Source organism: Pleurodeles waltl, chromosome 1_2 (genome assembly GCF_031143425.1).
Source record: "Pleurodeles waltl isolate 20211129_DDA chromosome 1_2, aPleWal1.hap1.20221129, whole genome shotgun sequence".
Lineage (NCBI taxonomy): Eukaryota > Metazoa > Chordata > Amphibia > Caudata > Salamandridae > Pleurodeles > Pleurodeles waltl.
In genome coordinates this window covers 583,184,225-583,328,403 of record NC_090437.1, presented here as the reverse complement: position 1 = coordinate 583,328,403, position 144,179 = coordinate 583,184,225, and positions in this window count along the sequence as shown.

The window sequence follows — 144,179 nt, the reverse complement described above, 5'->3', positions numbered from 1 at the left end:
GAGATGAAAGCACCTGATGACTTCCTACAAGTAGAAACTGCGGACATGCGTGTCTCTATGCCTGATAGAGTGTACAAAGTAACATTAAAGTTAGAAGGAGACATAGAGCACACAATCAAGGCAATCTTTTGGGATCATGTCATAAACATATATGACATTCTACTGGCTGAAAGGGATTGGTCACCTGAATTTGTCCGTACCTGCCCATATGGGAAATATGTTATCAACCCTTCTTTCTCGCCCCTTGTTCCCAAGGAGCTCACAGAGTCCTACGCCATCGATTGGGTATTGGTGCAGGTGTCCGCGTTATATCACAACCACGTAGGATGGGATAAAGACTCCCCTTATCATGTAATCCCTTATTAAAAATCAACCCCAACTACAACCCCAATATCCAATTAAACACGATGCAAAAGCACCCTTGATGGAAATCTTCACACAACTGGAGTACCAGGGTGTAATCGAACCCTGTGTCTCACCAGTGAATAATCCTTTATTCCATTCCCAGTAGATAAACCGGACCATTCGTACAGAATAGTCTTAGACTACAGGCATTTAAACAGTCACACATGCAGATACACTGTACAAAACTCACATAGCACAGCAATAATGAACAACATAGTGTGCAAAAAATACAAAACAACACTAGACATTTCAAGTGGTTTCTTCTGCCAAAATATAGCACCTGAGAGTAGAGACTTAGCAAGTTTCAGTGCACTAGGCTCCCAGAAAAAATTATGTTGTTTACCCCATGGGTACAAGAACAGTCCAGGACTGTTCGTAGCTTGTGTGACTTCAATATTGCACAACATTGACCCTGAAGCATTGTCCTCTGTAGATGATATTTATCTCGCGGATGATGAATTGCTGCAACATTTAAGATGGGTAGCCTGCATTGTTGTGGGATTTGCCGGTTACAAATTCAATAAAAAAAAAAAAATAGCCTTCATAGCATCCTGTTTTTGGGATATGAGCTATCAAGTAAAGGAAAGTGCCTAGTGCCATGATTCTTGGAAAAACACGCACAGTTACAACCTCCAAATACAATTAAAAAACTCCAATCCCTATTGGGTTTTCTAAAATTTGGCCGAACTTTCCAGATTATGCATCACACATAAAACTTTTATATGACTTAATACATCCTGATTTTTCAACTACCTTTTAGACAGTCAAACACACACGCATTCTCAGTGCTTTGCAAACAGACATGCTTGCAGCACAACACCTACACACAAGGGACAACAAAAAACATCTGGTCATCAGAGAAATTGCTGGTGTCATTGGTTTCACCTATGTAACCTTTAATGAGGGTGAGACAGTCCCGATTGCATACAAATCACATTTGTATTCAGCAGCAGAACAATGCTTTGCTCCCACCGAGAGAATTCTCACAGCTGTTCAGATGGCCGTCATTAAAGAAACACCACTAGCCCAAGGCAAACGCATTATTGTCGTCTCTCCAATCCCAGCCCTTGAGGCTGTTACCGAAGCCAGCGTTCCTAACGCTAAAGCATTACATCCACATTGGATTCAATGGTCAACGTCTTTGACAGCCTCTGATGTTGACTACATTTTCTAGCCAAAAATAAAAACTCAAGATTTTTTGCAATATAAACTAGAATACCCAGTTCCAGCAAATACACTGCCTATTGATCAATATCAAAGGGTCATGTACACCGGTGGCTCAGCACAACCTGCAATTGGCACAAAACATCAATACTCTGCTGCTTGCGCAGTCGTAAGTGGCTACATGGAGGATAATACATTTTGCCTCCAACATACATTCACGCAAACCCTAGGGGATTGCACAGCAGAATTAGCAGAGCTAAAGGCTCTGGTGATAGTACTGAAACATACGGATCCTGCACTGTTAACACTGATTGTTTGTGATTCATACTACTGTGTCCAGTCCTTCAATAAATACCTGCATAACTGGCACCAGAATGGGTTCAGAGATTCTAAAGGCAACACCACCAAACATAGACATATGTTGGGGAAAGTAGAAGATCTGAAGGAAACGCTACCAAACATCCATGTTGTACATACACTTGGACACCAGTGCGTTGGAATACACGTTGCTGGAAATACACTGGCTGATGAAGCTGCCAAATCAGCAGTAGCTAGGGCTGCTGTTGCTGCAGCAACCCGTTCTGGAACAAAACCGGACGATGACATATGGGCTGCTGTGAAAGCCACAGCTGAAGGCACGCCCTATTCAAAAACATTTGCTGCCAAATATTCCTACCAAATGGGAGGCTTCCTTGACGCCAAAGTAAAGATACCAGGCGTGGGGGTTCAAGTAATTCCCAACAAAGATATAAGATTAGAGTTGATTAAAGCAGCGCATGAGGGGGTAACATCTGCCCATGTCCTTTGTTGTGATATTTGCCAACAAATTAAGTGTTCCACCATCAAACACCCACCACAGACACCCCTCCTAATTTCCAACAAACCTTTACAATGTGAGTACTTGGACCATTGTGATCCCCTGGTGTGATAACACCACACAGTGCCTACAAATACATCTTAGTCGCTGTTGATTCTTGCTCCGGATATCTATGGGTTTTGGCCACAATGCTCGGCTGGCGCTCAGACTGTTATTAAAGATTTGCGAGTCTTTATCAGTACATATGCAGTTGCGGCTTTCCACTTGGACCAGGACCCTGCTTTCGCCTCAATGGCATTCAGGGACTCCATGGCTTCGTTAGGGGTCCAACTCCATTACTCCTCTCCATTTCATCCCAAGGGAAATAGTGTTGTAGAGCAACTAAACTGTGATTTAAAGCAGTCCTTAACAGCCAGAGTCTTAGGTACGGGTCGTAGTTGGCTTATCCACCTGTATGGAGTCCCGAGAGCACTAACAAATCTGCCCAGAAGGTCCCTGGAGGGTCGTACTTCATATGAGTGCCTGTTTGGAACTCAAATGCATTTTCCAGATCTTGGTGGCAGAAACACCTTTTAACATAAGTGACCGTGTCACCTTCTTGCAGGAATTACAACAGTTCCGTGATGAAAACGCTTCTGCCAGTGCTGCCCCCACAGTAATTAAGGATGTACCAATAACACCTACTGGATGGATTTCAAAAGTTGGGGATCTAGTATGTGAAAAGGTCACTGTTGAAAAGGAGATCCTTCTTATCGTGCACCTGTCCCAGTCTTGGGAATACATGGTACCAGAACTGTCATTCTACCACCGTTGACTGCTGCTACAGAAAATCGCTTTGTATCTACCGACAATGTCAAGTTACACCATGTGACCGATCCTGCACAACAAACCTAGAGGAGCAGCCACTAGTTCCCAAATCCCTCTTACTACTGGTCAAGAAGTCCCTCTACAAGTTTCGAGCAACAACGCTGACACCTCTCAGAGCTTAGGGAGGGTGGGAAATGATCTTGCATTAGTTCCGCTAACATCTGTTACAACAAACAATACAGAAATCACTGATCGATTTGACACAACTTCAACACAGACAGATGGAGTCATTTACTATGAACCACTGCAGGAGACCACTACCAGTTCTCCTCTTACAAATACGGCTCCAGCTTTTCCACAAACTGCTTTTGGATACTTTGCTGATGTCAACAACAACTTCTCTGACTTATTTGCCTCTTCTACATTTGAGCTGCCAAAAACACCTAAACTGATAATCTGGCTTAAAACGAATTATTTTATTTTTCCATGGAATTATCTGTGGCTTACCTTGACTTTATTAGTTTTCCTCCTTGTGATTTGGCTTTATTGTAACGTTCTTTTTCATTAATACATGGTCACTTTCTTCGTGGAAGATCAACAGTTGAACTGGTGGATGAGGTCCTAAAACCTCATTTATCTTCTCACAAAGTCCGCAGACACTTGTCTTTCTTGAATATTTCTACTATGCCAATTTCTGATGGGATTGTTTGAGATAAAGTCACATTAGATATATACGGCCTCACGGAGGTGATTCAAACACCATATCTGTTTAAACGTTCATTGAACGATGAAATAATACCCAGAGTTATTTCTGATGACTTGGATGCGAAAACTGTTGATTTTATTATGACTGAATTGCAATATTTCACTGTATTTGAAAGTGAGGATGTTTATCAATCTAAGGAGAATTATGGTGATATGATTTGCTATAATTATTATGGGCACCATTTCACTCACAGAGCAAGTACCCCAAAGGCTATGTTTAATTACACTCAATGGGAACATTGTCCAAGTCCACTACAAGAGAGTTCTAAAACATATTCTGAAAAGTTTGCATATTTTTCTGGGCACAATGTTAAGGATGCTAGGTTTAAGTTGCAAAATTATGTATCATGTTAATAAATAAATACAAATGTCCTATTTTCCAACATATTGAACAATTAGCAATAATTAATGTATATATAATCCCCATAACTAGTACACAAACATAAAATTATCTTCCCAAAAATCAAATAAAGTTTTAGAATGAAAATGAAAAAAGAATTGAACTTCTATAAACTCATTTCTATTTAAACAATCCATGTGTATTACATTATTCAATTATTATCAAAGTATTTAAATTTTATTTAAAACATTGCCATCTCCTCACCAATAAAAGACCACAGTGGAAAAAATAATCATTAAATGTGTAAACAATGTAAAAAATCAAATTATTGACATAATAAATATTTAACAATTCACTACTCATCCATTCCCCCCAAAAAGCCAACAGCCCAAAAACATTTACATTACTATCATATAAAACAAATAATAAACAATTAATCTTCACACTAATAATATACAATGATATATAAACTTAATAAAACAGCATATAAAAAAGTGATGTGACAAGAAATGTATTTTAAACATCAATATCACTGAAAAAGCAGAACACATGATATGCTTAGCTTTAATATTTTTGCTCATGATATGTTATTAATTCCCAATATTTTAATCACTTAACACTGAAATTCAGACAGTATTTTGAAGTCAATATTTAGTAGAAATAACTTACGTGTGATATTTTTGTAAGCAATATTTTTAAAATCAAACCATGACTTGCTTGATTTGGCAAGTAAAATCTAAGGACATAATTGTATATATGTGGTATTTTGTATGTATGTATATATATATATGTATGTATGTATATGGTATTTAATTGAGTGCATTTTGACCACAGGTATCAAAGCGCTTGTAGGGTAATCATGAACAGCTACTACACTTAACAATTCAGATGAGAATAGCCAAGTTTTGACTTTCAGGAGTACAGTAGAAGGGGAATATTCCTAATTTAAAAAAGGAGAGTATTCCATAATCTACAGGCGGCTATGGAGAAAGCTATATCCCCCCACTTAGCTTTTTTAGTCCTATAAGGGCACACCAGCCTAGGTCAGCTGATCTTAAACGGCGACTAGGAGTATACCACCTGATTGACGATTGTAGGTATCGAAAACCTTGTAATGGAAGGGCCTTATGAGCCATACAAAGCTCCTTGAAAATGATACGCTTCCTAATCGGCAGCCAGTGTAGCTCCTTCAGACCCTCTTTGTTCGATGAAAACTTGGATAACCTAAGTACCAGACGAGCACTCTGATTTTGAATGAGTTGTAACTTATTTAGAGATGCTTGGTTAATGTTGAGGTACAGGGCGTTGCAGTAGTCCAGCCTAGACCCGATCAGGGCCAGAACTACCGTTACCTTGAGATCTTGTGGGATGAAGGGGAGGATTTTCTTTACCATCTTAATAATCCAAATGCATGTATTGGTAACCTTATTCACCTGGGTGTCAAATGTTAGGTTGGAATCACAGGCAATCCTGAGGTTTTTTACCACTGAAGAAGGCACCGGTGGGGTCCCACGTGACTACGGCCACCAGTCTGAATTCCATATGGTAGGGGTTTGCACCAAAGATAATAACCTCGGTTTTGTCCCCATTCATCTTTAGCGAATTTTGGTCCATCGAGATTTTAACTTCTCTCATACAAGACTGGAATTTATTAGCTTTAATAGTAATCTTTTCCTGGAAGGAAACTATAATTTGGATGTCATCAGCACAGGAAGACACCTGGAACCCGAAGGAGTGAACCAGGTCTGCCAGAGGTGCGACATACAGATTGAAGAGGGGCAGGCTTAGCAAAGACCACTGTTGGACTCCACAAGGGAGGTGAAATGGAGGCTAGCTAAAGTCCCCGCATTTGACTAAGAAAGATCTATCTTAGAAGAATGTAGTCAAAATATTCAAAGCTGGTCCAATCAATCCTACCTGGTGAAGACAATGGGTTAACATAAGGGGCGAAATGGTATCAAATGCGCCAACATGTCAAGCAAGATGTTTCCTGATGGCGTCAGTAGTCGCAATCAGGGCCGTTTCCATGCTATGATATTTACGTTGACCAGGCAGTTGTAAGTCGTCAGGTAGGAGGTGAGCTTTTGATGTAAATGCTTTTCTAAAATTTTCACTAGTGTGGGTAGGAGAGCAATTGGACATAAATTCTTGAGATCTCCTGGGTCTCCCACTGTTTTTTTTTTCATGGGTATTATTACAGTTTCTTTCCATTCAGAGGGAAACACACCCCGTTCCAAAGCTTCTGTATATATCCTCTCCAGTGGTGCTGCAACCGAGTCACAGACAAGTTGCAGCACGGAACCCTAAATAAATCGTGCATAACAGGAACTTGATTTGGTCAGGATTCAAGGCAGCAAAATTGTCCAGCGTGGGACCATCCACCATCCCAGCATAAGAATTGCTGTTTTGCTCTCCCATGGAAAGATGGGGGTCAGGAAATTCAGAATAGATCTTTACGATCTTGTCTTTAAAACAATTAGCTACCCTATCGCAGAAAATCTGAGAGTTATCTAGAACTTGAGGAGAAAAGGGGAAGTTAAGGCCTTGACAGTCTTAAACAATTCTTTAGGGGTGTTGCCTCCTTTTAACTTTTCCATGAGTATTAACATGTCTTAGCCTGTTTATTAGCACATTTGTATAATCCTCTCAGTTCTCTAAGTTTTATGCTTTCTGGTAAGCTGGGATAAAGTTTCCATTTCCTTTCCTGCCTTCTACAATCTCTCCGAAGAGCCTTAAGCTCACTGGAATACCAACGGGCTGATGTCTTTTTCCCAGCTTTGCGGTAGACTACCTTCAAAGGGGCCACTAACTCAATAGCATCCCTTATCCATGCATTGAACTCAGCAATTCGTGACCCTGTTCTTTCAACGGACCTCCCAAGATTACATCCTACGATGAGGAAGAGTTTCTCTCTCTTTATCTGATCCCATATCCTATAAGTAGAGGTGTGAGACTGAAAAATTAATTTAATCCCTTATAGTCTGATTCAAATGGAATAAAACTATGGTCCGTCCAATCTAAGTGTATGCATTCACCTATCAACAAATTTTTATTTGTAGAGAAAATTAGGAGTCTGGCCGTCTGAGGATCGTCAGACCATCAGGCTCGCGGTGATGGTCGGACCGCGAGAATTGTGGCCGCAACACCACCACATTACAACTCTGATGGGTGGACCCATTAGAGGACCATAATCCCCGCCGGGAACGTGGTTCCCAATGTGGTGACGGCGGCCTGAGTTGTACTGAGCCGGGGCGGCACTGAACTCAGCATCACCTGGCTGATTAAAACTCCACTTTCCACCAGCCCTTACATGGTGGGGAACCCGCAATGAAAAGACTGATGGAAAGCTAGTGCCGTGGGCCACAGGGGGACCCCTGCACTTCCCATGTCATGGCATGGACAGTGCAGGGGTCACTGTGAGAATGCACACTGCACATTACAAACGTGCTGGAGTGTTACGATATTGGTCTCGACCCCCTTAAGGGAGCCATGACCAATATCATAGTGCTGTTCCCACCAGTCAGCCTGGTGGAAACGTATAATACAATGTTACCATTTGTCCGCTCGGTCTCGTGGTGCAACAGCCAAATTCGTAATCAGACCCTAAGTATCAAGTTTCATGAACAATAAAACTTACTGCATACTTAGCAAAACAATATATTTGTATTAAAAACATTTCTAAGAGCATTATCAGGCATGTCTGCTGATTAGCTAGTCCCTTTAAATGAAAACTGTACCGTAATCAAAATGTTTTAAATTGCAAGGTTCTTAGGAAGGATTATCAAATGACATCTTGAATACACATTCACCTTCACTTCTTATTTTGTACAGCCTTGGTTTGACCCAAGTGTATCAGCAGGCTCATTTATCGATTAGCATTTTCCCTTAAAAAGATGACCTTCTCCATGATTAAAATGAAAACCCTCTGTCATTTCACTTTGAAAAAAGTGAGCTATGGATCTTGTTTAAATTTGAATCTCATTATGAAAGAGGATATGTAAGTATTTGTATGGGGTGCATAATCTAACACAAACACTTGTGTTTATTTCTGTTCTCTGGACCAAATATCTCCAATGGACAAAGATTCAAAGTGGTTTGGTGTGGTATGAAAGGTTGCTAAGAGTTGCTAAGAGATTTGTACTACATTTTGAGGAAAAAGTATTTTAGGAGACAGAGGGTCTTCAGGGAAAACATTTAGAATGTCCAGGGAAGTATTAATTAGATTTTTCTCCTGATACATGATCCCTTATAGGATTCCAGACTGGGAGCCAGAGTTTGACTCACATACAGCCGGCTCCAATGCACGCCAATGTCAAAATACTAGGTGCACTCCATTTTATGGCCAGTGTTTTTTTTCAAAAAGTTACTTTGCACAATACAGGCATTTCACAGGCAATCTATTCTTGATGGTTGCACACCACTGGCACTCCATCAATGTGCAAGCTGTCTCCAATACAGAGGATTCTTCACTCATGTGTATAGTGCTTTTACTGGAAGCACACCCAGCAGTCATATATTATGTCAGATACCATGTATGCACTGGTTGTTTGCTGAGAATCTGTGGCTCCCAGATAAGTTGCAACATCACACACAGGTGCTGCATATGCAAAAAGGAATGACATCTGAAACATACACACATATTACCCCTTCCAGCACAAAAGATGCGCATTACCTGACAGGGATTCCATGCATGTGTACATTATGTATTACAAGAGAACTTTATCTTAAGAAATATTGCATGTCTTTATTTCAGATGATGTTACTGGGCTAATGTATAGACATCTCCCTGAAACTACAGCACCATCCAGGTACCTATGTGGGGAACAGAACAGCAGTTAAGATGCAGGCGGGTGACTTACTAGTTGACTTATTTTTCACATATGCTCTTAGTATGAGTTAGAAATGGGGTCTTTGGTTGGCAGTCAGTTTGCACTCTGTCTAATCAGGGACTCTCACTCTAGTCAGGGTAAGGGAGTTACACTCCCAAGACAACCCCTGTTCACTGCTTGATAGCTTGGCAAAAGCAGTCAGGCTAATCTCGAAGGCAATGTTTAAAGTATTTGTACCAACACACACAGTAATACAGTGAAAACACTACAAAAAGGACACAACACTAGTTTAGAGGAATAGCCAATATTTATCCAAATCAAACAAGACCAAAATGAAAAAAATCCAATATACACAAGCAAAGTTATGAATGTTTAAAGTTAAAAAGAGTCTTAATCCATAGAAATCTATTGATGCCTTGTTTTAACACAAGGTATCTGGTTTGCATAAAAAACAAAGTCTCACAGGCAAGCGTGCATTGGAAAAGTCAGAGATGGGTAAATTCCTGACTTGCAAGTGAGGCTGTGCGTTGTTTCTTCTCCAGTCGGGTAGGCAATGCATAGTTTTTCTGTCCCACAGAAGAGTGATGTGTCGACTTCCGGATGGGTAACTTCAGGTCCGCACAGGTTCACTGTGGTTTTGGCACACTCCATGGGTGATGTTTCGATTTTCGCAGCCGCAAGCGGGTAATACATTGATTTCCCAGCTGCAAAGCAGGTAGTGCCCCAATTCTACAGCTGGGATGCAGGTGCTGCATTGTTTTTGTCTCCTGCTCGGCTTCTGTGCATGGATTTCAGTCTTGGTTCCACTAGTTTCTCCTTTCAAGGGCCCAGGGACTGGGCACAGCTTGGCAGGGAGGGGGTCTCAGCAAGAGAGTTCAGGTGCTGGTAGAGGAAGCCTTTGTTGGCCCTGAGACTTCAGAACAGAGGGCAAGCTCAGTTCAAGCCCTTGGAGACACTTCAACAGCAGGAAAAAAACACAAAGTCCAGTTTTTGTCCTCTCTCAGGCAGAAGCAGCAACTGCAGGCCAACTTAGCAAAGCACAATCACAGGCAAAGAGCAGTACTTCTCTTCTTGCTCTTCAGCTCTTATCCTTGGCAGAGGTTCCTGATGATCCAGAAGTAATCTAAAAGTCTGGGGACTTGGGTCCACTACTTATACCCATTTCTGCCTTTGAAGTAGGAAAACTTCAAAGGAAAGTCTCTGTTGTTCACAAGTTCCTGCCTTGCCCAAGCCTGGCCGCGGACATAAATCAGGGTGTTGGAGACTGCATTGCTTGAGGACAGGCACAGCCCTTTCAGGTGTAAGTAGCAGCTCCTTCCTCTCCACTCTAGCCCAGGAGGCTCGTCAGGATATGAACGACACTCCTCAGCTCTTTTTGTATCACTGTCTAGAGCGAATTCACAAACAGCCCAACTGTCATTCTGATCCGGACGTGGATTCCACGAACAGGCAGAGACACAGAATGATTAAGCCAAAAAATGCCCACTAAAAGTGGCATTTTCAAACTGACAATCAAAAAAAACAACTTTACCAAAATATGTATTTTTTCATTGTGAGTTTAGAGACCCCAGACTCCATATCTCTATCTGCTCCCAATGGGACATTGCCCTTAAAAGATATTTAAAGGCAGTCCCCATGTTAACCTATGAGAGAGATAGACCTTGCAACAGTGAAAAATGAACTTGACAGTATTTCACTGTTAGGGCATGCAAAACACATCAGTACATGTCCTACCTTCAACATGCACTACACCCTGCCCATGGGGCTACATAGGGCCTATCTTTGTGGTGCCTTACATGTACAAAAAGGGAATGTTTGGGCCTGGCAAGTGGGTACATGTACCAGGTTGAATTGGTAGTTTTAAACTGCACACACAGACACTGCAGTGGCAGATGTGAGCCATGTTTACAGGGCTACTCATGTGGGTGGCACAATCAGTGCTGCAGACCCACTAGTAGCCTTTGGTTTACAGATGGAGGGCAAATCTAGTGCATATTACAAGGGACTTTCTAGTACATCAAATATGCCAATCATGGAAAAGCCAAATGTGCCACAGTGTACACAGGGGGCACTTGCACTTTAGCACTGGTCGGCAGTGGTAAAGTGCTCAGAGTACCAAAATCAGCAAAAACGAAGTCCATCACACAGTCAAAAATACAGGAAGCAAAGGCAAAAAGACAGGAGAAACTACCCCAAGGATGCCAGGTCTAAGAGTATGGCTGCTGGATTATTGTGGTTGTATATTGTTCTGTGTATGATGAATGGTGGGCAATTACACCGTCCAAGCATATCCTGTTGAGACAATACTGTTTCACTACCATAATGTAGAACTCAAATTTATTTTTCTCAATTTCATCAGAGACCTATGTTTCACATTCACTCTCATTTTATTACCTAGTTTCACATAAGTAAAATCATGCACCTATTTCGCACAAGTACACACCTTTTACACCTTTTTAAACTAGTTCACAAATTAGAAATCAACCCTGCAGAACCAGTAACCTCCTCCTGTACATTTGTGGAGGCCTTTTCATGTGTGATATGTGGGAACTCTTTGTGTGCAGGGCTGAGACATGCATTCCTGAGGCAGAGATATATGCATAACTCTACAAACAGGACATGACATACAGATACAGGAAGTTGGCTATTTTCTGGTTGCTCTGAGACATCCTCTCCTACCTTCCTGCACAAAACAATCTCTTATTGCAATTTCCTCCTTCTAAAGAGCAAAAAAATGAGGAGAAATGAAAGTATTTTTCCTAGTTGAGACACTCTAACACTTCCCCATGGGGAGGCGTTAGTTTTGGGTGTTGCCTCAGGTTTACTCTTCTCATAAATCTGAGGCAGTGTCAAAAAGCAAAGGGTGTTGCCTGGGTACACCCATCTCAGCACCCATTGCACACCCCTTAATGGCAGAAAACTAAATCAGGGTGTTCCATTTCTACAAGGAAGCGTTAAACCAGGAAAAGTGGCTTAACGTCACCTTGTAGATACGGTATACTGCACAGTGCCACCAGAGCATCACAAAAAGTTAAGCTCTGGTGGCACTAGGGCCTCGTAAGTTAAGCCCCCTTTGTGCAATTGTGGACCAACTTAAGAACACCCTCAGATGACTAACAAGCAAACACAGGGACTTACATAACATTGTGAAATGTGTCCAAGTCATGGCAATGATATACTTTGAACGTCTTCATTTTTGAGGAATGAAGACTTGACGATGGAGATATGAGAGAAATTATTAAACAAAGGCCAATATCAATCTGCAGGGCCAAGGCATTTGCAGAATTGAAATGCATGTACCCAACCTATGAGTTCCACAGTACCCCCAGCCCTTATGTGAATCGCCTTGGAACACCCACAAACCCACCTCACTGCCCTCATCCACCATAACCATAATCTCCTCTAACATTGCAACTACAGCCACAACCACCAATATGAGAGGCAAACAAGAGTAATAAAACATCCAAGCGCATACATTCTAATGGTACAATGACATGGCAGATGAACTATAAAACAAACAGACATTACCTTTTCCTGGACTCATAGAAAGATTATTATGTTAACATTACAATATCATGTCATATTATTAGGAAAACTGACAAAGGATATCACAGTCAACAACTGAATAAAATAGGCCAGCGCCAGGCGTAAATTATGCAAAGGGGGAATTCCCCCATTGGGGGGGGGCTAAAAAAGTTGCAAGGAAATCTAGGAGATTTCCTTGCATTATTATTTTCAGCACTTTTAACACCTGCTCAGAGTGGGTTTTAAAAGGGGACACACCACTAAATACAATAGGCCTCTCTGTACTCTGAAGGAGTACCACCAATATTTTGGCGCTACTCCTGCAGAGTACATTAATAGCGTCAATATAAATGATGCAATCACCCACTACCTGCGCCATGGTGCGCCGTATCTTAGATACGGCGCACACATGGTGGCAGTAGGGGGGCGCTAAGGGGCACAAGGAAAGTTGCGCTGCACTGGGTGAAGCACCACTTTCCTTAAATCGGCTCCATAGTCTGAAAGAAACCTTCAATTCTGATGGGTTCATTCGCAAAGCCAAAAAAAGCATTTAGCAGTAGGGAATGTTTCTGATCCTTTCACAATTACATGCTACGACGTCATAAAATTATGCAATAGCATACCTGTGAATCAGGATGGGGATAGTTATGATCAAAGTGTGGTGTGTCTTGATGGTTTGTGAACTGCTGTAAACATAGGTTTGTGAGTCTTCACAAATTCCCCTCAATCTCCTTCCTGCCATGGAAATGATCAGAGATTTACTTCACTTTATGGCTAGTGTATGTCCCCTTCCTGGGTGGGTATGGGATCAGAACACCCCCACGAATTTGCGTGACTGCAGGAAAAGAAAAATACATTTGTACAGTGGGCTATATTACTCTAATGTACAGGTGTAATACATAAAACTTAACTACACTGCATTGTAAAAATTGCAGATGTGACAATGCACTCACAATAGCAAATCTATGCAACTTTTCACGTGTAGAACTGGAAATACTTGTGAGTTTCCCAAAGTCTTACATTTACAATGCTGGGCATAGTCAAAGGCCAATGTAATTTGTGCATGATACTGGGTTCAATGTATGGCATGGCCACAAGTTTGACCCTGCATATGGAGCCCATTGTTCATAGCAGAGGCTCATGTGAAGCTGCTTTGGGGTGGAGAGGAAATTGGTGCTTGGGCTGGCCAAAGGCTAATCCCTGCAATTATAGCCCACTCCAGATGGTTTAAAGCTATATGCAGCTGTTTTCAGTCAATAAGTACTCGCCCTTTGTTAGAGGCCACTACACACATTTGCTGATGGAATGTTGTAATGTATAATAAAAAATCACTGAACAAAATGTTAAAATAGACCTACTGATAGGTAGTCTGAAGATTAAAATATATTTAAAAAAAACTCCCCATAAACTGTCATTTGAGGAGACTTTATAATTATCTTTATCAATGCAAACAATATTAGAAGTTGTCATTTGCAAGTAGCTTGATAAAATCTCATGGCATTGCTAAAGTCCCACACAGGATGTCAAAAATATCATATGATAAATGATATCCTAGATAAGATCATTGGTGGCATCACAACTCACCTCACCATTGACATTTTCAATTACATCAATGGCAGCATTGCACATTACCTCACATAGGTCATGCTCTGGACAAGCCCCCATATAAACATAACCTATTATGCCTGACTGTAACACATGCATTCAATACTGTGTGTTTAACCCTATGTGGAAATAATCTATGGAGATGTAAAGCACAGCACGCAGACTTCATTTCCTTCCTTTACACTGGGGTTTGATAGCAGGACCTAAACTTTTTCTAGATCCTTTACCCATGTCCTCGTGTTTTGATGCAGGACTTGGTCTTCAGCACCTAACTTAACTCAAGCTCTGTTAATTTGTCTGACTTTCGTCCTATCTCAGTTGGAGATTGCTTTTATATCTGCCTGACTTTTGTCCTAGTTCAGTTGCAGGATCACCCCCGTTTCCGACTGACTGGCATTGCTGGGTATTTGTGAGGCTATTAATTGTGTTTGACCAATGACTTTGTGTTTCACCACTGTGCATATTAGTTGCTCAATGTTCACCAGTAGCACATTCAGTTTAGCTGCCTATTGGCTTTGACATGGCATTAGCCATTACTTTCTGTATTCAGTTTAGCTGCCTATTGGCTTTGACATTGCATTAGCCATTACATTCTGTATTCTGCCTATTGGCTTTGACATGCTGTATTCAGTTTAGCTGCCTCTTGGCTTTGACATTACATTAGACATTACATTTGATATTTAGGTTAGCTGCCTATTGGCTTTAACGTGGAGTTAGATATTGCAGTTGAAACATCGCAGATGTCTGTATTCTTCCAAGCTGTGTTTTTCCACAAGATGGACCAAGCTGTTTTATTCACACCAGACTAGACCTGATAAGAGAGAGTACATTTGGTGTTTTCCTTTCTGCTCAGCCTTGGGAATAGGAGAAGTCTAGGAGATCTGGCCAGTCTCCAAAGGCTTGCATAGTTTTCCCGAGTCTGAGGGGAGGGGGCACGCTTTTGTAAGGATGACTCTGGGCTACAGTGAGTTAGATTCAAATCTGCTTGACTTCAGGCTGGAGCTAGACGTCAGTTGCCAGTCTCCCGTTTGGGTAGATAATCTCTTTCTCGCAGTTGACCGGAGTCATCAACTTGCAGACCCCAGAAAGATGACGCTGAATATTTAGGCCCTGCCACGGTATATGCATTCTTACCCCTTAAAAGTGATAAATTTGACTTATCTAAATTTTAGATATTTACCTTCACTGTAAGGTCATAGTATATGATACAGCAAAATACATCAGGGGCATTATTGGAACAGTAGTTGACAACCAGCTTGCTGTGACCAGCCAAGAAAACTCAGTCTCCACCTACTGTTTCATGGAAGAAGATTTTCAAGTGTCTTCCTATCCACACTTGCTACGCTTCACCCAGGCCCTCATCACCAGCAAGCTTGACTACAGCAACACACTTTATTTAGGAATCAATGTACTATTGACCAGAGGATTGCAGACCGTACAAAACACATCAGCCAGACTCACACTCAGACTAATTCCCTGCACCAACATCACACCACACCTCAAAGACCTCCACAAGTTCCTTGCACACAAGCAGGCACTCTTCAAACTCATCATGCACACATTTAAGGATTGCACATTAGCCACACCTACCTCAACAATCTCATCAACTTCCACAAACCTACCAGACACCTCCCCCACTCAGACTTGTATTTACACACATCACCTGTATAGGCAAAACCAGGTGTGAAGGTCATGCTTTTTCACAACCATCTGCCCAGAGCCTGGAATGACCTGCCGCTACACATCAGAGCCGCCTCCTCAGTTCTTGAAATTTGCAAGAAACTAAGGTCATGGCTTTTCACGCCTGCCAAGGCTTGGCCTGCATAGTTCCTGCTTACAGCACCAGTGTTATCTCCCGGCTGAGTTGTGTACTCTAAAAAGACTCTTAACATAAAAAACATCACACAACACAGAAAGTTAAATGCCTCCTGTGGACTGCAGCACATCTTGTGTCATCCACTAGGGTGAACATGAAAATAGGTTTCAGACCTACAGTTGTGGCCTGACTGCTACAGCACATAAATATGGAGGCACACTTGTCAAAATAACACTTTTTTGATAGGTGACAGGAACAAACTCTACTTTAAAATATTAATTAAGTTACTCCCTAAGTAGGCTTTGCAGCCCATAGTTTAGGATGCCTAGTAATTAAAAGTGTTACATACATAAATTTAATATTGGCATGTAGCTGCAGTGACTAGCTCCTGAATGTTTAGGCAATATAACATTTTTGCTGTCTTTGGTTTAGGATACATTACAGACACAATTCAACCACTATTTGTAAGAATATTAAAAATCAAATTCAGAGGTGAACTAGCATTTTTATTATTTATTTAGGAGATGTCTCTCTTAAAAAGTTTCATTTTGCCTGCCTAATTAGCACTAGCCTGCTTGCGTCAGGCCCAGCACAGTGCCTCCCCTTTTTGGGGTATAAAAAAAGCTCCCAGAAAAGTAGCAATGGCTTAGGTTTCTTGGCAGGAAAGCCTGGGTGTGAGGTATGAGATGTGTTTTGCCCAGGAAGGGCTGAAAAGTGTCAAGGATAGTTTGCAGTAAGGCAAAGAAAAGGTACTGCAAACTAGGGAAGATTTATTTCGGGGAATTTTTAATTGTTTCCTCCTTGGTCAGCAAATAGCTAGACATCATCCTTACCCTGTGGCTAATAAAATCCAACAAAAGTGAGACCTTACCCCCAGCTGGTCAGAAGACATCTGGACCTGAAGGAGACTAGAAGGAGTCTTGACCTGCTTCCTGTGAGCTCTGTGTGACCTGGGGTTCTGCACTTCCCATGTGTACCCAGGATGGAGAAGTGATCCAAAGGCCAGTTGGCTGACTTCCTGCGTGGCTCCTATGGAACAACAAGCCACAAGAGGCCTTTGTCCTGAAGTTCCCAGATGACCAGTAACAACTAAATCTGGACTGGACCTTTCTGGTGACCTGTCCTAGATCATCTCCTAGATATGTGCTCTTCCTAAGATTATGGGAGCTTTAGGAGTGACTAAGAGGAGCTACTCCATAGTCTGAAAAGTTGAAACTTTGGGACTTCTTAGACTTATGGAACATCAGTGAATCCTTGTTGCATATGTGTCTGATTTCAAAGTTGATTTAATTGAATACAGCTTAGTGCGGGCCCCACTGGAAGATTTGGTGATCTATAAAAAAGACTAAGGGCCTCATTACGAGTTTGGAGGTCCGTCAACTGCCATGGCGTCAGTGGTGGTCCAACTGCCATCGAAATGGCGGTCAGACCACCATATTGCAAATCAAGTGGACCCATGGAGCAAAGACTGCCGTGGCTCTGCCATCATCACCATGCGGCAAAGACTATCACGGTCACAAAGGTACACAAGCAGGCCGGCGAAGCCTATATTTCTGCCAGACCCATTATGAGGTTGCACACCACCAATGTGAGTGTGGTGGTCCAACACCATGTCTCAGCAGGCAGAAATGGACAGTATAAAGGAAGACACTCACCTGAAGACAGCCTCACTCATCCACTGCCACCATGGAGCCCATCAGACATGTCCTGCCGCTGCTGCTGATCATCAAAGGTGCACAAAATCAACACTTCTGTGAATGCCAACGACCCTAAGTACACACACACCTACCCCTATCATAAACCAAAAAAACAGATAGTAGCACTGTCGTCCAGATCACATGGCGTCATACTACTGGCACCAAGTACACGTCTCATCCTGTACACAGTCCAAATCATACATGAAGACACATTCACAGTCACAATGTGGTACCTCTGGGCAAGTCACTCACATTACACAGCAACACTGCACAAAAACACACGACCACACATTTCAGGCACAGGGACAGTGAAGGCTACACAACATTGTCTCACACATCACTAACAACACACAAACATCACATCTACAAGTACAACTCAGACACTCACATTTTACACAGGCCCGGGACTGTTTTAATATATAACACACATATGTATCGATGTGCCATGGCACACAAACAACACTACCACTAAACAGCCCTGCTATGGACACAAACATCACACACATCAAAGCATAATGCAAGGACAATGGCATGCACAATAAACAGGGCGACAAACAGACAAAAAACACCTTGCATAAAATACCTGCACAAGTGGGATGGGGTATTAGGAACACTCATGGAAAGACTCTGCACTGGTACGCAAAACACTTTGCACACACCCCTACAACAACATGTGCACAGGAAAGGGCCCTACATGTGTCTCAGGGGCAAACAGTATTAGACCCAAATGCCATGCCCATCTGCACAATCTGGAAGTACAAGTCAAAAAGCACATACAACTCCAACTGCATGGGACATACCTCTACATAAACTAGCTGCAAATAACACACCTAAATGGACACATGCACAGTCAAATACAAACAAACCTAGCACAACTGCACACTCCATGTCTGCACAAACAAAACTCAGGCTGACACATATTAGCCATATTGGGACACAAGTCTAACACCATACATGCTCACACTGGACTACACAAGATAAAATACTCACCATAACAAGCACCACACAATGCCATGACACCACCATCGCATGAACATCCACATATCCATACGCTCAAAATGTACCTTTTTCTTTGGGAAACCAACACTATGCACAAAGTCAGATAATGCAAACAACAGCAAATGGAGTAGCAAGCAGGCTGAATCACACACAACTCCAGTAATCAGAGCAACAACATACAGGTAGGAAAAGAATTGCAGGCCAAATGTATATCCAAAAAAATCAACTGTTGGGTTTTTTAACCGTGAAATAATGTGAAGTCCAAAGGACCTTGGCCAGTCCATATATGCAAAGTTCAAAAGAAGCAGAGTATTATACCTAAACATGACTCCCAACTGCCATGGAACCTCCACAGGAAGGGGCATCAAGGAGACAGGCAGGTACCTCAGGGATTTTCTCATCCAGGGGGTGATGGTGGTCGGGTCATATATTGGGAGGGGGTGTTTGGGTATGGACTTGGGAGAGTTGGCCTTCTTCTTGGGAAGAGTGGGCTTCTTCATAAAAGGGGAGAGGTATTGGTGCTTGCAGGGGGCAGGGGAGGCCTGGGCTTGGAAAGGGGGAGCTAGGAGCTGGGTAGGCACCTCTTGGGTTTGGCACGGGGTGGAGGGAACAGGGGTATGGTCAATGTCAAACAAAAAAATTTTTTTAGGGCGGCGGGGTGTTCATCAGCAGAGGTCAGGATTTAAAGGTCAAGGGAGTGGTTGTATGCTGTGTCGGTGTGGATGTCATGAGTGAAAGCTTATGGGAGGTATGCTTGTGTGTGGTGGGTATATGTTGGATTGATGAGTGAGAGCATTTGTGTTTCTTGGGGGACTGGGAGGTGCCATGGGATGGAGTGGTGTATGTGTGTGTGGCTGTTGGGGCTGTCACTGCGGCATGGCTGGATGTCATGGATGTTTCTGTATCTGCAGTTGTGGTTTCTGCAGGTGTAATCCTTGTGGTGGATGTCTGGAGGTATGCTGAGGTGGTGACTGTGGTATGATGGATGTGAGGGTGTGTCAGTGACTGTTGGTGTGATACCTGTGGGTATGCTGGATGTTCTGTGTGTGATGTTGAGGATGGTGGGGGTGTCCAGGGAAGTTGTGAGTGTTGTGTGTGTGCCTTTGTGTTTTGTGGTACTTGTGTTAGTGTGTGCTGCTCTTGGGTATTGAGGTGGATGCATGCAGATCTGTCTCTGTGCTTTGGGTAGGTCAGGGAAGGGGACTTGAATTGAGAAGAGGGAGTTGGAGAGGGGACAGAAGGTGGGGGCTGCCATCAGTGTGGAGGCCAGAGCCTGAAAAGATCTCTGTAGGCCAGCCATTGCACCATAAATGCCTTCCAGGAATGTGCTGGTTTGTTGCCAATCCCTGGATGGCATTCACAATGGCTGACTGTCCCACAGAGCCTTCTTAGGAGGTCAATAGCCTCCTCACTGAGGGCAGCAGGGGTAAAAGGGGCTGGGGCAGAGGTGCCTGTGGCTAAGGAGACGCACACCCTGTTGGGCGAGCAGGCATGATCAACTATGTGGGGATCAACAGGAAAGGCAGTGTTAGAATGGGGTGGTGGACAAGGATGGTCTAGGTGGATGCCCCGATGTGTATGCCACTATTAGAGAGTGTCCACTGGAGGAGGAATCCAATAATTATGAGGATGATGTCCCTGTCTCCCCCGTGGCACTCCCCTTGCCCTTTGGTCCCTCTTTGTCAGTTGTGTCTTGACCTGAAATCCTGTGGCCAGATGCTTCCCCACTCAGCTGTGCCCCATCTCCTTCACTTGCTGGTGCAGATGCTACAAAGACAAAGAAGAACAGGATCATCACATGTCTATAATCACAGCTGAACAACTGCTCTGATTAGCAAATATTACCATGATGTCAAGTAACCCCCACAACAAACTCCACTTAAGTAGCCCATAGATTTACCATGCCATATGCATTCATGCCAACTTACCAGTTGCCCACAGGAAAATCAGGATCTTACACAACTACATTTGCATGGCTATAGTTGTACAGTAACAATAAAACAGTATAGGAGGCTGGACTGGCTTGTAGTGAGTACCAAGGGGTACTTACACCTTGCACCAGGCCCAGGTATCCCTTATTAGTGTATAGGGGTGTCTAGCAGTTTAGGCTGATAGAAAAGGAAGCTTAGCAGAGCAGCTTAGGCTGAACTAGGAGACAAGTGAAGCTGCTACAGTACCACTAATGTCATATGCACAATATCATAAGAAAACACAATACACAGATATACTAAAAATAAAGGTACTTTATTTTTATGACAATATGCCAAAGTATCTCAGTGAGTACCCTCAGTATGAGGATAGCAAATATACACATGATATATGTACACAATACCAAAATATGCAGTAATAGCAATAGAAAACAGTGCAAACAAAGTATAGTCACGATAGAATGCAATGGGGGCACATAGGGATAGGGGCAACACAAACCATATACTCTAGAAGTGGAATGCGAACCACGAATGGACCCCAAACCTATGTGACCTCGTAGAGGGTCGCTGGGACTGTAAGAAAACAGTGAGGGTTAGAAAAATAGCCCACCCCAAGACCCTGAAAAGTGGGTGCAAAGTGCACTTAAGTTCCCCAAAGAGCACAGAAGTCGTGATAGGAGAATTCTGCAGGAAAGACCAAAACCAGCAATGCCACAATGATGGATTTCCAGACGAGAGTACCTGTTGAACAAGGGGACCAAGTCCAAAAGTCACGATCAAGTCGGGAGTCGGCAGATGCCCAGGAAATGCCAGCTGTGGATGCAAAGAAGCTGCCACCGGATGGTAGAAGCTGAGGATTCTGCATGAACGACAAGGGCTAGTAACTTCCCCTTTAGAGGATGGATGTCCCACGTCGTGAAGGGTCGTGCAGAAGTGTTTTCCTCACAGAAAGACTGCAAACAAGCCTTGCTAGCTGCAAGTGTCGCGGTTAGGGTTTTTGGATGCTGCTGTGGCCCAGGAGGGACCAGGATGTCGCCAATTGCGTGAGGAGACAGAGGGGGCGTCCAGCAAGAGAAGGAGCCCACTCAGAAGCAAGCATCACCCGCAAAAGTGCCGGAACAGGCACTACGAAGTGGAGTGAATCGGTGTTCACCCGAAGTTGCACAAGAGAGTCCCACGCCGCCGGAGGACAACTCAGGAGGTCGTGCAATGCAGGTTAGAGTGCCGGGACTCAGGCTTGGCTGTGCACGAAGGAAATCCTCGGTGAGTGCACAGGAGCCGGAGGAGCTGCAAAACACGTGGTTCCCAGCAATGCAGTCTGGCGTGGGGAGGCAAGGACTTACCTCCACCAAACTTGGACTGAAGAGTCACTGGACTGTGGGAGTCACTTGGACAGAGTTGCTGAGTTCAAGGGACCTCGCTCGTCATGCTGAGAGGAGACCCAGAGGACCGGTGATGCAGTTCTTTGGTGCCTGCGGTTGCAGGGGGAATATTCCGTCGACTCACAGGAGATTTCTTCGGAGCTTCTAGTGCAGAGAGGAGGCAGACTACCCCCACAGCATGCACCACCAGGAAAACAGTCGAGAAGGCGGCAGGATCAGCGTTACAGTGTCGCAGTAGTCGTCTTTGCTACTTTGTTGCAGTTTTGCAGGCTTCCAGCGCGGTCAGCAGTCGATTCCTTGGCAGAAGGTGAAGAGAGAGATGCAGAGGAACTCTGATGAGCTCTTGCATTCGTTATCTAAGGAATTCCCCAAAGCAGAGACCCTAAATAGCCAGAAAAGGAGGTTTGGCTACTTAGGAGAGAGGATAGGCTAGCAACACCTGAAGGAGCCTATCAGAAGGAGTCTCTGACGTCACCTGCTGGCCCTGGCCACTCAGAGCAGTCCAGTGTGCCAGCAGCACCTCTGTTTACAAGATGGCAGAGGTCTGGAGCACACTGAAGGAGCTCTGGGCACCTCCCAGGGGAGGTGCAGGTCAGGGGAGTGGTCACTCCCCTTTCCTTTGTCCAGTTTCGCGCCAGAGCAGGGCTGAGGGATCCCTGAATCGGTGCAGACTGGTTTATGCAGAGATGGGCACCATCTGTGCCCATCAAAGCATTTCCAGAGGCTGGGGGAGGCTACTCCTCCCCAGCCCTGACACCTTATTCCAAAGGGAGAGGGTGTAACACCCTCTCTCTGAGGAAGTCCTTTGTTCTGCCTTCCTGGGCCAAGCCTGGCTGGACCCCAGGAGGGCAGAAACCTGTCTGAGGGGTTGGCAGCAGCAGCTGCAGTGAAACCCCGGGAAAGGCAATTTGGCAGTACCCGTGTCTGTGCTAGAGACCCGGGGAATCATGGGATTGTCCCCCCAATACCAGGATGGCATTGGTGGGGCAATTCCATGATCTTAGACATGTTACATGGCCATATTCGGAGTTACCATTGTGAAGCTACACATAGGTAGTGACCTATGTGTAGTGCACGCGTGTAATGGTGTCCCCGCACTCACAAAGTCCAGGGAATTGGCCCTGAACAATGTGGGGGGACCTTGGCTAGTGCCAGGGTGCCCACACACTAAGTAACTTAGCACCCAACCTTTACCAGGTAAAGGTTAGACATATAGGTGACTTATAAGTTACTTAAGTGCAGTGTAAAATGGCTGTGAAATAACGTGGACGTTATTTCACTCAGGCTGCAGTGGCAGGCCTGTGTAAGAATTGTCAGAGCTCCCTATGGGTGGCAAAAGAAATGCTGCAGCCCATAGGGATCTCCTGGAACCCCAATACCCTGGGTACCTCAGTACCATATACTAGGGAATTATAAGGGTGTTCCAGTATGCCAATGTAAATTGGTAAAATTGGTCACTAGCCTGTTAGTGACAATTTGGAAAGAAATGAGAGAGCATAACCACTGAGGTTCTGATTAGCAGAGCCTCAGTGAGACAGTTAGTCATAACACAGGTAACACATACAGGGCACACTTATGAGCACTGGGGCCCTGGCTGGCAGGGTCCCAGTGACACATACAACTAAAACAACATATATACAGTGAAATATGGGGATAACATGCCAGGCAAGATGGTACTTTCCTACAAACAGTAAACAAGTGGGAGACCTCATCAACCACAAAGCTTTATCCCATGGAGCAGACCTCAGATACCTATTGTCACACAATGGCAGGCCAATGCCAAACGTATTCCCACAGATGCCACACAAGGTCATGCATGCGTCTATTTGTCACATTCATAATGACCCCAAAATAGGAACTAATGCTCCAAAATCCAGCCATGGTGATGACAAAAGGACAATTGCCTGGAGAAGGTGACATGGAAGCACTCATATCACACTGGAAACATATCAACAGTGTTGTTGGAAAATGGGTTATTGGTAAGGGCAGGTAAGTACCTACACTTAGCAATAGGCCACTAACCTCCACTTAGGTCCAGTCAGGTCTCAGTAAATTAAACCCAGCTCAACCCTTGGTAGTTTGGCAATGAGCGACAAGGCTTAACTTAGGAGACAAAGGCCCTCATTCTGACCCTGGCGGTCTTTGACCGCCAGGGCGGAGGACCGCGGGAGCACCGCCGACAAGCCGGCGGTGCTTCAATGGGGATTCCGACCGCGGCGGTAAAGCCGCGGTCGGACCGGCACCACTGGCGGGGTCCCGCCAGTGTACCGCGGCCCCATTGAATCCTCCGCGGCGGCGCAGCTTGCTGCACCGCCGCGGGGATTCTGACCCCCCCTACCGCCATCCAGATCCCGGCGGTCGGACCGCCGAGATCCGGATGGCGGTAGGGGGGGTCGCGGGGCCCCTGGGGGCCCCTGCAGTGCCCATGCCACTGGCATGGGCATTGCAGGGGCCCCCGTAAGAGGGCCCCTAAATGTATTTCACTGTCTGCTGCGCAGACAGTGAAATACGCGACGGGTGCAACTGCACCCGTCGCACAGCTTCCACTCCGCCGGCTCGATTCCGAGCCGGCTTCATCGTGGAAGCCTCTTTCCCGCTGGGCTGGCTGGCGGTCTGAAGGAGACCGCCCGCCAGCCCAGCGGGAAAGTCAGAATTACCGCCGCGGTCTTTCGACCGCGGAACGGTAACCTGACGGCGGGACTTTGGCGGGCGGCCTCCGCCGCCCGCCAAGGTCAGAATGAGGGCCAAAGTGTAAAGCATTCAAATATCACAAAACAGTAATTAAAAATCCAAAATCAATGTATAAAGATTGGGAATATGTTTCGCTTTAAAATGACACCAAAATGAATAAAATCGGACAAGGGGAACCGGGGTTATGAATTTGTAAAAAATTATTGCTTTCTAGCGCATAGAAACAAAAAGCGTCAATCTGGTCATCTGGTCGTACCTTGACCGGGGCAAAGTCAAAGTTTAAGGCCGACCGCGATGGAGCCCATCTTGGCTACAGCCCGCGGGAGGCCTCGGTCAAAAGTTTACCTTAGGACTTAGTCGTTTTCTTCAGCGGGACGAACCTGCCAGTACTATCTGACCTCCTGGAACTCTTCCTTGGATAAGCGTCGGTGGAGCCCTCGGTGGAGATTTTTACCTTCGGACTTAGTCGTTTTTTCGAGGTGAAAATCCTTCAACCGGGGCAAACCTGGATCTTGATCCGACGTCCTCGAATACGCTGGCTGGGAGGTCCCGGTCAACTTCCTACCTTTGGGTTTGGGCCCTCATTACAACCCTGGTGGTCAGTGGAGAAGTGGCGGTAATACCTCCAACAAGCCGGCGGTAAAAAAAAAGAAATTGCAAGCATGGCGGTGACCGCCATGCTAAACCGCAACTTATCCACTCCGACAACCAGGTGGTAGCGACCACTGGGCTGAAGACTTCGGTCTTCAGCCCGGCGGCCGTCACTACACCGCTGGCAGTATCACAACCCTGCATACCGCCTGGATTTCGTGGGGTTCTGTACTGCCACGAAATCCATGGCGGTAGGCACTATCAGTGCCAGGGAATTCCTTACCTGGCACTGATAGGGGTCTGCCCCACCCCCCTCTCCAGAGTCCTCCCCCAAACCCATGACCCCCCTACCAACCCCCAAATGTGGCACGACCCACTCCCCAACCCCCCCAACATTGACATACACGCCCCCTACACACACAATCACACACCTACTACAAAAACACGCTGACATACATGCACACATACATACAGACATACACACAGACATATGCGCACACATTTCCCATACACACACCATACCCCCGCTTGCATACATGCACTCACACACCCCCTCTACTCACTCACACACACACCCACATGCACGCACACAACACACAACACCCCCCTCCCCTAACGGACGATCACCTTCCTTGGTCCGGTGATCCTCCACGAGGGAACGGGATCTATGGGGGCTGCTCATCCACCAGCCACCCCTCACCAGAACACTGCCACACCGAATCCTGGGTTGGAATTCGGTGGGCGTGTTCTAATGACGTGACGTGGAGGTGGAGCAGCCTCCACTTCACTGCCAACCGGCCAGTATGGCTGCTGGCGGCTCTCTGTCTGGAAGGGCGGAGGCCAGCCAGAAGTCATAATACTCTGTGCGGAAAACCACCTGCACTGGCGGTCTCTAACACGGCAGTACCTCGGGGTTCTTGAAAAAAGACCGCTGAGGTCCAAATGAGGCCCTTAGTCTCTTTTTTGGAGATTTTCTTCACCTGGATGAACCTGCAAGTCATGCCGGGTTGTGGTTGAGGCAAGCCGGCTAGAGATACCACTGCAGGTCGGTCCCTCTATGAGTTTTTTCCAAAAAATTCTCCAAAGTTCTCCAAACTTCTGGATCTTCTTCCAGATGTTCTTTTAAGGTTCTTTTGAGGTCCATAGTTCACCCCAAGGTTCCAGAAGCTCTTGGATGCTCCTTGGGGGTGTGGACTATAACTCCCAGAATGCACCTGGCACAAACTCCTTTTTGGCCACTGGACAGTGGTCAGCTGGTTGGTTTTTTCAGGAGTTGGTTCAGGGGACTCTGTTTAGCAAGTTTTCACGTGTAGCAAACAGGGAGTCCCTCCTTGAACCAGTTGAAGCCAGACAAAGTCTTCCTTGTGGTGAAGCCCAAGTTGTGCAGTTGGTGCAGTCCTTTAGCTTGCAGTGTCCTGGTGCAAGTCAGGGGTCCAGCAGGGTAGCCCTTCTTCTTCTTGGTAGGGATCTGGTAGGGAACTGAGGTGTGGGTGCAGGTCTGCCAGTTTTATCCCTGCTCCTGGATGAAAAACAGGGGGGTCCTGGTTCTCCAATCAGGGGGAGGGTCCGTCCCACTGTGATTAACACTTCCTGGGAAGTGTGGCAAAAATCAATCCCAGGAAGCAACATTCCTCAAAAATCCATCATTGCTGAAAGTGATTTTTGGAGGTTATATCTGGACGAGCCCACCCACTGGTGTGGGCGTGGCTAAAAATCCTAAACACACCGCTCTCCTGCCCTCTCCTAATCTAATCAAGGGGGCACCTAATTGTCTGGGATTGCAGGATGTGAGGGTGTTGCTGCGTTGCTCCAAATGTCCTTCCCTGCCTTTGAAGACCAGTTTGGCAGCCCTCCCCCTTCCTGCTTCCCCATCTGCTGAGGGGAGATCACATCCCCCAGGCACATCTCTTTGCGCTGAGCCAGGCTACTTCACACCTAATCAAGGCAGCCTGGCTAGGCTGCCAGAGGCTGGCCAATCAGAGCACAGCAGCAAAAACACTGCAGGGCTGAAGTTGGCAACTTTTCAGGTAAAGTTTAAAACTCTTTACCTGAACAAATTATATTAAATCCCACAACTGGAAGTTGTGGGATTTATTATAACACTTAATTTGATACCAAACTTCTGGTATCTGTTACTTAAGGGGATTTTTTAAATTAAAATAAAGTCTCTCCATTCTAGCCTATGGAGGCCATTCACTACACTGATGGAAAAATGGATTTGGATGTTTTACCTCACCAGGGTTTATAAAACTATTTTTATAAGGTCCCTGCTTATAGTTACATGGCAAGTACCTTTAATTCCAAAGTCAAATTTGCATGTAACTTTAATTTAAAAGCAGCCAGCCTTTAAAATGACACTGGGCACCTCAGCACTGCTCCTATGGGGGCACTACCTTTGCTAGGATCCCTAAACCTACATGCACCACCATATACTAGGGACTTATAGGTAGGTTGACTTAGCCAATTATAATTAGCCTAATTTGCATACTTATTTTACACAGAGCACAGGCCCTGGGAGTGGTTAGCAGAACCCACGGCACCATCAAAGTCAGGAAAACACCAGCAAAAATTGGAAAATGGGGCAAAAAGTTAGGGGGCCTCTGCAATCAGCCCTGTTCTCTCACAAGTGTGCACTTCACCAAGTGACATTTGTCCCAACAGAGTCAAGGAGTTAGTATTGATGTGATGTTGCTCAGATAGGCAACACGTGTGGCATTGAAATGAACACTGGAGACATCATGTGCAAGATGTCAGGGAGAGATGTTCCCAAAATACACAACACAATGATTCAGCAAGCCCCAGGGTAATCAGCACTAATGTCTGGCACCCCTAACAATGACAACTCCTGGCCCTCCAACTAAACTCCTTTGTACTGAATGGTGGATTAAAGGTAGGAAAAGATCTGATAAAGAAGGAAACCACACTTTTAATAGACCCCACTCAACAAGTTTACTTGATTATTTGCTACTTAATCTCTGCTTGGCTCAAGCAAACAGACATGGAGGTTGTCCCTTGTTAGAAATGGGGTCTCTAGTTGGCAGAGGTATATCTCCTTGTCCAAGGGCACAATTCTAGTCAGGGTAAGTCTCACACAATCCAAATTATCCTGTGCCCACCCTCTGGTAGCTTGGCACTGAGCAGTCAGGCTCAACATAGAAGGCAATGTGTAAAGTATTTGTGCAATACATCATATGGTAACACAGTGAAAACACCACAACAATACACCACACAGAAGAATAGATAATATTTATCTGAATAGAATAAAGTTAAAACAAGAAGATCCAATAGGCACAAGTTGAAATATCACTTTTAAAAGGTTTAAAAGAGTCTCAATCTTTAGAAATAAACTGTTGTCTCTTTGTTACACACAGTACCTGGTATGTGTCGAAAATAAAGACGCACGGAAACAGCAGAGGAGTAGGTGCGTAGGGAAATAAGGTGTTGCGTCGGCTTTTCTGCCACAGCACAGATGATGTGTTGTGTCTTTCCACACTGCAGGGGTTTGTGTTGTTTTTCGGGTGCAGTCTTGGTTCCTCACTGCGATGCGAGGATATCTTGATGCCCAGGGACGATGCATTGAAAATCCTCGATGCGCTGGAAGAAGGCACAGGCGCTGTATTGATCCGGTAGGCAATATGTCGAATTTTCCATCACAATGCAGGTGCTTCGTCGAATTTCCAGTCAGGAAGTTCGGGATGCTCAGTTCCGGTCAGCTGTGCAGCCTTTTCTTAGTCGCAAAGCAGGATTCATGACGATTTCGGCAGGTGGTGCATTGATTTTCGACATACAAGGAGTTTCTTGAAGAAATTACGTTTTTGTTGGCCTGAGACTTCTGAAACAGGAGGCAAGATCAATCCAAGCCCTTGGGGAGCACTTCTGGGGGAAGGCAGAGTCCTTCTAGCAAAGTCAGAAGCCAGCAGGGCAGCAGGACAACAGTGGGAAAGTAGTCCTTCTCAGCAAAGCAGTCCAGATGTTTCCTTTGGGCAGCCAGGCAGTTCCTCTTGACAGGATGCAGGAGGAGGTCTAGAAGTATCTGAGTTTGTGTGGTTAGAGATCCAGTTTATATGTCGAAAAATGCCTTGCAAGTGAAGGAGACTTCCACAAGTGGTTTTGGAGTGCACAAGTTCCCTTTTCAGTGCAGTCCTGTCTGCCAGGGTCCTAGCTGGGGGTTGATCAGTCTATTGTGTGAGGGCAGGCCACTGGCCTTTGAAATGTAAGTGTCAGGCCCTCCATCCTTCCAGCCCAGGAAGACCCATTCAATATGCAGATGAATGCAGATGAAACTGAGGGCCAGATTTAAAGAAAAGTGGTGCAGCACGGTGCTGTGCCACAATAGGCAGCGCCGCAATGCGTCACTTTAGAAATGCAGGCATGTGCTGTATTTAAGGGAATTCTGTGCACCCCTGGGTTTCCACCGGCGCTGGCGTTAAATTTAGCTGCCAATGCCAACGCAGGCATCCTTGCACCATCATGCAAGGATGTCTGTGTTGAGGGGTGTAATTGTTTATGTGCAGGAAGGTGTCCCTTCCTGCACATAAACAATCACTAATGGTGCTTTTGCACTTCTGTGTGTGCTGCACAATGCAGCACACACAGAAGTGCCAAAGTGTCATTTTCAAATAATTGTTAATGTGCAGGAAGGGACACCTTCCAGAACATAAACAATCATTTCTGGTATTTTGCTTTTTCTATGCATGCAGCAGAATGCAGCATGCATAAGAAAAGCAAAAAACGAGGAATTCAAGTATTCCTCCTCGTTGCGCCTTACTAATGCTGCCCCTGGGGGTGGCATTCGTTTTTGGCGCTGCCTCAGGTTTACGAAATTTCATAAATCTGAGGCAGTGCGGAAATGCAATTGGTGTTGATGTGGCACACCCACAGCAACACCCATTGCATGCCCCTTCCACATACAGTGCTGCATGGGAAGGAGCCGTATTTACAAGGTGGCGTTAAGCCACAAAAAGTGACTTAACTCCACCTTGTAAATATGGAGCTGTGCTTAGTGCCACAGGAGCGTCACAAAAAGTGACGCTCATGTGGTGCTAGGGGCCAGTTAAATATGGCCCTGAGTGTCCAGTGTTTGCGGTTGTCTGGGTGAAGTGCACAAGGGAGCTCTCAACCAGCACAGACCAGACATTGATTGGAGACAGGATGTAAGGCACAAACAGTTTTAAGTGTGAGAAACGCTCACTTTCTAAAAGTGGCATTTCTTAAATAGTAATATTGAATCCAACCTCAGCAAAAAGCAGGATTTTCTATTACCATTCTGACCATACTAAATATGACCTGGGTACCCCTTTCAGATCAGAATATACCAAGTATATTAGAGCAGTGCTAATGTTAGTCTATGAAAGGTGCAGGCTTCACTGTAGTAGAAATCAAATTTAGTAGTTTTTCACTACCAGGACACATAAAACTCATATATACATGCCCTACCTTTATATACACAGCACCCTGCTCTCTGGGTTACCTAAAGCCTTCCTTAGGGGTGACATATGTCAAAAAAGGGGAGTTTTAGGCTTGGTAAGTACTTTTAAATGCCAAGTCTAAGTGGCAAACTGCACACACAGGCCTTGTAGTGGCAGGCCTGAGACATGGTTCATGGGCTACTTATGTGGGTGGCGCAACTAGTGCTGCAGGCCCAGTAGTAGCATTTAATTTACAGGCCCTGGACACTTGTAGGTCTCTTTACTAGAGACCTACAAGTAAATTAAATATTCCAATTAGGTATGAGCCTATGTTACCATGTTTTTAGGGAGGCAGCACATGCACTTTAGCACTGGTTAGCAGTGGTTAGGTGTCCAGAGACCTAAAGCCAGCAAAACTGAGGTCAGAAAAAGAAGAAGAGGAAGGCAAAACATTTGGAGTGACCCTTCAGAGAGGCAATTTTCCAACATCCCTCATCAGGGAAGGACCATAATGTCCCTACCCTAGAACCAAGGAGCTTTATTACAATTGCACAGTCAGAAGTCAATAAGCCTTTTATAGAAGACTAACTGTGAAATTTATAAAGCAGTCTATAAGGTGATCGGGGAACAGATGTCATTATTAAATATAGCTATAGAACAGAATGGAACTTTGACCACCTTCAGTCTCATCCATGTTCAACTGTCCTCAAAATTAGAACTTCATTTTTATGTAGATACCAGCCGTACAGCTAGGAGGCCTAGTCCTCCAACTTGGTACAATGCAGGTTGCAGTCAGGCCAGGAAGGTGTCAACAGGTGCGGTTAAATTAGGTGATATACTAAGAATTCAAGGAGCCAAAAGGGCATACAAAGTTGTGATACAGGCAGCCAAGAGAGAGTTGGAAATCAGGAAATGGAAGAGCTTCCTCACAGCTGCCAAGAAAAAAGATTCACTGTAATTTTGGAATATTATTTCTGTGATGGACTTATCCCAGTGGAAAATAATATTCCAATGTCAAATTGGGTCACTCACTTCACTAACTTGTATTCTCCTGACGATCATTCTGACTCTTTTAATCTAGCTAATAATAACAATGCTCTAGCTGGTCACAATGACTACCAACTAATTACTAGATCACCAGTTTTGATTAGCTGCCTGCAAAAGAAAATAACTTTTGCTCTTGAAGAATTAAGTCAGGCCATTATTAAAACTGTGCGGCACAAAGTCCCTGGGCTCGATAAAATTCCTGGGGATCTCTACTTGGATGAGGTTGAAGTAGGGACTTCACTAGCCTCTTCATTGCCATCCTGAAAGTGACCCCTATTCTGGCAACCTAGGTAAGAGATGAGATCGATCATATCTATCAGAAGGGGCCCAGAGAGCTCCCCACTAAATACAGACTGATAAGTCTAATAGCTAGTGCCCAGAAAGTTTCCTCGAGGGACATCCTGAGTACATTTCAAGACTGAATGACCGCCTCTTATATACTGAAACTCCTCTAAGCAGGCTTCAGAGAGCGCACCAGTACATTAGATCAGGTATTTTGTTTTTACCTTCTGTTATGGAAGACTGTTCAGCTGGTGGGTGATTGCTTAAATGTGGTATTCGTAGACCTTATGTCTGCTTTTAACCTTGTTCCCTGCATGAAATTGTGGCAAACCTTGGGGGATGTGGGGGTTCCAGTCCATCTACTGAATATGATCATAAGGTTGCATGAAAACAACTATGCTCAAGTTAGGTATGGGCAGAAGGGGAGGCTGACTCATCACTTCCCAGTCAACAGGGGTATCAGGCAGGGGTGTGTTTTGGCTCCCATGCTATTCTCTTTGTTTATAAATGATCTAGTGAGGTATGTAGATCATTGTAAGTCTGATGCTCCCCGTCTTGCCAACATCAGGGTTCCTGCCCTGATGTTCGCCGATGATACGTTTCTCCTCTCCAATTCTCCAATGGGCTTACAAATAATCCTTGACAGGTTTGATAAATTTTGCAGAGTAAAAGACTTAGACATAAATCTTGCAAAGATAAAGTATATGGTCTTTAACCCTTATCGCTCTACTCGTCCAATTCCGAAACTGAGGGGGTGTCCCCTGGAGTGTGTCCAAACATTTGAATATCTGGGTCTAATACTGACTGGGCATCTCAAATGACAGCCCCACATTACAAGGTGTGGCCTTAAATTGGATTAAGCTTCAGGGGGGCTGTTGAATATGCATAGGGCCTCCCAATATGCCCTGTTTCTCCTGTATTGCAGGTATTTAGCTATCAGGCACTGGGATCTGTCTTATATGGAGCTGACCTCTGAGAGCATAAAAAGGCATCCACGTTGATCACCATAGAGAATCGCTTCATGCGATAATTGGTTGGTCTTCCATTAAGGACACCATTGCGACCATTAAAGATGGACGTGGGGCTCAAAAGCATCTCCAACAGATGAAGGCTGCATCCCCTGCTGTTTTTGCAGTGTCAAGATTTTCAATGGTAATGTGGAGAATTTGGCAAAGAGCACTTTAATGGGAACAATGTAATGTATCTTTAAGGAATTCATTCTGTTGCTTTAACTCGGTTTTAACTTTTTTATACCTAATTTTAACTTCTGTATTTTGTATGTATTTTATTTTATGACATGTTAAGGATGTTATCATTTTATACTGTATCAAATTTTTGCACGTATACACCTGCCTTTTTTATATGACAATTAATGGTGAGATTTGCTGAATAAAGATCAGACATACTCTGCCTGCTGTGAAACCCCAGTATCCTCACCTTTTTGCCGATGGCTCTCCATAACCTCTTATTTGATAGGTGTTGACCTGCATGAATGGAAATTACAAATCAATAGATCATGTTTCATCACAAATGATTGTGTCAGACACATCAGTAACATCAAGCTAGAACTTTCCTATTTGTCATTATTCCCAAAGTGTGACACATGCAAGCCAATGAGTACATGGCCATGACTACAGACATATATTTCCCAATCTGCAGAACAATCCACCACCCTGCTTGGACCCTACAATGACTAAGCAAGTTTACTGACATCATGTGGCACATGCTCTAGCAACCTGACTGATATGTGAGCCACTGTGAGACACATCACACCTCTGTGGCTTCTGAAAGGTAAACTCCTAAGGTATGAGTAGACCATCACAATCACACTCTTGCGTACAAACTTCAACATTACGCATGGGTAACAATGAAGGGACTGGCATGCTGGGTACAGAAAGTGTCCAACCTGTCCATTTGTGGACATTTGCAATGAGAAATGCAGATTCATGCTCCTACATAGATGTCATCAAACAAACAAAGGCATGCATTGTCCATTTTCTACTATGTGATCAAGCTACAGAGTTACATAGTTGGTCTCCCAGGAATAAACACACTGGTGGTCATTACAACCCTGGCGGATGGTGTTAAAGCGGCTGTAAAACCGGCAACAGGCCGGCGGTAAAAAAATTGCAATTACGACCGTGGCGGAAACCGCCAACATAGACAGCCACTTTAACACTCCGACCACCACGGCGGGGGGTTTGAGGGGTGTAACTGTAAACAAACAGCACGGCGGTCACCGCCAACAGACAGGCGGAAGACAATGTACCGCCCACACTATTATGACAGGCGAATCCGCCACCTTTTCCGGGGCGGATTCACCGCGGATAAAAACACGGCGGAAACAGGAATTTAGAAGGGAAAATGCTCACTTCTACACACTCCACGTGGACACCATGTAACCGGAACTCCAAATTCTACCTGTGATAGTCTTCCTGCTCCTCTACCAGGAGCACGAACGCCGGCAGCGAAGACCACGGTGAGTACTGCACCTACGACACAGGGGAGGGGGGAGGGAAAAAACAGGGACACACACATGCAACACCCCCACCCTCACCCACTACAACAAACACAAATGCATATCAATACGTCACAGTTACACCCCTCAAACCCCCTGGAAGAATGCAAAGACAATAGAAAATTAGTGTAACCATTCTAATATATTAAAAACAAGTAACATGGTGTAAATATATACACCATGTACAAAATAAATACCAAGCATAGGAGTCCAGGTAGTGCACTAAGAAAGTCTGTGGAACACTGGGACCACACGGTATGGGTGAGGCCCACACAAGATCCCCCCATGACAGAGAGAACACTGCAGGGGCATCAGATACCAATAAAACAGGCACCTCAGGGGGAGGGAAAGGGGGGGCACCTCAGCCGCTTGAATGCACGACACCAAATCCATGAGGGGGCCACATGCCCACTGTAACATCCTGGGGAGTGCAAAGCCACAGTCTCTCAAGTCTCTACAGTGGGTGGTTTGTCCACTATTCAATCCTGGGGAGTGCAAAGCCACAGTCTCTCAAGTACCACAAGTGGGTGGTTTGCCCACTGTTCAATCCTGGGGAGTGCAAAGCCACAGTCTCTCAAGTCTCCCAAGTGGGTGGTTTGCCCACTGTTCAATCCTGGGGAGTGCAAAGCCACAGTCTCTCAAGTCTCTACAGTGGGTGGTTTGCCCTCTGTTCAATCCTGGGGAGTGCAAAGCCACAGTCTCTCAAGTCTCTACAGTGGGTGGTTTGCCCACTGTTCAATCCTGGGGAGTGAAAAGCCACAGTCTCACAAGTGGATGAGAGTCTCCACTGGTTCTGGAGGGGGCATGGTGCCCAGCGGTGCTTGTGGCGGCGGAGGCCTGTTCAGCGGAGCTTGAGAGGGCGGTGCCTTGTTCAGCGGTGCTTTAGATGGCGGTGCCCTGTTCAGCGGTGCTTGAGATGGCGCTGCCTTGTTCAGCGGTGCTTGAGATGGCGGTGCCCTGTTCAGCGGTGCTTGAGATGGCGGTCTACATTGCAGGGTCTCAGCTGCTGGCGGTCCTTCATGGCCCAGCGGGACTGGCGCTGGCGGTCCTTCATGGCCCAACGGGCCTTTTGCGGGCGGTCCTTCATGGCCCAGCTGGGCTTGTGCTGGCGGTGGCCTCCTGGGCAGCTGGGCTTGTGCTAGCAGTGGCCTCCTGGGCAGCTGGGCTTGTGCTGGCGGTGGCCTCCTGGGCAGCAGGGCTTGTGCTGGCGGTGGCCTCTTAGACGTAGTGGCTGTAGAGGTAGTGCATGCAGGTGTGAGTGTAGACGAGACTGGGAGGGAGGAGGGAGACGAAGAGGAGGGGGACACAGTGGAGGTAGTGGATGTTGGTGTGTGTGCATGTGTCTGATGCTTGCGTGAGTGCCTGTGGGATGTGTGGTGCTAATGTTTGCCTGAGCTTCCCTTGGGTGTTGAGGTGTGTGCATGTTGGTCCGTAGGTGTGCTTGGAATAGGCTGAGGTACAGGGGATTGGGTCGGTGTTGAGGAAGTAGGAGGGGGGTGGCTAGAGATGGGGACAATGGCTGCCATCAGTGCTAAGGCCAGAATCTGAAAAGCTCGGTGAAGGGCCGCCTGATCAGAATGAATGCCCTCCAGGAATGCATTGGTTTGTTGCAATTGCCTTTCTACACCCTGGATGGCATTCAAAATGGTAGACTGCCCAACAGTGAGGGACCGGAGGAGGTCAATGGCCTCCTCAATGAGGGCAGCAGGGGTGACTGGGGCAGGGCCTGAGGTGCCTGGGGCGAAGGTGATGCCCACCCTCCTGGGTGAGCGGGCACGGGGCAAAGCCTGAGGGGCTGCTGGGAGGGCAGTGCTGGTATGGGGGTGGCAGCTGTACTGTAGATGTGGGGGGCACAGATGTTGCCGCCACCACAAGGGAGCTCCCATCAGAGGATGAGTCCGTGTCGCTGGTGTCAGCTCCTGTCCCCGCCGTGGTGCTCCCCTCGCCCTCCGTCCCACTGGTGATTTCAGACTCCGTAGTGTTGCCCTCCAGGGCCATGTGGGATGCAGCTCCCTCGTGCTCCGGTGCCACTGCTCCTCCGCCTGATGATGCTAATGCACACAAAAACAGGGAGACCAAAAAAAGGGGGGGGAGACTGAAGAAAGACATGTTGAGTGCATTCATTATCGCTACAGTTGGCGGACACGACAGACAAAGAAGCCCCTGCACTACGCCGCGCTCTTGGGCTCCACTGTTCTATTTCTGGGAAAGGGCCTACAAGGCTATGTACGACATCTGCACACATAGATGACACAGGGGCATGACTAGCTGTACTTAGCACTCTACAGAGGTGGGGTAGGGTGCCAAAAGGCCTGCCTTATGGAGGGGTCTTGCCTACGGAACTCGCCCTGGCCTAAGGGAACCCACAGCCCACCTCCCCCACCCAGACACCTTGTAATGCGCGCAAAATCAGCAGAATGAGAGTGTACTCACCCCCTTGTGTCTGCTGTGATGCCCTCAAGCGCCCATCCAACTCTGGGTAGGCCACTGCCAGGATCCTGAACATCAGACGGGTCATGGTGCGACGGGCACCCCTTCCACGTTGGGAGTCCATCCCCAGATGAGCCTCCGCCGTCTTCTTGTTCCAGAGGCTAATGTCCTCCCATCTTTTCAGGCAGTGGGTGCTCCGTCTGTGGTAGACCCCCAGGGTCCGGACGTCATTGGCGATGGCACGCCAAATATATTTTTTCTGGTGGGCGCTGACCTACATGGAATCTACAGGGGAAAAAGAAAGTTATTACCAACTGCACCGTCAAACTGATTGGCCCCCATCCTTACCCTTGCCATGTGGCACATGCAGTCACCATCTTTCATGCACGCTGCACTCTCCCCCCTTCCTTCTTACATCCAGCCCTCTCCACACAGGCATAGCCCATACAACATGCTCCCTGTGTACTTACCTGTTTGTCTGGAGGACCGTAGAGTAGCGTGAACTGGGGGAGGATCCCATCCACAAGTTTCTCCAACTCCTCCGATGTGAAGGCAGGGGCCCTTTTCCCAGACACTCGAGCCATTGTATCTTCCAGACCGAGGTCACAGCAGCACTTGCATTGTATGTCCTCTCCTGTCGAAGATCAGGTATCGAGTGATTGAACTTATAGAACATGGCGATCACGTCCGCGGCAGTGCGTACCACCACCGCCGGCGTACATCGTAATTGGCTCCTGAGACCCATAGGGTCCAATGTTAACCAATGCAGGATTGCGCTGAGGTCTTTGACCACCTACAGTGACGGTGTACAACGCCAGTGCAGTTACCTCACATCCCATTGTCCCACTTTAAAGGTCAGGCAGCCGCCATTTCAGGGGCCCACATGGCTTCATCTTCAACTGCGTCACACATACCTAGGCCTAGACTCAACACACATACAGGCCACTTTTTAGATTAGGATTGGTGTTCTGTGTAAGCTGTGGGTACGTACCTCTGAGTAGTTTGATTCTGTGCTCGCTGTTGTCCTTCATAGGCACCATCCGCTGGGACATGTGAGGAGATGGCGGCATCCTCCGGTGTACCGACCGTTGGTGGACCTGTCGACAATGGAGGAGAGACATTTGATTATGACATACAGGCTTGACCTTGCCACAATCCAGGAACTGTGTACCCTGTTGGAGCAAGACCTGATGTCAGCAATCCACCATCCCACAGGAATCCCCCCTCAAGTGCAGGTGCTGTCAGTGCTCAATTTCCTTTCAAGTGGGTCATTTCAAACTACAGTGGCCATGGCATCAGGGATGTCCCAGCCTGTGTTTTCCAACGTATTGTCCAGAGTGTTTCCTGCCCTGCTGAAACACATGCAGAGCTACATTGTTTTCCCTCAGGTGGAGGATTTGCCTACAGTGAAAGGGGGTTTCTATGCCCTGGGACATATCCCCAACATCATAGGTGCCATTGATGGGACACATGTGGCTTTGGTACTCTTCCACAGGAGTGAACAAGTGTACAGAAACCGGAAGAGTTATCATTCTATGGATGTACAGATGGTATGTTTGGCAGACCAGTACATCTCCCATGTTAATGCCATGTTCCCTGGCTCAGTGCATGACGCTTACATCCTGCGGAATAGCAGCATCCCTTATGTGATGGGTCAACTCCAGAGGCACCGTGTGTGGCTATTAGGTGAGCAAGTAATTGGGAATGGTTGTCTGGGTCTGTGGATATCCCTCCAGGTTAGTGTGTGTCTAACAGTTGTCCCTCACCATTTGCAGGTGACTCTGGTTACCCCAACCTGTCATGGCTACTGACCCCAGTGAGGAATCCCAGGACAAGGGCAGAGGAACGCTACAATGAGGCCCATGGGCGAACTAGGATGGTGAACGAGCGGACCTTCGGCCTCCTGAAGGCCAGGTTCAGGTGCCTCCATATGACAGGTGGATCCCTATTCTACTCACCAAATAAGGTGTGCCAGATCATCGTGGCCTGCTGTATGCTTTATAACTTGGCTTTGCGACGACAGGTGCCTTTTCTGCAGGAGGATGGTCCAGATGGCGTTGTTGTTGCAGCTGTGGTGCCTGTGTACAGTGAATACGAGGAAGCAGAGGAAGAAGATATGCAGAACAGGGACTCAGCGATCCAGCAATATTTCCAGTGAGACACAGGTAAGAATACAAACCTGCCTAATCCATGTACTTAAACACTACTACCTCTTTACTGTGTGTCGTTTTCACCCAGTGTATGGTCACTGAGTTGTCACTTTCCTTTACGATTTCAAAGATGTGGGTCCCACTGTGTGACATCTGCTTAGATTCCTCATGGGCTAGAGCTGTGTGACATAGGTATGTTGACATTACAATTGAAAGAGCATTTTGTCACTTTAATTGCTAAAACACTATTTCGAAATCACAGACAGACTCCAGATTGTTTTGTTCTTTAAGGGTGCTTATTTAAGTGCGCAATATTGGAGGGGGTTGTAAAATGGTGAGGGGTGATGGTGGAGGAATGTCCATGGCAGAGTCCAGTCTATTAGTCTCACAGGTGCATTGCCCAAATGGGCATAGGAAGTGGAGCTGGGGTAGTTTGAGGATGGACAGGGTGACAAAGTGGGACAGTAGGATGACAATCAGGGTGGTCTCCTTTCTTGGCGGGGGTCTTGGCATCATGCTCTGTCTTTGTCCTGGATCTCAGGGACCGTTTGCGGGGTGGTTCTCCCTCTGCAAGGGGGTGGGGTGCTGGTGTGGTGGTCCTGTGGCGGGGCGCCCTGTCCACTAGCGCCGGCGGAGGTGGTGGGCAGTTCATCGTCCATGCTAGTGTCAGGGGCCCCTTGTAGTGCCACAGTGTCCCTCCTGGTGTTCACAAGTTCCTTCAGCACCCCTACGATGGTGCCCAGGGTGGGGCTGATGGTTCTGAGTTCCTCCCTGAAGCCCATATACTATTCCTCCTGCAGGCACTGGGTCTCCTGAAACTTGGCCAGTACCGTTGCCATCGTCACCTGGGAGTGGTGGTATGCTCCCATGATGGTGGAGAGGGCCTCGTGGAGAGTGGGTTCCCTTGGCCTGTCCGCCCCTAGTTGCACAGCAGCCCTCCCAGTTCCCCTGTGTTCCTGGGCCTCCGTCCCCTGGCCTGTGTGCCCACTACCACTGCCCCCAGGTCCCTGTTGTTGTTGGGGTGGTGGGTTATCCTGGGTTCCCTGTAGTGGTGGACACACAGCTGATTGACGTGTCCTGGGGACGGAGGTATGGGCCCGCTGGGTGGGGGCTGTGCTGGTGTTTCTAGAGGGGGGAAGGTCTGTGGTGGCCTGTGACTGGGTGAGGGGAAACGACTGTCCCTAGGTCCCCGATGGGCTGGGCTGGTCATGTAGATCCAGTTGGACAGAGCTGCTGTCATCACCGTGGGCCTCTTCTGTTGGTGGTGTGGACCCTCCTGTCCGGTAACGTTGGGTAGGGGTCCTGCAGGGGTATAAAAGGATGGTTATTACATATGTGTGTGTCATGGTGTGCAATGGGTGGGTGGCCGTGTACCCCAGTGCTTGCATTCCTGTGTGGGACCTTGTGTGATGATGGTTTAGGGGGTTGTATCGGTATGTGCAGTGGGCATGCTTTAGTGATGTGTGGCCATGCTTTGTTGTTGCATGCAGGGCTTGGTGTTGGGATGGGTGGTTTGTGATGTTGGAACATATGTGAGGAGTTGGGGTGCTGGGGGTGAGAGTGAGGGTGGGGGTATGTGATAGCATGCAGGTAGGGTGGGTGTTGTAATAGTTAAGATTTGACTTACCAGAGTCCATTACTCCACCTACTCCTGCGAGACCCTCAGGATGCAGAATCGCCAAGACCTGCTCCTCCCATGTTGGTAGTTGTGGGGGAGGAGGTGGGGGTCCGCCGCCAGTCCGCTGAACCGCCAGGTGGTGTCTGGAAACCACGGAACGCACCTTCCCCTGTAGGTCATTCCACCTCCTCCTGATGTCCTCCCTATTTCTTGGGTGCTGTCCCACTGCATTGACCCTGTCCACTATTCTTCACCATAGCTCCATCTTCCTTGCAATGGAGGTGTGCTGCACCTGTGCTCCGAATAGCTGTGCCTCTATCCGGATGATTTCCTCCACCATCACCCTGAGCTCCTCCTCCGAGAACCTGGGGTGTCTTTGCCGTGCCATGGGGTGGTGTAGGTGATGTGTGGGGTGGAGTGTGTGGTGATATGTGTGCTGATATGTAGTGGGGTGTTGTGTGAGGTGCGTGGAAGTTATGTGGGTGATGGTGTTGTGTGCCTGTGGATGCTAGTATTGTTGATGGTGGCGTCTCTCTCTGTGCTTATTTCTCAATTGTTGTCGTAGGGGTTTGTGGGTGATGTGGGTGTGTGTTTTATATTGCATTGGGTGTGTGGGAGTGGTGTGTGTATGTGTATCAGGTGTTTGTATTTTGAATTGTCCAATGTGGCTGTGTTTTGTTTGTGTGTGTGTATTTTGAGTGCAGCAGTGTGTACTGCCAATGGAATACCGCGGTTGAATGACCGCTGTGTGGATTCGTGTGTCATGATAATGTGGGGTTATTTCTGTTGGCGTGACGGTGGAGGTTTTGTTTTTGCCAGTTTATCACTGACCTTTGGTGTGATGGACTTGTGTGGGTCTGAATTTTGGCGGATTCCAAAATGTGGGTCATAATAGATGTGGCGGATTTCCGCGGCGGTGTGTTGGCGGTCTTCTGCTCGGCGGTAAGCGGCTTTCACCGCCAATGTTGTAATGAGGGCCACTGTCTGCACTGTGGACATGTCAGTAATGCAATAAGCCTGCGCAGGACAAATATGACCTGTGTGAAGTTGACAACAGGGCTGTGGGAGGAAGCGACATGTCATGAGTCAGACACACACATTGACAATAATGCTAAGTGCACGTATGTCATATATCAGTAATTCACCTCTGTACCCATTCCTAATCTGATAAAAGAAATGAGGCATTTCGGGCAGCATATTACACCACTGGGGTACAGGGAGTGGGTATAGTGCCATGGTTGCCTCCACCTCAGCCTGAGGTGAGTCCACCTCAGCCTAGACTGGGACTTGGAGATGCATGTGATAGGCCATGGTCTCTGCAGGCTGACAGACAGAACCTACATGGCACTATATTCCCATAATTCCATGCATGACAGTACATCATGTAGCCAACAGCTAATTAGCATATGGTGTGTGTGACAATCTGAAGGACAAACAGAGAGATGACATGCCTTACAAACCACAGTCTATCAATGGCAGATGTGTGAAGAAATCTTTGTGGCAAAATACACACATCTCACATTACTCACAACTGACACATACCACATGCATACTCAGCTCATGCTGCCACTCACATACATGTTGTCTCACATATATAATAGTCATGAGGAAAGATATGTCAGTGGATGACTGTAATGTCACCTCACCTCGTTATGTCCATCCAACACAAGGTGGATTTAGTTACACAAAAAACACACTCACACCAAATTGTGTTTTAGTTCAACATATGTCTCTGGCCACCAATACCTGCATGTTGACCCTCCCAATGAAGCTACACAGACTGCACCTACAGGCACATGAAAAGTCAATCTGGCACACATGGGCACACTCTAGCCTGTAAGTAGGGAAAAGATGGTGAAGTACAGAGAAAACAGTGCACAAGAGGCACTTACCTGCTCCTCTGGTGCACCATAGAGCTTTTCATACAGGGGTAGGACCTTGTTAACTAGCCTCTCCACTCCTCTGGAGAGAAGGCTGGGGCCCCTTCACCTGCTGGACATGTCATGATTGATCCCAGAGGTGGTATTTAACAGCTCAGTAGTGGATTTGTTGCTGGCAGTAGTGTCAGGAGTCAAGTGAGGGAATCTGCAGAACATGGTAGTCACGTCCACCACTTACTTGGTCATCACTGCCAGCAGACACAGCTATTGGCCCTCGACCTCCACTGACAACAATGTTACTCACAGGTGGTTTCTAATGTCCAGTGGAGTAGGTCATGCAGCCACCATTTTAGAGACCAGAAATGTGGGATTGGGCTTCAAAAACTGTTGCAAACTTCCAAAAATGTTGTTTTGAGCACAAAAATATGCTTAGCCTGTCATGTTATGTAGGTCCTAAAACTAGAACACTAATGTAGTATGTTGCAGGGCACAGATGGCAATTTACAGTGGGGCACAGTCCACCTCTGTGAAAGATCATTTTTGCGGTCGGACATCCAGTCACATTCCAAGAGAAATTTGTGATGCACATTTTTGATTTAGGTCAAGATACATGATGTCTACACATGTGCGGCAAACCAAGCTGTGATGTGTACTGTTTGGCTTGTCCGTCCCTTTCTTAATTGCCTTGTCACATGTTATCAATGAAATGCATCATTATGTGGCTGGGGACACAATGACTAATGTCAGAACTTATTTCTTGTCATGTATATGTACCCAGGGAGAGCGAGGATGTGTCCCTACCTCTGTACCATCCACTGCTCGACCTACAGAGCATGGAAGAAAGCCACGTCATAATCCTATATCATCAGAATCGGCAAACAATAGTGGACTTGTGTTCTTCATTTGGAGACAGATATGATGCCAGCTATTAGTTATGCAACCAGCATACCACCCATTGTACAAGCCATATCAGTATTGCACTTCTTAGCCACAGGGACCTTCCAACACACAGTGGCCCTAGCTGCTGGCATGTCGCAACCTATGTTCAGTTTGGTGTTGAAGGATTTCCTATCAGCAATGTTGAAAAATCTGGACAGTTACACCTTAGTTTCACCAAGGTGAGGATTTAGCCTTTTGAATGCTGACTTTCATGATTTTGGACAACTCCCACTTGTGGTGGGGGCTATCGATTGCACACATGTTGCCTTGGTCCCACCGCATGCGAACAAGCAAGTATACCGCAACCGAAAGAACTTCCATTTCATCAACGTCCAAGCTGTAAGGTTGGCGGACCTATACACTTCACAGGTCTGTGCCCATTATCTGGGTTCAGCCCATGATTCCTTCACTATGTGGAACAGAACGATCCACTAGCTGATGTCATGACTGTTAGTAAGTCACATCAGTCCTGTTTGTGTGCATGCAATGTCTGGTGCCACAATTCTGATCAGGGGTACTAATTGTTGCACATATGTCCCATTCCTCAACAGGAGACTCCGCATATCCAAACCGTCCATGCTTGTTGATGCCAATAAGGAATCCAATTACACCAGGGGAAGTCCTCTGTAATGAGGCCCATGGACGAACACAGTACATAGTGGAGTGAGCTTTTGGGCTCCTGATGGCCAGATTTATGTGTCTTTACTGGACTGGTGTAGTGCTCTATTGTGAGAAGCTGACCTGGTTTGTAGTGGGTACCAGAGGTACTTACACCTATACTAGGTCCAGTGATCCACCTTAGTGAAATGTAGGCAGTGTCTAGCAGCTTAGGCTGTCTAGGGGTAGCTGTAGCAGACCAGCCGAGGCTGAACTAGGAGACATGCAAAGCTCTTGCAATACCACTATAGTCACACAGTACTGATAGACAAAGAAGACAATACTCAGTGTTACCAAAAATAAAGGTACTTTATTTTAGCGACACAAGGCCAAAAATATCTAAGAGGCAATACTCCTTCTGGAGGTAAGTATTATACACAATATATACACTAGTAACCAAAATCAGGTAAGTACACAGTCAGAAAATAGTGCAAACAGTAAAAAACACAATATGTTGCAATGGGCCTAGGGGCAACACAAGCCATATACTAAAATAGTGGAAAGCGAATGTTGGTTTTCCCCCTCGGCAAGTGTAATGTGTAGAGGGATACTGGGAGATTAAGAAAACATCAAAGGTAAGTAATGTACCCCAGCCCAGAGCCCAGGAGAACAGGAGTAAAGTATAGCAAGTTTCCTCAGAACACACTAGAAGGTGTGGTAAAGGATTATGCAAAAACCAAGCAAGACTGAAAGACACCAACAATGGATTCCTGGACCTGAACACCTGGGGAGAGAGGAGACCAAGTCCAGAAGTCGAAGAAGAGTCCAGGAAGAACAGGAGCCCCTGCTGACCCGGATGAAGGTGTAAAAGTGGATTCTCAGGTTGGATGAAGAAGTCAAAAATGCACCAAAGAAGACAGCTGTGGGCTCCTGCTTGGTGCAAGAGATGTCCCACGTCGAGTTGTTAGATGCAGGCTGGTTTTCATTGTTGGATTCTGCCAACATGCTTTGGCTTACGCAAATGTTGTGGTTCGTGGGAAAAGGCGCTACCTCAGCCCAGGAGGGACCTGGATACCTCAACTCAGACTGAGGAGGCAGAGGGGGCTCTCAGTACTTTAGAAAGCCCTCAAAAGACCAGGCAGGACCCATAGGAGTCTCAGAACACGGGGACAAAAGAGTTACAGAATGCCGTCATTGTAGCACTACACAAAAGGATCCAATGCCACCGGAGAACAACTCAGGGAGCTGAGCAGCGCAGGATAGAGTGCTGGGGACCTGGTCTATGTTGTGCACAAATGACTTTTGGAAGAAGCGCACAGAAGCCCTAGGAGCTTCAGAAAACACAGTGCACAGGGGTACTGTCTGGCTCAGGAAGGCAAGCCCTTACCCCAACCACAGCTGGACCTTTGGACAGTCAGGATCACCTCAGGCCACCACCTGTGTTCCAGGGATCACACTCATTGACAGGAGAGGAGTCCCATAGTACCGGTTGTTATTGCAGCGAGGTGCCTGCTGAAGCAGGGAAGTGACTGTCACTTCACAGGAGATTCCTTTGGTCCTTCTGGTGCAGAATGAAAACAAACTGTTTCAGTTGCTGGCTGGAGCTGAAGTTGCAGGTTCACAGTAGCCTTCCTGGATACTTTGCTGCAGTTACAACATTCCTTGAGCTGTCTGCAGTTGATCCGACGGTCAGAAGCTGAAGCAGAGGATGCAGAGGAGTCCTGGTGGAGTCTTGCAAACCAAATCTGAAGAAACACCTAAATGGCCCTGAGAGGGGGATTGGCTACTGTTAAACTTTTCATCCCTGGTGTGGTCACCCGTAACTTTTTGCCTCTGTTCCCCAGGTTGTTAATGTGTGCTGGACTCTGATTTTACTGTTTTTGTTACTCTGGGCACTTTACCACTGCTAACCAATGCTAACCAAAGCTAAAGTGCAAGTGCTCCTTTACAAAATGTGTATGTAATTGGCTTATCCATGATTGGCATATTTGATTTACTAGTAAGTCCCTAGTAAAGTGCACTGGAGGTGCCTAGGGCCTGTAAATCAAATGCTACTAGTGGACCTGCAGCACTTGTTTTGCCACCAACAGAACTAGTTCTGTAATCATGTCTCAGACCTGCCACTGCAGTGTCTGTGTGTGCAGTTTTAACTGTAAATTTGACTTGGCAAGTGTACACACTCGCCAGGCCTAAACCTTCCCTTTTCTTACATGTCAGACACCCTAAGGTAGGCCCTAGGTAGCCCCAAGGGTAGGGTGCAGTGTATGGTTAAGGTAGAATATATAGTAATGTGTTTTATATGTCCTGACAGTGAAATATTGCTAAATTTGTTTTTCACTGTTGCAAGGCCTGTCCCTCTCATTGGTTAACATGGGGGCTACTGTTAAATCTGATTAAAGTGCAGATTCCCTTTGGGAGCGGATGGACATGTGGAGTTTGGGGTCTCTGAGCTCACAACTTAAAAATACATCTTTTAGTAAAGTTGATTTTAAGATTGTGGGGGTGATTCTAATCCTGGCGGGCGGCGGAGGCCGCCCGCCAGAATTCCGCCCCCATAATACCGCTCCGCGGTCAGAAGACCGCGGAGGGTATTATGAGTTTTTCCCTGGGCTGGCGGGCGGTCTCCAAAAGACCGCCCGCCAGCCCAGGGAAAAACTCCCTTCCCACGAGGATGCCGGCTCGTAATCGAGCCGGCGGAGTGGGAAGGTGCGACGGGTGCAGTAGCACCCGTCGCGTATTTCAGTGTCTGCAAGGCAGACACTGAAATACCTTGCGGGGCCCTCTTACGGGGGCCCCTGCCGTGCCCATGCCATTGGCATGGGCACGGCAGGGGCCCCCAGGGGCCCCGCGACCCCCCCTACCGCCATCCTGTTCATGGCGGCTTTCCCGCCATGAACAGGATGGCGGTAGGGGGGGTCAGAATCCCCCATGGCGGCGCAGCAAGCTGCGCCGCCATGGGGGATTCTGAGGGCAGCGGTAAACCGGCGGGAGACCGCCGGTTTACCCTTTCTGACCGCGGCCAAAGCGCCGCGGTCAGAATGCCCTGCGGGGCACCGCCGGCCTGTCGGCGGTGCTCCCGCCGACCCCGCCGGGGTTAGAATCAGGGCCTGTGTGTTTGAACATGCCACTTTTAGAAAGTGAGCATTTTCTTGCTTTTACCATTTCTGTGACTCTGCCTGTTTGTGGATTCCCTGTCTGGGTCAGTTTGACAGTTGGGCTGGTTGCACCTCACACTAGACAGTGACACAAAGGGAGCTAAGGTGTACCCTGCATATCCCGATGAGCCATCTGTGCTAGGAGGGAGGGGAGGAGTAGTCACTCAGACCTGAAAGGGTTGTGCCTGCCCTCACAAAATGCAGTCTCCAACCACCTGGTGAGTGTCTGGGGCCAGGCCTGGGCAAGGCAGGATCTCACATCCAAAAGAGACTTTACTTTGAAGTAGGCCTACTTCAAAGGAGAAATTGGGTATAAGAAGGGCACCCAAAACCACAGACTTTAGAAACACTTCTGAAAACAAGAGGAACCTCTGGAGAAGAGCTGAAGAGCTGAGGAAGAAGAGCTGCCCTGCCTGTGACTGTGCTTTGTGGAGCTATCCTGCAGTTGCTGCTTCTGCTAGAGTAAGATGGCAAATACTGGATTTTGTGTGCCTTCCATCTTGAGAAGAAATCTCCAAGGGCTTGATTTAGATCTTGTCTCCTGTTGTTTGAAGTCTCAGGGACAGCAAATACTTCTCTCTGCCAGCACCTGGAGTCTCTGGAGAGACCCCTACTCTACCCTGTGGTGCCCATTCAGTCCCTAGGACCCTGAAAGAAGAAGCTGGCATCCTAAAGACAAGGAAATCCATGCACAGAGCGCCGTGCAGGGAACGATAGACGCAACTCCGAACTGCGGCCGAAGAAACAACGTGCCACCAGCTCTGCAACTGAGAATCGACGCTCGCAGGAAATGTGACTGAAGAAACGGTGCACGGAGCGGGTGAAACGATACGCAGCATCGCTGACAGAGGCTGGGAGATCACAACCCACGCTGCAGGGTTTTCGGATCATCGAGCGGCTGGATTTCCGACTCAAGTACTGCTGGACGTGGAAAAACAACACAAGGCATACCTGGACCCAAGAGTGCTGACCGGATTGACGAATCGCTCTCCTGCGGAGAGAAGAAATGACACGGGCCAACCCGGCGAAAGGAGAAATGACGCAGGTTACTGTGTGTGTTGGTACAAATACTTTACACCTAGCACTCTACCAAGGGGGTAAGCAGGGGTTAGGTGAGGGTGATTCTCTTTTACCCTGATTAGAGTGAGGGTCCTTGCTTGAACAGGGGGTGACCCAGGGGGGACACCATTCTAACATTGGTGATCAGCGGTTGGGATTTTGACTTTTTTTTGTCCTTGACATACAGTAATTAAGTGTACACTACTATTTTGAGTGCAGGTCACTACGTGACCACATACTACTTGTTTGGTGATTTTGATTTTTCTCTTTTACTTGGATTTTTCCCTACATCCATTTTTGTGGTAATCTTTGATTGACTTCTGAACTTCATTTGGGAACTTTTCTGCTTTTTGGAACTTTGCAGTTTTGTTGACTTTTCATCATGTCCCAATCTGGATATGCAACAGTTGGAGCTACTTTTGACCTAAGTAGATATGCTAAGGCTCAGTTAAAAGAGTTCTGTAAAAGCTTTGACTGTCCCATTAAGAGGTCATCCAAAAAGAAGGAGCTGCAAAAGGTGCTGAGGGCCTGGGTGGCTGCCAAAAGCACTGGAGTGCACACAGAGGATGAGGAAGATGAGGAGGAGGAAGTTCAATCCATACACAATGGTATTGTGGGTGGGCCTGTTATGCCCAGGGAGAGGGTTTCCAGTGCAGGTAGCAGTGTCTCATCTAAGGGTCTGACCCCTGAAGAATTGCAGGAGCGACAGGCAGAGAGGGAGCACCAGAAGGAGTTGGAGAAACTGAGGATGGCACTAGCAGAAAAAAAGATTTTGTTGACTCATGAGCGTAGCTTGAGAGAGCTGGATCAGAGGACCATCTAGTAGGGATGGTGGCAGCTACATCACAGTTCAGCCTGAAAGGAGGGTGCACATTCCTAAAGATCTTGTGAAGGATTATAAAAGGGAGGACGACATATACTTGTGGTTTAAGGGGTATGAGTCTGCTCTCCATATGAATCTGGTCCCTGAAGCTCATTGGGGGGGTGGGTCTGTGGAAGCACTTTGAGGTAGAGGGGAGGGATATACTGACAACCTTAGGGGATGCTCAGAATCTCACCTACTCTAGCATGAAGGATGCCTTGCTTACAAGGTATGGTCTCACCCCTGAGCAGTACAAGGATAAATTTAGATCCTACAAGAAGAAGGAATCCCAAACATGGTTGGAATGTTTTGATTCTTATTGCAGGTCACTGGATGGTTGGGTGAAGGGCAGTAAGGTAACTATGTATGAGGGGCTTTACAGTCTGATTGCTTGGGAGCACTTGTACAGTTTATGTTTTCCAGAGCTGCACCAGCACCTGATTGATAGCAAGCAGACTGACCCCAGGAGGCTTGCGCAGGAAGTGGACAGCTGGGAGAGCACCAGGGTCCAAAAGGGGTATGGGGGAGACCATGCCAAGGGTGGGCAAGGTCCCTCTCAGAAGAAAGGGGAGTAAGGGTAAACAGGGGGAGTTCTCTAAAGAGCCCCAAACTGATTCCCAGAGTAAGGATTCCCAACCCCCCAGTGAGAAGAAGCCATGGTTCTCCAAAGGGAAGCCAGTGGCAGGTGGTCCCCCACATAAGTGCTATGCATGTGACCAGATGGGTCATGTGAGGGGGGACCCCAAATGCCCCAAAAGTACACCGGCACCCACCGGTGCGCCGTCCCAGGGTTTGGCCAGTGTACAACTTGAGGAGGAGTTGGTTTCAGGTGGGTGGGAGCCAGCTGTGATGACCCTTGTCTCACTAGGGGACAGTGAGATGGTCCAGAGAACCCTAGTGCCTGAAAACACTTAGAAGTACAGGCAGTGGGTGACCATGAATGGACAGAGGGTGGAGGCTCTGGGAGACACAAGAGCCAGCGTGAATACAGTGAGGAGTCAGCTTGTGTCTGAAGAGAAGATTGATCCCCGGGTACCTCACCAAGTAGTTGCAGTGGACAACTCAGAGCGCCTGTGCAGTGGCGCAGGTTCCCTTTGAATGGAAGGTCTCAGGTTCCTTGAAGGCAGCTGTGAGTCCAACCATGCCTGTTGATTGCTTGCTAGGCAATGACCTGGAGGATTCCCCTTGGAAGGAACACAGGTCTCACTTGGAGAGGTTGGGTCTGCATGGGTGGGTATGGGTATCCACCCGGTCAATGGCAGCCCGTCAGGGTAATCAAGAGCCTCTGGAGCCCCAAACCGTGGCCCAGGGGACCGCCAAGAAGAGGAAGGGAAGGGGGCACGGGAAACCGGCCCCAGAAGTTCCCACGGTCCAGGAGGAGGCGGAGCCCGAGGGTGACGCGCCGGAGCCTACAGGGGAACAGGTGGCTAAACTGAGGGAGGTCCCTGAGCTGTTGCAGTGGCAGCAGGAAGGGGCGCCCTCCACAGAAGCATTCTGTGCAGCACAGAAGTCATGCCCTACTTTGGAGGGTTTGCAGCAGCAGGCTGCAGACCAGGCGGCTGGCAAGGAGCCAGGATGACACCTGATATATTGGGAGGATGACCTCCTGCATAGCGAGAATAAGGTTCCTGAGCCTGGGTCAGCCCGTGTGCTGGTTGTACCCCAGTGCTTTAGGGCCTTCCTACTGGGGTTGGCTCATGATGTGCCTTTAGCTGGACGTTTGGGGCAGGACAAGACCGTTGAGATGCTTGTCACCCACTTTTACTGGCCCCTAATACGAAGGCACTCTGTTGCACATTGCAGGTCTTGTCAGAATTGTCAGGCAAGTGGCAAGAGTGGGAGGAAATGTAAGGCTCTCCTCCAGCCAGCCTTTGCCTGTACTCCCTTTGAGAGGGTAGACATTGACATTGTGGGGCCTCCCGATCCTAAGACAGCCATGGGCAAAAGGTTTATCGTGGTCTTGGTGGACCATGCCACCCGGTACCAAGTAGCCATTCCTTTGAGATCAACCACTTCCCCTGTGGTGGGTCGTGCTTTGATGGGGATTTTACCCTCATGGGGTTCCCCAAGGAAGCGGTATCTGATAGGGGTACCAACTTCATATCCACGTATATGAAGTCTCTGTGGAAGGAGTGTGGGGTAACCTACAAGTTCGCAACCCCTTACAACCCCCAAAGTAATGGTCTGGTTGAGAGATTCATGAGCCTGTCAGAGCCCTTGAGGCGAAAGTGGACGTCCTCTTGCCATGCCTTTTGTTCGCCTACAGGGAGGTGCCTCAAAAGGGACTTGGGTTTACTCCGTTTGAGCTGACTTCTGGCCACCCTGTGAGGGGCCTTTGAGTCTGGTTAAGGAAGCTTTGGAAAAAGCTCCTAGTAAAACCCCCCAGGATGTATTCAGTTACGTGCTGGCTAAGAAACCAGACTGCCTGCTTCAGGAGTCTCACTCAGGAGAACCTGGAAGCAAGCCAGGAGGACATGAAATGCTGGTATGACCAGAATGCCACTCTGGTCGAGTTTCAACCTGGACAAAAAGTGTGGGTGATGGCACCAGTGGAGCCTAGGGCGCTCCAGGATAAGTGGACTGGGCTATTGAGGTGGTAGAGCACAAGAGCGAAGTCACCTACCTGGTAGACTTGCAGTCTGCTACCGGTATGCACCTATCAGGAGGGGTCTCTGATGTCACCTGATGGCACTGGCCACTCAGATGCTCCCAGAGAGTCCCCACACCATGGAATCCAAGATGGCTAATGCTAGGGACACTCTGGAGGATCTCTGGGCACAAACCCTGGAGTGGTGATGGACAGGGGAGTGGAGACACCTCTTTCCTTTGTCCAGTTTCATGCCAGAGCAGGGACTGGGGGTCCCTGAACCGGTGTGGACTGGATTATGCAAGGAGGGCACCATTTGTGCCCTTCAAAGCATTTCCAGAGGCTCTGGGATGCTACACCTCCATGCCTGTAACACCTATTTCCAATGGGAGAGGGTGTAACACCCCTCTCCTAAAGGAAATGCATTGTTCTGCCTTCCTGGGATTGAGCTGCTCAATCCCCAGGAGGTTAGAAACCTGTCTGTGAGGGGGCAGCAGCTGGGGCTGCAGTGGAAACCTCAGAGAGCTGGGTTGGCAGTACTGGGAGTCCTTGGTGGAGCCTCCAGGGTGCATGGAATTGGCCACCCAATACCAGAATTTGATTGGGGGTTCAATTTCTCAATCTTAAACAGCTAACATGGCCATATTCAGAGTTACCATTGTGAAGCTACATATATGTATTGACATATATGTAGTGCATGCTTATAATGGTGTCCCCGCAGTCTTGAAGTCCAGGAAAGTGGTCCTGGACAATGTGGGGGCACTTTTGCTAGTGCAAGAGTGCCCTCACACACAGTATCTTTGCACCTAGCGTTCAGTAACTAAAGGTTAGACATATAGGTGACTTATAAGTTACCTGGTGCAGTGAAAATGGCTGTGAAGTAGTGCGTGCACTATTTCACTCAGGCTGCAATGGGAGTGGTATTATTTTGAGCTCCTTATGGGTGGCGAAAGAAATGCTGCAGCCCTTAAGGATCTTCTGGAACCCCAATGCCCTGAGTATCTAGGTACCACATACTAGGGATTTATAAGGGGGGGTCCAGTGTGCCAATCTGGATTGGAATATGGAGTCACTAGACTACAGTATAGTGATCAATTTCGAAAACAGAGAGAGCATAAGCACTAGAGTTCTGGTTAGAAGAACTCCAGTGACACAGTCAAGCATACTGACGACACAGTAAAACACACTGACATATAGGCCACAAACTGTGAGCACTGGGGTCCTGAATAGCAGGAACCCAGTGACACAGTGAAAACACTCTGACAAACAGGTAGAAAGTGGAGGTAACATGCCAAGAAGGATGTTACTTTCCTACATCTATTCACCTGGAAAAGTGTGTAAGATCACTGTGGCATGCTGCATGTTCTACAACCTTACCCTGAGGAGGAATATCCCATTCATCCCAGAGGAGGGGCAGCCTGCATTGTCAGTGGGTGAACCTCCTGAAATGCCAAGTGAGGATGGCATTGTTGAATGGGGAAGGATGTGTCTGGCGGGAAGTTCTCATCAATAGCAACTTTTCTTGAATGTGAGTGTGTCACGTGATGTATTGACTGAGACTGTATGAAGAACTGTAGTTGTTAGATTGTGTGAAGTAGAGTGTTTTGCAAGAACTGGGGAGCTAATGCTCTGCAATGTTCAGCCACAGGGCGCATGAAGTTATAGGTTATGACAGATCCCCACCTTGATGTAGCTACATCATTCGTGTCAGTCTCATTGCAATGTTATTTCCTTTCCAGATGCTTGCTTATAATATGGGTAATAGGCATGTGTTCAAGCATCTACTCCTTGTTTTATCGTTGCTCAGGTACCTTCACCATGACACCCTCATGTGGGCATTTCATAGTTGTGGCATTGGCAGGTGTTTGATGCTGTTCCGACATAAAGTGGAAATGGATTGTCCCAGGTAGTGCTGGTTACAGATTTGGGGTGTGTGAGACTTGTGCTGTGAAGCTTGGACAGTGTTTGGGTGGAAGCTGTGAAGTGCATATTGTACTTGTTTAGTGTGATGTGGTGAGCCAATTGCATCATGTGTGTGATCATATGGCCATGACATATGTTGTCATCATGTGCAAGCAAGGCTTTCACCCTTCACATAGGCTAATCACTCTTCTTATGAGACCTGTATATAGCTGTAGATGTGTTTCATCATTGCAGGCCACAGTGCATGTGCCACCACACTGGCATATGTTTGTGTCATAACAACAGATGCAGGGTCAGTGGGTTATGATGTGCCTGTGATCAGGGGCTGTTATACTGCCCTCTGTCTGTACCTTGAAATATGTGGTATTGCATTGCTTCAGCATGGTATGTGATAAAACTCAAGCTGGTGTTACCATCCACTTTTCAGTTTGCCTATTCTACAGTACAATGTCTGGCACAGTACTTCCTTCCGTGCTCTGGGGGGCTGTACCTATGTCTGTGTACCCTGACACAATTTGTGTCGGCCATACTGGGCTATGACAGTCTAGACATTTTGACAGCCTATGTGCTGTACAGTGGAATATAAAGCATGGTGTAACCAGACACTTGTAGCTATGTGTTTGTGTGTGTTGGTTGAAATCCTTAGCAGGGCACTGCACCTATAACACATCCCTCCATGCACTAGTATCTTGTGTCATGATCATTAGCTTCACATGCACTTACATCGCTGCATAGCAAAATTTGAAACAGAAGCAAGCAGACAAAACTTTGTAGTAGGTGTTATTAATTCTACATTTGTGAATTAAACAAAAATTAGGTACATGCCGGAATAGAATAGTGAAGTGGAAGATGGTTGTGAAACAGTCAACAGAGTGAACATGTGGCACACAAATTGGGTTATTTGGGAAGTTGTTACTTGCTGGCAGTGGTAAGTGTCTGGCCAACCGCACCTCCAAGGAACTTTGCTGGATGTCCCCGCTTACAGGTGGGGTGATCTGCCTCTATAGAGGCAGGGGTGTCTGAGGCTGGTTCTTCTGCTGGCAGGGCTTCCCTTCCAGTGGCTGGCACCGATGTCACATGTAGACATTCCAAGGCAAGAGGTGGACTCTTGGTGTTGATCCCTGCTCAGGGTGGGGTTGATATCCCTCAACACCCCTGTTAGGGAGGCCATGTTGAAATTGTGGGCCTTCTACTGTTCTTGCACTTCCTGTATGAATTCCCTCTGCAGCTGCTTCATTTCACTGAGTTCAAATAGTACCTGGCCCATCAGGTTGTGGGACACCTGATAGACACCCAAAATGTGGCTGATGGTGTCCTGGCCAAAAGCATCCCCAGTGGCCTCACCATGCTGGATCACAGCATCTCTCCTATGCACACTATCCCGTTGGATCTGTGCCCTTGCCAAAGGGTGCCCTCTCCCATTGGTTACAGGACCATCATTGTCAGAGGTGTTGTGTTTTGACTTAGGATCATTGGCTGGGGGACACCAGTTGGTGGTCAGTGTTCTAGGGGCACAGGTTGGTAGGGCGCATGGTTGCCCATGATGTTGAGACAACCGGGCTGGGAGGTGTTGATGTGGCCACAGTGAGACTCACATGTGCCATCTGACCAGGTTGCCCAGATGGGCTAGAACCATCCTCCACTTCTGGATGTCCAGGAGTGTTGTCATCACTGAGGGCTTCATCCTGGGGGGTTGTGGCAGTTTCTTCAGTGGCCTCTATATGGCCAGTGGCAGCACGCCCAGTTGATGTGAAAGATACCATGTTACTGATTGCAGTGTGACATCTACCTCCAACCATTCCCAGTGACATTTCACAGAGATCTTGTACATAGCTTTATAGCATGTAAACATATTGTGACAGGTACACATGGTAATGGTTGTTTTGAGATGACATTTGTGGAGCATGACAGCTCTCCTTGTCTGCCACAGCTGCTGAGATGTGCAAAAGATTTTCCCTTAGGGGATGGGGCGGGAGTGTCACTTTGCCACCATTGCAGGCCACACAGTGGCTAGTCAAGTTAGGTTTTTGGCCATTTTGAGGTATATTTGAATGTAATACAGGCAGTCCGAGAACTTTGTGGTACATGGGGAAGAAGTCATCATGTGGTTAGTGCAGTGTTAATGTGTGTGCTGCCAATATCAATCTTGTTATGCCTCTTGCTGCATTTGGGATCATTTTTTAGCACACTAGGTAAGCTTATCTGCCTGTCCTCAATGGTTTTATCTTGAGTTAGTAGATCAGGATGGAGCTAGGTAGGCAGATCCATCTCAGAGCTCGGCATGATCTGTATACTGTTCACTCCCAGGGGAATAAACTTCAGATGTGACTTATCGGGTGAGGTTATTTGATCAGGTGACCATAGGTGTGTTTTTTTGATATTTGGATAAACAATGCATCCTGGAGGTCAGAGTCATGTCACTGTGTCCACTGCACACACTTGAATATTTACATTGTTCAAGGTGTGAAGAGTTCCTTTGGGTCTACTCTACTAAATGGGTTTGGGCAAGTGAACACTGATTTTAGTTTTGGTATCTGTGGGACAGGACCTATTGAGCTTAGCTTTCCCCATGGATTCCCATCGAAACAAGAAGGAGGGTCACCCACGCCCTCGTAAGCAGCAGACTGGACTATGGGAATGCGCTCCTTGTGGGAACAAAGGCCAAGCTCCAGAAGAAACTGCAACGTATCCAGAACGCCTCTGCACACCTCATCCTCAACATCCCACGTCACGACCACATCTCAGCCCACCTCAGAGACCTACACTGGCTCCCCGTCAACAAGAGGATCACCTTCAAACTCCTCATCCACATCCACAAAGCTCTCCACAACGCAGGCCCTGCCTTCTTCAACTAGCGACTCACCTGCCACGTGCCCATCCGCCAACTCCGCTCCTCCAACCTCGCCACCGTTTCCCGCATCCATCGAACCACAGCCGGCGGCAGAGCCTTTTCACACCTCGCCGCCAAAACCTGGAACTCCCTCCCCGTCCACCTACGACAGACCCAGGCCCTCCTGACCTTCAGAAAACACCTCAAGACCTGCTTATTCGAGCAGTAGCAACCCTCCCCCCAGCGCCTTGAGGCCCTAACAGGTGAGTAGCGCTCTTTACGGGTGATTGATTGATTGATTCCAGTCAGCCCTAGTAGTTCACAAATGGTATCCTCCCAAGTGAGTACTCATAATGGGATTTCACAGGCATGGCTATTTAGTCATATGCACCCTGAGCTTGATTGGAGTGTGAGCTACATAGGCTCCTGGCATTAGCAGTCCTGTCACTCCCTCTACTACACTCAGTATACAAACGGTATCCACACATCTGAGTCACTTGACATTGAGAGTTAGGAATCTGTGCTCTTTGATTGTATGTACACTATTCTGGTGTTTGTAGTCAGAGAAACAGTGCCTCCTGTGAGTTGCAGTTATGGAAGTCTGGGTACTTGACACACCTGACCAATGTCATCCCCCAAGGTGAGTACAATTCATTTGTGAGTTGACAGACAAGGGTACACTGTGCTGGTGTTTGGAGTTTCTGAAACAGTGCCTAATGGAAGTTGCAGTCCTGTCAGTCAGTCCCTGTGGTACACACACTATACAAATGTGAAGGCCTCAGGTGATTACAATTCATTTTGAGAGGTTACCAAAAGTTTCTTTGGACATGAGAACACTGTCCTGGTGCTTGTAGTTACAGAAAAAGTGCCTCCTGGGAATTGCAGTACTGTCACTCTCTTTACTACACACACCATACAAATGGATTTTCCCCAGGTAATTACACTTCAATTGGGAGTTCACATATAGGAGTATTTGGAGTGGGGTGGTGAGTCTGATAAGTGGAAATTAGGATAAAGGTGAGCTGTGGGCACGTATGACACAGCATTTAGGTGACATTTATCTTACCAGACCTGATTTCCTAAGGTATTCCTGTCAAGTCCTCAGAGTGCAGGATGGCCAAGACCTTCTCCTCCCATGGAAACAATTGTAATGGGGCACCAACAGTCTTCTTGGCCTGCATCTTGTGCCTGGAGGCCAGGGAATGGACATTGACCCTGAGGTCATTCCACCTCTTCCTTATGTCCTCCCTTGTGTACAAGGTGATGCCTACAGCATTTACTCTGTTGACAATCCTCTCCCCCATTACTACTGAGAGGAGGGTGCTAGACTTGTGTTCCAAACAATTGTCGCTCTACTCTTATGATTTCATCCACCATGACTCTTAACCCATCTTCAGAAAAACATGGATTTTTGTAAAGTGACATGGTGGAACAAAACAAAAAACAACAGGTGACAGTGACTTTCCAAACAGGGGAAGTGCAGTGGGTTTAATGTAGCAAAGTGTGTGCAGGGTGTTCAATATGACAGTGTATGAAGGGTTGCCTAATCTATGTACTCTGCAAAAAAAGGTGCTCTGGCTTTGTTGTCTTGCAGTGCTGATGCAACAGATTGTGGTGTGTGAAGGGGTGCGTTTTATAGTGTCCTCTTGTTGGTGTGTCAACTGTGGCACTGTGCATCAGAAGTGTTGTTTTTAAATACCTCCAATGTGCCGTTGTGTATACTTTGCTGACTGTGAACCATCATGTTTCAGAATGCCATTGGCTAACCACCATAGGTATCCACCACTCTGATTTTGGACTTGTAATATGGTCAGTGGTTGGTCGCATTGCTGTCGAGGCTGGAGGTGGAACCGCCTCTTTCCCAGCCTCCATGACTCTGCTGGTCTGGCTTTTTTGTTTGGCGGCCTCACCTGTGTAACTCGTAATAGGGTGGTCTGTGAGACACTAACATATCGGTCTCTTTCGGACTGCTAACATGGCTGTCTGGTGGTCCAACCGCAAAACTCATAAGGAGGCCCTAAGACTGCAAATAGAAATCTTGACCTGTATCGGATTGACAAGAGGACTTTGGTGGATTGGAAATTTGAATTTTCCAGTTCAGAGCGTTTCTTAATAAAACCAACATTCTCAGTGGTACGTAATCTAATGGCTATCTGACTTCAAGAGGACTTTGTCAGATGCAGCCTACAGACATACCCCCATTGTGGATTGTGACTCCTATTTCAGGGATTAATATAGAAGGCAAAATCTTTCACCAGGATGAATAGCTTGATGTATCCAATCCAAGTTCAATCAAGGTCACCCTGAAATTGCACTTTGGTCCTGGTCAACAGTAAACCGCAAGTCCAGATAGGCACTTTGATTTTTCTTTGTGCTATTTTCCTTAAATATTTACAAAATCTTATCTCAGGTTCCTCTTAATAGTTTTTTGTCATTTTGGTGTAGGTTTGCTCATTATATTTTCTCAATTCTTAGAAATTGGTTGCAGGATTTATATTATACTGGGTTTTGACTTCTAAAATGTTTTTTGCTGCTACATGATTTACATATTGTCCTAAGATAAGCCTATCTGCACTGTATTGTAGCTATTAGGGGGCAAAGACTATATTTAAACTGCTGCTACTGTGTTTTACCCTGGCACATTTGTAGCCGTACTCCTTGTGGTGGCCTCATGGCAACCTCAATTAATAACCAACTTTCTTCCACAAATTGTGAGGGAAGGTTGACCATGAATGGCCAATTCATCAGGTAATTTCTCAGCTCTAAGGGAATTCCAAGTGTCCTGCTAGTAATTTCCCAGACATATCATTCAGCCTAAGATACCAATAGCCATGATATCTATAAATTTGGGGAGCAGATTTAAAGGTTGAAATACCACAGCACAATTAATGAGACCCTTACTATGCACATATAAAGGGAAAATTGGACATATGTACTAGATTGTACAACTTAGCTCATGAAGTCTCTTTTTACATTTAAACATTATCACTGGTGAAGTCTTTTGTTTGTATTCCAATAACATACATAGTTGAGTTTTGTGGTTAAAAATCATTGTCAAGCAGTGTATGTTTGTAGTTTGATCAACAAAGATGTGTGTTGAATCAAAATGATTTAATGAAGTTACTATGGAGTGAGGCACTCAAAAACCCAGACTATATTGGAGTCTGTTTATATGAATGGATGAATGGAGGCTTGTACGAAATTATATAGCCCAGTTCCATCTAGGCTGTTTGTTAGTTACCAAATTAATCTTTAGAACCTACTTTTTAGAAATGCAGGTGGGAATTTGATTGTAAATATTATTGGAAGTGGTTCACCTCTAATGGTGGTAATAATATTAATAACATTGGTGGTAATTACAACCCTAGCGGACGGTGTTAAAGCGGCGGTAAGACCGCCAATAGGCCGGTGGTAAAAAAAATTGAATTACGACCGTGGCGGAAACCGCCAACACAGACAGCCACTTTAACACTCCGACCGCCATGGCGGTACAGACAAACACCTTGGCGGTCACTGCCAACAGACAGGCGAAAGACAAAGTACAGCCCACAGTATCACAACCTACCAATCCGCCACCTTTTCCAGGGCGGATTCACAGTGGAAAAAAACACTGCGGAAACAGGACTTCGCAGGGAAAACGCTCACCTCTACACACACCACGAGGAATCCGGACGCCATGGAACCCGAGCTGTACATCCTGCCAGCTCTCATATTCTTGCTCCTCTACCAGGAGCACGAACGCCAGCGGCAAAGACAACAGTGAGTACTGCACCTACGACACAGGGGAGGGGGAAGGAAAAAACAGGGAAACACACACGCAACACCCCCTCCCCCACCCTCACCCACTACAACACACACACTAATACATATTTATACATTATAGTTACACCCCCAACCCCCCCGGAAGAATGCAAAGACAAAAGGAAATGAGTGTAACCATTGTAATATATTAAAATCAAGTACGCAAAAATATATATATATACACCATAAACAAAATATACACCAAGCTTAGTAGTCCAGTTAGTGCTCCAATGGAGTCCGTGGAACACTGTGCCCACACGGTATGGGCGAGGCCCACACAAGATCCTCGACCATGACGGAGAGAACACTGCAGCGGCATCAGAGAGCAAGAAAACAGGCACCTCAGGGGGAGGAAAGGGGGGGCACCTCAGCCAGTTGAGTGCACGACGCAAAATCCACAAGAGGGCCACATAGCCACTGTTCAATCCTGGGGAGTGCAAAGCCACAGTCTCTCAAGTCTATACAGTGGGTGGGTTGCCCACTGTTCCATCCTGGAGAGTGCAAAGCCACAGTCTCTCAAGTCTCTACAGTGGGTGGTTTGCCCACTTTTCCATCCTGGGGAGTGCAAAGCCACAGTCTCTCAAGTGGATGACAGTCTCCACTGGTTCTGGAGGGGGCATGGTGCCCAGAGTAGTTCATCCTGCTAAGGACAGAGGTAGTGGATGACAGTCTCCACTGGTTCTGGAGGGGGCTCTGTGCCCAGTTTGCTTCATCCTGCTAAGGACAGAGGTAGTGGATGACAGTCTCCACTGGTTCTGGAGGGGGCATGGTGCCCAGAGTGCTTCATCCTGCTAAAGACAGAGGTAGTGGATGTATCTCTCCACTGGTTCTGGAGGGGGCTCTGTGCCCAGAGTGCTTCATCCTGCTCGTGACGCACTCAGTAGCATCAGTGCCCTTGGCGCTCATGGGCCAGCGGTGCTTGTGGCGGCGGTACCCTGTTCAGCGGTGCTTGTAGCGGCGGTGCCCTGTTCAGCGGTGCTTGAGGCGGCGGTGCCCTGTTCAGCGGTGCTTGAGGCGGTGGTGCCCTCTTCAGCGGTGCTTGAGGTGGCGGTGCCCTGTTCAGCGGTGCTTGTGGCGGCGGTGCCCTGTGCAGCGGTGCTTGTAGTGGCGGTGCCCTGTTCAGCGGTGCTTGAGGCGGCGGTGCCCTGTTCAGCGGTGCTTGAGGCGGTGGGCTCCTTTGCAGTGAATCAGCCGCTGGCAGTCCTCTCTGCTCCAGCGGGGCTTGTGCTGGCGGTCCTCTCTAGCCCAGCGGGGCTTGTGCTGGCGGTCCTCTCTAGCACAGCGGGGCTTGTGCTGGCGGTCCTCTCTGACTCCAGCGGGGCTTGTGCTGGAGGTCCTCTCTAGCCCAGCAGAGCTTGTGCTGGCGGTCCTCTCTGTCCCAGCGGGGCTTGTGCTTGCGGTCCTCTCTAGCCCAACGGGGCTTGTGCTGGCGGTGGCCTCCTGGGCAGCAGGGAAGGTGCTGGCATCCTGGGCAGCGGGGATGATGGCAGTGGCCTCCTGTGCAGGGGGGATGAATGGTGGTGGCCTCTTGGGCAGCGGGGATGATGGCGGTGGCCTCCTGGGCAGCGGGGATAATGGCGCTCTCCTCCGCCGTGCTGCTCTTCCCAGACTTGCCTGGTTTCTTGTGGCCCTTCCCCACCTTGGAAGGTGTCGCAGCTGACTCCACACTCACACCAGGACCCCTGGGAGCGGCTTTAGTGGCTGGAGTCTTCCCCCTCTCCCGCCGGGCACTGGCCAACTTTTGATGCTTGACAGGTGGGGGACTGTCCCTGCTGTGGCTCTGTGCCACACTGGCTGCCCTGGTAGCCGGTGCACTCCAGAGTCTGGTGACTACAGGCACCACTGGTCCCGGAGATGTTGTGGCTGAGGTGCTAGGTTGGGACCTGGAGAGTCGGGCCCTAGGGGACGGGGTGGGGGAGGTGTGGGCAGGAAAAGTTTTGGGGATACACTGGGACCGGTAGCTGGAGGGGGTTTGGGAGTGTAGAAAGAGGTTGTGGTTGTAGGAGGTGTTTGTTTGGTGACTTTGGGTGAAGGTGCATGGGCTGGAGGCTGTCGTGAGGTCGATGGCTGTTGGGTGGGTGTGTGCCTGCGTTTATGTATCTTGGGAGGTGGCGTCACAGACACTGGGAGAGGACATAGGGGACGTGTGAATGGTAGTGGGGGTGGTGATTGCACATGAGCGGGGTGTGGTGGTGGGTGTGCTGGTGATGGCAGTAGTGGCTGTAGATGTAGTGCATGCAGGTGTGAGTGTAGACGAGACTGGGAGAGAGGAGGGAGACGAGGAGGAGGGGGACACAGAGGAGACAGTGGATGTTGGTGTGTCTGCATGTGTGTGATGCTTGCGTTTGTGCCTGTGGGATGTGTGGTGCTTATATTTGCCTGAACTTCCCTTGTGTGTTGACGTGTGTGCATGCTGGTCTGAAGGTGTGCTTGGGATAGGCTGGGGTACAGGGGATTGTGTCTGGGTGGAGGAAGTTGGAGGGGGAGGCTATAGACAGGGACAATGGCTGCCATCAGTGCTGAGTCCGGAGTCTGAAAAGCTTGCTGAAGGGCCGCCTGACCAGAATGAATGCCCTCCAGGAATGCATTGGTTTGTTGCAACTGCCTTTCGACACCCTGGATGGCATCAAAATGGTAGACTGCCCAACAGTGAGGGACCTGAGGAGGTCAATGGCCTCCTCACTGAGGGCAGCAGGGGTGACTGGGGCGAAAGTGATGCCCACCCTCCTGGGTGAGCGGGCACGGGGTGAAAGCTGAGGGGCTGCTGGGAGGGCGGTGTTGGTAGGGGGGTGGCGGCTGTACCTGTAGATGAGGGGGCACAGATGTTGCCACCACCACAAGGGAACTCCCATCAGAGGATGAGTCCGTGTCACTGGTGTTAGTTCCTGTCCCCGCCGTGGAGCTCCCCTCACCCTCCGTCCCACTGGTGTACTCTGAGTCCGTAGTCTCACCCTCCAGGGCCATGTGGGATGCAGCTCCCTCGTGCTCCAGTGCCACTGCTGCTCTGCCTGATGATGCTAATGCACAGAAGAATAGGGAGACCACAAAAGGGGGGGGGCAGAAGAAAGACATGTTCAGGGCATGCCTTACAACTACCATTACCGGACACAACAGACACAAAAGCCCCCTGAACTACGCCGCGCTCTTGGGCTCCACTGTTCAATTCCTGGGAAATGGCCTACAGGGCTATGGATGACATCTGCACACATGGATGACACAGCGACATGACTAGGTGTACTTGGCACTCTACAGAAGTGGGGTGGGGTGCCACATGGCCTGCCTTAAGGAGGGACCTTGCCTACTAAACTCGCCCTGGCCTAGGGAAACCCACAGCTCACCTCCCCCACCCAGACACCTTCACTGCGTGCAAAATCTGCAGGATGAGAGTGTACTCACCCCCTTATGGCTGCTGTGATGCCCTCAAGCACCCATCCAACTCCGGGTATGCCACCGCCAGGATCCTGAACATCAGTGGGGTCATGGTGAGACGGGCACCCCTCCCACGTTGGGAGGCCATCCCCAGCTGAGCCTCCACTGTCTTCTTGCTCCAGCAGCGAATGTCCTCCCATCTTTTCCGGCAGTGGGTGCTCCGTCTGTGGTAGGCCCCCAGGGTCCGGACGTGCTTGGCGATGGCATGCCAAATATCTTTTTTCTGGTGGGCGCTGACCTACATGATTTGTACAGGGGGAAGAGAAACCTATTACCAACTGCACCGTCACACTCATTGGCCCCCATACCTACCCTTGCCATGTGGCACATGCACTCACCGTCGTTTCATGCACGCTGCAATCTCCCCCCCATCTTATATCCACCCCACTCCACACAGGCATAGCCCATACAGCATGCTCCCAGTGCACTTACCTGTTTGTCTGGAGGACTGTAGAGTAGCGTGTACTGGGGGAGGACCCCATCCACGAGTTTCTCCAACTCCTCCGATGTGAAGGCAGGGGCCCTTTCCCCAGACACTCGAGCCATTGTCTCTTCCAGACCGAGGTCACAGCAGCACTTGCAGTGTAGGTCCTCTCCTGTCGAAGATCAGGTATCGAGTGATTGAACAGATAGAAAATGGCGGTCATGTCCGCGGCGGTGCATACCGTCACCGCCGGCGTACATCGTCATTGGCTCCTGGGACCCATAGGGTCCAATGTTAACCAATGCAGCATTGCGCCGCGGTCTTTGACCGCCTACCGCAACGGTGTACAACGCCAGCGCAGTTAACTCACTTCCCATTGTCCCACTTTACAGGTCAGACAGCCGCCATTTAAGGGGCCCACATGGCTTAATTTTTAACTGCATGACACATACCTAGGCCTAGACTCAACACACATACAGGCCACTTTTCGGATTAGGAATCGTGTTCTGTGTAAGCTGTGGGTACGTACCTCTGAGTTGTTTGATTCTGTGCTCGCTGTTGTCCTTCATAGGCACCGTCCGCTGGGACATGTGAGGAGATGGCGAGATCCTCCGGTGTACCGACCGTTGGTGGACCTGTCGACAATGGAGGAGCGACTTTGGGGCATATTTATACTCTGTTTGCGCCGGAATTGCGTCGTTTTTTTGACACAATTCCGACGCAAAACTAACTCCATATTTACAATTTGGCGTTAGACGCGTCTAGCGCCAAAGTCCATGGAGTTTGTGGGGTGGTTCTCCCTCTGCAGGGGGTGGGGTGCTGGTGTGGTGGTCCACTAGTGCCGGCGGAGGTGGTGGGCAGTTCATCATCCAGGCTAGTGTCAGGGGCCCCTTGTTGTGCCACAGTGTCCCTCCTGGTGTTGAGGACTTCCTTCAGCACCCCTACGATGGTGCCCGGGGTGGAATTGATGATTCTAAGTTCCTCCCTGAAGGCCAAATACTGTTCCTCCTGCAGGCGCTGGGTCTCCTGAAACTTGGCCAGTACCGTTGCCATCGTCTCCTGGGAGTGGTGGTAGGCTCCCATGATGGAGGAGAGGGCCTCGTGGAGAGTGGGTTCCCTGGGCCTGTCCTCCCCCCATCGCACAGCAGACCTCCCAGCTCCCCTGTGTTCCTGGGCCTCCGTCCCTGTTGTTGTTGGGGTGGTGGGTTAGCCTGGGTTCCCTGTAGTGGTGGACACACTGCTGATTGGCGTGTCCTGGGGACAAAGGTATGGGCCTGCTAGGTGGGTGCTGTGCTGGTGTTTCCAGAGGGGGGAAGCTCTGTAGTGGCCTGTGACTGTGTCAGGGGAACCAACTGTCCCGAGGTCCCCGATGGGCCGGGCTGGTCATCTAGATCCAGTTGGACAGAGCTGCTGTCATCACTGTGGGCCTCTTCTGTTGGTGGTGTGGACATGTGGGGACCCTCCTGTCCGGTGACGTTGGGTAGGATGTTTATTTCATCTGTGTGTGCCATGGTGTGCAATGGGTGGGTGACCGTGTACCCCAGTGCTTGCATTCCTGTGTGGGTCCTTGTGTGATGGTTGTTTTGGGGGGGTGTATGGGTACGTGTAGTGGCCATGCTTTGGTGATGGGTGTCCATGCTTTGTTGTTGCATGCAAGGCTTTGTGTTGGGATGTGTGGTTTGTGATATTGGGACATTTGTGAGGAGTTGGAGTGATGGAGGTGAGGGCGAGGGAGGGGGTATGTGATGGCATGCAGGTAGGGTGTAGGATATCGTAGTAAAAGTTTCACTTACCAGAGTCCATTCCTTCATCTACTCCTGTGAGGCCCTCAGGAAGCAGAATCGCCAAGACTTGCTCCTCCCATGTTGTTAGTTGTGGGGGAGGAGGTGAGGGTCCGCCGCCAGTCCGCTGAACCGCAAGGTGGTGTCTTGAGACCACAGAACGCACCTTCCCCCATAGGTCGTTCCACCACTTCCTGATGTCGTCCCTATTTCTTGAGTGCTGTCCCACTGCGTTGACCCTGTCCACTATTGTTCGCCATAGCTCCCTCTACCTTGTAATGGAGGTGTGCTGCACCTGTGATCCGAATAGCTGTGGCTTTACCCGGATGATTTCCTCCACCATGACCCTGAGCTCCTCCTCCGAGAACATGGGGTGTCTTTGCCGTGCCTTGGGGTGGTGTGGGTGATGTGTGGGGTGGTGTGTGTGGTGATAAGTGTGCTGATATGTAGTGGTGTGTTGTGTGAGGTGCGTGGAAGTTATGTGGGTGATGGTCTGGTGTGCCTGTGGATGCTTGGTAGTAGTTTGTAGTGTCTCTATCTGGCCTTCTTTCTGTGTTTTTGTCGTAGGGGTTTGTGGGTGATGTGGGTGTGTGTTTTATATTGTATTGGGTGTGTGGGAGTGGTGTGTGTATGTGTATCAGGTGTGTGTATTTCGAATTGTCCAATGTGGCTGTGTTTTGTAAAAGTGCGTGTATTTTGAGCGCGGCGGTGTCTACTGCCAATGGAATACGGCGGTTGAAAGGCCGCCGCGTGGATTCGTGTGTCGTGATAGTGTGGGCGTATTTCTGTTGGCGTGACGGTGGAGGTTTTGTTTTTGCCAGTTTATCACTGACCTTTGGTGTTGCGGACTTGAGTGGGTGTCTGAATTTTGGCAGATTCCGTGCTGTGGGTCATAATAGCTGTGGCGGATTTCCGCATCGGTGTGTTGGCGGTCTTCTGCACGGCAGTAAGCGGCTTTACCACCAATGTTGTAATGAGGGCCAATTTTATTATTAATAATAATAATAATAATAATTGTAGCGAGATGAAGGTATTATATGGTATGACTGAGTAGTCTTACCATGGAATACTAACACAAAGCCAAGTACTGGATCCCAGATTCACTCTCAGTAAACCCTAGGTCAGTCCTGGTAGTGTGGCAAAGAGAAGTCAGGCTAATCAGAGAAACATGTGTAAAGAATTTCACAATACCAACATGGAAAATAAGTAAATGACACAACTCAATAGAAATCCGACACCAACTTAGAAACATAGATTAGATTTTAATCTTAATGTAGACACCAAAACGAACTTTGTAGCTGTTGTACAAGTAGAGTTGTGAATGTTTAAGGGGGTAATTCTGACCCTGGCCGTAATTACCGCCATGGCGGAGGTTGGCGGTAGCACCGCCAACAGGCTGGCGGTGCTCCGCCGGGCATTCTGACCGCGGCGGTACAGCCGCGGCCAGAAGCGGAAAGCCGGCGGTGTACCGCCGACTTTCCGCTGCCCATGGGAATCCGCCATGGCGGCGCAGCTTGCTGCGCCGCCATGGGGGATTCTGACAGCCCATACCGCCATCCTGTTCCTGGCGGTTCACCCGCCAGGAACAGGATGGCGGTATGGGGTGTCGTGGGGCCCCCGTAAGAGGGCCCCACAAAGAATTTCAGTGTCTGCTTTGCAGACACTGAAATTCGCGACGGGTGCAACTGCACCCGTCGCACCTTCCCACTCCGCCGGCTCCATTCTGAGCCGGCTTCCTCGTGGGAAGGGTGTTTCCCGCTGGGCTGGCGGGCGGACTTTCGGCGGTCGCCCGCCAGCCCAGTGGGAAAGCCAGAATGACCGCCGCGGTCTTTTGACCGCGGAGCGGTCTTTCGGCGGGAACCGCTTGGCGGGCGGCGACCGCCGTCCGCCGCGGTCAGAATCACCCCCTAAGTCTTTAGAAAATACAGTTCTTTGGAGGTTTAAAGAGCTTCCTTCGAAGCCAAAAGGAAAAATAGCAGTGTGCATTCAGGCACTTGTAGGGTGAGTTTAGACAAACCTATGGGAATGTAAGGGTCTGCTTGGACCCAGCCCAAAATTCAACAGTCATACTTTGGTTACCTTGCCCTGGGAGTCCGGTAGCAGAGGTAACTTGGCTGTCCTTGGTTCTGAACGGTCAGCAGTGGCTGGTATGTTTTTCTCTCCATTGAAAAATTGGACTTGGGGGTAGACTCACACTCTACCCTTCTGATGTAGAGGGTTTTGTGAGGCCAGGACCAGCAATCAACAGTTGGTTTCTCCATTACCTCATCCGGAGGCTCTGGGTGTAGAGGTGGCTTTTAGCTTTCAATTACAGGGCGGGTCGTGCCAATGATGCTATCCTGCTCCAGTCAAAGTCACTTTCTTTAGGCTGTAATCTCACAGAAGGGTTGTTGGTGATGTCAGTCTTTATGCTGGTGAGGTACCCTGGAGTTAATGAATGTCGTGTGGCTGTTGGTTTCCGGACAGGTAACAGACAAGTCTTGTAGCTACAAGGGTTGTCCACAAGCTTTCTGGCTGCTGGAGGGCATTTGGTGGGGAGTAGAGGCTTGAAACTTGTCACTGGCCTCATTCCCACTCTTTAGATGCTGGGCACCAAGATTGTTTAGGCTCAGACATGCAGAGCCTGTCGGGTTTGCAGTTTATGATCCCAGCCCACCTTTACTCCTGCAAGTTACAGGGGACTCGTACCACCAGTCAGGGGAGTCTTCCTTGGATTCTCGGTGTCTACTGGGGTCCCGCTTTCTGGAACCAATGAGTCTTCAACGCAGGAACACGTTGGGTACTCGGTTCCAGTTCTGGTTTCCTTAGGTCACTCTGTTTCCTTGCTTTGTGCATGGCTGGTGGCTAGGCCCTTTGGTTGATGCAAACATCTATTTGTGCTTCTGTCTTCTTTTCCAGATAAGAACAGAGGTCTAGTGCCAGGGGAGCCCCTTAAATCCTGGTTTGGAGGCATTTAAGAGTGTGAGGGACAGTGGTCAATGGGTTACTATACCCTGTGGCTAATACGCCTTTGAAGTGATGACTTCCTGTGGGAGTGTGTCACTTTTCTACCCAGTACCCACTATTCCTAGGGTCTGCCAAGATGGCAGAACCCCCTATCACCAGCTGTGCAGACCTCCTAGCCCACCTTAAAGGTGTGGCTAATCTTTTGGGGGGGTGCACGCCTCCTGCATAGCTAATTTCCCACCTACCTTGCCGGGCAGAGCAAGAGGGGCTTTTTCCTCCTCTGGGGGGGACAGCTACTTACACATCAAAGGTGGTGGAAGCCTTTGAGGCTCACTGTCCTAATGCTTTTCTCACTAACCAGCCTGGGAGGGAAGAGGTGTGACCTCCTTCCTGCTAAGTCTCTTTGTCTTTCATCCTGCCAAGGTGCTATCACCACCAGCAGGAGGTCAGACTGTTTTCTGTGGTGGCAGATGCTCTAGAGAGCCCACCAAAATAGTACAGGACTTAATAACTTGGTGGGAGCTCTCTAAGGGTGCCACCTGGGCAGCTGCTTTTTAAATTGTGAACATGGACTTCATGTTCAGAATTAAAAAGCACAGTTTTTGATACCAGACTAGACAAAATTTGGCTGGGCCATTGCAGAGCTAGACATCTGAGCAGTGGTCAGATGCCAGCACATGTTATCCAGTGGACTGCTGGTTACCCTGGCAGCATCCCATTTTAAATGCCAGCTCGGGGTCATATGTGCTCCTGCGCATATGTCTTCAATCATGGGACAGTGCACTCATGCAGGGTGACATGGCAGCTCTGCAGTCTCTCTTTTACTGGGTTTACTCAGGGTGGCACAATCAGTACTGCAGCCCTGGTGACCCCTTTTACCACCCTTGCCCTGGGTACCCTGGGTGCCATTTACTAGAGACATACAGGGGTGGTAAGGTCCTTGCCAATTGGTCTATGTACTTCAACATACAATATAAGGTAAAGAGCATTGGTACTGGTGCCTGGTTAGAAGGCTTCAGTACACTGACAGGTCAAGAACAACAGCATCAGACAGCAAGATGTGGGGGTGGCCATCCAAAAAGGGGTATTTTACAACATGACCCCCCTCTCAGGTAAAAGGGGATGAGCACTAACCTCCCTTCTGATAGTCCTCAACCTCTAAGTGGAAGAACCTGCATGGTCAGTCCCTTGTCTGTGTTCCACTACAAAGTCCATCCACTGTAGGTAAATTGACCACCTCCACAATGTGGGGTTCTCTACTCTAATCTCCATTAACACCTGAGAGGCCTTTGGTCAGTTTGAACCTTGAAGTGAGTCCCAAATAAGTATGGCTTCAACTTCTTCAGTGACCAAAATACAGCAAAAGCTTCCCTCTCAGTGGCACTCCAACTCTGTTCTCTGGGAAGGAGTTTCTGCTAGTAAAATCTACTGGCTGGTCATTTACTGTCCTTGATAGTCAGGCCTGCATGCTGCAGGACCTACAAAACGTCTCTGAGGTGGGCCAGTTAAATCTTGCAGGTGGAGCTAAAGACAGCTATGCCATATAAGTAAGCTACACTAAAGTCTTCCAAGCCTGAGAACTTGATTCACCAACCTCTGAAAAGTGGCAGGCGTATTCCTCAAGCCAAAGGGCACCACTTTAAACTGAAAGTGGCCCTCAGGAGTGGAGAATGCAGATCTCTCCTTCGCTCCCTGGATCAGCCCAATGTGCAGGTACCCTGAGGTTAAGTCAAAGGTACTTAGGAATTTGGCTGGCTGAGCTTATCAATAAGCTCATCTGCTCTGGGAATGGGGTACACATCGATTTTAGTGACTGCGTTTTCAACCCTCTAAAACCCATACAAAACCTCAACTCAGGTTTCCCATCTTTTGAGTGAGGCTTGGGGACAAGTACCACTAGGCTAGCCCGGTGACTATCAGAGGGATCACTCACCCCTAGTTCCAGCATCTTCTTCACCTCTGTCCTGATGTAATCCTTAAATTGGTTAGACAGTCTGTACAACTTGTTTTTTAAAGGGAGGCTGTCACCGATATCTACATCCTAGGTACACCATGTTGTCGTTCCAGGAGTTAAGGAAGAGAGCTCTGCAAACTGATGGAGAACCTGCAGAAAGTCAGCCTTCTGCTGTGTATTGAGGGTAGCTGACAGCTCAACTCCCTCCACTGTACCATCTTGTGGGTTAGATGACGGAAGGTCTAGGAGTGGCTCACTCCCATCATCTGTGACCAACAGAGTGGTCATGTCAGCCCTGTCCTGGTGCGGTTGACATGAATCACTCTGTGAGGTTCCTGGGGGTGCCTACATTAACCAAGTATGTGACCTCCTCCTTTTGCTCCACAATGGGATAGGTCTCAGTTCACTTATACACTTATCCTGGAGGGCCCTGTGAGCTACAGACTCCAATACCCACACCAGTTGGCCAGGTTGATCCTAACCAGGGCTGCCTTCTGATCATACCAATACTTTACAAGCTCCTGGCTTGCCTGGAGATTCTTTTGGCCTTTTTCATATACTCTGCCATGTGAGAATGCAGGCCTAGTACATAGTCCACTATGTCTTGCATATGCTGCTAGAGAGGCCTTTCCATCCCTCCTTCACAAGTCTTAGAGGACTTCATACAGGGTGTCCAAACAGAAGTCCAAACTAGCTGAATCCAAACCCCTTCTGAGTAACCTCACTGTATGCAAACAGGAGGCATGCTAAGAGGACATCCCACCTCCTTCTGAGTTTTTCTGGGGGGAAAATTATCATGCCGTTAGTAGTCCTGTTTAACCTTTCAACTAAGCCATTAGTCTAGGGGATTTAGGGGGTGGTGAACTTATTAGTCACACCACATTAATCCAACATAGCTTTAAAGTATGAAGACATGAAGTTTGTCTTTCTATCAGCCACCACTTCTTTAGGAAACCCTATCCTTGTGAAGGTACCCAGGAGGGCTTTGGCTACAGCAGGTGCAGTGGCAGTCCTAAATGGGATTGCCTATGGGTACCAAGTGGCATAGTCCACTACCACTACAACAAACCTGTTCCTAGATGCAGTGGGTGGGTGAGGAGACCCACCATGTCAATCTCTACCCTGTCAAAGGGGGTCCCAACCACCATTAGTAGAAAAAATGGAGCCTTTGTCTGTGTGCCTGTCTTGCAACTGGCTTGGCAGGTCACACGGGAGTGACAAAACTCCTTCACTCTCGTAGACATTTGAGGCCAGTAAAAATGGGCCACTTACCAGTCCCGAATCTTGGACTGTCCCAGTTGTCCAGCCAGTGTAATATCATGAGCCAAAGTGAGGATGAATACTCTGTACACCTGAGGGATCACCGCTTTCCTTGTTGGTTTGGGGTCCCTGACCTCAGTGAACAGTAGGCTATCCTCCCAATAGACTCGGCCTACTTTTGAGATTGGAAGGTAAGACAGGCAAGGATTCAATGTCTACCCCACCCAGGGAAACCAAGGTAGCTTCAGTGTAACCTCTGGCCTCTCAAAGTACACTGCTATTCCCAACCCAACACTAACAATGCCCTTGGACTGCCCCTCATTGGGGGACTTCTTGGTGCAACCTACATCACCTCTCCTATGCCCTGGATGACTACAGTCAAAACATGTCCCAGCCTTCTTGGGATTCCAATTCTTACCCTTATATCCCTTGCCTTTGGTCTGTGAAGAGTCTCGCGCCCACCCTCCTTGGAATTCTTTTGGATGCCTGGAGAGGACTCTGTCTTTTTACCGTTGACAGTGCTCCCCCCCTTCCCTGCTGAGCAGCATGTGCACCTTCTTGAGGTCACCTTTACCTTGAGATTTGGTATGGTTTACCCTGAACCTAACCCACTTGTCAGCTATCTTCCCAAGATCTCTTTGAGAAGACTTCAGCATTCACCAGAGTTTGTCACAAATTCTCTGTATAACAATTAGTCAGGATATACTCTTTCATTAAAAGATTATATAGCCTTTCATAGGTGTCAACTTTATTGCCCTTTATCCAGCCCTCTACTGTTTTGACTGATAAGTCTACAAAGTCCACTTAAGCCAGGTCTTTGCCTTTTCGCGTGTCCCTAAACTTGACTCTGTACTCCTCTGTGGTGACTCCAAACCCTTCAATGAGGGTATCTTTCGTATAGGGATAGGACTCAGCCACTTCCTGAGGTAGCATCAGAAGTTTATCTCTGCCCTTAGCTGGGAATAGATCTCAACACAGAGAGCCCCAGTGCTGTTGACCAACCTTCCTCATTCTGCAACATTTCTCAAGTGCTGCAAGCCATTTGTCCATGTCTCTTTGATGCCACCATCTCTGGAAACTAGTCCCAATCTAGCCCTCTTCTCTTCTAAGGCGAGTCTCCTCTCTTCCAGTTCAAGCCTCTTCTCCTCCAGGGAAAGTTCCTGTAGCCTGTCCTCAAGAATCCTACTCCTCCTACCAGTGGGGAGGTTACTAAAGTTTCTTAGGACACTTCCCACTGGAGAGGGATGTTCACCGACTCCAAGGCAGCCCTCCAGCATAAATACAGACGTAGCCAGTTACCCCTCTCCTGTGCATTTGCAGCCTCAAGGAAGTGACTACGACTGGAGCAGCAAAGCAGCTTCAGCACGTCCAGCCCTATGATTGACAACTAGAAGCCACCCCTGCACCCTGAGCTGCCATACGAGGTTGATTCTTGGTCCTGGTCTCCCAAAGACCTCTACATCCGAAGGGTAGAGTGTGCGTCCATCTCCAAGCCCAGTTTTACAATGGATTGCAAAAAGCACCAGCCACTGCAGACCGTTTAGAACCAAGGAGAGCCAAGTCACCTCTGCAACCAAACTCCCTGGGCAAGGTAACCAAAGTCTGACTGTTGAATCTTGGTCTAGGTCCCCAAGAACCTTAAGCTCCCGTGGATTTGTCAGAACTCACTCTACAAGTGCCCGAGTGCACACTGCTATTTTCCCAATTGACTTCAGTGGAAGCCCTTTAAACCTCCAAAGTACTATGGTGGTCATTACAACCCTGGCGGACGGTGTTAAAGCTGCGGTACGACTGCCAACAGGCAGGCGGGAAAAAAAATTGAATTACTACCGTGGCGGAAACCGCCAACAAAGACATCCACTTTAACACTACGACCTCCACGGCGGTACAAACAAACAGCATGGCGGTCACCGCCAACAGACAGCCAGAGGACAATGTACCGCCCACAGTATCACAACCTACCAATCCACCACCTTTTCCGGGGCGGATTCACCGCGAACAAAAACACGGCGGAAACAGGACTTCGAAGGGAAAATGCTCACCTCTACACACCCCACGAGGAACAAGGACGCCATGGAACCTGAGCTTCACATTTTCGCCTGCCCTTATCTTCTTGCTCCTCTACCAGGAGCACGAACGCTGGTGGCGAAGACCACGGTGAGTACTGCACCTACGACACAGGGGAGGGGGGAGGGGAAAAAACAGGGACACACACACGCAACACGCAACACCCCCACCTTCACCAACTACAACACACACACTAATACATGTTGATAAATTACAGTTACACCCCCCAAAACCCCTGGAAGAATGCAAAGACAAATGTAAATGAGTTTAACCATTGTAATTCATTAAAATCCAGTACGCAAAAATATATATACACTATTAACAAATATATACACCAAGATTAGTAGTCTAGGTATTGCTCCATTGAAGTCCGTGGAACACTGGGCCCACACTGCATTGGCGAGGCCCACACTCAATACCCGAACATGACGGAGAGAACACTGCACGGGCATCAGATAGCAATAAAACAGGCACCTCAGGGGGAAGGGAAAGGAGGGGCACCTCAGCCGGTTGAGTGCACAACGCCAAATACACGAGGGGCCCCCATGCCCACTGTTCAATCCTGGGGAGTGCAAAGCCACAGTCTCACAAGTCTCTACAGTGGGTGGTTTGCCCACTGTTCAATCCTGTGGAGTGCAAAGCCACAGTCTCACAAGTCTCTACAGTGGGTGGTTTGCCCACTGTTCAATCCTGGGGAGTGCAAAGCCACAGTCTCTCAAGTCTCTACAGTGGGTGGTTTGCCCACTGTTCAATCCTGGGGAGTGCAAATCCACAGTCTCTCAAGTCTCTACAGTGGGTTGTTTGCCCACTTTTCAATCCTGGGGAGTGCAAAGCCACAGTCTCACAAGTGGATAACAGTCTCCACTGGTTCTGGAAGGGGCTTTGTGCCCAGAGTGCTTCATCCTGCCAAGGACTGTGTGAGTGGATGCCTTTCTGCACTGGTTCTGGAGGGGGCTTTGTGCCCAGAGCACTTCATCCTGCAAGGACTGTGTGAGCGGATGCCTTTCTCCACTGGTTCTGAAGGGGGCTTTGTGCCCAGAGTTCTTCATCCTGCCAAGGACTATGTGAGTGGATGTATCTCTCCACTGGTTCTGGAGGGGACTTTGTGCGCAGAGTGCTTCATCCTGCCAAGGACTGTGTGAGTGGATGCCTTTCTCCACTGGTTCTGGAGGGGGCTTTGTGCCCAGAGTGCTTCATCCTGCTCGTAGCGGACTCAGTAGCATCAGTGCCCTTGGCTCTCATGGGCCAGCTGTGCTTGTGGCGGCGGTGTCCTGTTCAGCGGTGCTTTTGGTGGTGGTGTCCTGTTCAGCGGTGCTTGTGGCGGGGGTGTCCTTGGTAGCGGTGCTTGTGGCGGCAGTGTCCTGTTCAGCGGTGCTTGTGGCAGCAGTGTCCTGTTCAGCGGTGCTTGTGGTGGCGGTGTCCTGTTCAGCGGTGCTTGTGGCGGGGGTGTCGTTGGCAGCGGTGCTTGTGGCAGCGGTGTCCTGTTCAGCGGTGCTTGTTGCGGCGGGGTCCTTGGCAGTGCCTCAGCTGCTGGCGGCGCTGTCTGGCCCAGCGGGGCTGGTACTGGCGGTCACGTCTGGCACAGCGGGGCTGGTGCTGGCGGTGCTGTCTGGCCCAGCGGGGCTGGTGCTATCGGTCCTGTCTGGCCCAGCGGGGTTGGTGCTGGCGGTGCTGTGTGGCCCAGCGGGGCTGGTGCTGGCGGTCCTGTCTGGGACAGGGAGACCACAAAAAGGGGGGGATGACAGAAGAAAGACATGTTGAGTGCATGCATTACCGCTACCGTTGGCGGACACAACAGACACAGAAGCCCCCTGCACTACGCCACGCACTTGGGGTCCACTGTATTACTATATTTTCTAAGGATTTAAAAATTCACTACTCTGGTTGTACAAAAGCTACAAAATTAATTCTTGTGTCTAAATTAAAATTAAATTCTAATCTGTTTCTCTAAATTGGTGTTGGATTTCTATCGAGTCATGTCATTTACTTATCATCCATGATGGAGTTGTGAAGTGCTTTACATATGTTCCTCTAGGTAGCCTGACTACTCTTTGCCACACTACTGCGACTGAGCTAGGGTTTACTTATAGTGAATCCAAGGTCCACTACTTGGTATTGTGTTGGTATTCTATGGTAAGAGTACAGAGTCATACCATGTAATACTTTCACCTTGCTATAATAATAACAATAATAATAATAATAACAATAAAAATAATAAAAATAACAGCAAAACATTAATGAAGAAAATAAATAGTATGCACACCATTGGATAATATTATCTTGCCATCCCTGAGATTTCATCAATTATGTCAGCCTATTATCAGTGAAGTCACATTCAAATTATTGTCACTTTGCCTAATTATTCCCGGAGATTGTCAGTGTTTATTTAGCTTTTATTTGTTATCTTGACTTGACGTTAGCTGCATTTTATTCAATGGTATTGGCATTTTTAAACATAATTTATATTGGAACACTGGAATTTTAGAGGCTTAATTGAGGGTAACGGAGTACTCAGAGCAAATAATGGGTGTTAGAGATCTTCTGCCCCAAACATTCCAATTCTGATCATCTGTTTCTCCCTTTTCAATCTTCAACAATAACTCCATGTGTAGATTGTTCTAATAGCATTACAGCCCTACTGCGTTGAGCTATAATGGTTGTTAAATGCCCTGCCCTCTTTATAGGCTATAGCCTGCAACTATTGTCCGTAACTTGGTTTCAGGGCCTTCAACATTCCTAATAGCCATCACTGGAGAGATATAGGGGGTCATTATGACCCCGGTTGTCGGTGATAATGTGGCGGTAGTACCGCCAACAGGCTGGCGGTACATACCGCCACATTATGACATTGTACCACACCAACTGCCTTGGCACTAGCTGCCACCAGGCCGGAGATAACAATCTCCAGCCAGGAGGATGATAATGTACCGCTGGCATCATTTTGACCCTGCCTACCGCCATGGTTTTCGTTGCATTCGTAACACCATGAAAACCATGGTACTAGGCCCTACCAGTGACAGGGAATTCCTTCCTTGTCACTGGTAGGAGGCCCACACCCCAACACTCCCCAGATGCCCCCAACCCCCTCCATCCACGCTCCCCCTCCCAATACCCCACCCCCCATACACGCACACTCGCAGACACGCACCACGCACCTACACATTCACTCACACAGGCATACACGCATTCATACAAGCATGCATCCATTCATTCTCGCACACATCTGTACCACATTCACACTAACACGCAGACACGCATTCACATTTCCATTCATACACGCATTCTCACACATGCACACACACACACAAACAATATTACACACACATTCGCATACACGTACACACTCACATATTCATGCGCACACCCCCACACATGCACACAACACCCCCTCCCCTGTCAGACTCCCAACTTACCTGCATCCAGGGGGTCTTCCAGCAGGAGACGGGACGGGGCGCTGCTACCACCAGCAGGGCCCACCAGCAGAACACCACCAGGCCGTATTATTTGCCATAATACGGCTGGCGCCAGTCTACTGGTGTGGAACTGCTGGTGGTAGCAGTGCCACCTTAACACCATCTGCCAGTATGGCCACAGCCAGAATTCTGCCCTTCTTGTGGCGGAAATCCAGCTGTGGTCATAACAGCTGTTAGCCTCGGTGACGGTCTTTTGGCGGTAGGCGGCACTTACCGCTAATGTCATAATGAGGCCAAACTGTGGACGTTATAAACATAATGGCCAGCTTGTTGGTGGCACATTATCACCGACCACCGGTTTGACCCCCAATGTCATTTTAACTGTAGTTTTCTCAGAATGTCCCTAAGCCTCTTTTAAATGTATTAAAAACATGTGTAGGTGCTGTAAACAAACCTCAATTTAACTATGATTTTTTAATGAAATTCAGAAATTATGAGAAACATAATTTACTATTTTTTTTGTTATGTGGACACACATTTTCAGGATGTTTGCCTTTATTAAATATCAGTTAGAATATTTTTATGTGTGTTGTAACTAGAAGTGCACTTTAAATGTTATGTTTAATTACCTGCTATGCTTTTTTATTATTTACTACTAGAACATATATTAAAGTAATCACTATTTACTATTCAAATTGATATGGTTGTATGACGATGGCAGATTATGGTCGATATTTAGTAGAAAATGACACAGCATGACACCGCAAGCCAGCTTGCTGCACTAAGCCATTAGGAAAATGCTGAGATGCATCTTATTTACAGCAATGCAAAGTATCCCTTTACTTTCCTCCGTTTTGGCGCACAATTGGCAGCCTAGCACCAATGCAGGCACCCTTGCACCATGGTGAAAGGGTGCCTGCGGTGAAGAGATGATTGTTTTTGTGCAGGAAGGGAGACCTTGCTGCACCTAAACAATTGGTAGTGGAGCTTTCCTCTCTCTATGTGTGCTGCATTCTGCAGCACACATAGAGAGGGCAAAAAACGAGGAGGAATAAAGGTATTTCTCCTTGTTATGCCACTTTTACGCCACCTCTGGGGTGGCGTAGGAATCTGATTCAATGGGTGTTGCATGCAAACACACACAGCAACAGCCATGAAATGCCCCTTTCATGCAGAGTTATGTGGAAAGGGGGCCATAGTTACAAGGTCATGAAAAGCCACATAAGGTGGCTTTACATTGCCATGTAAATATGTGCAGGCACAATGCACTGTGGGAGCATAAAAAAAGCGATGCTCCAGAGGCTTTATTGTGCCACAGGAGCCTTGTAAATATGCCCCCATATGTGTGAATGAAGTTTTAATCTTATATTTATGCATGTTTGTGTATCAGAGTTTTGAATTGATGTGTATAGTGTTGTAGTTTCATGTGTTAAATCTGTAGTTATGCACTTTGTGTTTATAAAGTGTGTTTGTTTTACTTTTGTTGTGGTCCTGTATATATATATATATATATATATATATATATATATATATATATATATGTTTTCTATAATGTGTGATTGTTCTATGGGTTAATTTTGTTACCCGCTGGTGCTTCGATTGTGATGTTTGGTATACATGAGTGAAGGCAGTGTATACCTTTGATTTATATTGAAACTCAGAAACATGTTGGTTTAATTTTGTGGAGTGTTAAGTGCAACTTATGTCAGCATTGGCCTTAACTTGCTAACAGCCTGCAAAATTTCATGTAGATTAAGTAGATAGCATCAGAGGTATTGGCATGCAAAATTATTCATCTCTCTATTTAATCTGCCAAAAACATTTGCCATAGCTGCAAAAGCCTAACAAGCTGAATAGCTGCCAAATCCCAAGTGGATTTGTCAAATGATGCCATAGTTATCATATACACAGTTATTTGACCCTCCTTCCTTTAATACCAAGGGTAATCTAAACATGCCAAGCATCTGCCAATTTTCATGCAAATGTATCAAATGGTGCTAAAGTTAAACACACACAATATGAGTGAAACCTCTTATGCCAAACCTGAATCACATGTTTTTCTTTGAAGACTTTCACATATATGTGTATAACAGAACCAAGGTTATTAAGAAGCAAGACATGTCTTTTCAATCAAAATTCACAGTGGTTTTCATCAGTGTACAATACACATTAAATTGAAAAGATATTTTTGGATTGATAATAACTTTAACACACTTTGATGAATTAGCATTAAAATCTGATCAACTCTGGTAAAGGTGGCATGAAAATCTGGACAGGGGAACAAAATGAAGGGGAATGAACAGGATTAAAAAAAATTGACATTTCCACTTTTAATCCCCATATGATATTTTGGTCTTCACAAGAGCAATATCCTTGTATTGAAATTACACAAAACTTGGCAAAGTCATTGGTATATATATATATATATATATATATATATATATATATATATATATATATAAAACCTAGTGGTGGTCGCTACTAGGTAGTAATAGTTAGGACTTTTTTTTCCCACAGACTGAGCGTGTTTTGTTTTGACGATAACTTTCATGCCGTTTGATGAATCTTCTTGAAATTTTTAGAACTTATACTTTTGTCAGCTCAGCTGCTGTCTGGAAATTTTCAAGATGATCCACCAAGAGGGGGCTGAGAAAAAAGTGGGGTCCTAAAACACTTTTCCCCTTCTACACCAATGGGATTTTTCAAATTTTGAATACAACTACAGCCCGAACCACTGAATAGAATTACACCACATTTGGTAGAAAGATAGCTCTTGGTCCAGAAGGCATACTTTCTTTGATTTTGTGTAAATCTGTTCAGTAGTTTCTGAGATACCAGAGTTTAAATGATATAACATAGATATATAGGAACGCTGTTCCTCTGCGGATCCAGACCTGCAGATCCAGGGAGAAAGCAAGGATTTGGGGGTTATTCTAACTTTGGAGGAGGTGTTAATCCGTCCCAAAAGTGACGGAAAAGTGACGGATTTACCACCAGCCGTATTACGAGTCCATTATATCCTATGGAACTCGTAATACGGCTGGTGGTATATCCGTCACTTTACTGTCACTTTTGGGACGGATTAACACTCCTCCAAAGTTAGAATAACCCCCTTTGATTGGCTGGCTTCAACCTGACAGAAAAGTTGCAGGCACCATATTGCTTGTTTCATCAGCTCAGGGGTCGGAAAAGAAGAGTGCAAAAACACGTAAAGAGTCATAATACAGGTATCCTGACCCCACAGGACACAGAGAGGAGTCCCTTAGGGATCGCTTGTGGACAAAAAATTGCCCAAATATTTTTTTTATTCAATTCGTGGATCTGTGCATGCTAAATAAAACCTAAAAATTCACTGAAAAAAACAAAAGCTACAGGGAAATTATAGATAGGTTTTGAATTTCCTCCCACAAAACCATAGAAATTCCTCAGTTATAGTTATGGTTAACTCAAGTAACTATAACTCGTGTCCTAAGGTAACTATAATTGTGCTTTCACCATGCACATCTAATTATTACTCATACTACATATTTGATAACACCTTCTATGGCATAATTGATAGAATTATTGTGAAATTTGCAATAGAATTATTGATGAGAAAACTGTGCATGGTGAGGGCACCAGTTATAGTTACCTTCTGGCGCATCCTTTTGTCTTATATATCCATAAGAAGATGTCTGAAATGCATAACATGATGCACATAATCTATGTCATGCATTCCTAAATTTATGTCAGAAATTCCAATCTCTGAGAAGATTTAGGATGTAAGGATTGTCACTTAACCACTTGTCGTGAGAAATCCCTTATGAGACGGTCTCACCTGCTGCCAGAACACTTCACAAATGCTACATTTCACCTGAAATTTGAAGCTGATAAAGCCAAGTCCTGGAGGAAGACGCATTAGTTCCAAAGAATAGAGAGTAGCCACTCTCTAGTCTTTGGAACAAATGCGTCTTGACTGCTTCTGCCCCTATGATAACTGCGGCAACGTTTGTGATGCCTTGACTGTTTTAGCGGGGTTTCACTGGTGTAAGTGTCCTAGACGGTCCAAAGTTATTATATCCAATTTTTCAGAAATTACAACAGACATTCCTCCAAAATTGTAGTTGACGCGTTTCAGCCTTTATAAATCTGGCCTCCTCAGGACAACAGGAACAGTGCCTTTAACTCTATGTGTAAGATGAAACCCCGCTAAAACAGTCAAAGCATCACGAAAGTTGCTGCAGTTCTCATAGGGGCAGAAGCAGTCAAGACGCATTCGTTCCAAAGAATAGAGAGTAGCCACTTTGGACCGTGTCGGACATTTACACCAGTGATAGACTTTTTTGCTGATGGACGATACTCTTCCTGCACAACTTTCATTACCTCTCTTTGATACTGCTTGCCACTGTATGGCTAAGCAGACTATGGTTAATATATAACGGTGCCCTAAGGAACTTTTGGCTCACTTTTATTGTGTATAGTTTTTTATGAAATTTAGTTTTTTGTATTTTGTCTTATGTTGAGTATATTGTTTGCTAGTGATATATAGTTGCTTGAGTGTGACCTGTAGACACTAAGCTTTAATTGATTGAATTGGAATAAAGAAATATCCTTTCAGTGAAGAATTCAGGTTTTCACTTTGATATTTGGTCGTGTATCTATCCCCTCCGGATACTTCTATTTCAGTATAGTGTTTGTCCCTGATCCAGTGGGGTTAAAGGGACCCCCTCTTTGTATATCACATTTCTGGCATTAGCATGTCCAAGCAGCAACACAGTGGTATCTCTAGATGAAGTAGTGGAGATCCATATGATTTGTTTTCACTCTTTTACATGGCTGCTATGTGCATGGGCCTACTATGTGTTCTTTCTCCAAGGTCCAAGGGATGATGCTACAGCATTGAAAATGTATTCAAAGGTCATTTCAGTAGTGCTGCACAAATCAATTAATGAATTATTTTGGGCTCGATGTACAACCATTCCAGATTGTGACTCACAATCTGAATTTTCTGTGAGAGGTAAATTGTGAGTCACAATCTGTAATGTGCACCAGTGTCAACAACACTGATTGTCATCCCCGGTAGTGTCGCAAATGACCTATCTTATCAATATTCATGAGGTAGGTCGCAATTTGTGACCCCATTGGGAATGGCCACACTCACTAAGATGGTGGCCTGCTGGAGACAGCAGACCACTATGTCTGAGACTGATTTTTAAATAAAGTAGTTTTTTTTTTTTTAACGCAGTCAGTTTTTCTTAAAGGAAAACAGGAGGCATTCCAAACAAAAAAATGAAAAGTTTCTTTCTGTTTTTTCAGAGCAGGCAGTAGTCTGTGGGACCACTACATGCTCTGAAAAAATATTTTTGCTTCCATTCACAAAGGGGAAGAGGTCCCAATGGGGATCCCTTCCCATTTGCAAATGGGTTACAACCAATTTAAATTTGTGGTGACTGAGATTGTTTTGCGACGGCAATAGAGGTCACAAAACAACCTTATTTGGACCTACGAGTCGCAGTCCCCATTCTGTGAGTCGATATTTCCATATCGGCTCTCACAATAGGTATGGTACATTGGAAAAGGCTATTTTGCAGTTGTAAAGGGTGAAACTCTCCTTTTGCAACAGCAAAATCACATTGTACATCGGGCCCTAAATGTGTTTGTCCTAAGGTCTGTATTAGGTAATCAGCTATCAATTGCTTATGAGTATTTTAGACAACGAACATTCAAGTATTTCATTGATTACTGGTCAATGCTAATTGGACTTTCAATTGGGATTTCAGGATGAAACGATTTTGCCGTTTTCACATACCATAATTCAGAACAAGCCAATTAGACTTTAGTGAGGAATGACATTAAAGGCAGATTTAAATGATCAATTTTGTGTCAATCATACATAATGAAGTGGTATGCCTGGCTTATTGTTCAATACGCCAATCCTGTATTTCAGTCAAGTTAATTAGAAGTAATCATATTACTAGTAATTGCCAGCATAGTGGGAAATGTTAACATGTCTGCCATTAGCATCTAATGCATTTTAGCAAGACCTGAGCATGTCGTCCAATGTATGGTTCATTGAACTGAATGCTTGTCTTTCTTGGGCATTATTTTTATTCGATATTATATTTGACCAACTATTGTTGATACGATCTTATTCTGTTTAAATTAGCATTAGTTTGTACTGCTATCTCGAATGCAGACACAAGCATTACAATTTTGTATCACTCCCGAAATATTAATTGTAGGCTTCTTAAGTGCAGCGAATTTGTTCAGCAGCATTAAAGCGAGGAATTATTTTCAATTTAACATTTGTAATTTTGTAATTCGGTATTAAAATACTTAGACAAGATGGATATAAGACTGCAAAATTAAACAACTATCAATGTATTACAAAGCTTAATTTCTCTCAAAGAAATGAGCTAGTGTTATTGGGTTTCATCTAGTTCAGAATTGATTTAAACACACTCTGCTGATGAGATTTTGTTCTGAAAGATGAAAATATGTATTTTATATTCTAAATTTTTATTGAAGCACATATTGATCACATTTAATTTATACACTGAATCACAATAAAACTGGGTTAAATTGTTGGGAAGTAAGTTAAATCTAACAATGCGGGAAAATGGTGACAACAAATAGTCAACACAATGTTACAGCGGAGACAGAAGACATTACAAAACAATACACATTGTATGATGTTGTTTCTACTATTATTTCATTGGTTTGTATTTGATAATGTTCACTGGAATTTTTTATCAAATAAACTTCGTACTATTATTTAAGCAAAATAGTCCTCTCACTGCAGGAATATACTTTGAGCAGTGGTCAGTCAGGCAGTTCAAATTCAAGTCTGTTGGAATGCCTTCGATTTGCTTTGCATTGAAGCTTACTGAACAGTGTACTCAGACTGTGACCTGGATAGCCGCAGAGTTCTAAGTTATCTCCAAGAGATTTATTTAACATTAATGTTAAATTCACTCCCAACAGCCCATTTGTCCTGGGGATAAGATTCTTTCTGAGACTGTAAATCAATTTTTTAACAACTTAAACTTGTTCATTTAATCTTAACCTGGCATTTATTTTATATAGAGTGTTTTAAAGTGCAAACATGACTCTAGGATATCAGAGCACTGTACATAAGAATTATATACCTAAGGATGATATACAAAACAAATTCACAAAAAACAGATACATTAAAAGAAAGAAACTCACCTTTCTAGGTACCCGGCGAGCAGAGATTGCGTGGTGCTCTCCTAGGCAGGATGTATGGATATTATTGTCATTGTTGTGCTCATTGAGCTCAGGAGATAGTCTCACCTAGAAATTATGAGGAATCTATTCATTATGAGAAGAATCTCTTCATCAGTATCTTTTTCACCTCTTTTTTGAAAAAGTGGGTTGATGGGTTTGAATGGGTGGTAGGGAGTTCCTAATCCTTGGAGCAGCTCCCAAATAAAAAGTGTGAGAAGGTTTTATGTTTACTGAATCTTAGGGGTTCAAATCTGAGAGAGTTTACACTTCTGAGTAAGCGTTTAGAAACTGAGATTCAAATCTTTTCTGCCAGGTACCTTGGTTCATTAAATGGAAGGCTTTGTGTGTGGGGAAAGCAATTTTCAGTTGGCTTCAAGAAGTAGCCAGCTTAGATGCCTAAGTGATGGGGTAATGTGGTCAAAGCATCTAATGTATGTTACCAGTCTTGTTGGTGCATTTAGAGTCACTTTGAGTGGAGCTGTACTTGCATTGGGGACACCTGAGAGAGTTGCAGAACTGTATCGTAGTCTGGAGGCCAATAATAATTGTACTTCTTGTTTGAAGTGTGAGGAAGGCATGAACAGTTTCACTTTCTTCAATAGATTATTTGGAATGACGCTCTGCACATGGTTGCACTGATATGTGCCAGAATGTTCAAATTCTTGTCTGGTGTTATTCGGAGGGATTCAGTGAAATCAATAATCGTAGGTTTGCAGTTGAGGGCATCTAGGTGATTCAGCCAATCTTGGATGCATGAGAGGCTGTTCTGAGGGAAGAATGCTTGGAATTCTGTTTTCAGAGAGTTCAGCTTGAGGTTGTTTTGAGAGACACGACTGCGTTTTGACTAGAGTGATGTTTAGTTGGATGAAGTATTCTAGGGAGGATATTTTTAAGTATAGTTGTGTGTCATCGGCGTACACATGGTATGCAACGTTTGATTGTTCAAATATTTCTGTTAGTGGCTCCATTTATAGGTTAAAGAGTGTGGGGTAAAAGATCAACCCTTGTGGTACTCCACATATCACTGGTAAGGTATCTGAGCATGAATTGCCTAGTTTGATTCGCTGTGAGTGGTTTTGCATGAAGGATTCAAACCAGGCATGCACTTTCCTGGATAGTCCCATTCTGTTTTCTAGCAATGTTAATAGGTTGTTGTGCTTGACCGTGTCAAATGCGATTCAGAGTTCTAGGAGGATGCGTAGGCAGGAGCCGTTGTTGTCTAGCATTTTAAGGATGTCATCCTTAGTGTGAACAATGACCGATTTGATGCTGTGATCTGGCCTAAATCCTGATTGAAATGTGTTGAGTAGATTGAATTGGTCAAAGTGCTGACTCAGTTGCCGAAAGTTGCTCAGGATTGTAGGGTCTGCTCCTACTTTTTTCAAGAGGTGTGTCACTTGCCCAGTCTTCTGGCAGTCAGGGATGATGCCATGTTGTAGCAAGGCCTTTACAATCTTAGTCAGTGTAGGTGAGAAAAGGTGACTGAGTTCCTTCAACATTGTGGAAGGGATAGACCATTGAATTGAGATGTTAGTTTCATGGATAGTAAGGTCTTGTGGACGTCCTCCTCAGACAGTGTTCTGAACTCGCTCCAGGCTGCTTGATCTTTGGTCATGGATGTGTGGTTCATCGTATGAACCTCCACTGGAGTTGCAGATTCACTGTTGGAATGGTGATAGTTGTCTATGACGGTTTGCAGCCTTTCTTTGTCAGTTACAATGTCTTTTTCGATTTCAAGGATTTTGTTGTTGGAGAATGAAGAGGAAGATTTACATTTTCCACCTGAATTATTGTTGATCTTGGTTACAATGTTTTCCCCGGTTTTTTGTTTGACAATTTCAAACAGACTTCTTAGGTGATTCTTTGCATTGTTGAGTTTTGATCTGAAGTATAATGTCTTTACTTTCCAAATGTGTTTTTTATAGTTGTTCTGTTCATCACGTAGTTTGATTAGAAGCAATGTCAAGGGTGCTTGTCTCCACATTCGCTCGGTGGGTCTCAGAGTTGGAGGGGTGGGGTTTTCCTTGGAAATTGTGGTTAATAGCAGCCTGTCCATGTTTTTTGTGTGTCTCACCCAACATTTCTGTTTGGTTTCTTGCCCTTTAGTTGTATATGTGTGTGTGTATTTAGGTGAAATAGGATCGAGTGATGATCACAACAGTCATTGGGTGTGATTGAGTTGATTGTCAGCGCTCCTACTTTGGATATGATTAGGTCTAGCGCTGAACACTTGTTATGTGTTGGACTAGTGCATGATTGGACTACATTTTGGTGAGCGATGAATTGTTTGACGGTAGAAACCTGTGAGAAATACTCGTCATTCCAGTGCAGGTTGAAGTCTCGGAGAAAAATGGCGTTGGGGTGTAGCATAAAGTGCATTGTAATTGTTTCCATTATATGTTCTATGAGCAGCTGGTTGTCACTGTATTTTGGCTCATGATTTTTTTTTGCTGTGGAGATTCCTGCACCCATGTATTCACATGGTATGAGACTCTCTACAGGGAACGGTTTGACTAATAGTGATTTTTTTATGAATTATTGCAATCCCTCCTCCCTATCATTGTTGTCTGTCCAGGTGTTAGATGGTGTTGTTTGGAGGCATGAGTATGTCAAGCATGAGTGTGGACCATAGATTTAGCCAAGTTTCTGTCAGGAAAAGAATGTCTAATTCCTGGTGTAGGATAGTTTTGACAAAGTCTGTGGCATGTTTGATCGCTGATCTGCAGTTTAGTAGCAGGCATTTTGGTGTCGGTTTTGAGAGGCACGGAGATTAAGATTTGGTGTTAGCATGATCTCAATTGGGTTCTTGTGGTTTATGCTGTCAGTGAGGAATGCTTTTAGTATTGAAGCAAGGCTTCAATGTCTTTTGGGGATTGATAATTATGAGCTCACCTGGGTTGAAAAACAGATGGCCAAGGGTGGGTGCATAGCTGAAGGCTGAATAAGAGATATTATTAGCCTTTGGGGATGATGCATTTAAAAAGATAGGTACTTGATCTGGCCCCAATCAACCATAACCAAGGGCAATTAACATATCTACCAAAGGTGGTAATGGACATTGATAATAGGTCACTGCCATTTTTGTATTTTGCCAATTTTGAAAGTACTATGAAGCCTAACAGCTTGCTCTGTCTGATTGCAAAGACTGATGGAACATCATCACCTCATAATTACAAATCAATTCTCCTTTTGAGATGTAAACCCAAAAATGTTTCAGACTAGGAGCCAGGTTGAAGTAGACTACCCCATTAGATTACAAATACAAGCAAACCTTGTATTCCCTTATTAGATTTATGCAGGGCTAAAGTGATGTGCTGTAAATAGTCATCTTAAACAAATGTGCATGTTAGGACTGACTGGTATTGCCCACTTAAAGAAGCATCTTTCAATGGTCTTAATGGAATTAAGCAATGTGTGATTGATTGTCAGTCTCAAGGATCTAGGCCTAAAACCAGTTTACCGTTTCGGTTAGAAGTAGGGAAAAGGGGGAGACCTGACTGAACATCAGTATCACTACAATGAACATCAGCAGCATTAAACCATACCAAATTGGTAATTGCAAAGGATACAAAAGTAACCCAGATTATTTGATTTTGGACCACCCGGTTAATGGATCTCTACTGTGAGCAAGTCTCACTCAATGTAAAGTGGAATTGAGTGCTTCTCATCAGCGCCTGAATTTAAAAATATGGTCTGCTTCTGTGTAACTGGGTTGAGGGTTCCTGTACTGGTTATCCATGAACCTGTGCGCACACGTGTGTGCACCCATGTTTGGGCTATGTGACTGGAAATACCAGTCAATTGAGCATGGAGCCTGCACACATTAAGTCTGTAGTGAGATCTTTAATAGATGGGTAATGGCCTTCATAATTAACTTTTGTATCTGAAAAGGATTATCCCAATATCATAGTCTGCATTGTTCTATATAAGTCTGTAGAGCTTTGTTGTATTCACACTGCAGGAAAAATATCTGCTTCAATTTGCCTCTACTTAAAGAAAAGATTGATGTCCCATTTGAAAGGCCCTGGGTGCAAGTATGATATAAATTTGGACATCTTTGCACTCCTTCAGATAATTTGGATGTTCCAATACTTTACTGGGCCAAGGGAATTACTCTTCTGGCCAGCAGGTGGCACAAACTCTTCTTCAGAGAATAGACCCGTTTGTGAGGATGTGCATGATACTGGGAAAGAAAAAGGGTGCAGGAAAAATCTTTATTGACTGATGAACTCATACTTTCTGACTTGTCATGGCAAGCCCTTTTCACAGCAATAATGGGTGTATCTGAAGGAAAATGCTAGCTTCCTGGGTTAGTTAGGGCGGAGCTAAATTATTTGGAAGAGTTGTTATTAAACAATGCTTGATTTTCCCATCTTTGAAATTCCCAACATTCTGGGCATGGGAATGAACCAGGGGTGGAGAGATAATGTGGTATCCCTTGTAAGCTTAGAAATTGCCAATTTCTAAAGTTTTCCACCTCTACTTTTAAACTTTGTTGTTAGTGAGAGACTTGAGAAAAATGAGAACTAGAGAAGGTAAGGAAGGAAGGACCCTTGTGGATGAACCCCTATCTGGCATGAAGGGAATTCTAAATGACACTGGTAGAGGGTGCTCTTGAGGCACATCTGTGGACTATACATGTTGTATGTACCCCTGTAGGAGAAACTGTGGGTCCTACTGGGTCCAATAGAGGGCTTGCAACTACCCAAAAGGCTGTGGTGGCAGGGGAGTACAGGCAGTGAGGGTAATTTGACTAAAGCTGAGGGGTGCTTCTGAGGAAGACCTCAGCCAAGGAGATTAACTAGAAGGTAGACAGAATAGCAAGTCCTGGGTACTTCAAAGTTCCATGCTTCTGGAAGGTGGCATCTGGGGCTTGAAGTAGCCAGTACAACGTAAACATCATGCTGAGGGATAAAAGGGGCCAGAGAGCATGACCTGAGTTCTCTCTTCTTAGAGGGATGGAATGTAAACATTAGCTCTGAAGGTGGTGTCAATCTAGAGTCCCGGAGGCCTAATACTCACAAGGAACAGAAAGCAAAAACATCTCAAAGTCCTGATGGGCCTGATATGTATGAGTGTAATTGCACTGCTTGCTGCAACATCCGACAGACCAATCTACTTATAAAATATATGTTTTCACTCATCAGTAAAGCAAGTATTCCCTCAGCGAGGATCAGTGACCCATGGACCAACCCATCTCAAGCTTGTAATGATCCCCATTTCCCTGTTTCCATACTGCCTTTCTAGTTCAATGTGCCTTGGTTCCTCATACACATAATTTACTTTCCTCCTCAGGGAGGAAAGAAAAGGTGGAATCTGGGTGTGCCTATTGCCTGGATGAGTGGCTGGTGAGGCTGTGGTTCTCACTCAGTCTGCCACTGCTTCTAAAGGCTCATCAACAGCTGTGAATATGTTGGAAAATCAACTTCCAATGCCCATGCAGGTGCTGGTGAGTCGGCAAGAAGAAAAGGCTCTGGCTTCCCGGAAATGAAGTGCCAAGATACGTTGGAAGAGAAGTGCCCTGTGGGTAAGAAACGGGAGAGGACCATAAGGACTGCAAGGCTCACAGGTAGCCCACAATGTAGAGAATAGGGGTGCTACATTTTGTAATAGGAGCAACCATTTTTTTAAAGAAAACACTCATGGGAGCTTTGTTGGGAAATAAAGGCAAGAAAAAAGGGAAAGAAAATCCTTTGTAGCAAAGTTACTTGAAGGTGTAGCCTCTTGCCAAGAAAGTGCCCCACAACCCTTTGCAGGGCCTCCACAAAAATGTGTGCACTTCTTTGTGCAGTGCCCCAGATTACATGGCTACTGTAGACTGCCCTAATATGTTAGTGGGCATTAGATAAGCAGTTGTGGGTTCCCTCATTATGTCCAAAGAAGCCCTGGTAATCTTTAATAAAGGCTTGCTAAATTTCACAGGTCATTTTAGAGTTAACCTGTGGAGAGTTTTTCTTCAGTATTTTGCACTTCTAGACCTGATATTTTTGACTAAAGGATATGGAGCCAGATGTATGAACCAACTTTTTTGCGACTCACTATTTGTGAATTTTTGTGATTTACAAATAGAGAGTCACAAAATGGCACGTAAAGTGTCCCTTTCCCAAAAATGTTTGATTTGGTATTAAGGCGCAATTTGCGATTTCCTGAGCAATCGCAAATTGCGACTCCAGGTCGAAAATAGAGAGAGGAGTGACCCCAGCCATAGACAATGCTTCCTGTGGCATGGTAAGGCCCCCAAACAACAGGAAGTGCTGCCCAAAATGAGCTGCCACGCTATGTAGGAGTAAAGTGCTGGAAAACAAGTAAGCTTTGGAGCGGGGCAAGCATATCAAAAGTGCATAGAAATGTCCAGCCTCCAGCCACAGAGTGAGACACCTGCAAGAAGCGCAAACTTAAATGTGTAGAGGAAGAACTTGAGATACTGACAGAGGAGTGCTGCAATCATTACAAGCAGTTGTTTGGCCGTGCATCCCAGACTGTGCCTGAAAGCCAGAAAAGTCACATCTGGAGGGACATCAAGTTGAAAAAATATGCTGGTGGAGTTGCCCAGCACTTGGTTGATGAAATACGGACGAGGTGGCACGACCTCCGGGTCACGCACCAAGGAACGTCTGGCCAACCGTCTTCGTGATTCCTGTGCAACAGGAGGTGGTCCATCAACTGTACCCACTATACAGCACTGGAGACAATGGTGGAGACTACGCTAGAGCGATAGGCCTTTGATGGATTTGGCAGCCTGGACACATCCGCACCTGCAGCAACGCAAGGTAAGTGTTGTCTAGTCTCACTCTATGGTGGATGGATGTGTACCTAGAACACAGACAGGCAGATTAACAGTGCTCCATACACAGCAACAGTAGTCATCATTGTACATCATGGGACTTGTAGTAAAAATAAAATAGAAAGCTGCACTTAGGGCCTGATTTAGGAAAAGTGGTGCTGCACCCAGTGCCATACATTTATTGAACTTTAGAAGTGCAACATGAATGGCATTTCCACAACACACAAATAATAATTTTGTTCATTTCAGCCAATGAATGCATGTGAGGATGCAATACATTCCCCAACTTGTGAGGCAGATCAACACTTCCCAATGGATGATGAAGGAGCAGTCATTGATGATAATGCCTTACAACACATGCCCACTCCACTAATGCAGCATACACCATACAGCCACCATCAGTTGAGAGATGTGGATCCCATCCAGTCATAGAACACCATTCCGTGTCAGGTTGTCACACCCCCAAAACCTGCATACAGCAGTACGTGCATGAAGGCATTGTGGAAGGGGTCAGACGCATACACCTCCAGTATCACAAGCCAGTGCAGACCAGAAAGGAAGGTTTGTGGATCTGGAGGCATCCATGCTTCACATTCAGTGCCTGCAGCACAAGGAAATGAAAGGGGTTAACAAAACATTACATGCCATGCAGCATGCCATGTCCATGGGATTCAACTTGATGGTCACAAAAATGGATAGGCTGACTGATGTTATATAAAGTCAGGCACACAGTTGGCAGAGAGCAATAGCAATATGAAGCTCAGAAGGGCGGAGCAGTGATGTGCGCATAAGTGCCTTGACTTCTGCCATTCAATGCCTGGCACATGTGATCTCAGCCTTATCCAGGCACACAGTGTCATTTCATGACAAAATGGCTCAGTACTGTGGGGATGTGGCAAGGGCCCTTAGCCAGATTTCAACTGCTGTGGAGGCCATACACCAAGGCCAAATTGGTGGTAGAGCGGTTGAGCAACAACAAGAAAGAGAACATACTCCAAGTGTCAGCTGCCTCTATGTCACAGTGCTGCGCTGCAGTGCTACCCGTAACCCTGCTCCTCCACATGATGTGGATGAACATGGTGTTTGCACAAACAAAAAAATTAGGCCATGGCTTCTGGGGGTCATATTTAATAGTAATTGGTGGGTGGTGGTATAACCAACCCACATTTTGCTTTATGTTGTACTCAAACAAATTTGTGGAGCACAATGTATTTCACAGATTCTGACAATAAAGTTTGATTTTGATGCATCACGCAAAGCATTGTGTAGTTAATTTTGTTTATCTGGGTGACCATGGCATGACTTACCTTGCAAAGTTGGGTATGCCAATTTGTTACCTCCGCCACCTCCACTCCACTGCTCGACTCTCCTCTGTAGCCTAACTGGGGGACAGGTTGTTCATCGTCAGGCTCTGATTCTGAGACAGCAATTTGTAGGCCTCTGTGGAAGGCAATGTTATGTAGGATGGCACAAGTTGCCACCATTTTGCATGCAAGCTCTGGTGTGTATTGCAGGGCACCCCCACATTTATGAAGGCCTCTGAACCTGGATTTCAGCAATCTAAAAGTTCGCTCAATTACAGCTCCTGTGGGCCGATGGGCTATGTTTGGCGAGAGGTATGATGTGAGGATCCCTGGGCGTAGGGCGTAAGCGCTGTCACCTGCAAGTAGAAAAATTAGGCTTTGCAACAAATTTATGAGGGATTACGTGCATCTACATAAGTGTCTGAACAAGTGTTTGCACTACCTAATAGACAACTAAATCAAAATCCTCAGTTTCAAGTCGCCTGTAGATGCTGCTATGTCTAAACATGTACGAATCATGGGTGCTTCCAGTAAATTTTGCCATGATGTCGGGGATGAGGTTTTGGGCATTGCATATGACCTGTATGTAGATGGAATGGGAATTCTTGAGATTCCGAAAAAGGCACTCATTGTGGGACGGTGAACATATGACTAGACGCGTCCCATCAATGCACCATATGACATGTAGGAAATATGCAAGCCTATAGTAATCCATTTTGATAGTTGTATTTCCTGCCATTCTTGCCCAGGTATATTTAATAGTTCATGCAGCAGAGCATTGCTTCTATAAATCTCCCTAAGAAACAGGAAAGTGCAATTTGTGATACCCCTCCTGGCACACACAATCACATCCTGATTGCGTGCTGACCTCATCAGAAGCCTACCACTCCCAGAGCAGATCGGAGGAGAAATGCAAAAGCATTTCTCCTCTGATCACGTGGAGGGGGGGCGAGAGAGGCATAAAAGGAAAGGAAAGGCCTTCCCTTTCCTTTGATGTCTTTCTCAGCATTTCTGCTGTCCGATCGCAATTCGATCGGGCAGCAAAAATGCCACTAGACACCGGGGAATTAAAAAAATATATATTTTTACATAAAGGGATCAGCCAGGGCCAATCCCCAGGGAGGCAAAATAATTTTAGGCCTTTTCTGCGCCCCTGGGGTCAGATCAGTCTATTATAAGTAGGCCGATCTGACCCCAGGGGGTCAGAAACCCCTAGACAGCGGGGATGTATTTTTTTGTGCGTTTTTTTTTATATGAGGGAAGTGACCCCTTAGGCAAGGGTCGCTCCCCTGGGGGGCAAATTGTATATAGGCCATTTATGCCCGCCTTTGGGGCAGATCAGCCTATTTGTTTTATGCCAATCTGCCCCCAAGGGTGGCAGAAACCACTAGACACAGGGGATTTTTATTTTCTTGCATCAATTTCATGCAAGGGGAGTGACCCCTTAGGCAAGGGGGGCAAATTTATTTTAGGCAATTTCTGCCCCCCCTTGGGGGCAGATCGGCCTATTTTTATTGGGCCGATCTGCCCCCAAGACGAGCAGAAACCACTAGGCCCCTGGAATTTTTGTTGCGCCAATATCGGGGGGGGGATTTTTTTTATTTTAGGTCGTTCCGGGATCCATTATTGGTTTCACACCCATTTACCCATTTCTATCACTAACTAGCAGGAGGCTGAAAGCACAACAAATAGTAAAAAAAAAATGGGGCATGTCCCAGTAAAATGCCAAATTGTGTTGAAAAATGTGGTTTTCTGATTCAATTCTGCCTGTTCCTGAAAGCTGGGAAGATGATGATTTTAGCACTGCACACCCTTTGTTGATGCCATTTTCAGCGAACGCTCGGTTTTTCAAAGGCTCACAGATGAATGAAGAGTGCATTGGAATTGACTGGTGACCTGATGTATGGGGGAAATGGCATTTTAGAATCAGATTTGATCCCCTCAGAAATAGACAAATAAAAAAAGTGGAGGAATCTGAAGACATATTAAGGGACTCCCATCGTACTAGTCCTGATGAAGACCCAGTGTGGAGCGGTGATGTGGCCCAAGATCTAGAGGGGTCGAAACGTTGACGGGTATATCATAGTTTGGATTGGTTTCTGCATAGGATCTGTGGAGGATTGAAGGAATTGATTTAGACTCTCTGAGGATCTGGAATGGAGTCAATGCAGCAAAAAAGAACCAACCGACTGTTTTTAATGTCTTTTGTATAGGGTTTTTTGATCTATTTGAATATGTATTATTCTTCTTTCTATTTCACACGAGCACTTTTTCTCACACTATCTTTCCCTCTGCGTATTGTTTTTTAGATGGGTTGTCCATAAAATATATTAAATTGATATTTATGTATAATTAAATGGATGAATATATTTATATTTACATGAATAAATAGTGTGTCTGTTTTCACCTATGTTGTTCTATGATGTATAAATACATTTTCAGGGCACAACCCTTCTTCTACAGTCTTTTTTTCCAAATGTTTTGGATAAAAAAATGATTGCTGTATTTTGGCTAATTTCTTGGTCTCCTTCAGGGGAACTCACAAACTCTGGGTACCTCTAGTATCCCTAGGATGTTGGAAAAAAAGGAAGCACATTTGGCGTGGGTAGCTTCTGTGGACAAAAAGATATGAGGGTCTAAGCACGAACTACCCCAAATAGCCAAAAAAAGGCCTGGCCCCTGAGGGGGAAAAGGCCTGCCAGCAAGGAGGTTAAGGAAAACTGACTACTTTTAAAAAAAAGACAGCTTTTTTTAAAAAAAAGTAGTCACAGACATGGTGGTCTGCCGACCCCAGCAGGCCACCATCCCTGTGAGTGTGGCCATTCCCAAATGTGTCACGATTTTCAACCTACCTCATGAATATTAGTGAGGCAGGTCCTTTGCAACCCATTTAGGAATCGATAACAGTGTCTCAGACACTGTTGTGCATTATAGATTGCGATTCGCAAATTACAGCTAGCAAAAATATGCAAATTGCGAGTCGCAATCTGTAATGGTCATACATAAGGCCCCTAATGTTTGGAATGATGTTCTACATTGTTGTGTTACTCGAGATAATATAGGACAAAACATCAAGAAGATAAGGGCATCTCTTGTGGCAGGTTCTGAATTTCATAGGCGGTTATTTTAAATGAGTTTACACAACACAGCACAGCTGCTCTGCATTGAGTAAAAGGTAGTGAGTGGAACTGCCCCACATTTTCAAAGGAATGGAGCTGCCTGCACCGGTGTACTTGTCGCTGCCGAGAGTCCATGCAGGCACCCTTGCCCTATGGGAGACGGGTGCATGTGTTATGGTCGGGACATATATTGTGCTAAATCTTCCTGCAGAAAAAAAATCCTTGAATGACCTTTTCCTATTTGCATGTGTGCTACAGAATGTAGCATATATACAAAGAGGAAATAATGAGGAGAAATATTTCCCCTTGTTACGCCAGACTCAGAAAAGTGCACTAGTTTAACACAAACCCTTGCCTACAACACCTTGTAAATATAGATTTGCTGCCTCAAAATCCATATAGAAATGCTTATATACCACCATGGAATGCATCCCTGATGCAGAGTATCACAAGACACTGTAATGCGCTGCGCTACATTTCTTTTTTTTTTTTTACAAAGCAACACAAATCAAATTTGTGTTTCTTTGTAGTCAGTCTTAACTTTCTATCCTCAATATGAGCCAGATGTGGTAGCAGTCATTACAGGACCCATGGATATGGCCCCTGCCTCCTGAAAATGAATTGAAAAATATAAGTGGGCAGAGTGAGTACACACGGGCCCCTAAAGTCATGTGGGTGGTTTCAAAGGGCCCCCACTTGAATAGCTGTCTATAACATAGACAATGTTGGGGTAGCCATTACATGATTCTGGAACATGATCACTATTGAATTACATTGTAATGAATGCCAATTTCTGAGGCTCTCAATATAAAACAATTGTGGGTGGTGTTAGTCTCATTTTTGGATTTTTTGTTTGAGTTCTCAGGTGATTTTATCATGTTAAAAATGCAAACCCGTGCTGTGATTTAATGAACTATGTCGGAGAGAAAAAATGTTTTTACTCGTGGATTTGTCATTGAGGGATGGTAAGTGCTCCACAAGCTAGAATGCGAGCACATTTTTTGCATGTTCATACTGTCTTCCTCAGACATGTGAGAATAAATGTTGATGTTCTAATTAAAACATACTTTCCAATAATAGCAGAAGCCTGTCAGTTGAATATCCAGGCTTCGTTTGCAGTTTTCCACAGTTATCTGATAAACAATTAGAATGATAAAATTCTGTATTGATGACAAAAGTGTTGCACACCTGAGAGCCATCATTGTGGAATCAAAGCTGCAAAAAAGTTCTTTATCCATGGCAGTAAAACATTCTAAAATGAATCGAAAAACATATTCCCAATACAAGCCACAGTGTGTCAGGTAGCTCCATACAAATCAACTGTAGGGTTACTATATGTAAGAAATTGGGTTGCTGTTTGAGTGGGATGTGAGCCCTTCTCAATCAACAGCCACAAAAACTGTTAGGGTGAACCACAAGAAGTCAGTAAATTTACCTTGCATTCTCTTCTGGTAACTTGACAGAAAAGCAGGCAGGCTTAACTTAGAGGCTATGTACAAAGTATTTATGCACCAAACAAACAGTGATAAATTGAAAATATAACACAAGAAAACCCCAAAATAACTTTTAAAAGGTGGAGCACTCTTTAATCAATTATGTGACAGTAAAATCCCAAAGATTAAATCAGTAGAACTGAAGTTATGAATGTTTAAAGTGTAAAATAGCACCGAAAGATCAAAGCACTAATCACAGACAACTAGTCATGAAGACTAGGGCAAGGTAAAAATTATATCTAATCACAATGGAACATAGGTCGGCTTCATAAAGTGGTTTGGGCTGAGTCTCCACTTAACTTCAGGTTTGGAAGACATTTTGAAAGAAAATGTCTTATAAGGTAAAGTTGAACGGGAAAAGGCAGCTAACTGTGTCAGAGGAGGAGGCATTGTCGTCTAGGAGAAGCTAGACGAAACTGCATTGAAGATTACTATGTTCATACTTAGGGCCTGATTTAGATGTTGGCGAAAGGAATTCTCTGTGACAGATATCCTGTCCGCCGTATTACGATCCTCATAGTATATTATTGGCTCAGAATATGACAAACAGCATATCCACACGTTTGTGACAGAGTATCCCCCTCCGACTGACATCTAAATCAAGCCCTTAGTCCAAACATAGCAGCAGTCTTCTGAAGTACACAGCAGGCCACAACAGCAGGTAGCCCTTTGAGAGTCCTTCCACAGGTCAAGAAAGGGAAATTAAGAATGGTCATGATCCCCTTTTATACTTGATGCTCACTTTGAAGTGGGAAAAACTCCGGAGGCTTCTCCCCACAGAAGTGGCTGGAATGTCCTGACTGCCAGCCCTGGACCCAGTCTGGTTGCAGGCATAATAGGCTAGTGTGAAGTTCTTTGTGTGTGTGTGTGGGAGGCAAAGCCTTATGAAGTTCAAGTGGGGCTGCTCACAGCTCCACTCCCCCATACTGCATAAGATGGCCCAATTCAGGCACACATAGTTCTTCTGTTTTGTGGTTGTCTGGGAAGAATATACAAAGGCCAACTTCCACTTACATCTAGTCATGTGACACAGAAACAGGCTGCAGGCACTAAATGGTTAGGACAAGAAAATATCAACTTTCTAAAAGTCGAATTGTGACTTAAACTCCTAATTCACTATTGAAGAGGGCTTAAAAATGCAATTCCTAATAATACCAAACATGACTTCCTTACCTGCTCCCAATCAAAAGTTATCAATGTAATAAGGTAACTGAAGACTTAGCATCCTTGGTGTGGTCTCCCCAAACTTTTTGCCTCTGTTTACCAGGTTGTTGATGTGTGCTAGACTCTGTTTTCGCTGCTTTTGTTACTCTGGGCACTTTACCACTGCTATCCAGTGATAAAGTGTAAGTGTTCCTATGTAAATATATGTGCAATTGGCTTTCTATGATTGACATATTTGATTTACTAGTAAGTCCCTAATACAGTGCACTAGAGGTGCTCAGGGCCTGTAAATCAAATGCTACCTGTGGGCCTGCAGCACTGGTTGTGCCACTCACATTAGTAGCCCTCTAAAACAAGGCTCAGACCTGTCACTGCAGTTTTCAACTTCCAATTTGACTTGGAAAGTGTACCCACTTGCCAGGCCTAGACCTTCCCTTTTCTTGCATGTAAGGCACCGCTAGGTTAGGCCCTATGTAGCCCCATTGCCAGGGTGCAGTGTAGGTTTAAGGTAGGACATATACTAATGTGTTTTATATGGCCTTGAACAGGGAAATACTGCCAAAGTCGGTTTTCACTGTGCAAGGCCTATCTCTCTCAGAGGTTAACATGGGGACTGCCTTTAAATATTATTAAAGTGCAGATTCCCTTTGGGAGCAGATGGAAATATGGAGTTTAGAGTCTTTGAACTCACAATTAAAAAATATATTATTTAGTAAAGTTTGTTTTTAGATTGTGTGTTTGAAAATGCCACTTTTAGAAAGTAGACATTTTCTTGCTTATACCATTCTGTGACTCTGCCTGTTTGTCGATTCCTTGTCCGGGTCAGTTTGACAGTTGGGCTGTTTGCACCTCTCTCTAGACAGTGACTCAAAGGGAGGTGGGGTGTAGCTTGCATATCCAGATTAGCAATCTATGCTGGAAGGGAGGGGAGGAGTGGTCACTTACAACTGAAAGGGGTGTGCCTGCCCTCACTCAATGCACTCTCCGACCCCCAGGTGTGTGTCTAGGGCCTGGCCTGGCCAAGGCAGGATCTTACAAACAAGAGAGACCTTCCTTTGAAGTTTGCCTAGTTTTAAGGCAGAAAGGAGAATAATAAGAGCCTCCAAAACCCCTGAAAATCAGATCACTTCTGGAATCAAGAGGAATCTCTATCAAGGAGAAGAGCTGAAGAGAAGTGCTGCCACTGCCTGTGACTGTGCTTTGTTGTGCTATCCTGCAGTTGTTACTTCTGTCTGTGAAAGGGTACAAAGACTGGGCTTTGTTGTGCATTCCTGCTTAAGAAGAATCCCCAAGAACTTGAGCTGAGCTTGCCTCCTGTTGTTGAAGTCTCAGGGCCATCAAAGACTTCCCCTGCCAGCACCTGACTCTATGCTGAAACTCCTGCCCTGCCAAGTGATTCCCTATCCAGTTCTTGGGCCCTTGAAAGGTGAAGTGGGCAGACAAGAACTGAAAATCAAGGCATAGAAAACCCTGACTCAGCTGATAAATGACGCACTGCCTGCTTTGTAGCTGAAATCAATGCTCCACCTGCATCAAGACTGGAAGATCTACGCAACGCAGCGGCTGAAATGACATGCAGCACCTGCTAACAGAGGCTGATAATGATGCAAACCCCACGCAGCACGGTTTTCTGATATCGTATGACCAGATTTTCCAACCTTTGTCCCTGGGTGTCAAAATCAATCCCACTCTGCATTGATCCAAGGTGCCCCATCCAGAAATCTGCGCATCGCTCTCTTACGAAGGAGAACAACAATGCATCGCCAACACGACCGAGAAGAAAACGATGCATGGCCTCACTTCTAAGTAAGGAATCGATGCATCGCTGACTCTTCCGATACATGGTTACCCGTATGGCTTTATTTTTTACGCTAACCAGGTGCTTTGTGAAACAATAGCATTCTCACTGTTTTCTAAGAATTAAGGGCCAGATGTAGCAAAGGGTTTTTCCCATTCTGTGTCAATGGGAAAATGTGTTCGTACATATGGCCCTAAGACTCTTATTCTTTTAAAAATTCATATCTTGACTTGTGTATGTTGGATTTTTGTCGTTTTGGTCTTGTTTTCTTTAGATAAATATTACCTAATTTTCTAAACCTGTGTTGTGTCATTTTGTAGTTTTTTCACTGTATTACTGTGTGTGTTGGTACAAATACTTTACACATTGCTTCTGAAGTTAAGCCTGCCTGCTTGTGCCAAGCTACCAAGGGGGTGAGCGGGGTTAACTGAGGGTGATGCTCCTTTACCCCAACTAGGGTGAGGGTCCTCGTTTGGACAGGGGGTAACCTGACTGCCAACCAAATACCGTATTTCTAACAGTAACCTAATGTTATCCTTTGTGAGAGGAAGGGCTCACAGTAGTTAAAAACAAATTTAGGGTTTTCGCTACCAGGACATGTAAAACTGAAAAGAACAGCTCTACATTTTTAAATACACTGCACCCTGCCTTATGGGATATTTTGAAACTTCATTAGGGATGACTAAAATGTATTGAAAAGGGAGTTTTAGGCTAGGCAATGGGGTTACTTTGCCAGTCAAATTGGCAGTTTAAAACTCCTAGGAGGCAGTAATGATAGATATTGGAAATTTGTTAGGGGCAACTCAAGTGGGTGGCACAATAAGTGCTGCAGGCACACTTGCAGCATTAAGATTACCAATACTGTGTATATTTTATGCCACTTTACTAGGGGCTTAAATGGAAATTAATTGTGCTAATCAGGCGTAGGTCTATTTTACCATGTTTTAAGGAGTGAGCGAAAACAATTTATCACTGGTTATCAGTGGTAAAGTGCACAGGGTGCTATGGTCAACAAAAACAAACTCAGAAAAACACGAAGAGTAAAGGCAAAAGATTTGGAGAATGATCAACCTAAGGCTTACAGGTCTGACACCATAGAATTGCAATAAACAATTAGAGTGCAACCATTCCCAATTAATAATAAACGTGTGGCATACCTGAATACGAACTTGATGGAAATTAAACTGTAAATCTGAATGAAATTTCCTAGAGAACACAATGAGGGGGTTACTTGTTTTTTTACAGAAATTGTGGTTAGAGCTCTAGAAAGATAACATGGCATCATAACTTCAATGAATTCACAAATATATTTCTTATTCATTTCAGTAAACAATTGGAAATGTAGAGATAGGCATATACTTCTTACACAGACACAGGCTGTCAGTTTACTCCCTAGTAATCAACTGCTTTGATGGAGTATGGCACAGTGCTTATCCAACATTTAAAAACTCTGCTAGAGAAACATATATTGAAGGTAAGCAGATTTAGTGTACAGCTACAGTGGTTTGGCTACTCTGATGGTTTGGGCACAGGGCCTGGCCACAGGCAATGCATGTTGTTGTTTGACTATTCCATTGGAGGTTTGATGCAGGGGCTGTAGGCTAGGCACTGTGGCCAACTCCTACTTTGCACAGCTAAAGGCCATGTGCAAATAGGCTTGCTTTTTTATGGGGGGTTGGGCTAACGGCCTGACCACATGTCATTTCCTGCTGCCAACCCCCTTTGTACATGAATGAAAACTGTGCACAGTGAGGGTTGCCCTCTGAAAGAGAGAGTTGGGTGAAAATCCTAGCCTGCTGCTTACACCCAGTGCCATGGCCAAATGTCATACACAGGAGGGTTTGGTCACTTCATGGGGGGAATTGGTGAAAAACCTGACTAGAAGCCAGTCTCCCTGGCTGACTCTGCTTTACACGTGAGGCTATCAGTGTTGGCACAGAACATTTCATGATTGTGTGAATGTGAGGTCATAAGCTGTACATGACCAGGGTGAAAGCTTCTGGGGCAATTTCTTTAGGTATTGAATTAAATGGAACGTTTTTATTGATTAAAGAGAAAGGTGTTTTTATTATGAGTATAATAATATGTTGGTACATAGAAGTGCTGGGGTGTTAACTTGCAGCACTGAGGAAATGAGTCTCTGTGAAAACATGTTGGCTATGATTTTTTCACACTTTGTTTACTATCAATTCAGAGAATTCATTTTTCTGTGTTGAATCATGAATAGTCTTGCAGGCTTTTGGAGTAGGGGTATTCATCAGTGTCTTGTGTGTAACACTGTGACTAATATGAGTCTTACACCACTCTTGGGACCCCCTAACATCTATGATTAGCGTTCACATTACCGCACATCGTGCACTACTAACTTTTTGCTGAAACGCCCATCTGCGATCCGCACATAATGTCCACTACTAGGACGGATTTCCCTGCTTTCATCTAACCTTTCTTCTGCACGCATTTAGTTTCCTTACCCTTCGGCCCTTGGTGCTTGAATAGTCTTATTTTGCATTATAGCTTTTTCATTTTTCAATGGACACTCAGCAGTTTGATAACTCTGAGGCATTTGCCTATTGGTTATATCTATTCTACGTGATACATTTAAAGATGGTCGCCACTTCCCCCCGGCTGTTTTCTGGCCCTTTGCCTCTTATATTTCCATAGGGCTCTGTAGCACCCCGGCTAGCTAGCATCCTCTCAATTTTGTGACATTACTTTTCAGTAGACACAAAGGCCCATATTTATACTTTTTGACGCAAAACTGCGCCAACGCAGTTTTGCGTCAAAAGAATTAGCGCCGGCTAACGCCATTCCGAAGCGCCATGCGGGCGCCGTATTTATTGAATGACGTTAGCCGGCGTTAGCCGCCGGCGCTGTCTGGTGTGCGTTAAAAAAAACGACGTACACCAGGCAGCGCCGGCGTAGGGGGAAAATGGCGTATGGGCGTCCAGAAATGGTGCAAGTCAGGCTGAGGCAAAAAAATCGCCACAACCCGATTTGCCCCATTTTTTTACGACGCCCATCCCCCATTGAAATGACTCCTGTCTTAGCAAGACAGGAGTCATGCCCCCTTGCCCAATGGCCATGCCCAGGGGACTTCTGTCCCCTGGGCATGGTCATTGGGCATAGTGGCATGTAGGGGGGCACAAATCAGGCCCCCCTATGCCACAAAAAAAAACAAAAAAAAAACTTACCTGGACTTACCTCAATGTCCCTGATGTGGGTCCCTCCATCCTTGGGTGTCCTCCTGGGGTGGGCAAGGGTGGCAGGGGGTGTCCCTGGGGGCAGGGGAGGGCACCTCTGGGCTCATTCTGAGCCCACAGGTCCCTTAACGCCTGCCCTGACCCAGGCGCTAAAATCCGGCGCAAATGCGGGTTTTTTAGTCCCGCCCACTCCCGGGCGTCATTTTTGCCCAGGAGTATAAATACGACGCATATGCATCGCAGTCATTTTTTAAGACGGGAACGCCTACCTTGCATATCATTAACACAAGGAAGGTGTTCACGCAAAAAAAATGACGCTAACTCCATGAACTTTGGCGCTAGACGTGTCTAACGCCAAAGTATAAATATGGAGTTAGTTTTGCGTCGAATTTGCGTCGAAAAAAACAACGCAAATTCGGCGCAAACGGAGTATAAATATGCCCCAAAGGCTCTCATTATGACATTGGCGGTAAATCCCGCTTACCGCCATGCCGACTGCCGCCAACATAATGCCGCCGAAACGGATAACTGCCCAGCATATTATGACACACACATACCAATCCATCACTATACAGCCACACACTCAAGTCCGACAGCCCAAATGTCAGTGAGAAACTGGCGGTAGCAAAATCCACACCGTTACGCTAACAGAACTACGCCCACAGCATTATGACCCATGAATTACCGCTGTGGACATTCAATGGCAGTAAACCATTGGCGGTACATACCGCTGTGCTGAAAATACACACACTCAAACAAAACTACACCACATTGGACACACACCTGACACACATACACTCACCACACCCACACACACACACCACACCCACACACACACACCACTATAAAACACAAACTCACATTACCCACAACCCTTTACGACTACAAACAATTGCCAACAGAGAGAGAGAGAGAGAGAGCAAGAGCACCCACACAACCAGAGCCACATAACATCATCACCTATACATCATCCACGCACCTTACATCACACACCCCAACACATCACCCCACACATCCTCACCCACACCACTCACACTACACTCATGGCACCACAATGACACTCCAGATTCTCTGAGGAGGAGCTAATGGTCATGGTGGAGGAAATCATCCGGGTAGAGCCACAGCTATTTTGATTACAGGTGCAGCAGACATCCATTGCTAGGAAGATGGAGCTATGACAGATAATCGTGGACAGGGTCAAAGTCGTGGGACAGCACCCAAGAACAAGGGATGACATCAGGAAGAGGTGGAGCTACCTACGGGGGAAGGTGCGTTTCACAGCAGCAAGACACCAACTAGTTTCTACAGATGACTGGCGGTGAACCCACATCTCCTTCCCCACAACTAACAACATAGTAGGAGCAAGTCTTGGCAATCATGCATCCTGAGGGCCTGGCAGGAGTAGAAGGAGGACTGGACTCTGGTAAGTCAAATATCTATTACTATCACCCCCCTACCTGCATGTCATCACAAACCCCCACCTTTACCCTCACTTTACCACCTCCCACATACCCCACCATCACAACCCACTCATCCAAATACCAAGCCCTGCATGTATCACCAATGCATGGACATCCCTCACAGACCTGCATGGACACCTATCATCACTGCATGCACAGCCCACCTAGCCCACCCAATAGTAACTCACACAAAGGAAAATCTGCCAGGGCAACAACAACCATAGAGCCAACACACCCATGCACATGATGTCACACGCAGAAACAATAACACTGCATTTACATCCCCACAGGTCCCCCAGCCAATGTCACCAGAGAAGAAGTAACAGCAACATCCAGTCCCCCCACAGAAGAGGCCCACAGTGATGACAGCCGCTCTGCTCGCCTGGATCTGGATGACCAACCTGGCCCATCAGGGATCTCCGGACAGTCGGTTACCCGGTCATACTCTCACACCACCACAGACCCTCGCTCCTCAGGAAACACCACAACAGCACCCACCCAGGGGACCCATACCTCTGTCCCCAGGACACATCAATCAGCAGTGTGTCTGCCATTACAGGGACCCAAGCCCACCCACAAACACAGGACGATCAGGGACCTGGGGTCAGTGAGCACATGGTTCAGGAGACAGAGGCACAGGACAACAGGGAAGCTGGGAGGACTGCTGAGCGACGGGGGAGGACAGGCCAGGGAACCAATTCTCCAGGAGGTACTCACCATGATCCTGGGAGCATACCAACATTCGCAGGATAAGCTGTGCCAGATACTGGACAAGTTGCAGGAGAACAGGCGACTGGAGGAGGGACAGTACCTGGGGATCAGGGAGGACTCGAAGGACATGAACACCACCCTTGTCTCCACTGCAGGGGTGCTGGCAGACATGGGCAACACTATGAGGGAGGCAGTGGCACCCACCGGGCCTCTGACACCCACTAGCCAAGCCGATGAACATCCCTCCACCTCTGCTGCCACTAGTGGACAGAAGGCCCTGCCACAGGACCAACAAGCCACTAGCACCCGTCCCCCTGCAGAAGGAGAACCATCCAGCAAATGTTCCCTGTGATCCAGGCAGAAGCCAGGGACACTTGCCAAGACCCCCGCCAGGAAATAAGACTCTCCTGATTTTCACCCTTGTGTCCCACTCTGTCACCCTGTCCACCTTGAACTGCCATTTCTCCCCTTCCTATGCCCCCTCGGACAATGTACCTGTGATACAAATATACTGGACTCTAACCTGGACTTTCCTCCATCATCAACCATCCCATTGCACATCCCCCTGTACTTCTTAGCTCTTAAATAAACACCCTTTGATAAAATACAAGTATGGAGTATGTCAAATGATTTAAGTATGTATTCGTTTAACAACGTTTAAAAATTGAAAATCAACTGCACAGTAATGTATACATAGGAATGACCTGTAGTTGGCTGCTTTCAACACATCAGGAGTGATAGTGGGTCAAAAATATCTTCAAATAGAGATGCCAAAGGGTAGAGTGAGTGGCCATCGAAGTGGGAAAATCAGTCTGCCAGTGACAATGTCAAACACAAAACAGTCATTTAAATGTGAAGTTTTACTGTCTTACATGTGTGTCATTGGACGTGTTGTCGAATTATTGTACCTCTGTTGTCCTCATTCTCATCCTTTGCCTCCACTGTCCACTTGGTCCACTGCTGGCCCATGGCCATCTCCAGCCTCGTCTTCCTGCAGAAAGAGCACCTGGCGACGTCAGGCAAGGTTGTGCAACATACAGCATGCCATGATGATCTGGCAGACCTTCTTGGGTGAGTAGTACAGGGATCCACTAGTTAGATGGAGGCAATGAAAAATCTTTTCTTTTCAGAAGGCCAAAGGTCCTCTCAACAATTCTTCTTGTTCGCCATGTGCCTCATTGTAACGTTCCTCTGCCCTTGTCCTGGGATTCCTCACAGGGGTAACCACAGTCTCCTGCAAATATCGAGGAACAACTGTTACACCACCCCTTAGGGCCAACCACTAGCCACACCCTGTGCCTCTGGAATTGCGCCATCACATATGGGATGCTGTTATTCCTCAGGATAAAGGCATCATGCACAGACCTAGGATATTTTGCATTGACGTGGGAGATGTACTGGTTCGCCAGGCACACCATCTGCACATTCATTGAGTGAAAGCTCTTTCGATTTCTGAACACCTGTTCATATCCCCAGGGACTGAGGGGATAAAAGCCATATGTGTACAATCAATTGCCGCAATAATGTTGGGGATATGTCCCATTGTAAGAAATCAGCTTTCACTGTGGCCAAATCCTCCACCTGGGGGAAAACAATGTAGCTGCGCATGTGTTTAGTCAGGGCAGACAACACTCTGGTCAGCACTATTGAGAACATTTGCTGAGACATGCCAGCTGTCACTTGGAAGGAGCCAGTTGCCAGGAAATGGAGCACAGATAGCACTTGCACAAGAGGGGGGATCCCGGTGGGATGACGGATAGCAGAGATTAGGTCAGGCTCCAATTGGGCACACAGCTCTGTGATTGTGGCTCTGTCTAGTCCATAAGTGAGGATAATGTGCCTGTCCTCCATTGTTGCCAAGTATACCAGGGGTCTGTACACGGGGGTATATCTCCATCTCCTATCCATCCGCAGCTGTTGCAATCTATGGGGTGAAATGGAGAGCAGCTAGTCAGTATCTCTTATTTCCAACCACTACACTTCACTGTATGTTGTGATTGTATCAGTATTTTGTTGGAGATCTCCAAATAGTGCATATGTGTACTGTGATGCAGTTAGGAGCCATGTCCTTCACCCTCCTCTGAAATGGTGTCCGCCTGTCCTGTTTGGAGGGACAGGTGGAAATGAGGTAATGACACAGACATTGTACACAATTGCGGGAGGCGGTCGAAAACCGCTGTGTGACTCCTCATTAGTTAACATTGGGACCTATGGGGTACAATGGCCAATGGTGATGTATGTCGGCGGTGACGGTATGCATCACCACGGACGTCACCGCCATTTTCTATCTATTCACTCATTTGCTACCCGACCTTCAACAGGAGAGGACCTACACTTCATGTGCTGCTGTGATCTGTGTCTGGAACTGACCATGGCTCATGTCACTGGGGAAAGGGCCCCTGCCTTCGCATTGGCGGAGTTGGAGAGGCTGGTGGATGGTGTCCTACCCCAGTACTGAATGTTGTATGGGCCTCCAGACCAACAGGTGAGTACACTGTGAGTACAAAGCATGGGACACGAATGCATGGAGTGCTTTGTGTGAAGGCCTCATGTGGGGGGGGGGTGGTGGATGGGCCCTGGGCAGCGTGCAGCATGTATGGTGGGCCATGTCTGTGCTAATGGGGATGGGATGCCGCATGGTGGGCTATGAGTGACACAGGCAGGCAGGACCTTTCCCTGTGTCCATTTCCCTGCAGGTCAGCGCCCATCAGAAAAAGGGTATATGGCGTGCCATCCCCAAGGATGTGCGGACCCTGGTGGTCTACGGCATGCGGAGCACCCACTGTTGCAAATGGTGGGAGGACCTGAGACGCTGGGCAAGGAAGATGGCTGAGACCCATCTGGGGATGGCCTCCCAGCAAGGAATGGGTGCCTGTCGAACCCTGACCCCCCTGATGGCCTGCATACTGGCGGTGGCCTATCTAGAGCTGGATGGGTGCTTGGGGGCATCACAGCAGCCACAAGGGGGTGAGTAAAGTGCCCCAATATACAACTTGCACCTGGTGGGGTGGTATCAGGGTGGGGGATGTGGGCCTGTGAGTGCCCCTAGGCCAGGCCTGACATTGCAGAGTAGGTTCCATGTTGGGCAGGGTTCTGACGTAAAATACTTCCAACCAAGCTAGTAGGCATCCACTACTGGGCAGGGGTCTGTGGGTCTCAGGTATACTGCAATTGGCTTTAGGTGTCCCTATCTATGGCCTGGTGACTAGCATTGTGACTGAAAGTGCATTGCCTAGTGCTTAGGGCTTTTCCCTGTGTGTTTGTGTGTCATGTACGCCAACGGTGGTGTTGTTGCTGCCATTGACCAAGTGTATCCTTTGTCTCTCCCCCCTTTTTGTTTTGTCACCCTGTCCTTATGTGCATTAGCATCATCTGGCTGAGGTGCAGAGGCACCGGTGACAGAGGGAGCTGCATCCCATAGGACCCAGGAGGCCGAATCCACTGACGGTGAGGGCTCCAGTGGGACGGAGGGCGAGGGGAGCACCACAGCGGAGACAGGAGGGGACAGTTCAGACACGGATTTCTCCTCCCATGGAAGCTCCCTGGTGTTGGCAGACACCTCTGTGCCTACCCCAGCTACATGCACAGCTGGCACCCCGTACCAGCACCACCCTATCAGCAGCCCCTCAGCGAGTTTTCTGTGCCCGCTCACCCAGGAGGGTGGGCATCTCCTTCGCCCCAGGCACCTCAGGCCCTGCCCCATTTAGCCCGGCTGCCCTGAGAGAGGAGGCTATTGACCTCCTGAGATCCATCTCTGCTGGGCAGTCAACCAGTGTGAATGTAATCCAGGGGCTGGCAGCCCAAATACAACAGACAAATGCCTTTCTGGAGGGCATTCACACTGGCATGGTGGCCCAACATAGATCAATCCAGGCTCTGACCTCCTCTCTGATGGCAGCCATTGTCCCTGTTTCTAGCCTCCCCCTCCAACTTCCTCTACCCAGTCCCATTCACCTTAACCCCAACCTATCCCAAGCACACAGGCAGACCAGCATGCACCCAGGACAACACACAAAAGACATGACAAACACAAGCACCACACTTCATCACACAGGCACTCACACAAACACCATCCAGAATCAGACATACCAACATCCACTGCCTCCACTGTGGCCATTCCTCCTCATCCTCCACCTCCCTCCCAGTTGCATCTTCCATCCCACCTGCATGTACTACATCCTCATCCACTACCCCCATCACCAGCACACTTAACAGCACACACCCCTCACTGGCAGTCATCACCCCCACTTCTATGCACACATCCCCTGTGTCCTCTACCACTGTGTATGTGCCCCCTCCTCACAAAGTACACAAGCACTCAGACACCCAACAGCCATCCACCTCACAACAGCATCCAGCCCATGCACCTGCACCCAAACACAGCAGACTGACACCTCCTACAACCACTCCCTCTTCCTCCACTCCCAAACCATCTCCGTCTTACCACCCTAATGCCCCTAAGATGCTTTTCCTTGCCAACATTGACTTCTTCCCTAGCCCTCCCCCGTCCCTCACTTCAGGCCAGGGTGTTCCTCACCTCAGCACCTCAGCAACCCATTCCAGGGGCACAGTAGTGTCCACAGCTACATAAAGGTGGGAGAGGATCCCAGACACCTGGCAGCCACAGTGATAGGGTGCCTGCACCAAGTGCTGCAAGGAAGGGCAAGGAGGCACTCCAACTGCTGCAGGGAAGGGCAAGGAGGCACCCCCAGCTGCAAAAAGGAAGGGCAAGGAGGCAACCCAAGCTGGTAAAAGGAAGGGCAGAGAGCAATCCCCAGCTGCTGAGATAAAGGGCAAGGAGCAGTCCCCAGCTGCTGCCAAAAAGAGCAAGGAGCCATCCCCAGCTACTGTCAGGAAGGGCAAGGGGCCTGCACCAGCAGGCAAAAATGACAATAGGCCTGGTCCTGGGACTCATTCGGACCCCCCACCACCAACCATGGTGGTTCCGCCATCCCAGGCTGCAGGGGAAGGCCTGGAGCCTCCCCCACCACTGCCAGAACCGCCACGAGCACCACTGCCAGCAGCAGCAGCCCCAGTGGGCAGCCGCCCGAGGCTGCAGGGGAAGGGCTGGAGCATACTCCCACCACTGCCAGTACCACCACTGCCACCACTGAGCAGCCGTCACTGCTGGCAGACAGTGTATAGTTCTGTGTCCATGGGCTGTAGCGCAGCCAGGCCCCAGAAAATCCTGTGGGTCTGACCCAGGTGAGAGACCTTGCACTCCCCAAGATCTCCATCACAGGGCATGTTATCCCCTCCAGAACCAGTGGAAGAAGCCATCCACACACCCCATCCTTACTAGGATGGAGCTTACTGGGCACAATGCCCCCTCCAGAACCAGTGGAAGAAGCCATCCACTCACCCCATCCTTCCCAGGATGAAGCTCACTGGGCACAATTCCCCCTCCAGAAGCAATGGAGAAACCATCCACTCAGCCCATCCTTCCCAGGATGAAGCTCACTGGGCACAATACCCCCTACAGAACCAGTAGAGAAGCCATCCACTCACCCATCCTTCCCAGGATGAAGCTCACTGGGCACAATACCTCCTCCAGAACCAGTGGAAGAAGCCATCCACTCACCCCATCCTTCCCATGATGAAGGTCACTGGGCACTATGCCCTCTCCAGAACCAGTGGGAAAATCACCCACTGGAGAGACTGTGGCCATGCACTCCCCAGGACCAAGCAGTGGGCAAATCACCCACTTGAGACACTGTGACCTTGCACTCCCCAGGACCAAGCACATGGCTTGTTGTCCCCTCCAGGACCAGTGGCGTTGTACCATCTTCCGACTGAGGTGCCACCCCATTCCCCGTCCCGCTGAGGTGCCTGTCTATTTTCAAACTGATGCCCATTTAGTGTTCTTTCTGTGTTGTTACAGGAGTGAGGTTGGGCCTTGTACTTTGTGATATGGCCCTGTGGCCCACGGACATTGAGGACTGGGTAGTGTCCCTTGCATTGTAAATATGTATAAACTTATTTTATTTGGATTCACATATTTCACCTAGATTTATCTTATTACAGCCTTTTTACACTATAGTAGTTGTCCTTGCATTATTCCTGAGGGGTACGGGTGTATATGTTATGTTACTGAATCTGGTTGTATGTGTGGATTTGGAGGTGGGGGTGTTTCATGTTGCATGTGCGTGTCACTCTCTCCCCCCCTTCCCCGATGTGCTAGGCGGCAGTACTCACAGCTGTCGTCTTCGCCTGTGTTTTTGTTCGTAATGGAGCAGAAGGTAGAAGAGCATGGGGAAGACATGCAGCTCAGGTTCCATAGCGTGCGGTTCTTCCCTGAGTCTCCAGAGGTGAGTCATTTCCCTTCTGTGCAGTGTTTCCGCCAGCCTATTGATGTCGTTGTACCGCCCCAGAAAAGGTGGCGGATGGGTGTATCATATTACTGTGGGCGGTACATTGTGCTCCGACTGGCTATTGTGGGTTACCGCTGTGGTGCTTGTGGTTTCACCCTGGCGATCAGTGTGTTAAAGTGGCTGTCTGAGCGGTTTCCGTCGTGGTCATAATGTCATGTTTATTACCACCAGCCTGTTGGCGGTATTACCACCCCTTTATCACCGACCGCCAGGGTTGTAATGAGGGCCAAAGTCTTTGATGACTCTGAGGCTTTCGCCTACTTGTCACATCAATTTAATGCAACTGCTATCATACCCTTGCACTTCTTTTTTGTTTTGACTACGTTACAAGATGGCCACCACTTCCCTACGGATGCCCTCTGCCTTTTGTTGTCCTTTCTCTAGCTCCAAAGGGCATTAAAGAGCTCCGTTTGGTGTTCGCCAACTTCTTGTACAACTATTACAGACCGTTGCTGCTGGAGACTATCTGTAAGCGTATCGGCGGTCTTTAGTATTTCTTTTACCACTGGGCTTGGACTTCTTTCCAATATTCATGATATTTCCCCCCTTTACTTTGCAATTTGGCCCTGCATACTTCTTCGGTTAGGACCAGCCACCATTTAGTTGTTCCCACTAGAACGCTGAGTCAATGCATTTTACGTGGGTTCTTCATGCTTTACACAATTTCCACTTCAATTGCAGCATGTTTTCTGCTTACTACTACAACATATCTAAGCGCAGTTGGAGTCAGTGATGATTAAGTTATTCTTATTTGAGTTCCTTACTTCTCATATACAGTTAAGCACTCTCCCAGACCAGAATGTTTGGGTGGTGCTTAGGTGACCATGGAGTCAAGCTCCTTATAAGGTTGAGCTGGATGGTGCCCAGTATTTATGAGTTCATTGGTACATGTTTGTTACCAGTTTGGCTAGTTGGTGCCCAATTGACCATTCATTGGCTTAGTCAACTGCCCTTTTTTCACTCGCTAGTACGCCTTGCTGATACTATATGTGAGCATACTCTCTAACTGACTTGTGCATGCTCTATTTTTCTTACAGCAGGCCCACTCTTATTTCTGCCTTATGCAATGGGGTTTTGCTTATTGTTTCCTGTTTTTCTGGTGTTAGGCTACACACTATTAGCCATATTTACTTAAAGGCTGAGCCTTTGGCTCAACATGGTTTCAAGTTCTCTCTCGTGATATACTTCCCTACTGAGCGGACACTGTGGCAGATGCTCAGTCAGTTTTCTCCAGACCACTTATTTTGGCATGTGACAATCACTGATGTTTTTCCTGAGCTTTTTACCTTTCTTTTTTTCCCTCTAGGTTCTAGACTTACCATTGTCTGTCTGTCAGGGACTACCGTTTACCTTGATACGTGAACAAGTGAATGATCTCCTATCCATCTTCTGTTACACTTTGTAATAACAGAGGTGAGTGTGTTAAAATCATGGTGATCACTCTACATACCTCTTATAGTTCGCAGTTCTTCTGTCAATGACTCTCACCACATGTGTTGTTCCAGACACATGCTTTTGTGGTTTTCTAATAATAGATTTTGCTTACCCAATGAGGTATGGCATTTTATTATAGTCTTCTTGACTTTTTGTCTTGTTGGCATGCAATACTGTGTGGAATCCTCTTCAATAATCACCACCATCCTTCATAGGTTTCTAGTCGACTTACTCCACCGTCTTTGGCCTCGGCAGTCCCGGCCCATTTTAAATTCGATCAAATTGCACTGTCTTGTGGTGGACACGCATAACCTTTGCTCTTTGTTTACACACCTATCACTGGTACCACTTTTCTGTCATGAATTTTCTTGCATACTTCACAACCACTTGGCTCCCTTGGTTTGGGTATAGGGGTGCTGCATCACTTGCCCCCTTGCTTGGTTGGACACATACCTAATTATAAGTTTCCACACTTTGGATCTTATCTTTATGCTGTCATCCTCAACATATGCATCTTAGGTTTGGCAAACATATTTCTTGTCGTTCTTACAGCCTTGAAAAAGTTACCTATTGTGACAAAACACGTGTTGGCTGTGATCGTGAACAAAACTCATCTTCCTACATTGATGTCCATATCTACAAATAAATGGAACCTACTACAACCAAACTCATTTGGATGACTTGTTGATTATTAACTATTTTGAGTGCTGTGGTGTCCTTGAAAAATGATTTTTTTTGTCATGCTGTGTAATACCTGAATGAACTATTGGAATACAAATCTTCAATAAAAAGCAAAGAAATATGAGAAATCCTGGATTTGTGAAATTATACCATGAATTATGTTAACATGAAACACGTATGAACTTCCCTACACATCCTAGGGTATTGTGGCCATTGGAAGCAATACGCTCTGGGCCTTTTCTCTGATACCCAGTTTTATTTAAGATCAGTTAATATTGAGGTGTGGTTTGTGCTCCAACTAGTCAAACCACTGAAATTTGGCAGTTATGGTTAGCAATGCACAAAATATGTGCCACCCAGCATACTTAAATCATCAATTTGGCAAAGTTATGGAAAAATCAAAAGAGCAATGTTAGACCTGACAGCCTTAGGGTGGTCATCCCCCAACTTTTTGTCTGCCTCCCTCCTCTTTTCTGACACTTTTTTTGCTGGTTTTATGACTCTGCACACTTTACCACTGCTAACCAGTGCTAAAGTGCATATGCTCTTTCCCTTAAACATGGTAACATTCGTTCATCCCCAGTTGGCATATTTGATTTACTTATAAGTCCCAAGTAAATTGCACTACATGTGCCCAGGGCCTGTAAATTACATGCTATTAGTGGGCTTGCAGCACTGATTGAGCCATTGTGCACCCACATAAGTAGCTCCTTAACCAAACATGGCTCAGACCTGCCATTGCAAGGCCTGTGTGTGCAGCCTCTCTGCCACTTCAACTTTGCATTGAAAAGTACTTGCAAAGCCTTAAACTCCTCTTTTCCTGCATGTAAGTCACCCCTATTGTAGGCCCTAGGTAACCTATAGGGCAGGGTGCTATGTAGGTAAAAGGAAGGACATGTACATATTTATATCTCCTGGTAGTGAAAAACTCCTGAATTCATTTTCCACTACTGTGAGGCCTGCTCCTTTCATAGACTAGCATTAGGTCTGCCCTCATACATTTTGTGAGGGGTAGATTCTTATCTGAAAGGGGTAACAAGGTCATATATAGTATGGCCAGAATGGTAATGGAAAATCCTGCTTATAGGGGAGGTTGGATTTTATATTACTATTTTAAAAATGCCACTTTTAGAAAATGACAATTTCTCTGCACTTAAAACCATGTGCGCCTCACATCCTGTCTCCAATCAATGTCTGGTCTAGGCTGGTTCACAGCCCCCTTGTGCATTTCACCCAGACAACCACAAACACAGGATGCTCAGTCACACCTGCATTCATCTGCATTTCTTCCTGGGCTGGAAGGGTGGAGGGCCTCACACTTACATTTCAAAGTGCATTGGCCTGCCCTCGCACAATGGGCTGCCAAACCCCCTGCTGGGGCCCTGGCAGACAGGACTGAGCTGAAAGGGGAAATTGTGCACTTCAAAACCGCTCTTTGAAGTCTTCCCCACTTCAAAGGCATTTTTGGGTATATAAACTGGGTTTCTGACTCCACCAAAGCAGACACTTCTGGACCTACAACTGCACCCTGTCAGAGGAGCTGCTTGGCTGCCTAAATGACTCATCTGGACTGCTTTGCTGAGAAGGACTGTTGCCCTGCTGTTGCCCTGCTGCCCTGCAGACCTCTGACTTTGCTGAGAAGGACTCTGCCTTCCCCCAAAATTTTCTCTGAATGCTTGGATTGAACTTGCCTCCTGTTTTCTGAAGTCTCAGGGCCAAAAAGACTTCGCCCTCATTACAACATTGGCGGTAAAAGCCGTATACCGCTGTGCAGAAGACCGCCAACACACCGCCACGGCCGTGGAAATCCGCCACAGCTATTATGACCCACAGCTCGGAATCCACCAAAATTCAGACACCCACACAAGTCCGCCACACCAAAGGTCAGTGATAAACTGGCGAAAACAAAACCTCCATCGTCACGCCAACAGAAATACGCCCACACTATCATAACGCACGAATCCACGCGGCGGTCTTTCAACCGCGGTATTCCATTGGCGGTACACACCGCTGCGCTCAAAATACACACACATTTACAAAACACAGCCACATTGGACAATTCGAAACACACACACCTGATACACATACACACACCACTCCCACACATCTAATACAATATATAACGCACACCCACATCACCCACAAACCCCTACGACCACAAGTACAAGAGAAGGCCCGAGAGAGACACCACAAACAACTGCCAAGCATCCACAGGCACACAATAACATCACCCATATAACTTCCACGCACCTCACACAACACACCACTAAATATCACCCCACTTACCACTACACACACCACCCCACACATCACCCACACCACCCCATGGCACGGCAAAGACACCCCAGGTTCTCGGAGGAGGAGCTCAGGGTCATGGTGGAGGAAATCGTCCGGGTAGATCCTCAGCTATTCGGATCACAGGTGCAGCACACCTCCATAGCTAGGAAGTTGGAGCTATGGTGCAGAATAGTGGACAGGGTTAACGCAGTGGGACAGCACCCAAGAAATTGGGATGACATCAGGAAGAGGTGGAATGACCTAAGGTTGAAGGTGCGCTCCGTGGTCTCAAGACACCACCTTGTGGTTCAGCGGACTGGCGGCGGATCCCCACCTCCTCCCCACAACTAACAACATGGGAGGAGCAGGTTTTGGCGATTCTGCATCCTGAGGGCCTTGCATAGGTAGATGGAGGAATGGACACTGGTAAGTCAAATCTTAACTCTTACATCCCCCACCCTACCTGCATGCCATCACATACCCCCACCCTCACCCTCACCCGATCACTCCAACTCCTCACAAATGTCCCAACATCACAACCCACCCATCCCAACACCAAGCCCTGCATGCAACAACAAAGCATGGACACCCATCACCAAAGCATGGCCACTGCACATACCATACACCCCGCTAAACCACCATCACACAAGGTCCCACTCAGGAATGCAAGCACTGGGGTACACGGTCACCCACCTATTGCACACCATGGCACACACAGATGTAATAAACATCCTTTTATACCCCTTCAGGACCCCTACCCAATGTCACTGGACAGGAGGGTCCACACATGTTCACACCACCAACAGAAGAGGCCCACAGTGATGACAGCAGCCCTGTCCAACTGGATCTAGATGACCAGCCCGGCCTATTGGGGACCTCGGGACAGTCGGTTCCCCTCACACAGTCACAGGCCACTACAGAGCTTCCCCCCTCTGGAAACACCAGCACAGCACCCACCCAGCGGGCCCATACCTCTGTCCCCAGGGCATGTCAAGCAGCAGTGTGTCCACCACTACAGGGAATCCAGGCTAACCCACCACCCCAACAATAACAGGGACCTGGGGGCAGTGGGCACACTTTCCAGGGGACGGAAGGCCAGGAACACAGGGGAACTGGGAGGGCTGCAGGGGGAGGACAGGCCAAGGGAATCCACTCTCCACGAGGCCCTCTCCAACATCATGGGAGCCTACCACCACTCCCAGGAGACGATGGCAACGGTACTGGCCAAGTTTCAGGAGACCCGGCGCCTGCAGGAGGAACAGTAGTTGGGCTTCAGGGAGGAACTCAGAGCCATCAATTCCACCCTGGGCACCATTGAAGGGGTGCTGAAGGAAGTCCTCAACACCAGTAGGGACACTGTGGCACAACAAGGGGCCCCTGACACTAGCCTGGACGATGAACTGCCCACCACCTCTGCCGGCGCTAGTGGACGGGAGGCACCGCCACAGGACCACCACACCAGCACCCCACCCCCTGCAGAGGGATAACCACCCCGCAAACGGTCCCTGTGATCCAGGACAAAGACAGAGAATGATGCCAAGACCCCCGCCAAGAAATGAGACCACCCTGAATGTCATCTTTCTATCCCACTTTGTCACCCTGTCCATCCTCAAACTGCCCCAGCTCCACTTCCTATGCCTATTTGGGCAATGCACCTGTGAGACTAATAGACTGGACTCTGCAATGGACATTCCTCCACCATCACCCCTCACCATTTTACAACCCCCTCCAATATTGAGCACTGAAATAAACACCCTTGAAGCACAAAACAATCTGGAGTCAGTCTGTGATTTCGAAACAGTGAATTAGCAATTACAGTGTCAAAATGTTCTTTCAATTGTAATGTCAACATACCTATGTCACACAGCTCTAGTCCATGAGGAAACAAAGCAGATGTCACACTGTGGGACATACATCTGTGAAATCGTAAGGGAAAGTGAAAACTCAGTGACCATACACTGTGTGAAAACAACAGACAGTAGAGAGGTAGTAGTGTTACAGTACATGTAGTAGGCAGGTTTGTATTCTTACCTGTGTCTCACTGAAAATATTGCAGGATCACCGAGTTCCTGTTGTCGATGTCCTCTTCTTCTGCTTCTCATCTTCACTGTCCACAGGCTCCACAGCTGCAACAACACCGCCATCTGGACCATCCTCCTGCAGAAAAGGCACCTGCAGTTGCAAAGCTAAGTTGCGAAGCATACAGCAGGCCACGATAATCTGGCACACCTTCTTTGGTGAGTAGAATAGGGATCCACCTGTCATAGGGAGGCACCTGAACATGCCCTTCAGGAGGCCGAAGGTCCGCTCTATTATCCACCGAGTTCACCCATGGGCCTCATTGTAGCCTTCCTCTGCCCTTGTCCTCTGATTCCTCACTGGGGTAAGTAGCCATGACAGGTTGGGGTAACCAGAGTCACCTGCAAATGGCAAGAGACAATTATTAGACACGCACTAACCTATTGGGATATCCACAGACTCAGACAACCATTCCCACTGACTTGCTTCCAGGTGCTCACCTAATAGCCACGCACAGTGCCTCTGGAGTTGCCCCATCACATAAGGGATGCTGCTATTCTGCAGGATGTAAGCGTCATGCACTGAGCCAGGGAACTTGTCATTAACATGGGAGTTGTACTGGTCTGCCAAACACACCATCTGCACATTCATGGAATGATAACTCTTCCGGTTTCTGTACACCTGTTCACTCCTGCGGGGGGTACCATAGCCACATGGGTCCCATCAATGGCACCTATGATGGTGGGGATATGTCCCAGGGCATAGAGGTCTCATTTCTCTGTAGGCAAATCCTCCACCTGAGGGAAAACGATGTAGCTCCGCATGTGTTTCAGCAGGGCAGACAACACTCTGGACAACACCTTGGAAAACATAGACTGGGACATCCCTGATGCTATGGCCACTGTTGTTTGAAATGACCCACTTGCAAGGAAATGGACTACTGACAGCACCTGCACTTGAGGCGGGATTCCTGTGGGATGGCGGATAGCTGACATCAGGTCTGGCTCCAGCTGGGTACACAGTTCCAGGATTGTGGCACGGTCAAGCCTGTAGTTGATGATCACATTTCTTTCCTCCATTGTTGACAGGTCCACCAGCGGTCTGTACACCGGAGGATGACGCCATCTCCTCACATGTCCCAGCGGACGGTGACTATGAAGGACAACAACTAGCACAAAGTCAACCAACTCAGAGGTACGTACCCATAGCTTACACAGAACACGAATCATAATCAGAAATTGGCGTGTATGAGTGTTGAGGCAAGGCATAGGTATGTGTGACGCAGTTAAAAATTAAGCCATGTGGGCCCCTGAAATGGCAGCTGCCTGACCTGTAAAGTGGGACAATGGGATGTGAGGTAACTGCGCTGGCGTTGTACACCGTCACTGTAGGCGGTCGAAGACCGGGGCGCAATGCTGCATTGGTTAACATTGTACCCTATGGGTCCCAAGAGCCAATGACGATGTACGCTGGCGGTGATGTTACACACCCCCGCGGACGTGCCCGCCATTTTCTATCCGTTCAATCACTCGATACCTGATCTTTGACAGGAGAGGACCTACAGTGCAAGTGCTGCTGTGACCTTGGTCTGGTAGAGACAATGGCTCATGCGTCTGGGGAAAGGGCCCCTGCCTTCACATCGGAGGAGTTGGAGAAACTCGTAGATGGGGTCCTCCTCCAGTACACGCTACTCTACGGTCCTCCAGATAAACAGGTAAATACACTGGGAGCATGCTGTATGGGCTATGCCTGTGTGGAGTGGGGTGGATGAAAGATGGGGAGGGGAGAGTGAGGCGTGCATGAAATGACAGTGAGTGCATGTGCATCATGGCAAGGGTAGGCCTGGGGGCCAAGGACTGTGACGGTGCATTTGGTAATAACTTTTCTTTTCCCCCTGTACAATTCATGTAGGTTAGAGCCCACCAGAAAAAATATATTTGGCGTGCCATCGCCAAGGACGTCCAAACCCTGGGGGTCTACCACAGACGGAGCACCCACTGCGTAAGAGATGGGAGGACATTCGCCGCTGGAGCAAGAAGACGGCGGAGGCCCAGCTGGGGATGGCCTCCCTACGATGGAGGGGTGCCCGTCGCTCCATGACCCCCCTGATGTTCACGATCCTGGCGGTGGCGTACTCGGAGTTGGATGGGCGCTTGAGGGCATCACAGCAGCCACAAGGGGGTGAGTACACTCTCATTCTGCTGATTTTGCACGCAGTGGAGGTGTCTGGGTGGGGGAGGTGGGCTGTGGGATTCCCTAGGCCAGGGGGAGTGTGCTAGTTAGGTCCATTTGTTCTGGCAAACCCTGTGGCACCCCACCCCACCTGTGTACAGTGCCAAGTACACCTAGTCAGGCTCCTGTGTCATCCATGTGTGCAGATGTCATCCATAGCCTTGTAGGCCATGTCCCAGTGATTGAACAGTGGAGCCCAAGTCCGCGGCGTAGTGCAGGGGGCTTCTGTGTCTGTCATGTCCGCCAATGGTAGCGGTAATGCATGCACTCAACATGTCTTTCTTCTGTCGTCGTCCCCCCTTTTTGTGGTCTCCCTGTTCTTGTGTGCATTAGCATCATCAGGTGGAGGAGCAGTGGCACCGGAGCAGGAGGGAGCTGCATCCTACATGGCCCTGGAGGGCGACACTACGGACTCGGAGTTCACCACTGGGACGGAGGGCGAGGGGAGCTCCACTGCGGGGACAGGAGCTGACACCAGTGACACGGACTCGTCCTCTGATGGGAGCTCCCTTGTGGTGGCGGCAACATCTGTGCCCCCGGCATCTACAGGTACAGCCGCCACCCCCCACCAGCATCGCCCTTCCAGCAGCCCGTCAGCTTTCGCCCCGTGCCTGCTCACCCAGGAGGGTGGGCATCACCTTCGCTCCAGTCACCCCTGCTGCCCTCAGTGAGGCATCCACTACCTCTGTCCTTGGCAGGATGAAGCACTCTGGGCACTAGGCCCCCTCCAGAACCAGTGGAGAAAGGCATCCACTACCTCTGTCCTTGGCAGGATGAAGCACTCTGGTCACAAGGTCCCCTCCAGAACCAATGGAGTATCACATCCACTACCTCTGTCCTTGGCAGGATGAAGCATTCTGGGCACAAGGCCACCTCCAGAACCAGTGGAGAAAGGCATCCACTACCTCTGTCCTTGGCAGGATGAAGCACTCTGGACACAAGGCCCCCTCCAGAACCAATGGAGTATCACATCCACTACCTATGTCCTTGGCAGGATGAAGCATTCTGGGCACAAGGCCCCCTCCAGAACCAGTGGAGAAAGGCATCCACTACCTCTGTCCTTGGCAGGATGAAGCACTCTGGACACAAGGCCCCCTCCAGAACCAATGGGGTATCACATCCACTACCTCTGTCCTTGGCAGGATGAAGCACTCTGGGCACAAGGTCCCATCCAGAACCAGTGGAGAAAGGCATCCACTACCTCTGTCCTTGGCAGGATGAAGCACTCTAGGCACAAAGCCCCCTCCAGAACCAGTGGAGAAAGGCATCCACTACCTCTGTCCTTGGCAGGATGAAGCACTCTGGACACAAAGCCCCCTCCAGAACCAGTGGAGAAAGGCATCCACTACCTCTGTCCTTGGCAGGATGAAGCACTCTGGGTACTAGGCCCCCTCAAGAACCAGTGGAGAAAGGCATCCACTACCTCTGTCCTTGGCAGGATGAAGCACTCTGGGCACAAGGCCCCCTCCAGAACCAGTGGAGAAATGGCATCCACTACCTCTGACCTTGGCAGGTTAAAGCACTCTGGGCACAAGCCCCTCTCCAGAACCAGTGGAGAAAGGCATCCACTACCTCTGTCCTTGGCAGGATGAAGCACTCTGGGCACAAGGCCCCCTCCAGAACCAGTGGAGAAACACATCCACTTGAGAGACTGTGGCTTTGCACTCCCCAGGATTGAACAGTGGGCAACCCACCCATTGTAGAGACTTGAGAGACTGTGGCTTTGCACTCCCCAGGATGGAACAGTGGGCAACCCACCCACTGTAGAGTCCTGAGAGACTGTGGCTTTGTACTCACCATGATGGAACAGTGGGCATGTGGCCCCCTCGTGGATTTGGCGTCGTGTACTCAACTGGCTGAGGTGCCCCCCCTTTCCCTTCCCCCTGAGGTGCCTGTTTTATTGCTATCTGATGCCCCTGCAGTGTTCTCTCTGTCATGTTCGGGGATTGAGTGTGGGCTTCGCCCATACCGTGTGGGCCCAGAGTTCCACGGATTTCAATGGAGCACTACCTGGACTACTATTCTTGGTGTATATTTTGTTTATAGTGTATATATACATTTTTGCGTACTGGATTTTAATATATTACATGGATTACACTCATTTTCTTTTGTCTTTGCATTCTTCAGGGGCGGGTTGCAGGGTGTAATTGTAATGTACCAATATGTATTAGTGGGTGTGTTGTCGTGGGTGAGGGTGGGGGTAAGGGTGTTGCGTGTGTGTGTGTCCCTGTTTTTTCCTTCCCCCCTCCCCTGTGTCGTAGGTGCTGTACTCACTGTGGTCTTCGCCGCCAGTTTTCGTGCTCCTGGTAGAGGAGCAAGAAGATAAGGGCTGGCAGGATCTAGAGCTGGGTTCCATGGCGTGCTGATTCCTCATGGGGTGTGTAGAGGTGAGCGTTTTCCCTTCGAAGTCCTGTTTCCGCCATGTTTTTGTTCACGGGGAATCCGCCCTGGAAAAGGTGGCAGATTGGTAGGTTGTGATACTGTGGGCGGTACATTGTCCTCCGCCTGTCTGTTGGCGGTGACCGACCACGTTGTTTGTTTGTACCGCCGTGGCGGTCGGAGTGTTAAAGTGGCTGTCTATGTTGGCGGTTTTTCCACGGTCGTAATTCAATTTTTTTTCTGCCAGCCTGTTTGTGGTTTTACCGCCGCTTTAACACCGGCCGCCAGGGTTGTAATGACCACCTTCATCTCTTCAGGAAACTCGTTTTGTGTCAAAAATCAACGTACCACCTACCGAAATTGACGCCAAGCCTGTGTTGCAACCGAGAAATTGCAGCACAGCTAATCAGACCAACTTTGCCCCAACTTCCCGACTGGAAATTCAACACAGCGCCTGCCTTGTGATGGAAAATTTGACGCATCATCTACCGGATAGATGTAGCGCCTGTGCCTTCTTCTAGCGCATCAATGATTTTCCCTGCATCCTCCCTGGGCGTCAACATATCCCTGCACCACAGTGAGGAACCAAGACTGCATGCCGAAAAACAACACAAACCCCTTGCAGCATGGAAAGAAACAGCGCATTGTCCGTGCCGCCTTAGAAAATTCAATGCAACACTCTATTTTTCCATGCATCTCCTCCTCTGTGTCTCCTTGCATCTTTATTTTTTAGGCATACCGGGTACTGTGTGTAACTTTGTGCAGTGCCATAAAATAGCTATATGTACACTACCTACTCACAGTTAAAGGTCAATTTGATAATTTTCTTTTTTGCTACAATTTCCCTCCTTGACATTTTCTAATCTAATCCTCTACATCATGTGTCTGGCTGGGTCCACAAGTGGAGATGGAGATTTTGACCTAGCCAAGCTGGAGGTATACACTTTCAGTCAGCTGAAAGAGTTCTGCAAGGGGTGGGAGTACCTACCCAGGGAGCGTCCAAGAAGGAGGAGTACCAAAAGGCGATGAGGGCCTGGGCAGAAGGCTATTCACAAGAGCACATTGAGATGGGAGAGCAAGTAGATGGCTCTCCCGAGGATTTGCCAACGGTAGTGGAGGGTGACACCCTTGAATTTGTGCCCCTGAGAAAGCAGTGCCTCAAATTACGGCCTGACTGCAGAGGAAATGAGAGAGGAGAGAGAATTTAGACTACAGTTGACCAGATTGCAAATGTATGCAGAGGAAGAGAAGAGTGAGAGGGCTTTGGCAGAAAATAAACTATTGTTGGCTCATGAACTCAGTATGAAAGAACTGGACCTCAAGTCTAGGCAGTCTGTGTCCACCAGTGAATGTGGCAGCAAACAGACAGGACCTGCGGGAGACAAAAAGTTTGTATGCCCAAGGGTTTGGTGCCAAATTATGTAGTGGGAAATGACATTGAAAAGTGGTTTTCTGCAAATTAATTTGCACTAAGGGCTCATGGGGTTCCTGAAGAACAATGGAGGGGTGGGCTTGTGGAAACATGCACCAACACTTAGGAGGGACACCCTTTTCATGTTAGAGGTCGGGGACCAGACCAAGTGTACCCCTATGAAGGCCATCTGACTTGCCAAATTAGGACTGACCCCTGAAAAGTATTGCTAAAGATGCAGGGACAGTAACAAGCTACCCAACCAAACCTGGGCAGACTTTATTGATTTTTCCAGTAAGACCCTGAATGGCTGGGTGTGGGGCAGTAAAGTAAATGATTACATGTGGTTGTACAATGTGATCCAGAGAGAGCATATGCTCAGTATTTGCTTTACAGAGTTGCGCCAGAACCCAGTTAACAGTAAGCTGACTGATCCCAGGAACCCTGCTGAGGCTAGCAGCTGAGTATCCAAAAAGGCCTCTGGGACACACACACACAGGTCATCAGGGTCCTCAGCAGAAGAAAGAGGGGGAGAAAAACTTAAAAATAAGGAGTTCTCAAAATGCCCCCAAAATAATTCTCAAGGGAATAGTGGTAGCCAGTCTTAGTCGGATTCTAAAAATAAAGGGTTCTTTGACAGTAAGACAGGGAGTTTTTGTACCCCAATATATAAAGTGCTTTAAGTATGCTCACTCTAAGGGTGTCTCCAGATGTCCAAAGAGGGCACAGCCCCCCAATGAAGGGCAGACACCAGGGTTGGCTAGTGTAGAGCTCGGGGAGGAGGTAGTCCCAGTTAGTTTTGGGAAAAAGACAGAGGTAACCCTAGTGTCCTTTGGGGATGCAGAAATCGTGCCTAAAGGTCACATGCCTACTGATACTTCCAAGTATAGTCAGTGGGTCACCATTAATGGGCAATGGGTGGAGGCTCTGTGTGACACAAGAGCCAGCATGACTACTGTCAGGGGTCAGCTGGTCTCAAAGAGCAGGTTCTGCCAAACACATTCTACCAAGTCATAGTCACCGACAATCTTGAGAGCCACCAACTAGTATCTCTGGTTCCCTTTGAGTGTTGGGGGGTCTCTGATACTCTGAAAGTAGCTGTGAGTCTTACCATGCCTGTAGATTGTGTGTTAGGCAATGACCTTGAGCACACTACCTGGAAGGAGGGAGAGCTAAGTTCTCATTTGGAGATGTTGGGATTGCCTGAGTGGGTCTGCATGACCACAAGGTCCATGGCTGCCTGGGAGGGGAGTTGAGGGCATATGGAACTTGGAAGAATGGCCCAGGCAGCTGCCAAGGAGAGGGACAAGGGGCACAGAAAACCGGTCCCAGAGGTTACAACAGTGGTTAAAGAGGTCCCTGAGGAGGAGCCCCCTGAGTAAACCGGGGAGGACATTGCTGCCCTGGGTGACCTACCTGAGCTTGCTGGCTGGCAAGTTGAGGGTGGGCCAACCAAGGAAGAGTTCTGCAACGCACAGAAAGAGTGTCCCACTCCTGTGGGCTTGAGGCAACAGGCCTCAGCCCAAGCAGCAGGTGAAGTCTCTGGTGATCACCTTATCAATTGGGAGAATGATATCCTTAACAGTGAGCCTAAGGTACTGGAGGCTGGGGCAGCATGTGTGATGGTGGTCCCCCAGTGTTACTGGGCCTTCCTACTGGGCCTGGCCCACAACATTCCCCTTGCAGGACATTTGGGGCAAGACAAGATCTTTGCCAGGCTTGTCACCAACTTCTATTGGCACCGAAAATGAGCATTTCTCTGCACTTAAAACCATCAGTGCCTTACAGCCTGTCTCCAATCAACATCTGTTTGTGCTGTTTGACAGCCCCCTTGTGCATTTCACCCAGACAACCACAAACACAGGACACTTAGACCCTCATTATGACATAGGCGGTAAATGCCACCTGCCGCCATAGCGAGGGTCCCCAAAGACCATCGCCGTGGCTACCAGCCATATTATGACCTTTGCCAGAATTCTGCTAGAAGGCTGGTGGAATTCCGCTAGAAGGCTGGCGGAATTCCAAATATGGTCATGCAAGCGGATGGCGGTAAGGTGGCGCTGCTGCCAGCAGCAACGCCACCCCAGTAGACTGCCGCGGACCGTATCATGACCCTTTGATACAGCCTGGTGGTGTTCTGCCAGCAGAGGCTGCTGCTGGCAGCAGTGCTGCGTCCCGTCTCCTGCTGGAGGAAACCCTGCAAGTAGTGTGTGTGTATGGGGGTGTGTGTGTATGTTTCTGTGCGTGTGCATGCAGGTGTGGGGTGTGTGAAATGTGTGTGTGCATGTATGCTGTGATATGTGAATGCGTGTGTGCATGTATGTATGTCAGTGTGTGTGGATGTGTATGTGCATGGATGCATGCATGCATGGGTGAATATGGGTATGTGTGTGTTTATGCCTGTGTATGTCTGTACGTGTAGGTATGTGTATGTCGGGGGGTCGGAAGGGCGAGGGGAAGGGTGGGGCAGGACTCTGGGGAGGGGAGCAGGGGAGACCCCTATCTGTGCCAGGGAAGGAATCCCCAGCACTGAGAGTGCCTACCAACATGGTTTTCGTGGCAGAAAAGCCTAGTGATGGCCGCCGGGCTAGAGACTGTAGTCTCCAGGCCATCGGTCGTTATCACTGTGGCGGTCGGTGTGCTACATTGACGGTTTGGCTTTTGCCAAACTGCCAATGTCATAATATGGAGGTGTGCACTTCCAGCCTGTTGGCAGTACTACCGTCACTATAACACCACCCGCCAGGGTCATAATGACCCCCTTAGTCACACCTGCATTCATCAGCAAAAAATTGCATGAAGGTATTTTGTTTGTTATTTGGGTGAATACTACTAAAATCAGAATGATATCTACCAAAAGTGTGTGAAGTAAGAGATATGCTATGTGGTCTCCATGTTGTTAACAGGTGTGTCTATTATTACTTGATTAGTGATGGAAAATAGGGCACAGGTGTAGCTTGTTGATTTATATCCAGTCTAGAACTCATATAGCGCACTGTCACAATCATTGAATGAGGTCATCAGTGATGTTGTCAAAAATGTCATTTAACATGTTATGCGTGATTTAATATGTGCAGTCATAAGCAGTGTCTGCGGGGAGTTCACGTTATACTAAGCTGACTAAACTATAGTTTCTGAATTCTGTGGTTTTTTCAGTTTCCAAATGTAAGTTGCATCTCACTATGTCATATAAGAATAAGATCACTTTAACCTTAGTTTTTTCTGTGAATTTCTTTTTTTGTTCCAGAGGTTATTGTCTTTTTCGGCATCTGACTACAGCATCTACTGCCTATTTAGGTTGGTGTCAGATTCAGTAAAGGGGGTGTATGGTTCCTCAGGAGCATTACACTCAAAGGACTGACCTTCTGGTAGCTCTGACTCTGCAACTTTCTGTACCAAAGTTTCAGAGTGGCCAGCTGAGGGGAGAAATGAGTAGAAGGGTAATGCAGGGAAGGAGACCTGTTTAGGGAAGAAAACAATGAATAAGGCAAGGAGTACAGCTACATGGTGTCCTTGGTGGATTGTCTTCCGAGGGTTCCACAATAACTGCTTGGAAACAGCACATTAGTTGGCACCAAGATTGAGGAATCTCACTGTTTTACCTGAAATTCAACTGTCGCCTTGAAAGTTCTCTGTGTACAATCATGACAATACAATTGGATAAAGGATGAATCTACGTTATTGCTTCTTCATAACATATTATGCACTTTGGATTAAGTTGTTGTTAACCAAGGTTATAACTTACCACATTATTGTCATAGAATAGCGGCATTCAGCATAACAACTCTACAGAATCCAAATGGCAAGGCAAAATGCATGAGTGAATTTCTACAACGTACATTTCAAAGGTCCATAAACAATATTTATCTAGAACACTCCCATAACAGGTCCCCTAGCAATCAATCTATCATAGCACAACTACTCACCCGTTAGAGGTCTCAAGGTCCCCTACTAGTTGCAATACATTTTTAGAGGATTATGGAGGGCCTTTCTCTTACCTTTACTTACAGGAAGTGTTTTGTGTTTCACTGGTGGATCTTCAATGACTCACCACAGTTGTGAGGATGATGATTTCTTGTTCCAATGCCAGAATAATAAGCAATGCAGCTTTAGCCAGTTCGACGTTTATAGTGGAAAACCGTGGTCATCACAGATGGCACCTAAGAGTAGTGTAGTCTCACAAGAGAACAGGAGTAGCATAGAAACACTAGAATGCACCCTGTGAGAATGATTGGCAGTCCTGTGGAGACAAAGAGCACACTAAAGCAGCATGTAGGAAGTGTCAATGGTGCAACATGTGCCTGTACAAAGAGAAGTCTGCCTGTATAAAAGGAAAAACATTTCAAAAGGCATGGAGAGGGAAGCATGCCTCGACCTGGACACCACAGAGGAAACAGTCCCCCAAGGAAAAATACAGGAAATGACTCATGCAAGGGGGGGCAACCCAGGCAAGGGAGGGGCATTCCATTTATGTTTTGTGGGAATAATTATATCTAGAAATGAAACCTGGAAGGACAATGAATGGTCCTGCAGGAGGTAGAGGTGCCCATACGAATGGGTTGGAAACCACATAGCCCAGAGTGCATAGGAGGGGTAGGCTGGGCCTTTCCCACTACACAGAAATGGCGATTCCTGGCAGTTAGGAACACATTTTGGTCTTTGGCCAAACGTTGTGCCCAACCTGTGCTAGCACCTAACTGGACCCCTCGTGTTTAGAATCTGTGGTTGTGTACAGAGGAGACTCTATCTCTGGATAGTTTGTTTTCTGAGTTTTTTTGTATACTTGTTAACTGTGTTATTTGAACTTGTGGGTGTTTTTGACAGTTTCAGTTTTGAATTACTTTTTTAACTGTGTATTTGTAACTTTTTTTTATGGAACTTATTTTCTTCTATTTCTTTTGTTTTTCCAGAAGTATTGGTGTTTTTTCTTCAAGTGATCTTCCATGGCCCCTGAAAAAAATATTGTATTTGTTTCTCTAGAGGTTATAACATTTAGGCAGTGCCTGCAATATGTAGTAAGATTCTCCATCTTTTTCTGCTCCTCCTCTTGCTTTTGACAGAGCACTGCCTCTGGCACAATTTGTTCTTATTGTTCCAGTTGACCGCTCTCCAATTCACCATGAGCTATGCTGTTGGCATGCATTTTTCACAGATGCTTCCACATCCTAATTTTTCCCATGGAATAATGACCATGTTTACTCCAGAGGAGCACCTGATTGGTTTGTTTTTGTCTGGTCAGCTGAAATTTGGAAATCTGACACACCTGTGACTCTTTTTCAGGATTTAATGGTTGTGGTTTAGCAGATGTTGACTTGCCCACAATCATAAGATCCTGTTGTGGTGCTGTGCTAGAGCTGGTGTATGGTGTTTTCTGCGTTTCTTGCTGTGTACTCCTCTCTGAGGTTATGATGGATTGTGATTTTCTTCACACCAAACCATCTCTCTAAAAACATCAATGTGCTAATGGTGTTCAGGACAATCTTTTGATTCTTTTTCTAAAGACTGAGGTCTTAATTTTGAGGACTGTTTTCAAAGTGACCAATCAGATGACTGCTTTCATTTTGTTTTTTTCTATGGTGTCTTTATTGTACCATGTAGTACCTTGGGATCTATTGAGCTAATAATAAAGTGCTGGTTTGCTTCTGTGAGGTCTTCACTTCCTTTTCTGGGCATGTGGGCCATGTGTATTTTCTATGCATGGGTAATTTTATTTTGAGCTTGAGCCTAGGATTTCTCAATAGGCACAAAAAGCCTCTTCTAGTTTTCTACTTTTTAATACAATATCTGCTTTATCCGAAGTCAGTGAACCACAGTCCCTAAAAATATTACTTCAGTACCTGTTATTCACAGTAAAGGAATATCTGCTTGGTTTATATTATGTATTTATGCATTACGCTCATTAGGGATTTTCACCTGGATATGTCAACATCTTGTGTATGGTCCTGTGACATTTTTATGAAGATTTTGTGGGGTGTTCCGACAAAAAAAAAATCAAAATAACATCTACAAGATAAGGGACCCCTAGTAAAGAGCCTCAAGAGAAGGAGGAGCTGTTTAGGATCATGCTACAAGGCAATTCCTCCTCTTCTGTCTGGAGAAAGGAAACAGTCAGTTAAAGTGAGTGGTTACATGCAATGTGTGCCACAAATAAATTAGCAGGGATACTAAGAAGAAATAATTTTTGGGGCATATCAGGAATGATGAAGTACCTGAATACATGGCACAGTCAGTATTTGAATGTTGCAAAGAGGAGACGGGGAATGGAAGAGGAGGGTTCAGTTTCTTTTACTGCAGGTCTATCTGCTCGACTTTTAAAATATGTACGATCACATGTACATAGAGATCACAAGCCTTTATTACCAATATTGGATTGTGCTGTTCCAAGTGCTATAAAGTGATTTCTGTAGAAAAGCCACGCACCCGAGCTTGGGACAAGCTCATGGCTACACACCAACATGACTCAAAGAAGCCAGTACCCTGTTGAACCCCCAAAATATTGAAAAACTCTATAACAAATAATAGTGTTTATGCCTTCACACTTAAACAGATGCTTCTTAGAACCACATTTCTAGGTTAAAAATACAAAAAATATGTTTTTTGACATATCTGTGTCTTAATGTAAGGAGGGTAACTATAATTTACTATTCTTTAGCACAATGTTGTGAAGCTTACAAACATAGGCCTGTGTTTACTTACACTTTGTTTTTGTTACTTTTGTAATGCAAACCTGGCACAAAATGATGTGGTTATATTTACTTTCTGTTACAAATAAGAATTTGGCTTGGAATGTTATCCAAAGTAACACAAAATAGTGCTACGTGCTACTTTGAGCTCCTTTGCATCAAGGAGGCATTCCATGGGTGGTACAATGGATTTCCCTTGCAATTACCAATGGGTGTTGATGCAAATCTGTATCTACTGACATTAGTAGACAGGGATCTGTGCCGCCAATTTAAGCTTCCTAAAGGAAGGTTTAGCAGTTGAGCCACACTTGATTGATCACAAACATTCTGCATTTGGGCTTGCCTTTCAGGGCCTATCCTACAGCCAGGGTATACATTCAAAACACCACGGGCGCCTTCTGCACATGTCCTTTGTACATGCACACTGTGGTTGGGCATAGGCCCTGCATGAACCATTCCTTCCGCAGCTGATCCCTCACTGTGTCTGTTTTCAGTCATGCACAACTGGGAGTCCACAGGACCTGGCCTTACCTAACCGCCATGAAGTAAGCAACATCCTCTGTGCATGGCCTTTGTCCTTAAAAAGCGGGGTTGGCCAGATGCCTTAGTGTCAGTACAAATATGTTAAAGGGATGGGTGGCAAACAGCCCCAGCCTAAAGCCATTTTAGGACCCAGTGATCACAGAGCTGCTTTTCTTTAAATGGGGAGGGGGTGTGCACCCCACTCACAGAGCTATATTTAAGCCCTGGGGACCCCATAGCCCTGGGCATTTTGTTTTGGAGGGGGAGGGAGGCATGCAGCTCCCTGCTCAAATTATTTTTAGGCCCCGGTGACACCATCACCAGGGCAGATTGCTTTTTTTGGGGGGGTGGCATGGGGCTGTCCTCCCTAAGCCATCTTATGGCTCCAAGGACCCCATTCCTCAGGGTCAGATGGCAGGTAGTGTCCACGGGGCACCATTCTCTAAGACACTGTGGTGGTCATTATAACCCTGGCGGTCGGTGTTAAAGCGTCAGTAAGACCCACAACAGGCCGGCGGTAAAAAATTTGCAATTACGACCGTGGCGGAAACCGCCAACAAAGACAGCCACTTTAACATTCCGACCGCCACGGCGGTACAAACAAACAGCGTGGCGGTCACCGCCAACAGACAGGCGGGAGACAATGTACCGCCCACACTATTATGACAGGCCAATCCGCCACCTTTTCCGGGGCGGATTCACCGCGGATATAAACACAGCGGAAACAGGAATTCCGAAGGAAAAATTCTCACCTCTACACACCCCACGAGGAACGAGGACTCCATGGATCCGGAACTCCAAATTCTACCTGCAATAGTCTTCCTGCTCCTCTACCAGGAGCACGAATGCCTACGGCGAAGACCACGGTGAGTACTGCACTTATGACACAGGGGAGGGAAAAAACAGGGACACGCAACACGCAACACCCCCACCCTCACCCACCACAGCACACACACTAATGTATATCAATACATCACAGTTACACCCCCCAAACCTCCCGGAAGAATGCAAAGACGATAGAAAATGAGTGTACCCATTGTAATATATTAAAAGCAAGTAGGCAGAAACATATGTATACACCATGTACAAAATATATACCAAGCATAGTAGTCCAGGTAGTGCTCTAATAAAGTCTGTGGAACACTGAGACCACACGGTATGAGCGAGGCTCACACAAGATCCCCTACCATGACGGAGAGAACACTGCAGGGGCATCAGAGAGCAACTAAACAGGCACCTCAGGGGGAGGAAAAGGGGGGGCACCTCAGCCGCTTGAGTGCATGTAGGAGGCTGGACTGGCTTGTAGTGAGTACCAAGGGGTACTTGCACCTTGCACCAGGCCCAGTTATCCCATATTAGTGTATAGGGTGTCTAGCAGCTTAGGCTGATAGATAATGGTAGCTTAGCAGAGCAGCTTAGGCTGAACTAGGAGACGTGTGAAGCTACCACAGTACCACTTAGTGTCATATGCACAATATCATAAGAAAACACAATACACAGTTATACTAAAAATAAAGGTACTTTATTTTTATGACAATATGCCAAGTATCTTAGAGTGTACCCTCAGTGAGAGGATAGGAAATATACACAAGATATATATACACAATAGCAAAAATATGCAGTATAGTCTTAGAAAACAGTGCAAACAATGTATAGTTACAATAGGATGCAATGGGGAAACATAGGGATAGGGGCAACACAAACCATATACTCCAAAAGTGGAATGCGAACCACGAATGGACCCCAAACCTATGTGACCTTGTAGAGGGTCGCTGGGACTATTAGAAAATAGTGAGAGTTAGAAAAATAACCCTCCCCAAGACCCTGAAAAGTGAGTGCAAAGTGCACTAAAGTTCCCCTAAGGACAAAATAGTCGTGTTAGAGGAATAATGCAGGAAAGACACAAACCAGCAATGCAACAACTGTGGATTTCCAATCTAGGGTACCTGTGGAACAAGGGGACCAAGTCCAAAAGTCACAAGCAAGTCGGAGATGGGCAGATGCCCAGGAAATGCCAGCTGCGGGTGCAAAGAAGCTTCAACTGGACAGAAGAAGCTGAGGTTTCTGCAGGAACGAAAAGGGCTAGAGACTTCCCCTTTGGTGGACGGATCCCTCTCGCTGTGTAGAGTCGTGCAGAAGTGTTTTTCCGCTGAAAGGACGCTAACAAGCCTTGCTAGCTGCAAATCGTGCGGTTAGCGTTTTTGGACGCTGCTGGGGCCCAGGAGGGACCAGGAGGTCGCAAATTGGACCTGAAGAGAGAGGGGACGTCGAGCAAGACAAAGAGCCCTCACTGAAGCAGGTAGCACCCAGAGAAGTGCCAGAAACAGGCACTACGAGGATGCGTGAAACGGTGCTCGCCGAAGTTGAACAAATGAGGCCCACGTCGCCGGAGACCAACTTAGAAAGTCGTGCAATGTAGGTTAGAGTGCCGTGGACCCAGGCTTGGCTGTGCACAAAGGATTTCCGCCGGAAGTGCACAGGGGCCGGAGTAGCTGCAAAGTCGCGGTTCCCAGCAATGCAGCCCAGCGAGGTGAGGCAAGGACTTACCTCCACCAAACTTGGGCTGAAGAGTCACTGGACTGTGGGGGTCACTTGGACAGAGTCGCTGGATTCGAGGGACCTCACTCGTCGTGCTGAGAGGAGACCCAAGGGACCGGTAATGCAGCTTTTTGGTGCCTGCGGTTGCAGGGGGAAGATTCCGTCGACCCACGGGAGATTTCTTCGGAGCTTCTGGTGCAGAGAGGAGGCAGGCTACCCCCACAGCATGCACAAGCAGGAAAAGAGTCGAGAAGGCGGCAGGATCAGCGTTACAGAGTTGCAGTAGTCGTCTTTGCTACTATGTTGCAGGTTTGCAGGCTTCCAGCGCGGTCAGCAGTCGATTCCTTATCAGAAGGTGAAGAGAGAGATGCAGAGGAACTCGGATGAGCTCTTGCATTCGTTATCTGAAGTTTCCCCAGAGACAGAGACCCTAAATAGCCAGAAAAGAGGGTTTGGCTACCTAGGAGAGAGGATAGGCTACTAACACCTGAAGGAGCCTATCAGCAGGAGTCTCTGACGTCACCTGGTGGCACTGGCCACTCAGAGCAGTCCAGTGTGCCAGCAGCACCTCTGTTTCCAAGATGGCAGAGGTCTGGAGCACACTGGAGGAGCTCTGGACACCTCCAAGGGGAGGTGCAGGTCAGGGGAGTGGTCACTCCCCTTTCCTTTGTCCAGTTTCGCGCCAGAGCATTTCCAGAGGCTGGGGGAGGCTACTCCTCCCCTGCCTTCACACCATTTTCCAAAGGGAGAGGGTGTCACACCCTCTCTCAGAGGAAGTTCTTTGTTCTGCCATCCTGGGCCAGGCCTGGCTGGACCCCAGGAGGGCAGATGCCTGTCTGAGGGGTTGGCAGCAGCAGCAGCTGCAGTGAAACCCCAGGAAGGGCAGTTTGGCAGTACCAGGGTCTGTGCTACAGACCACTGGGATCATGGGATTGTGCCAACTATGCCAGGATGGCATAGAGGGGGCAATTCCATGATCATAGACATGTTACATGGCCATATTCGGAGTTACCATTGTGAAGCTACATATAGGTAGTGACCTATATGTAGTGCACGCGTGTAATGGTGTCCCCGCACTCACAAAGTTCAGGGAATTGGCTCTGAACAATGTGGGGGCACCTTGGCTAGTGCCAGGGTGCCCTCACACTAAGTAACTTTGCACCTAACCTTTACCAGGTAAAGGTTAGACATATAGGTGACTTATAAGTTACTTAAGTGCAGTGTAAAATGGCTGTGAAATAACGTGGACGTTATTTCACTCAGGCTGCAGTGGCAGGCCTGTGTAAGAATTGTCAGAGCTCCCTATGGGTGGCAAAAGAAATGCTGCAGCCCATAGGGATCTCCTGGAACCCCAATACCCTGGGTACCTCAGTACCATATACTAGGGAATTATAAGGGTGTTCCAGTAAGCCAATGTAAATTGTTAAAAATGGTCACTAGCCTGTTAGTGACAATTTGAAGTAATGAGAGAGCATAACCACTGCGGTTCTGGTTAGCAGAGCCTCAGTGAGACAGTTAGGCACCACACAGGGAACATATACATGCACACCTATGAGCACTGGGGCCCTGTGTGACAGGGTCCCAGTGACACATACATATAGGCCACAAACCTATGAGCACTGGGGTCCTGACCAGCAGGATCCCAGTGACACATAACAAACATACTGAAAACATAGTGTTTTCACTATGAGCACTGAGGCCTGGCTATCAGGATCCCAGTGAGACAGTGAAAACAGTGACAAACACCCTGACATACACTCACAAACAGGCCAAAAGTGGGGGTAACAAGGCTAGAAAGAGGCTACCTTCTCACAGTGCACGAAGCCAAATCCACGAGGGGGCCACATGCCCACTGTTACATCCTGGGGAGTGCAAAGCCACAGTCTCACAAGTCTCTCCATTGGGTGGGTTGCCCACTGTTCAATCCTGGGGAGTGCAAAGCCATAGTCTCACAAGTCTCTCCAGTGGGTGGTTTGCCCGCTGTTCAATCCTGGGGAGTGCAAAGCCACAGTCTCACAAGTCTCTACAGTGGGTGGTTTGCCCACTGTTCAATCCTGGGGAGTGCAAAGCCACAGTCTCTCAAGTGGATGACAGTCTCCACTGGTTCTGGAGGGGGATTTGTGCCCAGAGTGCGTCATCCTGCTAAGGACAGAGGTAGTGGATGACAGTCTCCACTGGTTCTGGAGGGGGCATGGTGCCCAGAGTGCATCATTCACTCCGTGACAGACTCAGTTGCATCAGTGCCCTTGCCGCTCATTGGCCAGCGGTGCTTGAGATGGCGGTGCCCTGTTCAGCGGTGCTTGAGATGGCGGTGCCCTGTTCAGCGGTGCTTGAGACAGCGGTGCCCTGTTCAGAGGTGCTTGAGACGGTGGTGCCCTGTTCAGCAGTACTTGAGACGGTGGTGCCCTGTGCAGCGGTGCTTGAGGCAGCGGTCTCCATTGCAGGGACTCAGCTGCTGGCGGTCCTTCATGGCCCAGCGGGGCTTTTGCTGGCGGTGGCCTCCTGGGCAGGTGGGCTTGTGCTGGCGGTCCTGTCCTGGGCAGCTGGGCTTGTGCTGGCGGTCCTGTCCTGAGCAGCTGGGCTTGTGCTGGCGGTCCTATCCTGGCCAGCTGGGTTTGTGCTGGCGGTCCTGTGCAGCTGGGCTGGTGCTGGAGGTGGCCTCCTGGGCACCGGGGATGATGGCGGTCTTCTCCGCCGTGCTGCTCTTCCCAGACTTTCCTGGTTTCTTGTGGCCCTTCCCCACCTTGGAGGGTGTCACAGCTGAGTCCACACTCCCACCAGGACCCCTGGGAGCTGCTTTGGTGGCTGGAGTCTTCCCCCTCTCCCCCCGGGCACTGGCCAACTTTTGATGCTTGACAGGTGGGGGACTGTCTGTGCTGTGGCTCCGTGCAACACTGGCTGCCCTGGTGGCCGGTGCACTCCATATTCCGGTGACTGCAGGCGCCACTGGTCCCGGAGATGTTGTGCCTGAGGTGCTAGCTCGGGACCTAGGAGATGGATGGGGTGGGGGAGGTGTGGGAAAGAGGTCAAGGTTGGACAGCAAAAGTTTTTTTGACACACTGGGATGGGTAACTGTAGGGGGTTTGGGAGTGGAGGAAGAGGTGGTGGTTGTAGGAGGTGTACGTTTGCTGACTTTGGGTGAAGGTGCATGCGCTGGAGGCTGTCGTGAGGTAGATGGCTGTTGGGTGGGTGTGTGCCTGCGTTTGTTTATCTTGGGAGGGGGCGTCACAGACACAATGGGAGAGGACACAGGGGATGTGTGAATGGTAGTGGGGGTGGTGACTGCACGTGAGAGGGGTGTGTTGGTGGGTGTGCGTAGTGGCTGTAGAGGTAGTGCATGCAGGTGTGAGTGTAGACGAGACTGGGAGGGAGGAGGGAGACGAGGAGGAGGGGGACACAGTGGAGGCAGTGGATGTTGGTGTGTCTGCATGTGTGTGATGCTTGCGTGAGTGCCTGTGGGATGTGTGGTGCTTATGTTTGCCTGAGCTTCCCTTGTGTGTTGAGGTGTGTGCATGCTGGTCTGTAGGTGTGCTTGGGATAGGCTGAGGTATAGGGGATTGTGTTGGGGCGGAGGAAGTTGGAAAGGGGAGGCTAGACACAGGGACAATGGCTGCCATCAGTGCTGAGGCCAGAGTCTGCAAAACTTGCTGAAGGGCCGTCTGACCAGAATGAATGCCCTCCAGGAATGCATTTGTTTGTTGCAACTGCCTTTCTACACCCTGGATGGTATTCAAAATGGTAGACTGCCCAACAGTGAGGGACCTGAGGAGGTCAATGGCCTCCTTACTGAGGGCAGCAGGGGTGACTGGGGCAGGGCCTGAGGTGCCTGGGGTGAAGGTGATGCCCACCCTCCCGGGTGAGCGGGCACGGGCCAAAGGCTGAGGGACTGCTGGGAGGGCGGTGCTGGAAGGGGGGGTGGCGGCTGTACCTGTAGCTAGGGGGGAACAGATGTTGCTGCCATCACAAGGGAGCTCCCATCAGAGGACGAGTCCGTGTCACTGGTCTCAGCTCCTGTCCCCACCGCAGAGCTCCCCTCGCCCTCCGTCCCACTGGTGAAGTCCGAGTCCATAGTGTGGCCCTACTTGGCCATGTGGGATGCAGCCCCCTGGTGCTCCAGTGCCACTGCTCCTCCTCCTGATGATGCTAATGCACACAAGAACAGGGAGACCACAAAAAGGGGGACGACGACAGAAGAAAGACATGTTGAGTGCATGCATTACCGCCACCATTGGCGGACACGACAGACACAGAAGCCCCCTGCACTATGCCGCGCTCTTGAGCTCCACTGTTCAATTCCTGGGAAATGGCCTAAAAGGCTATGGATGACATCTTCACACATAGATGACACAGGGGCATGACTAGGTGTAGTTGTCACTCTACAGAGGTGGGGTGGGGTGCCACATGGCCTGCCTTACAGAGGGACCTTGCCTACGGAACTCGCCCTGGCCTAGGGAAACCCACAGCCCACCTCCCCCACCCAGACCCCTCCACTGCACGCAAAGTCAGCAGAATAAGAGTGCACTCACCCCCTTTTGTCTGCTGTGATGCCCTCAACCACCCATCCAACTCCGGGTAGGCCACCACCAGGATCCTGAACATCAGGGGGGTCATGGTGCTACGGGCACCCCTCCCACGTTGGGAGGCCCTCCCCAGCTGAGCCTCTGCCTCCTTCTTGCTCCAGCGGCGAATGTCCTCCCATCTATTCTGGCAGTGGGTGCTCCGTCTGTGGTAGAACCCCAGGGTCCGGACGTCCTTGGCGATGGCATGCCAAATATCTTTTTTCTGGTGGGCGCCGACCTACATGAAATGTACAGGGGGAAGAGAAAGTTATTACCAACTGCACAGTCAAAGTGATTGGCCCCCATCCCTACCCTTGCCATGTGACACATGCATTCACCGTTGTTTCATTCACGCCACACTCTCCCCCCTTCCTTCTTACATCCAGCCATTTCCACACAGGCATAGCCCATACAGCATGCTCCCAGTGTGCTTACCTGTTTGTCTGGGGGACCGTATTGTAGTGTGTACTGGGGGAGGACCCCATCCATGAGTTTCTCCAACTCCTCCGATGTGAAGGAAGGGGCCCTTTCCCCAGACACTTGAGCCATTGTCTCTTCCAGACCGAGGTCACAGCAGCACTTGCAGTGTAGGTCCTCTCCTTTCGAAGATCAGATATCGAGTGATTGAACAGATAGAAAATGGCGGTCACGTCCGCGGCGGTGCGTACCGTCACCGCTGGCGTACATCGTCATTGGCTCCTGGTACCCATAGGGTCCAATGCTAACCAATGCAGCATTGTGCCGCGGTCTTCGACCGCTTACCGTGACGGTGTACAGCGCCAGCGCAGTTACCTCACATCCCATTGTCCCACTTTAAAGGTCAGGCACCCGCCATTTCAGGGGCCCACATGGATTGATTTTCAACTGCATCACACATACCTAGGCCTAGACTCAACACACATAATGGCCACCTTTTGTGTATGAATGGTGTTCTGTGTAAACTGTGGGTACGTACCTCTGAGTTGTTTGACTCTGTGCTCGCTGTTGTCCTTCATAGGCACCGTCCACTGGGACATGTGAGGAGATGGCGGCATCCTCCGGTGTACCGACCGTTGGTGGACCTGTTGACAGTGGAGGACCGACATGTGATTATCACACATAGGCTTGACCGTGCCACAATCCAGGAACTGTGTACCCAGTTGGAGCCAGACCTGATATCAGCAATCCACCATCCCACAGGAATCCACCCTCAAGTGCAGGTGCTGTCAGTGCTCCATTTCCTTGCAAGTGGGTCATAGCATCAGGGATGTCCCAGCCTATGTTTTCCAACGTGTTGTCCAGAGTTTTGTCTGCCCTTCTGAAACACATGCGGAGATACATCGTTTTCCCTCAGGTGGAGGATTTGCCGACAGTGAAAGGTGATTTTTATGCCCTGGGACATATACCCAACATCATAGGTGCCATTGATGGGACCCATGTGGCTTTGGTCCCCCCACACAGGAGTGAACAGGTGTACAGAAAGAGGAAGAGTTATCATTCAATGAATGTACAAATGGTATGTTTGGCCGACCAGTACATCTCCCATGTGAATGCCATGTTCCCTGGCTCAGTGCATGACGCCTACATCTTGCGGAATAGCAGCATCCCTTATGTGATGGGTCAACTCCAGAGGCACCGTGTGTGGCTATTAGGTGAGCACCTAGGAGCAAGACAGTGGGAATGGTTGTCTGGGTCTGGGGATATCCCTACAGGTTAGTGTGTGTCTAACAGTTGTTCCTCGCCATTTGCAAGTGACTCTGGTTACCCCAAGCTGTCATGGCTACTGACCCCAGTGAGGAATCCCAGGACAAGGGCAGAGGAACGCTGCAATGAGGCCCATGGGCGAACTAGGAGGGGGATCGAGCGGACCTTCGGCCTCCTGAAGGCCAGGTTCCGGTGCCTCCATATGACAGGTGGATCCCTAATCTTCTCACCAAAGAAGGTGTATGCTTCACAACTTGGCTTTGCGACAACAGGTGCCTTTTCTGCAGGAGGATGGTCCAGATGGTGGTGTTGTGGCAGCTGTGGAGCCTGTGGACAGTGAAGACGAGGAAGCAGAGGAAGAAGACATGAACAACATGGACTCAGTGATCCAGCAATATTTTCCAGTGAGACACATGTAAGAGTACAGACCTGCCTACTACATGTACTTTAACACTAGTACCTCTCCACTGTCTGTCCTTTTCACCCAGTGTGTTGGCACTGAGTTGTCACTTTCCCTTACGATTTCACAGATGTAGGTCCCACTGTGCGACATCTGCTTACATTCCTCATGGACTTGAGCTGTGTGACATAGGTATGTTGACATTACAATTGTAAGAGCATTTTGTCACTGTAATTGCTAATACACTATTTCGAAATCACAGACAGACTCCAGATTGTTTTGTGCTTTAAGTGTGTTTATTTAAGTGCTCAATATTGGAGGGGGTAGTAAAATGGTGAGGCGTGATGGCAGAGGAATGTCCATGGCAGAGTCCAGTCTATTAGCCTCACTGGTGCATTGCCCATATGGGCATAGGAAGTGGAGCTGGGGCAGTTTAAGTATGGACAGGGTGACAAAGTGGGACAGTAGGATGACAATCAGGGTGGTCTCATTTCTTGGCAGGGGTCTTGGCATCATTCTCTGTCTTTGTCCTGGATCTCAGGGACTGTTTGCGGGGTGGTTCTCCCTCTGCAGGGGGTGGGGTGCTGGTGTGGTGGTCCTGTGGCGGGGCGACCTGTCCACTAGCACCGGCGGAGGTGGTGGGCAGTTCATCGTCCATGCTAGTGTCAGGGGCCCCTTGTAGTGCCACAGTGTCCCTCCTGGTGTTCACGAGTTACTTCAGCAACCCTTCGATGGTGTCCAGGGTGGAGCTGATGGTTCTGAGTTCTTCCCTGAAGCCCATAGACTGTTACTCCTGCAGGTGCTGGGTATCCTGAAACTTGGCCAGTACATTTGCCATTGTCTCCTGGGAGTGGTAGTAGGCTCCCATGATGGAGGAGAGGGCCGCTTGGAGAGTGGGTTCCCTTTGCCTGTCCGCCTCCTGTCGCACAGCAGCCCTCCCAGTTCCCCTGTGTTCCTGGGCCTCCGTCCCCTGGACCGTGTGCCCACTGCCACTGCCCCCAGGTCCCTGTTGTTGTTGGGTTATCCTGGGTTCCCTGTAGTGGTGTACACACTGCTGATTGACGTGTCCTGGGGACGGAGGTATGGGCTCGCTGGGTGGGTGCTGTGCTGGTTTTTCCAGAGGGGTGAAGGTCTGTAGTGGCCTGTGACTGTGTGATGGGAACCGACTGTCCAGAGGTCCCGATGGGCCAGGCTGATCATCTAGATCCAGTTGGACAGAGCTGCTGTCATCACTGTGGGCCTCTTCTGTTGGTGGTCTGGACATGTGTGGACCCTCCTGTCCGGTGACGTTGGGTAGGGGTCCTGCAGGGGTATAAAAGGATGGTTATTACATCTGTGTGTGCCATGGTGTGCAATGGGTGAGTGACGGTGTACCCCAGTGCTTGCATTCCTGTGTGGGACCTTGTGTGATGATGGTTTAGGGGGTTGTTTGGGTATGTGCAGTGGGCATGCTTTGGTGATGGGTGTCCATGCTTTGTTGTTGCATACAGGGCTTGGTGTTAGGATGTGTGGTTTGTGATGTAGGGACATTTGAGGAGTTAGAGTGATGGGGGTGAGGGTGGGGGTATGTGCTGGCATGCAGGTAGGTTGGGGGATGTAATAGTTAAGATTTGACTTACCAGAGTCCATTCCTCCACCTACTCCTGCGAGGCCCTCAGGATGCAGAATCGCCAGGACCTTCTTGTCCCATGTTGTTAGTTGTGGGGGAGGAGGTGGGGGTCCGCCACCAGTCCGCTGAACCCCCAGGTGGTGTCTTGAGACCAAGGAATGCACCTTCCCCCGTAGGTCGTTCCACCTCTTCCTGATGTCCTCACGATTTCTTGAGTGCTGTCCCACTGTGTTTACCCTGTCCACTATTCTTCGCCATAGCCCCAATCTCCTTGCAATGGAGGTGTGCTGCACCTGTGATCCAAACAGCTGTGGCTCTACCCGGACTATTTCCTCCACCATGACCCTGAGCTCCTCCTCCGAGAACCTGGGGTGTCTTTGCCGTGCCATGGGGTGGTGTAGGTGATGTGTAGGGTGGAGTGTGTGGTAATAAGTGTGCTGATATGTAGTGGTGTGTTGTGTGAGGTACGTGGAAGTTCTGTGGGTGATGGTGTTGTGTGCCTGTTGATGCTGTTGTTCTTGCTGGTGCTGTCTCTCTCTGGCCTTCTTTCGGAATTTTTGGTAGTAGGGGTTTGTGGGTGATGTGGGTGTGTGTTTTATATTGTATAGGGTGTGTGGGAGTGGTGTGTGTATGTGTATCAGGTGTGTGTATTTCGAATTGTCCAATGTGGCTGTGTTTTGTAAATGTGCAGAGTTTTTGGTAGTAGGGGTTTGTGGGTGATGTGGGTGTGTGTTTCATATTGTATTGGGTGTGTGGGAGTGGTGTGTGTATGTGTATCAGGTGTGTGTATTTCGAATTGTCCAATGTGGCTGTGTTTTGTAAATGTGTGTGTATCTTGAGCGCAACGGTGTGTACCACCAATGGAATACCGCGGTTGAAAGACCGCCGCGTGGATTCGTGGGTCGTGATAGTGTGGGCATATTTCTGTTGGCGTGACGGTGAAGGTTTTGTTATCGCCAGTTTATCACTGACCTTTGGTGTGGCGGACTTGTGTGGGTGTCTGAATTTTGGAAGATTCCGAACTGTGGGTCATAATAGCTGTGGCGGAATTCCGTGGACACGGCGGTGTGTTAGCGGTCTTCTGCACGGCGGTAAGCGGCTTTTACCGCCAATGTTGTAACAAGGGCCTGTGTTGTTCCATGCCTGAGAGAGTGTGTGCAGGGAATAAAAATGCAGTTCAAATCTGCACTTTCCCAGGTAGAGTACACAACTTTGCTCTTGCTCAGCAGGAAAAAAGAAATAAGCTGCTTCTGCCCAGGTGGGAGCAAGGAGTGGAGCTACACCTAGCTGCACCCAGAATGGGTGCTGCTTGGGGAGCAGGCAGGGCCTGTAATAGCCTTGGGGGTTCCCCTCATTACCCTCCCCTCCAATTATGAAAAGAAAGGTTGTGGATGCCCTGG